Source organism: Neopsephotus bourkii, unplaced genomic scaffold (assembly GCF_033783945.1).
Source record: "Neopsephotus bourkii isolate Nb327-2 ecotype Australia unplaced genomic scaffold, CSIRO-AGI_Nbou_v1 NB_53, whole genome shotgun sequence".
Taxonomy (NCBI): domain Eukaryota; kingdom Metazoa; phylum Chordata; class Aves; order Psittaciformes; family Psittacidae; genus Neopsephotus; species Neopsephotus bourkii.
In genome coordinates this window covers 10775646-10886327 of record NW_026900570.1, presented here as the reverse complement: position 1 = coordinate 10886327, position 110682 = coordinate 10775646, and the positions used below count along the sequence as shown (strand labels likewise).

The window sequence follows — 110682 nt, the reverse complement described above, 5'->3', positions numbered from 1 at the left end:
ATACTAGTTTATTTGGAATTTAAACTAATATTCACGTGTCCATTTCTGATTCAGAAGTGTTTTCTTGAATGATGACTGACATAGTCATTATCTTGATCACAGGAATTAATTCTTGTATTAATTTCTTCAAGATTGAGCTTTGAATTTCAGACTTTGTTTTCTACCTTAATAGGTGTTAAAAGTTGCTTAGTATTCCTTGAAAGGCAGGGCAGAACTTGGTTACTGTATGTGCAGTGCCTTTCAGCATCACTTTTCTGTTTAGACTGACTGTCCCTTTTGGGAATGGTTCTGAACCCTTGTTATGGCTGCAGGCCAATTTCTGAAAAGGAAAATGAAAAAAGAAGCCAAAAGCAGTGTTGTAGCAATGGAAATGCACGGGTGAATGGTTCAGATGTCTGCAGGTCCAGGGAGCTGGAGACGAGCTGCTTAGTGAAGCCTAGAGACTTTGAGGAGGAGGTGTCATTGATATAAATAAGCCCAGTGGGCAGTTTTCATAGAGGAGGCTGCTACCAGGGGTGGGGAGCTGACCCTAAGCTCCCCTAGAACATGAGCTATGTTTGAGAAAAGAGCTGTGTGACACTGGTGGCACTGGTGACACGGCAAGAGAACTGGACTGAGGAGGACCAAGATTTGAGGGGGTGTATTCAGCAAATCAAAAGAGATGGTGTGATTGTAATATCCTGAGGACAGCAGCCTTATCATACTGAAGATGATTAGAGACAACCAATATGGGTCTGTCAGTAAAAACAAGGTTTGGCTATTTGTCAAGAAAGGGCTGTGATGTGACGGTCTGGACTTGAGAGCTTGTTCACATGGTCCAAAACCACTTAAAAATGACTCAGCAAGAGTCAGTAAGTTTTAGTTGCTTCCCAAATGCTATGCTGTAGGATAGGCTGCTGGGGAGGCTGCATGTAAGTAACATCAGTGAATCACACATTTTTGTCCCTCTGCCCCTTCTCCTTGCTGGGAATGTTTGTTTAGTGCAGTCTCACATTCCCTGGCTCTTAAGTGGTTAGGGAAAGTGAAAACATTTAGAAGTTCCTTGCCTTGAGAAAATGCTCTTTGGGACCATGACTTCAAGTTAACTTTTGTTGCCAGCGATGGGTTTTTTTGTTGGTTTGTTTTTTTGGTTGTTTTTTCTTTTTTTGTCCCACATGTGTGGTACTCATAACAGTTGCAGGAATGAATTCTGCTGCAACTGCCAGTGCTCCATCTTTCTGCTCTAGCTTCCTAGGAATCTGCAGCCTTTGTCTACACTTGGCTGCTGGGTGAGCATCTGTGTGTGATGCTCATGGATAAGACACAGTCATAAAATTGAGACTTCTTGGTTGGTAGCAGATGCTCTATTCCTCTGCCTCAATTTCAAACCTACAGATCCTGCGTGAGATTCTGTCTTTTAGACTTTGGATAATTCAGGTTCAGAGAGATCTTTGGACCTAGTCCAGACAGCTCTAGAGAATCAGCTGCGAGATTAGACCAGATTCTTCAGAGCTTTCTCTATTCAATGCTTGAAAATCTCTACGGATGGAAACTGCACAGCTTCTTTGGGTAACCTGTTCCAGTGCTTGGCTGTCCTTACCACCCCAGTGGGCTGCTCTGTAATACACTGCCACATTCTTGTGACTCTTAGTGGCTGCTTCTTTGATCCTAACCCACACTCTCAGTCAGACTGCCATCCATCACAAATGTTCAAGCTGTTTCTTAATGTGAAGAGACCCCCAGGTCTTCCTGTCTTCCTTCCCCGTCTCTCCTATGGAGCCTGTATCCATCCATCACAGTGCTCCCACAATACATGAGCTATCCCACCACATCTGTTGTTCCAACAGTGCTGCGGTAACAGCATGAAGGAGCTCTAGTTCCTCCTGTTTGTTCCAGGCTGCCATACATTCATGTCTGTTACTTTGAGGTGGGTACCTGTTCATCCTTTTTTACTGCTCTTGAGGTACCTTTTGTTTCTCTCAACCTGTATCCTTTGCTCTCAGTGTCCACTGTTGCCTCACTTAACCGTGAGTTATAACTACTCTCTCATATTGGTCCTAACTGAAAACTTTGATATGGCCTCTGCCCTTACCCAGCTGACAAGTTCCCCATGACATTCAGATCTGGCCTAAAAATTTCTAAAAGGATCTGAAGGATCTGATACAAGGTTTCTAGTTCCAGATTGGCACTGCAGAAAAGCAGCAGGAAATGCATTTGTGCCACTGCAGGGGAGTATAGTGGAAACATCTGAGCTATCCTCAGCTGAAGCACACAGCACAATGCAGAGATACTTGTGCAGATGTGGAAGCAACATGGTCCTGGAGACACAGCACTGCGCCTCAAGGGCACTAGTGTGGAACAGGACTCTGCTGCCTAGCAGAGCTTGTCAGCTTGGATCTGGCACGTTGCTGGTACTGTGTTACTTCCGAGTCCAGAGTAGTTGGGCTCTCAGCTGCAATGTAGTTGTGCTCCATCCTTGTGCTGTCATCAAGGAAACGTGTTCTTACAACAGCATGTCTTTGTTCTTGCAGATTTATTTCAAAGTTCAATTTCATTTATACTCTGGGGGGGATATGGGCTGCTTTTTGTATTTGTACCTTTGGGAAAAAAGCAAGTTAGACAAAGAACCTTTATTTAAATAATTTTGCTAGCAAACTAGTTAAAGGTCCATGCCAAGTTCAGCTGAAGCAAGTTTAGGATTTCCAGCCTTTTGGAGATCTAATGAAACAACAATTAGGAAGTTTTTTAAAGTGAAATCATCCTGTGCACTGGAAAGTTCTCTATTCCAAATGCATGCTTTGTCTTGCTTTTTGGAAAATTACCCCCAAGGTTCTGTTCTAGTAGAAAAGTCTTCTACACGTCACAGATAATTTGGGGTCAGTTTGTTTAAAACAAGGGTTAGGATTTATACAAGGCCAACCTGTGCCTGGAGATAAAATCTCTTTCTCCATAAATCCTCTTAGTTGAAAGTCTTGATTTACTGCATTTGCAGACCTGTTTCTAATACTTTCTTAAGTAAAGGGTTGTTTTGCTTTCTTTTGCAGGACCTTCATGCAAAAGGTTTCCCCCCTCCCCATTGTCTTTTAATCATCTCTCATCTGCTCTGTAAAATTCAGCCCATAGTATTTTGTGGAGCAATAGTAAATACAGCTGCATTCAAGAAATGGGTAGTTTTAAAAATGTGGCTCTTGCACTGCAATGTAACTTTTTTCAACTGCTTCATTTCTTGTGTAGATTGAGTCTCCATACTGCCTTTTCCATGGCTTGTAAAGGGATCAATTAGCTCAGCTTGATGGGCCTCGCCTATACTGAGTATGTACTCTTAGGAAGTCTGCTCATCAGAGACGTCTTTAACACAGTCCGTAGCACTAGAAAGTAGCAAGTCCCTGGAATCTTTTTGAGAGATGCTTTGCCCTTCAAAATAATTTGTTTCTCCTGTTGTTAGGGCAAAAACTATGTTCAGTTTGTTTCACAGAGAGACTTCAGAGATAGATAGGGTTTTGTTCCCATGCTGAGCTCTCTTGTGCATACAGATTTGTAGTCAGTGTAAACATTGCAGCCCTGTACAGGAATCTTGCATGGAACAACTCCCAGAATGTGTCTTCTAGGTATTATCCTCACAGCCTGACGGGGGAGGTAAGAGCCCCATGAATTACAAAGTTACAGCCTCCTATTTGAGTTGCTGATTCCACAGGCTGGAACAATTCCTGTATTCTGTATTGCTTTTTCTAGTATTGGACACAGGAAAAAATCTGCTTTCCTGCAGAGAAAAGGTACATATGTTGAAAACAGGATTAGTCAAATGCTTCTTGAATATTTACATCTGAAGTTTGGTTTTCTAAAATCCTTCTCTAAGAGCTATTTCTAAAGCTTCTCAAGATGAGAAGAAAGAACTATAAGCATACACAAAAGCTTCATATTTAAGTAATTAGATAAATAGTAATTACTAGTAGATCACTAATAAAAAGTAATATATGGTGGAAAGTAATACAACTAACAATGCAGCAATAACAAGGAACACTGCACTGTTTCTCTTTGAAATGGTCTTCCTCCCCTAATTTTCTGTAGTCCTCCCAGTGGTGCACTACTTCTGTAAAATGATGGGATCTGGAAGAGCATACTCAATGGAAATCACAATATCCAGTACATGGGAGGGTGAGTATGTAGCCACTGCAGTAAATAAAAATGAAGCTTTATTGACTCTGTCATGAAATGAGATTTAAGAGATTTTGTGACTCCTAAAATACAATAGAGAGAATTGCTCTGTGGATCTTTTGGTGGTTCATTCTTCTTCCTTTTGAAAATTATCTTTGGACACCTATCAAAAGAGGGTTTGCTATAATGCCTTGATATCTGAGCTTGCAAAGTAATGTCTCCTTTGAAATGCCCATGATCTGTTTTGCTGAGACACTAAAGACCTCTGCTATTACAGTTCTGCACTAAAATCCATGTTTAAGAGGGTTTGCATTGCAGTTGGCTGAGGAATGTGGAATATTATCATTTTCAGTTATCCTAAAAATGCAAATGCTTACAGATAGCAACAGACTTTCACACTGCTCCCACTTACGCTGTATGATTTCTGTTCCCCTTTTTTACTGTAGACAGTATTTTCAATCTTTAAAGCATTTTGCAGCAATTAATTTTGTATTTCTTCTAGGAGATAAATGAAGTAAAAAACCTCTTCTGTATTTGTTTAGTAAGTCACTGTTCCATTGTGCTGTTGAAGTTGTTGATGAGATAATAGAATACCTATCATTTTCCGCCCTCATGTGGGCAGAGGTTTGTAGCATAATGAAAAGGGGATGGATTTTGTAGAGCAATGGTTTTGAACTGTTGATCCCTGAATTCTCAGTGTCCAGGGAACTATGTCCAAAGAGATCACCAAAAAAAAGAAAGAAAACAAAACTCTCAGAAAGCCAACCTGATGTCAGCCAGCTTCAATTCACCCAACAGAGGCTTGTAACTTTGGGGATTTTCCAAACAAAACTAAGGTCAGACCAAATGCTGTTGAGTCATGGCTGGAGAAGTAGCATTTCTTGCATTCCAGCATCCTTTTATGATTAATAATTTGTTTAAGTCAGTGGTAGTCTTTGAAGAGTATGTCTCTCTCACAAAACATGGTTGCTAATGAAGAGAGAAGAAATAATACTCTGGATGTCTGACAAACTCTGAAAGCTATCTCTTTATGGGTAGAGAAGAAATATTTTCTAGCAGGATATCTAAAGTTTCTGAACCCTGCCTTGCCAAAAACTTGCCTTTATCCTTATAAATTATAAAGGGGGAATATGGGCATCTCGGTTTGTCTTGATTTAATTTTATCCCACACGTATAGGGTTACAGGTATGTGGCAGTTAGGCATAAGTGATAGGATTTTATGCTCCAAATGCTGGTAAGAGAGAAGCTTCAGATCACATAGGTTAATGCAGGTTTGATTCAAAGACACCTTGCCCAAATCTCCTCCACTTTTTTAGACCCCTCCCACCATTGCAGCAGAGGACTATAAATATTAACTACTGCCAGCTGCTTGCTCTCAGTAGGGATGTCTCTCCCTGGAGTTAATCTTTCTGTTTCAGTGGGGACCTTTCATTACCAAGCTGACCCAGGGACTTCTGAAGCCTGAGAAGTCAAAGAGCTGTTTTTCACCCACATGCCCCATTCCTGTCGAGTTTTTATTCTCCTCCAATAACAGCACGACACAACTCTAAAATTCTTCTCTGACACGAGAAGACTGGACAGTGATGTTATAAGCATGGTCATTTCTATTACTCAGATTTGTGCAATTTATGTTGTTGGGAGGGGGGAGTACATTTTTGTTTAGCATCTTTATTTCTTTTTTCAAAAAAGACTAATGAAATAATTATCTTCTCCCCCCTGGAGTTTGATAAGCCATTGCTCTCAGAGCTGTGCTTCACTTGCTCCCATGTTTGTCCTGGCAACGAAAAAAATTTAAAGCTGAGCCTTTTTCTGTTGGGTGTTTTTCTTTTCTGCGCTAAACATAAAACATGCAGTTGGTGTCATGAGAGCAGTAGGTGCAGGATTCAACTGATGCTTCCCAGCAGAAAGCTGTCTTGCCAAGCCATTAAGGAGAGATGACAATGATCCATTTCGGTGATAACAGCAGGAACACAAGTCCAATTGTTTGCTATGTAGGTCAGAATGGGGTCTGTTGGCATCTCTGTTTGCAGACTTTACAAAGAAGTCTGGGAATGGAAAGCATGACAGGAAAAACCCTATCCTGATACTGCTTAAATTGTTCCGCTGGCAGAGGTAGGCTATGAACAAGTTTGCTGTCAAATACTTGTTGTCTAGCTGCCATAGCTGGACACTGTCTGAATATGAGGTTTAATTTTTCAGATTAAACAACTCATTTACTCTTTAGTCCAGCTCTGTGATTAAAGGCTGGGTCTTTGTCAAGGAGGAGTCCCGTAGAAATACTCAGTCATGCTCTTCTGCATGAGTTCCTGACAGCAGTTTATGTTCATGTAGGTATTTAATGTACTTAAGAGTTAGGGGAAATTGGCAGGTAACTTGGTTAGCTCATGACTATTCTTGCAGCCCTGTCTTTTCATGTCTATAATAGGGCTTTAGAAACTTGTTCACCACTCAGTTTGGGTTTTGCCTATTCAGTCAACATGGGCTTTGCAGGTTGGCATAAGATGAAGTCGTTGGGAACACAATTTTGTCTAATGCATTGCAACGTATTTTTGGACACCCCAGTGCACATCATGATGACATGTCTTCTTCTGGGAGTCTACCAGCTCTCTCCTTATGTGTCTTCCTTCCAGGAAAACCTCTGCTTATTGAAGATGAAGAACCAAAGTTTATTTCTTTCCTTACGTGAGTGCTCCAAGGAAGGGACTGGGGACTGCTTTTGTTTGGTAAGTTTGGAAGGTATCATGTGCTCTTCAGAGCATGGTGTGGCTCTGCATGTGCCCATGCAAGCACCTCAGGCTCTAGTTTCCAGGTTTGTCCCTCTGGTCCTTCATTACCATTATATACGTAAACAGTAACACTACAGCTAATACTGCTCTATAGCTGGGAGAAGCTGAGATACACATTGTGCTTTCCTATTTTGGCGAGAATAACTCTTTCCCAAATGATGCATTTCCTTGATACTGATGTCAGTTTCTTCTAGTACCAGTGGGAGAAATGTGTGATGCCTTACAGCATAATGCTACAGCAAACATTACAGCCCAAACTGTACTTTTTTTAGCTTCCACACCACACACATTCAAGAATAAAATTTGTCCCATATCTTGAAAGCCGAAAAGATTTTTGAGGCAGCTGGAGGCAGTGTTCCAAGGTCAGATCATGTATCCTTTTTTTTTAATTTCCTCTGGAAAGAAGGAGATAAATCCTGATGGCTGGACACATTGTTGTCTAATGATCATACTTTTTCTTGGCATGTTTATTAGCACATTGTGGACTTTTATGAGACTGTCCTCCTCCCTCTATCAGTCCTAACCATTTATAGCAAATCTTTTCTCCAGGGTTCAGTTAATTACCTTACGAAAATCTGTCTAATTCAGGAAAGTTACCAAGTTAGCTGATAATAAATCTGAAGTAACAACATGTGCAACCAAAGATTGTAAATTACAGTACAGTTCGGAAGGGAAGTGGGTGGTAACTCTGAGATGTTTATTTCAGCCTTATCATGAGAATTTTATTTATCTATATTTTTTTTTAATTGCTGGTGGTGCTTAATTAAAAAAAAAAAAAATCCCAACAGGGAGAATTCTGTCTACCTGGCCAAAGGTCAGATTCTTCTTCTAGTAAAGCTAAAGCCCGAGCCAGTGTTTGTGTAAATATCTGTAGCTTAATGGTTTTCAACAGAAGTCACGAGCTGAGGATCTTGATTGTTCCTGATTATGAATAAAGGCATAATGAGTAATAATAATGGAAGGGACTTTGGTTTCCGCTACTGCACTCTTACGTGAAATGCATGCAAATGGAGCAGAACATCATATTCTGACACAGAGAAGCATCTGATGTAAACAAAACTTGAATTTTCAAAGGGCTTCAGTGTTGAATCCCAAATCCTTTCGGCATCTTTGAAAAATCACTGAAAAACCAATTACACAGCAGCTTATGTTGGGAAGAAGAATCGAGCATGTCTTCCGTGGAAGCATCACACTGAGATGAATGGCCAGTAGGTCTGGTGAGCCAGTCATCCGTTCCAGTCCAGTCTTTGTTTCTGTAAATAAGCCAGTGTATATCTGGAAGAATGGGAAGTTGTCTGGAAACTTGATCCAGTTGATCCAACAAATAGCTCAGTTGATGCTGTAATAAAAGGACAGCTGATCATTTCAAATGCTCAAATAATGGTAATACATTTAATTAAACAAAATATTAAGCCATTACTGTTTATTGCTAAAAGAAGTAGGAAAAAAATAGTAGAAATCATGAACTACACTTTAATCCTCCCATTTAAATAACTGTAATACCAAAATAAGGAGTAGCATCAGAGGATGGAAAAACATCTTTTGATAAGACTTACCATACACACTTAGACTGCAGGCTTAAAGACTGTATTTATATTTGGATGGTGTAATCCAATAGTGTTATATTAGGCTGTTTTTATATGCATCCATTTAATGTACTAATTCAACCAAAGCTACTTTAAAAAAGCATTGGATTTGGTCTGATTCCTATGAAAATTAAGGTAAGTGCATTTTCACCTTGATTTCTCATTGACACTAAGGATTCAGCTGAGAAGATTCTCAACTTCCCCCCCCCCAAGAAAAAAAAGTTCAAGGCTGGTTTTGGTTGTTCATGGAATTTTTCTCATTCCTCCCTCACAGTTTTAAGTCATTTTATGCATATCTATGTGCAAGTTTCTTTGGCATACATAATTAATGAAGGTAGAGTAGGAGAATTTACCCATAATCAGTAAACGCAAAAACATTTGGATTAAATCCTGCTGTACTCTAACCTCCTGCAATTCTAGTGACACAAGGGAGTGACTGTCTTCATCCTCTCCTGAAAACTGTCAACAGCACAATACATATGTGCTCAGCACAGATTAAGGCAAGAAACCACTGAAGACTGTTACGTTTCCCCGTGCCCTTGGAGAGAAACTTGTACAGTGCCATCCGGAGCGAGTTCTGGCTGTAGCTGCTCAAAGGCAGCAGCTTTGCATGCCTTTTAGCTGAGATTTGCTCACCCTTTAGTTAAGTTTTGCATACCCTTTCAGTTGGGGCTGCCCTCCCCTTATTTATGCTCCTGCATTGCCCTCTTGTGTGGGCATGGGCATTGCACAGCCAGGCAGCGATTACCCCTAGAAGAGGGGCCATAGGCAAAACCCGCGGGCCCCCTGCTCTTTTCTCAGTTTAATGAGCACAGGAAGCTACAAGCTTGGTTTTCTTTTGCTTTTATGTTCTCTTTCAGCCTGTCAGCAGTAAATACTGGACCAGTTTCTAGTAACTTATGTCCTCTCTACTTTTTAATCCGAAAAAGGCTGACGTGGGCTTTATTCCCAAGGCAACCGCCCCCACTACCGCTGTACCATGCCTGGTGCCCACACAGCATCCCGTGACGCAGAGAGCTGTGCTCCTTGTTGGGAAATCCCCCTGCGTAAGGCAGTCCCCCTTGTGCAATAGCACGGACCTCATGGCTTTCACTTTTCTAGGTGCAGAAGAGGAGATGTGAAAGCTCTGTCCTTATCCAGTGTGACTTCGGAGCTGGGAGCAATTATGCATTATATGCAACAAACAAGCTGCAGCCCTGCTTGGGGAGTTTAGAAATGTCTTGTGCTCTATCAGGAAGTTTTAGGGTACATGCTGTTTCTTACAGAGACCTTCTCAGCATCCTCCCCCACTGCCCCTACCCTGGGGCACCCTGGGCAGCAGCATTCCCCTAATTGTCCAAGTCCCTAGGAATGGGGGAGCTGGCTGCTCTGCTTTCTGTTGGCAGAGAAAATCACCCCCAACTTTCTAGTAAGGGAGGGAGGAAATGCTGACTGCTGTGATGCTCCTCCATTTTGATCCAATTCCAAAACCCTGGGCAAAGTGCTCCGTTTCTTCCTGCGAATGGAAATTCTGGCCCAGGAAAGTGAGTAAGTCTCATAACTGAATAAGGGCCTGATTCCCTCCTTTGCCCATCTTCTCTGCAAGGCTGCAAGAGAACCCCCTCTGCTTTCCAGAGAGGCTCTTCTTTTGATCTAGTGGGACCTGAAGGGGCAGTTTGTTAGACTGCAGAGTGCAAATGTAAAGCTTAATCTTTATAAGTTATTAACTTCACACTGGATAAACACAGTTCATTTATCCATCACCCATCTGAAACACCAGTGCTTTATGAGCTAGAGCCCAGCTCCCCCTCTGGGCTGAGGTTCTCAGGGTCCTCAGCAGTTTGATCCCTTTCCACTCTTACTGTTCTGCCCTATGTGCATGTATCGGTACTCATTTCACAAGAGCCTGGCAGGGAGGTAGGAATGTGCTGGATGGTTGGATGCACCTGTGGCTTCCTCTGCAGTCTGGGGCACAGCATTCTGCTCTGAGCCACTCAGCAGAAGGTGCCTCCTGGGAACTCAGGTAATACTCTGCTTTTTACTTCACACTTTTTGTGATGCCACAAGTTCACAATCAGGGTCTGGGCTGTGTACCCTCCCCCTCTGCTCTGTCCTGCTCACACTTTCCTCTGAACCTGAGTGTCCTCTCTTCTTGTGCTGAGAAAAGCCCTGGGTAGGTTCTTTACTGATATAGATAAATCCTGCTCTCTGTCTGTTTTCTCTCTCACCTGCCAGACTGGACTGCTACATCACTTACACCTTTCTGGTATTACGTCCATGTCCTGGATAAATATTTTCCATCTTCTACACATTCAACAGCTGGAAGAAGAGCAGACCCTGACAGCCAGAAGGCAGCAGAACACCACCTCCTGTCATGGCCTTGAGTTTATACCCAGCATTAATAGAAAAAACCTTTTATCTGCATGGAGTTTAACCATAATCAGTCCTTAATGATGGTAAAGGTAATGGGATGAAAAGCTCTCCGTCCCGTAGTGTGTAGGGACAACATGTGGACTTGGCCTTGCGGTAGCCTGTAATATGCTGAGAAAGACAGATTGGGTGGTCTGCTCCCAGGAGCAGCAACACAGCGGGTGGGGAGACGCTGCAGATCATAACTTTGGATGACTTCAGCGCAGCACAGAGGGCTAAAACTTCACACTGCTGTTCCTTGTCAAAAAACATTTACTGCTTAGCTGAACCACAGCCGAGCCTCCTCGCTGCTGCTCCATGAAGTTACATGTGGTGCCACGGGATGCAGGTTGTCCTGCTGTCAGAGTACATGGCAGTGCACCAGTTGAGGTGCAAGCTGCTGATGAAGCCAAGCACATCTCCCCACCGTGATGTGCACTTCCAGCCAAGCAACAACCGTGCTGATGGGCTTTACTGAAGGGTGTTTAGAAACGTTCCACCACAGTGCTTGGAAAAGTCTGAAAAGCAAAGGTGTCTGGCTCTGCCAGCAAAAACATCTCCTAAAAGAAAATAAATTACTTTTTCTGTGTGGTAGGCTCACTTTCCAGAAAGACAAATGCCACCAAAAGTGGTGGGAGGGATAACAGAGGCAGCTTATATAAAGAGGTGATTTCTTTCAGCATGAAATTATGCATCTGTTCTGCCTGCCACAGACCTCGCGGCATCGGCCCTCCCTCCCTCGGCTCAGCTTCTTTCTCTCAGTGTGAGGCTGCAAGCTGCTGTGTAAAAAATACATATTTTTAACATGGAATAGCAGCTTCTGCAGAGGTACACGTCAAAGGCACCGAAATACTCCTTCCGAGTTCTGAACCAACATGCCTGGCCTTCTGTTCCTAGGCTAGAGCATGACACCATTGATTAGAAGGGGCCCTGCTCAAGTCCTGTGGGAGCTGGGAAAACATTCCCATCCCTGCACCAATTTTTCTAAAATAGTATTTGAAAAAGAGTCTTCCCAGGGGGTTTTCCATACTTTTACAAGCATGAACCAGAATAATGATATGATTTGTTCCGTTGCATTTCCCTGCAAAGTTCTCATTATTCCAGAGTAGTTCTCTCAAGCCCTGTTATGTGCATGTTGTAGATGCATTGTTTAATCCCTGTGAAGATCTATGGATTTTTCTGTTAGGGATGAGAGCTGATAAAGTCCGGTATGTCAGATTCTTTTTATGAACAAAAACTTATCTGTCATTTACTAAAAAATCCTTCCCCTGGCGATTGAATGAAGAGACTAAAATCGTACCAATGTGAAGTTGGGCAATATTGGAATCACAGACTGATAAGGCTGGATAAAGTTGGCAGGAGTATCTGGAGATCAGGCAGTCCAACCTCCTGTTCAAAGCAGGGTCAGCAAGACCTGGTTGCCCAGGACTGTGGCCAGTTTACGTTGAATGTCTCCATGGATGAAGCCTTCACTACCTCTCTGGACAACCTGCTCCAGTGTTTGACCACCCTCTCAGTAAAGCAGGTTCTTGTTTAAACAGAATTTCTTGCATTGCCCATTTCCTCATGTCTTGCCACTGGGCACCCCTGGCTCTACCTCCCTTAAGCTCTCCTATCAGGTATTTATACATAATAGTGAGATCCCCCCTGAGTCTTCTCTTTTCCAGGTTGAACAGTCCCAGCACTCTCAGCTTCCCCATCTTTAAGAGATGCTCCAGTCCCTTAATCATTTTCATAGGCCATCACTGGACTCACTCCAGTAAGTCCATGTTTCTCTCGTACTGGGGAGCCCAGAAGTAGACGCAGCACTCCAGATGCTGAGTAGAGGAGAAGGATCACCTCCTTCAACCTGCTAGCAATGCCTTGCCTAATGCAGCCCAGGACACCATTGGTCTTTGCCAAAGTTTCCCCAGTTTTTTTATTGGCCTTCCTAAGGAAGAAGGAACTTTTGCTTTCTTCCAGTCTTCAGGAATCTCATCTGATCACTATGACCTTTCAAACATATGAAGAGTGGCCTTGCAATGGGCCTGCGTGTGTACAATTTGTTTAAATGTTCCCTAACCTGACCACTTCCACTGAGGGTAGGTCTTGCTCCAGATATTCGCCCTGGTCCTAGGGGAGTCTAGAGCACTGTTTAGCAATGATGCAATGCTCTGTTAATTCTCTGAAGTGCTCACAGCACATTTTGGTTTTTTCCCCATTCAGATCTACAGTATTCTCCAGACAAAAACTTAGCTCAACAACAGTGTTTCAGTGTAATTATAACTTCTATATCTCTACCTTCCTTCCATCCCTTTTCCTCCCACTCACCTCCAGCACCTTATTTCTAAATCCTCCTCCTTCCTCAGTGCCTGTGGGAGGAGACAGGCTCTGCAGCAGGTCTGTGGACTCACATTTCCTGCTCTGAGGGGCACAAGAGTAGCATGCTTAAGTCCCTGGGGTGTTTACTTGAAAATTCCAGGTTCATTTCATTCAGTTCAGAGCTCTGGTGAAGGTTTTCCATTAACCTCATCCCAAATACCCTGCAAGGGGTTCCACTGCTGCACATTTGGACTGAAAAGGTGAAATGATTCTGCTTAAGCAGACAAATTTAACTTGCTACCCAGGGTGTGCTTTGGAATCCTGCAGGATTTTCCTGAAAGATTAATGATGTTAAAAAGCGCTAATGGCAGGCAAGAGCAGCTTTTAGCCGTAGGGCTGTCAGAGGCTGTCAGCTGCTCCCCGCTGGGGATGGGGACCCTTGCCCTGGCAGCCCCATGCTTGGGGTGGCACAGCATGGCACAAGAGCCCACCTGCCCCACCACGGCGAGCCTGGCATGCATTGATCATGCTCCTGACAAGCCTTAAGCGGGCTTGGGGAAGAGTTCCCAGCCGTTGCTGTCAAGCGTGCCAGTGCTCACACTTCCGCAGAGCAGGCAAACTCTGAAATGACAGGTTTTTTCCAGAGTGCTTGTCTGTCTTTTATGTTTGCCTCCTCAAGCAGAAGAAAGGTCTCTGCATTAATACACCACTGCAGCTTCTTCAGAACTATTGGCCTGGCCTTCTGCAGAGCTGGGCTGGTGGAACGGATGAGCTCCCTTCCCCATTTCTCTTTGCATGTGCCCACATCACCCCAGCAACCCACCTTGGCCCCAGGCTGCTGCCCATCTTCCTGTCTGGTCTGGATGCCAAAAGCTGTCTCTCTGTCCCATGCTGACACTTTCTTCCTTCTCAGCTCTTTCAGTGAAACCAGATCCTTCCGTAGTTCCAGCCATGATGTGACAGTTGGGATTTGGACACTGCTAGCTGAGAAGATTTTCTGTCCAAGAAAGTATTACCCACTGCTCCAGGACAAAAAAAAAAAAAAAAAAAGAAAAAAAAAAAAACACCCCAAAAAAAAAAAAAAAAAAAACAAGAGGAAAAATTTAGCAACTTACTTATGCCCCCCCACCGGAAGACCCATTAACAGAGAGCACAGAGAGCCAGACTTCATCTCCACCTTGTTCCTACACACCCAGCCCGTGTTTGCAAGCACAGAGCAGGTTGCATTTGGCATAAATGGGATGTCTAAAGCCAAGTACACAGTCAGCAGGATGGGCATACTGAATCCCCTAAACAGGCAGAAGTGCCTGTTTCATTTCTAGCCCATGCCCCTGCCAGTTTGAGATCCTTCTTAAAAGATTTAAATTAAATTCCATATTGTGGAGCATACAGTTTTAACTTGGAGAGAGAGAATGTCCTACCTATAGGTTTGGCTAGAAAATGAGATGCATTCCATGAGGTTTTGGGTTTTTTTCTGCACATAACAGAAAATTACTTACATGGTGTCATTCTCCATTAATCTGATTATGATAAAAGAGTCATTTCTACAAAACCCAGTGGGTTAGTCCTACTGCCAAGGCCTGCCCTGCTGTGCAGACTGCCCAGCGGGGCACCAGAAACTGTTGTGGAGGACACTGGTGGGGCGGAAACCAAACTGACTATAGAAGTGTGTGCTCCTTGAAGAGCTGTGGGCAGGAAAGCCTCACCATGGTGAGCCAGGATGCTCTCTGGCACTGCATTCAGAGGAACGGGCCAGATCCACACACAGCCTCTGTTTTGCCTCTGACATGACGAATGATAAGCACCGCAGCAATCCCCTGTGCTCTGAGGTTGATCACGTCTGACTTTCTGCAACCACACTCAATGGACAGAGACAATTACAGTAAATTCCGGTGCTCTTTTGCCTCTCCCTGGTGGGACACTGATGAGCAGTGACAGTTACACAACTGCTGTCCTTTTCCATGGTGGATATCAGACATGTAAGGACAGGGATGTGGCAGTAGGTGCTGCTCCTTGCAGCCCAGTTCTGGGAGGCTTTTGGCCCAAAACATCCTTGCTACAATGTAAGAAAAATAAGAATTGCATTGGAAGGTGCCTGGAAAAGCAGAATATTTTTGTGGATCCATAGATGCATGTATTAGTGTTTTGATTCATCTTTCTCCAAGAAGATGTTACAGACTAGTTGCTTGCTTTGGTGAGGTGGAGGAAAGGTCAGAGCAGACACCTTACTTGGCTGCACCAGGAGCCAACTAATGATGCATTTGCTCTGTGACATGCTCTCTCTTCAGACCCGTATCACCCTTCAAATGTCCCAACAGCCAAACTGCCCCATGGTAACTCACATGGCCCCAGCTCTGCCCTCCCAGATCTTCTATCTGTGCAATCCCTTTCCCTATCTAAGCACAGCACAAATCATTACCACACCCGTAATCATACACCATTCACAAACCAGTCAGAAATGCAATTAAAGCATAGAAGCCTGCAAACAGTTGCAGTTATCAGGCACATGTCTGAAGGGTCTGTTTAAGATGCTGTGGGCACACTGGTATGCCTGTGCATGTGCCTGCTGCCAGAGAGCTGGCTGGAGACCAGGCACGTGCCGCTGCAAGGTGAACGAAGGTGTCCAAGGAGTGCCATCAGCACAGTGGTATTTGGGCTGAGGTAATCCACCGCAGGCAATGTCAGTGCTGGCAGCAGAAAGGCAGTTTCCAGAAGTCTTTGGGCTTTGTTTACAAAAGCCTTAGTCTGAGCCAGTGTCAGCCACGCTGACATGGCCAGCGGGAAAGTGGTTGTACTCCAGGCTTCAAAAAAAGGAAGCCATTTTCCCATCTTCAAAGACACCAAACTGTATAGGCATTGTGTTTGCAGGAGATGCTCTTAGGGAAAGCTTTTAGTGAAATAGCTGCTTATCTAGTGTCAGTGCCATGTGAGACACTGAGCAGCAAAAGGACAGTGGTGAAACCAAAGTAAAAGCACATTTTACCTTGAAACTTCAGTAGCTGGTTACAGAGAGAAAACAGTTTTAGTATAAGGTCCAGTGCATTCAGATTTGGCAGTGGAAACCACCCAGTGGAGTTTTAGCTGTTTTATGTATTTCAGAACAGATGTGAAGCTGAAGTTCTGTTATTGCTGGGCATTTCTCAGCTATTCTTTGCCATGAGACGTTTCATATGTTTTATACCCCAATATACTTCCCGTCCCATTGCTATAGTCTTGAAACATTTAAATTAAAACTTCATTTTGTAGAAGTGGAAAAAGAAAATAGATTATTTGCCTCCCTTCACCCTCTACCCTCTTTCCTATCTGCCTTTCACAAGGAGTTATTATCCCAAAGGCTGCTCTCGGCTTTCTCTTGGTCTTCGTCATGCGTGAGATGGAAATTTGGTGCTGAATTTTTTTCTGCCAGCCAAGACTGTGGTCATTTCTCCTGTCCACTTCAGCTGTGCCAACACAATTGCTCCTTTGGGCTGTAGCACAAACTATGTCAGTGAAATGATTTGGGTGAAGAAACAGCAAGCTGAAGGGGGAAAAGCTGTGTCTGATTAATATACATTCAAGCAAAGCAAATAGTTTACTTTTCTTACAAGTGAAGTTACTGTCTGCTGGCAAGCGAGGCAAGATTCTGGGCTAGCTGTGGCCAGCAGCTGTGCAGTCCCTGGGAATGGGGGCTCCATGCTGGAAGCTACCAGGACCCCCGGGAAGTTCTTACGATGGGGACTGGCTGTGCTGACATGGTAGGTTGCTCCTTTGCTCCAAATACATGAGTTGATGTCCCAAGACATGCTGGGACGCAGATGCCAGCTAATGAGGGATGGGTTTGGAGGTCATCAGCACTAGGAATCCCCCCGGCAATGAAGTGTTGTGAAATGTGTCACCAACAGCGTGGCAAAATTAATAAAAACATAAAGTTATGAAAATAAATGCCCCAAAGGAGCAGTGGCATCACAGAGTCTCACGGTTCCTCCTGGCTCCTTCCAATATGTTCCATTTACAGCCTTGGACCCTGTGCAATATCCTCCACTGAGTTTCCTTCTCAGATGTCACCAAGAGATGCTGTGCCTGACCATGCCATCAGCCACTGTAACTGCAGTCCCTTTCTGTTTCCTCTTTTTTGACCCTGCTCGAAGCTTCTCTTCAAACATTATCAGCTACATGATCCCACTGTCATGGGAAAAAAAAAAAAAGAAAAAAAAAAAAAGAAAAATTATAAATTTCCAGCAGCCAGGAGGCTGGCATATTTCTAGTTATAAGAAAAAAGTGTCCATAGCCTGTACATGATCAGTACAGATGACTTCCTTTAGTTAGGCCAAAAAATGTGACTATTTCAAAGCTGATTTATGTTTTTAATTGAAGTCCAGAATCTTAATCTCTCCTGTTTCCCCCATCTGAACTATGCTTGGCTGTGTGCAGAGTGAGGAGTTAGGGTTACAGGTGGAAGTCAGAAGGAAGAAGGATCAATTGTTCCTACCGCAAAAGTAAAGAGCAGTAAGTGCTTAATTGTTTCTGTATTCTTTAATCAAATTTAAATTCTTAATTCTTTAATCAAGTGGGGTTTTCCGACTGCTCCAAAGATCCACCAGTGTGTTTGAGCAGCCCAGACTGAAACAAAATCAATACACATTGTCCTTCTCTCTTCAGGTCTTGTTTTTCCTGTCATCAGTTCAGGGTGAGGACAAGCTCCTTCAATGCTCTGGACCTCTGTGCAGGAGAGGACTGGAAAAAAAACTGTTTCCCAGTGGATCAGAATGGTGGTATCCAGCCCCAAACTGGGACAGGTCTGAAGAAGTGTGAGGAAATCCTGCTGGGCCACCTTCTGAGTGCAGCAGGGCAATGCAACTGCATGATCAGTCCAGAAGTCTAGTCCTGCCTTCACACTGTCAGCAACATCAAGGAATCATGGCACAGGGCACTGACCCCCTGACAGGCCTTGGAGGCTGCAGGATGAAAATAAGCTCATGCAAAACCAAGCTGTTTGGTGAACACAGGACAACTGATACTTCATTTCCAATGAGTTTCTGATCTCCTATGCCATACTTTCCAAACCTGGTGGGCTTCAACCAAACCAATGAAAGAGGGCTTCCCAAAAGCCTTGCTCCGTTTGCAGCATGAGCAATACTCCATATGCCCTGGTCCTGAGGGCAGCCAGGTTCCACAGGGGTCTCTGTGTCTGGATAGAGGCAAAACACAGTTTTGCACAGCACACCAGCACCCACCCAGTGCTCTCACCATCTGCAGCAGCTGAGCACCGTGGAAAGCATCACCCATTTTAGAATCACATAATAGAATTATCAAATAGTTAGGGTTGGAAAGGACCTTAAAAACATTAAGTTCCAACCCCCCTGCCATGGGTAGGGACACTTCACACTAACCCATATCACCCAAGGCTCTGTCCAACCTGGCCTTGAACACTGCCAGGGATGGAGCATTCACAACTTCCTTGGGCAACCTATTCCAGGGCCTCACCACCCTCACAGTAAAGAACTTCTTCCTTACATCTAACATAAACTTCCCCTTTTTAAGTCTGGACCCATTACCCCCTCTCTGGACCTGTGCACCTCGGCAAGTGACCGTTAATGGACAACCATGACCTCGGCAAATGAACAAGCCCTCATAGAATCGTAGAATCATAGAATAGTTAGTGTTGGAAAGGACCTTAAGATCATCAAGTTCCAACCCCCCTGCCATGGGCAGGGACACCTCGCTCTAAACCATATTACCCAAGGCCTCGTCCAACCTAGCCTTGAACACTGCCAGGGATGAAGCATTCACAACCTCCCTGGACAACCTATTCCAGTGCCTCACCACCCTAACAGGAAAGAATTTCCTCTTTTTATCCAATCTAAACCTCCCCTGTTTAAGTTTTAACCCACTACCCCTTGTCTTGTCACTACAGTCCCTAATGAAGAGTCCCTCCCAGCATCCGTGTAGGCCCCCTTCAGATACTGGAAGGCTGCTATGACGTCTCCACGCAGCCTTCTCTTCTCCAGGCTGAACAGCCCCAACTTTCTCAGCCGATCTTCATACGGGAGGTGCTTCAGTCCCCGATCTTTCTCGTGGCCCTCCTCTGGACTTGTTCCAACAGATCCATGTCCTTTTTATGTTGAGGACACCAGAACTGTACACAATACTCCAAGTGAGGTCTCACGAGAGCAGAGTAGAGGGGCAGGATCACCTCCCTCGACCTGCTGGTCACGCTCCTTTTGATGCAGCCTAGGATATATGGTTGGCTTTCTGGGCTGCAAGCGCACACTGAAGCCGGCTCATGCTCATTTTCTCATTGACCAACACCCCCAAGTCCTTCTCTGCAGGGCTGCTCTGAATCTCTTCTCTGCCCAACCTGTAGCTGTGCCTGGGATTGCTCTGACCCAGGTGTAGGACCTTGCACTTGGCATGGTTAAACTTCATGAGGTTGGCATCAGACCACCTCTCAAGTGTGTCAAGGTCCCTCTGGATGGCATTCCTTCCCTCCAGCTTATCAACCGAACCACACAGCTTGGTGTCATCAGAAAGCTTGCTGAAGGCGCACTCAATCCCACTGTCCATGTCAGCGATGAAGATGTTAAACAATACCGGTCCCAACACTGATCCCTGAGGGACACCACTCATCACTGGTCTCCAGCCGGACATTGAGCCATTGACCACAACTCTTTGTGTGCGGCCATCCAGCCAGTTCTTTATCCACCGAGTGGTCCATTCATCAAATTGATGTCTCTCCAATTTAGAGACAAGGATGTTGTGTGGTACAGTGCCAAACGCTTTACACAAATCCAGGTATATGACATCAACTGCTTTACCGTTGTCCATCAGTTCTGTAGCCCCATCTTATCAGAAAGCAAGCCACAGGCTGGGCTCCTGCTGTCCACAAGTTTACCCAGGCTGCTTTCATCACCCCTAGCTTGCCCAGGAATTTCCCCTCCAGTGGGATTTTTTAACTGCTCTCTCCTTGCCATCCTGGAAATGCACAGTTTATTTTAGGTCAAGTACATGTCCTTCAGCAGCGTGTCTTCAAGTGACCGAGGACCAAACTGCGTTCTTCTTCAGTCTGATTTCTAGCAGACTGTGTTCAGCAAGAATGAAGCCATGCCGCCCAGGCCAGCCCTCTTCTTCAGCCCTCCCAAAGACAGTGAAGGGTGCAGTTCCCCACAATACAAGGGTGTTTGATGCTCTAGGATTGATCTGTGCTGTTACAGTCATGAATTATATTTCTGTGCTTGAAATGGCCTTGTGGATGGTGAGATGGAGAAGGGCTGGATGAGTTTCCAGAGGCCAGCTGTCTTGTATGTCCTACAGATTATTCCCACCCCCACCCCCCCCTTCCTGTTTTTTCCCAAAGTGTCAAGTATTTTGACAAAAACTAACCAGGATATTGACAAATTAGCCAGGGTCAGAAAGACCTGAAAGAAAGAAAGATTTGGGCTGTTGTATTTCTTCTGCACTTTCCGGAGTCACTGGAAAGCTATAGTGTTCCTGTAAGGGATGTAATAGGTATTGTATAAACCCAGGCTGCTACACAGCAGGTTAACTGTGAGCAGAACAGAGATGAAGAAAGGCATTTAGTTTGGGCAAGAGGCACACCCTCTCTTTTGGCAAGAAGCAGTTTACAGTTCAGCAGATTTATGCTAGTTTGTAGGGAAGGCTGTACCGAGCTCTTGAAGCATGTGGTAGTATTTAACTGTATAAAACTTGGAATCAGCTTCAAGTACTTATATGTGGGAGATCAAAGCTAATAAACTATATATTTTATATAAGAATATCTGTGATGAAGAAACAAATTCATCTCAGTGGTAGCCAACTGGGAGAACCTCTTTCAAAAACAAAGGCTGCCGTGGTGCCGTTCCTCTGTTTGCTTGTTTTTCAGGGAGATTGTTTATGAGAGCCACCATTTTAATATAAACTCTGCAAAGGCTTGTGTACTTTGCACAAAGGCACTCATGCTTTTGAGGCCGAGGCATGTGGCAGCAGGAGCTGGGATCTCCGGGCACATGGCACTGTTGCGGCAGCTCTGCCTTCCCTACAGGGGAAGGGAAGGGGCCTGCAACTTTTTCTCCAAGCAGCAAAATGGAAAATACATTCCTCCTGGTGCAGTCAGGCTGACATAACTGCCTCTGGCCATGTTTTTCCAAAGGGGAAGAGAAAGAAGAAAATCTTTTCTTGGATGCTTTTTGGGACAGCTAATGACCAGTTGCCTACTCCCAGCTCAATAAGAACAGAAGGTGACCTGTGATGTCCACCCTAAGGTGCCTGGAAAAGGCCATGGTCCTCCTTGTCACTGCTGCTGATCTTCCAGCCATCACCATTAAGGGTCCTTCAGCATGGAGGATGGCAGCTCTTTCCTCCACCATCCTCTTCTTAGACCTCCTGTGTCCCCTTCCCTGCTTGCTCTCCCTCACTTTGTACAGTTCAGCTTTCACGTCCTGGTTATTTGTGCACAGCAGCTCTCCAGCGCTGCCCCACATAGCTATTTTAGTCATTTCCTCCAGCAAGTTCCTGTGATTGTTGGGATGGCATTGTGTGAGTCACCACCACGCTTCCTCCCGCACTGCCTCCCAGCTGGGAAAAGCCTGCTCCTGTAATTTCTCTTTGTTAACCAAAGCATCCTGAAGTAATCCCACCTTTAACAGCACAAACCCCATGCTTGGCTATGGCAGCCCCATGCTTTGCAGGTGCCTGCCCTGGACCAGAGCAGAGGATGCCACTGAGCCTCCTGGCGAAGCAGCACAGGCAGGAGACAGTCACATCTGGGCTGACCTACAGCTCCATGCTGTTGTTCAGTGCCTGGGGCTCTTTGGCCAGGAGTAAAGCCAAATTTCAGCCAGAGAGGGTTCCAAATCTGTGGCTTTGCTCTTGGTCTTTGAGTGCAGCCCCAGAGTGCCATGGAACTTGTGCCCATCTGCAGCGACCTTCCTCATGTCTCTTCGTGCCCAGAGGACACCTGCACATTGCACGCAGCATCTGCTAGCCCTGAAATAGACAGTGGTGCGTTTCTAAAAGGGAAGACTGTCTCCTTGGTAGACATGAGGCGCAACAAATTACACAGTCCAAAGCCATGTGCTTCTGTGACCAGAGCCCTTTTGGTGACAGGGAGGCTTGATGCAGGCTGTCAGCACTCTGTGATAGAGAGCAGGGCTGGCAGGAGCCGCCCCAGCACACCACGTCTGTGCAGGGCAGTGAGACACTGTGCTCTGCATCTGGGTACCACATGGCCCTAGGAATCCGTGGCACACACCTGGCCATGTGTGCTGGCTTGGCTCCTGCAGATCTGCTAGTGTGTGAGCACTGAAAGTATCCAAAGTACATGCAGGGCAGGTAGCTCAATGCATGTGATGGGTGTTAAAAATATGAAACAGCCCAGCATGTTTCTATACAGTCCATTGTGTTTCTTTTCATCTGTTTATTTTGCTTTGGGCTTTTTGATGTCATCACCCAAAATAAAAATGCATTTTTCCTGCATAGCACTAGACTGTCATGGGATTAATGTTTCTGCGCCTATATGAGTGGAAAACATCAGCAAGCTTGATTCTAGCAATTCTTTTGTTTGACTGAGACATAATGCTTTTCATCTTTGTGCTGTGCTGGACAGACTCATCCTCAGGGATGCTCCTTGCACACCAGCCTTGCCCCCATTCAAAGACATAATGCTTTATGCTTGTAGGAACATTACCTCTGGCTACTGGTCCCACTGGAGACTAGGTACCATACATGGGCTTTATACAGCTCCTCCTTTACACAGGAGGAAATCTGGCATTTCTCCTCCATTACTAGCTAAGGACATTGGCTTGGTTGACATTTCTGCTGCTTATTAGGTTTGCTCTTCAGTTACCAGTGACATGTTTCCCACTGTGAAGATACTAAAATCGTCACTCAACTGGAGGGGATAATTATCATTTCTGCTGGAGCAACCCTGATGTTTCTTATTAGCACCAGCAGTATGTGTGGAAACCTACATTTGGAGGTAGCAGATGCTGAAAAGGTCCCCTGAGAGCACTAAGAGAGGAGGAAGGCTGGACTGCCACCAGCAAAAGCATCTGCCAGCTCTGTGCCTAGGTAACACCATCCTGGGTATAACCAGTTTGAGGCTTTTTTACCACATGGAGACAAGGCAGAAGGTGACAAGGAAATGAGTTTAGATGGAAAGCTCAAAACAAGTGGCCAATGAACAAAATCCTATGACTTCTTGTAACTGATTCATTCAAATGTGCTGATCTGGAGGCAATGCAATAGGAAGGCTCAAGCCGGTGTCATCTGGAGGGATGCCATGAGCCACAGGTTGGGCTTGGCATGTCCTTCAGCATCTCACAGGACCAACTGGAGAACAACTGGTTTAGGTTTAGGCTTGGAAACCCTGAAAACCCTGGTGTTTGAAGTGAGGTGAAGAGGCTGGCAAGCTGGAAAATGGTTGGTTTGCTCACTTGAAACAGCAGGAGACACAGCGAAGGATTCATTCTCTTTGTATCTCCTATACCAACAACCTTGTATCCTTGTTTTCCCCAGGGCTATGAAGAATAAGATCCCTGATTTTTTTTCCCCAAAATGAGCTTTTCCAGCTGCAGCCAACCGTTACCATGAGTTAAAGACCAAAAGATGTAAGAATTTGAGAAGTCGCATTGAAAGCCTGTATCACACGAAGATCTAGTTTTGTGCAGATATGCTAGGTTAGTGGGGTAAGTATGTTAACTACTCAGGTAGTTATATTAACTGTAAAAGTGGAGTATCTCATGGTGTTGATAGTGGTTCTCACGTGAGCTCCCTTCTATAGACAGGAATGAAAAAATTATAAGGGTGACTTGCCAAGGTTAAACAAATGTTTGCAGCAAAATGGGGTCTCTTGAGTTCCTGTGGTGATTGCCAGTGCAGACACTGCAAGACCTCAGTAGGACTGCACATGTTAGGACTGGGATGCTCAGGGGTGACTTAGACCCCTTACAACTTCTGTGTATTTTGAAATGCATAGAAATGTGTATGGCTGAAACATGTATGCCTGCCTTGCTTTAAAGCCAGCCCTTTAGAATTAAGATTTTCTGGCATTGACACAAAGTTGTGCCAACTGACCTAATTTTACTGATCTTTCTCATCTATAATCTCCATGGTTCATTGACTACAGGGATTGCTGGGTTTCTCATTAGTGGTTAGAATGTACTTTTATGCCCTTGTTCACTCAACAGAGAACATAAAGCAAAATCTTCCAGCTTATCCTTCTGCACAACTCAGGGCTGCAGTCTGTGGAGAAGCAGGCTCCTGCTGAATATTTACCCCTTTTCCTTACGAAAGGTGCAGCCAAGAAAACTGGAATCAGACTTAAAATGTTCACAGGGAAAATTCTCCCTGTGTTGACATCTTATTTTTCATGTAAGCTGCACAAACTCAAGATTTCTTTAGTCAGGCCGGTTCCCTGGGCACATAGCCCCAAACTATTTCATCTCTTGCTGCACTTTTAGGCAGTGGAGCTGCCTCTCACAGATTGGCAGTGGAACTCTCACTGGTGTGTGTGATAGCGAAGGGGCTCCAGGGTGTTTTCCTGTCAACCAACCTTTGCTGTTAATCATGGTGATGCTTTCCAGGCTCATTTGCACCAGCTCAACTGAGGCTGTGGAGCTGCGGGGAGGGGGCAGGCAGCCTCTTCTCCAGCTGCCATGTAGAGCCCTGCTCCCCAAACACATCATCATAGTCCTACACAGGGTGAAGGAGAAGCAGCACAGGTATTCTGCTATCTCTCTGCAAGGGAGTGAACACCCTAACATCAGTGAGATAAGAAACGGGCTGAAGTTAGCATGAAATTCCCTCTGCCAGCAGCTAGCAGGCAGTGGAGGCTGTGTCCCATCTCTGGGACAGGGCTGTTCCCAGCACATCTAGATCTGAGCGTTCTTTTCCAGACTGGGGATGAAGCCAGTTGCTTCTTCATTGATTTTTCAGTTTCCTTGCTGTCCCTTTTGAAGCCCTATGGCCACCCACAGGCAGGGACTCTGCCAGGGACCCTCACCCAGCGGGTGTCATTGTTGTGCCAGACACCACGTCACAGAGCACACAAGGGGATGGCAAACAGCAGCACATCACATACACTGAGGATACCCTGCAGGATATTTTCCATTCTTCATTCATCATGGTGCTTCCCTTTATTTGTTTCCTTTTAAACACTGACTTGCGGTTTCGTGGGGGGTAGGAAAGTTGAAAAACCAAACCAAACCAACAAAAAACAAAACCAACAAAACCACCCAACACAACAGTGCATCTATTAATTAAGCCTAAGATTTCACAAATACCTTCTTGGAGGGTTTTGGTGAAGATCAAGTGTAGTATAACACTAAATGTTTAGTGTTTCCTCTCAAAAGGGATTTGATCTTTACGTACGCAAGAGGGATGAGACTTAAAGATTAAACAGATCCTTTTAATATCCAGTTTCAGTAATTCAAAATAACAATGCAAGCAGCAATGACTGAAGAATTTGCATATGGGGGATTAGGCACAGTAAGCATACATCAGGAACAGAGTGCAGGTTTGGGGAACTTGTGCCATATAAGGGTGTCACTGAGGGAGACATGGAGATACCTGAGAGGAGGTGACAAGAGGCTGGAGAAACACTGACAGCCAAAAGGAGAGGGGCAAAAAAAGTGTGACCATACACATGGGGAAGGGTTGTGTAGCATTCAGGTGTGGTGGCTTGGTACTTCCCCAGCTGGCCATCAAGAAAACAACCCATCCAATTATGCTACTGTAATATCTCTCTGTACACAGTGAAGCCTAGCAGTCTTGCAAAAGGACTTTAAGGAGCCTTTCCTGCTAGACACTGGATCACAAGCACCGCTCCTGCCCCATGTAGTGTATTCAAACAGGAGACTTTATGCCATAGGTATAATTATACATTTATATATAAATATGCCTATATATATATTTATACATACACATGCATTCAAGTTTAAAAAAGAGAATTTGTGAAATGTGTTTCTCAATCAGACCCAAAAAAATACTTCAAAAGGCAGAAGAAAGGAAAAATCACAACAAAAATCTTTCATGCACGCTTTGTTATATTTAAGGGTTAAAACAGAGGGATGCCCCTGCTGCCACAAACCCTTCTCTTTTCCTGCTTTTAAGCAAGAAAATCATGAGATGAAGACAGCTCTCGTTAGAGCTGGCAGTTTGTTTCTTTGAACCTCTCTAGGAAGGCTTAACTAACATGATGTGGCAGCAGTACAGAGTGCAGTGCAGAACCGTGCTTTGGCAGAGACCAGCCAAACATGGCAAGAGCTGTGGGGAGGCTGCTCTTGCTCAAGCACTTTCTTCACTTCAGTCTTACTAAATAATGCACCTATAGTGTTTTGGCCTAGAAAAAAATTGGTGACCTTCTGTGAGTTTCACCTGTTTTACGAGTCCAGTTCTGTGCCATTCTTGTGTCTGTGTGAGCAGTAGCTACCTACATGGAAAAAAGTAGGGGGTGGCTCAGTCAAAAGGCGAAGCATTCCCCAGCCTTTTCACAACATCCCAGTTTCAATTGTGTCCCATTTTGTTCTCTGGAGTAAAACTCTGACTGATTTTAGTCATTTCCCTTTCAAAATAATTGCTTTCCTGATTCAGCCTTGGACAGTCCAAGCAAGGAGTTATTTTTCTTTCTAGCGGCCCTGGTGAAGGAGAGGCAGATACTGCAAACGGAGCCGTGGTGAGCTCAGCATTACTAATGCCTATCAGATCTAGTTCTCATCACTGTAGTGCAGCAAGTTGCAAACCTGACGAAAAAAAATGTATGGAAGCTGGTGAAACCTGTCCTCAGTTTGTCATTTAGATGTGCCGAATACGGAATCAGAAGACACTGTTATAAACCTTTACTCTGACTTCCCAAGCAGCTCAGGCCAGAGCTCCCCTGAATTAGTTTGCCTTTGAACTAGAGTATTTCTGTTTAAAAATGCATTGTAGGAAAATTTCTGGGTTTTGAAAACCCACCCCAGCCTATGCTAAACCATCCGCGTGTTTGGTTAATGATGTCATTCCTAAAACACCTTCCTTTTGATCTAAAACCCCCGTGTTCTGACATCCAGCTCCAGACTTTGCCGCACACTGTGTTCCAGATTGATGAGCTCCATGGTCACATTTTTATTCCCTTTAGCATCACTTACAGTGGGCTTTGCCTTGCCTTCCTTTTGAGAGCTACAGTGGGGGCATCTGCAGCAGAGCAAGTCACCACATGCCCTTTATACTGAGTTGAGGGAAACATGTATGATAACAATCTCTGTCACCTGTTTTAGACCTCTCCTTCAGCAGAAGGAGAATTAGTCCCCTAAAGTGCTTATTTCTGTGCATTGACTTCAAGGAAAGTCTAAAGAATAAGCTTAAATATATCTGTGCTTAGTCAAATGAGACCCACCCAGGGAAGAGATGATCCCAGCCCTCTGAACTCATCTCTGGCAAACTCCAAAACCAACCTGAAAGCCTCAAACACTGTTTTACAAAGCAGAGTTATCACTCCTTCCAGTTACACCCGTCATCCTTCCTCAAGCTTTTACAGTTTCCCAAACCCTTCCTGCAATGGTTGCTACTATGATTCACAAGATCCCAGAACATCCCACTCACACAGCAGCCGGAGCTAGGGAGTAAGCTGCCTATCCATGATAAGGGTGCAGCATCATCATTGTTCTTCCAGGTTTTATGTTCACTGCCTTGCCTGTGTCTAAAGAGAGCTCCAGGGTCTGTTTACCATCTCTGTGTTTGCAATGAGGATGCCGCAACCTGCTCCCAGGTCATGGGATGTCTCTTCTTGCCTCACAAGACAGCTCTGCTACGCAAAACCGCCTTGTCCAAAACACCGCAACATGCTGAAGACATGAAATAGAAAGGGAGACGTCATTGACTCAAGGCCGGAACAGAGTTTCCTCAGCTCTCAAAGAGAATAGTCAGTAAAGGAAGAGCTTCTCGGTTTGTCAGGGTGAGCCCTGAGCAGAGATTAGCACCTGTGAAATACGGTTTCTGCAGGAAAACACTGTCTTCCTGCCGGCAGAGCGAGTGCACATCTGGCTTCCTCTGTGCTGCACAGCAGAGGCAGGCACTTCGGCAGCTGCAGCAACAGCAGCGCTGGCTCCAGCTATGCGGCTCCTGCCCCAAGGACAGGCACTTGAGCAGTGGTGGTGCATCCCTACCTCTCTGCTCCCCTGGGCTGCCATTTCCCCTCTCCACTCTATTCCAGGTCTTCCTTTTGGAGAGGCTTTTTCCTGGACACCCTTTGCCTGCACCATTTATGTGTATTTTCAGCTTATCCAAAAATGCCTTTTCTCTGACAGGCCTTTCTCCAGGACACTGTGGACAAGAAGCAATCTAAGGCCGACTGAGGCCAAAACAATAGGGTCTCATTTTCCTTCCCCTCAGCTCTTGAGACATTTTGCTGTTTCTGCAAATTCAGAGCAATCCTTGTTTGCTGTGGGGCTGCGTTTGTGTCTCTGTTTGGTCCCCAGAGTGCCTCGCATTCCCCTGGGAGCCAAGGAGAGGGGAGAGTTTTCCTCTGATTTCCCAAGCAGAACTACCTGCCTACACCATAGCCCAGCCTGCATGCAAACATACAGTCCCTACATGAGGGACTGGAATTGCTGCCACTGTAAAGCAGCTGAGCAGCGTGCAGAGCAGGTGGAGGCAAATAAAAAAGGACAATAAATGCTCCATAAGTGGCTGGTTTGCATATCTGTATAGATCTTCTGGTGAGATTGCTGACACCTCAGTGCTTCAGGCAGCTTCAGGTGCTTCAGAGCAAACTCTGCAGATCCAGCCTAGAAAGCCAGCCCTGTCCCTACCAGTCCTGTCCCTTCCAGGCCTGTACCCCTTCCACTGCAGAATGGGCTGGTGATGAATTAGCATTACCAGCTTCTGCCGTATTAACTGCAGGGGTTTAGTATCTACTCTGGAGGAAAGGGGCTTGACTGAGCCTGCCCCACATGTAGCTCATGCTCTGAGGCCCAGCAGAAGACAGACTGAGGGCACCTGCTGTACCAGGGACCTCACCTTGGCTGGCCTACCCAGCCTCCAGACCCATAGCCCAGATGTGGGGACATGGTGTGCATAACCCTTCTGTCTTCCTGCCCAGGTCCATGTGGGCAGGGAGAAACTTCTATCTGCTTGCAAATCTGTATTGCTTCAAAAGTGCAAGTGGATTGTATGAATATTAATATAAGAGAATGTCCCTGCTCACTGCAGGGGGTTGGGCTAGACAAACTTTGAAGGTCCCTTCCAACCCAAACTATTCTATGATTTTATGATTACTGTCACAGAAATGCTGATTTTTTTCTTCCTGGCCTGTATTTAACAGAGATCCCTATGCTTCTGTTGAACTTCTTCCCTATTAGTTTTACTATTATTTCATCCCACACTGGCTTTTCCTCATCTGTGTCTTAGTTTTTGCTTTTATATAGCTCATCAATGTCAGAAAATTCACTTAAGAGAAAAACGAAACCATAATTGTCTGCAGTTAAGTTGTTGCTACTTTTTTCTGTATGTTCCTCATCACTATTCTGTGTGAAAGTGAGTTGTTTTGTTTTAAAAACACATCTATTGAGGTAAAGCTAAAAGGAAATCAAGGAACCTACTGGACAAAACTCTTGAAAGCAGTGAAGGGTTTCCAGTCATGCTCCTTCCTTTGCTAAGGAAAGCTCCACTAGTCCAACAGCTGTTAAACGCAAGTCTGGGGAAATGCAGTCCCCCAGTCACCTTCTCATAATAAAGATCCCAGATCTGATCCTGCCATTAGTCTTCCAATCATTTCCTTGTGTATGTAATTAGCATTGATCCTGAAATATGAAGCAGTCCTTAGGAAGGATAATATCTGCTAAGTAAATTGCATTGTTACATACAAGTCTATTATGCATGTCTTTCTCAAAGATAAACCTTAAGGCTTGATGTATGCTTGTATAAAGACATCACACCTCCTCACCTGGGGAGAGTGTTAGAGTGAAGCTGTAACTACAAGACAACTAATTTTAAACAACCCATCTTTGCTCTGGTACAAGGAGCAGAGCATGAGCATGTTCATTGCAGGCACCGAGACACCAAGACAAGGCAGATGGTTTTGGTGAGGCTGTAAAGAGTGGCACAGACAGAAAGGTGTGGGTCAGGTGAATTAAAAGCAAACCTCAAATATCACTGTGGACCTTTAAGAAGTGTCTGCGTATCTCTCAGGCAGAGTCCACAGAGGTGAAAGAAACACTCTTTCATTTTTCCATTTAACAGCGTAAATTTAAAGGACATTTGGATCTATCCCAACTGTCAATGGTATTTTTCTTTCAGATAACCAATGATGCAGCAGCTTTAGGCTGAATCCAAACCAAGAGCAGAGTCAGGTCAGTTATATTACTTCAGTTTGTGATTGTCCTCATAAGTCCTTCATAAAATTACTGTATCAAAATGCGGCTTGTAGGTGACAATGCATGCTGATTTATGAGAAAGGATTTTCATGGCCTGCTATTATCTAGAAATCCCATCAGCAGGGAGAGTGTGAGAGCACCTCATTACTCTGTCCCTCCAATCAGCTTGCTAGATGCTGGCCCTTCATTAGCGCGTAAGGCTGTTCCCTGCACCCAGCTTTTATCTTCATCTCTCCAGATGACCAACAGTAGCACATTCCCCAGGGGATCCCTGTGCCCAACGTGACCAGCTTGGGGTGCTTCTGATCTCACAGGCAGCAGGTCCATTGGTCCTGTGGCCATGACAGGGAGAAGAGAAATCTGCAACATCACATATGTAAAGCACTGAATGCCAGGCAGCTTAGAGAAAGAAAGTCAGTGTCTCTGATTTAAGGCTTTTAAGATCTAGGCTGTTCTCTAACTAATTGCTTATTTAATGATGATAATAATGATTAATAATGAAGTCTTATCTATTCTTTTCACTACTAGAATTAAAAGCACAATACATAAAAGGTAATTATTCCCATTTTATATATGGTGAAAGTGAAGCAGAGATGGGTAGATTGCCTTCATTTTACTGGCACAGCTGGGAATAACACCTCAGTTTTCCAAGCTTTGGTCCAAGCTGGAGCTGCCAGGTCCCCTGAGGGGCTTTCCTGAGTGTCCATGACTTCTTCAGTGCTTTCCCCATTGCAGCACTTCCAGTAACTGGAGGAAACCATTTCTGTGCCAGTGTTCACACACTTCAGTTCAAGGTCACATTACAGATCAGATAGTAGGTAAGGTTTTTCTCCAGTAAAGTTTACAGACTGTCTCCCATGGCAGTACACCCAGTAAACCTGGCTCTCTGGATGGTTTAAAGGCCTTCCAAGGGACATGTTTCCTGTTCTGCAATGAACTTCGCTGCTTTCTCTCTCTTCTCCTTTCCTTATGTGTGCCCTGTACTGTACCCAACACAAAGCACTGCATACATTTTGTCTTTCATGATGCCTTGTGCTGTGGTAGCACTGACTTCCCCCCACCACACATTTTATTTCAAGACCCACTTTCTTTCTGCAGCTGCTTCACTCTTTCCGTGTCTGTTTTGTATTAATTTGTTGTGTATTCTCAGGTGGGTGTCTTGCAACACCTCACCGATTAGTGTTTATGTTCATCCCGAGCCACAAGCAGAGGGTGGCTTTATGCGAATTTCTCTGCTCCATCAACTTGTGCAGTGTAAGAAGCACTTGGTGAATGCTTGTCTGACACCTTGTACACCATTTCTACAAGCAGTCCGTATTGCCCACCCTGACGTGGGTATTATGTCTTTTGTTGAGCTTGTGTAATTATGGCAAGACCTTTAGGAAACCTGTTACCCTGGAGGGATTCAAGGGTGATTAGCTATAAAGGCATGTTATTTTTCTTTCCAACTGAGTTTTCCTGCATTTTTCAGATTTGATTAGCTGAATTCTTATCTTAGAGAGAAAAAAGACTTAGAATTCACTCTCCAGTGAAATAATACTGGCATCCTCTCCGTCAGTGGGTGAGATCCCACATACTTGTTTGCCAGAACCAAAATTTCTGCAAAATCTCCTTCAGGCAAAGCTGTAATGTCCTAAATATAACAGGCTTAAGCAATTGTTTTGTAGCTGGATATTCGTCAATTCCCTTTGCATATCTAAATAGAACAGAGAGATGAAGAACAGCTTTAAAAAGCTGGGAGAAAGTGGAGAGTTTCTGTATTAGCTGTTAGCAGGTCAAAGGCTTTTCCTAAGGAAACCTGCCCATTTAAATGGAAAACTGAGAGAACACAGAGCTTTTTTCTCCATCATCCCTGCAGAGTGTGAAGTGAAATCTAGGCATTAGTGCTAAATTGTTTTCAATTGTTGTAATGGCTTTACGTAAGTAGCTTTTTCTTCTCCATGTCCATACACTGGACAGCCGTTAAATACCACCCTTGTCAAAACAGACCCTTGTTCCTTCAGTCCTTATCCCAGTAAAACTGGGATAAGTTCCTGGTTGAAATCATGAATTCTATGGTGCGAGTGAGCCCTTGCGGTCCCTGAACTGGGCAGGCAGTGAAGCCAGGGTCAACACACCATGGACACCCTGCCCAGTCCAGACAGGGGAACCCTGTGCTTCCATCTGACATTCTCCATCTTCTTCTTGTGCTCCAGAGTTTATTGAAAAAAACCCAAAACAAAACGCAAAGAAGCTATTTCAGACTTTTCAAGTGCCTGATGACAATTACCAAAATAACTCTTCGCTCTGTTATAGCACCCAATGCCTCTTACAGTGCAGTGCTGCATGCTGCCTGAGAGCCGAACCATCAGCAAAAGCAGCTCCAAATTGATAGGTTCAGAAAGACATACTAGAAGTATAAGTGATGAATAAAGCCGCTTTTATTAGCTGACATGTTCTAAACACTTAACAAATGGAATTTCAGTTGCTTTCTCAAATACTTAAGCACGCCTTGTATCTCAGGTCACTCACAGGGTCCAAAGGGTCCCCAGCATGTGCCAGGGGAGATTCCCAACACGGGCAATCTGGGGTCAGCCTCCAAACCATAGGGTTAGGCTCCATGTTCATCTACAGCAAGAGCAAGCGTTGTGCTCATCTGAATGTAGCACTTGTGAGGAAAGGAGTGGAGGCAGGCCGTGCTCACCTGCCATGGGATTGGCAGCGTATTTCAGCTGACTGAATACCTGACTGTCGGGCTGCCCTGCAACAAACCCACCTTCAGCCCCACTAGGCTTTGGCAGGGTCTGGTGTCCACCCAAACGAGGACATGCACCAGGAAGGGATAGCTCTTTGATCCACAGGACTCAGTTTCTGATGCCAAGATTAAGTGCATCCCACCTCTCATTGGCAGGAGTTAACCATGCTAATAAAACCAGCTGTACCAACCTCCTCACACCCAGGTGAGGGGCATGAACAAGCTACCAGCAACCAGGTTACCCTTGCCATCTGCCACTGCTGCTCCCTCCCACTGCTGCCAGCAGGACGTCAACCAGTCCTTCTCCCAAAACACCTTCTGAAGAGGGATGAGATTACCAGCCTGGCTGGATGGAGTTTTTCTATTTCCAAAAGCACTATCAACAGCATGTATGTGTAATTTGGCTATTACACCAACAGCAAAAAGAAAATGTAGCTTGCTTTCTGCATCATTTTCCCCTGGTGTCCTTTCCCTGTTATTTTGTTCTTTTTCCTCAGTGCAGTCATTTAAACAATTTCCAGTCTCACATTGAAGTGAAGTCATCTTAAGACGGCTTCCTCCTGTTTAAATTAGGAAGACAAGGAAGGGGAAAATAAGATCTTTCTTGCTTTGCTGTCAGCCCTCCAATATGAGCAAGTAAAAACTATGTTGGGTGATGGCAAGTCCCTTCAGTGTTCTGGAGTGAGTACCTTGCCTATATAGGCACTGTCGCACTGCAGATATCGGATACATACTTGGAAGGCAGTCCCATGAATCTAACTGCCAGGCCAAAAATACCTACCTGCTCTTCCAGCAAAGTTATGGTGGTGGTTATAATCTTTCAAACACAATATTTTCATTACATTGATATTTTCCAACCATATGTTGAAATATATTGGTAGTTTAAAAAGCTGATATTGGTAAGAGGAATTTTATTTTTCAAAACTATTACTGATTGATAAAGATTGATAAATAAAGTACTCAAGGAAACATCATTTCATCAACAAGGGACAACAGCCATCAAAACAGGAACAGCCATCCCACGGTATAGCTGCGATAGAAGCCAGCCAGGGCCCCCTCCCTAAGGGCTGGGGACCAACAGAAGGGGATGGATGGCCCATGGGTGCCCAACATCCTTTTTTTTCACTACAGATGTGATCAGAGGGACAACTTGATTTTTTGGACCCTCTCCTCTTGTTGATCAGCCTTGCCATGTCTGCTTCTAAACCAGCAACACTTCCTGGGTCATATTTCCGGGAGTTTGTTTCTTTGTTTTAAATCACTGCTAATTTACTTCTCTAGGAGATGGGGAAGTTAAAGGGTTTAGATCAATAATGCTCCAAGTATGCAGGAAAGAGTGAGGACAACTTTACTCTAATGCACCAAATAAAGGCTTGGAGAGTCCAGCACAGCTGGGGCTACAGGCACAGTCCCTTGGCATGACCTTGAACCAGTCATTTACTCTGCTCTCATCAGCTCCTCACCTGCAGGGTGGCGTGGACATGTCCATCAGCATTCACAAAGTGCTCAGAAGTTGAGGTAACAAAACCACCGCTGATGAATGAAGGCTGGAAGGGTACATGGCACTTCCCAGTTCTGGCTTTTGGGGCATTTGCTTCAGCCTTTCTTCCCAGGAGGGCTATGGGGAGCTCTGTGAGCAACAGGAGATGCTCAGGGGCCATGATGCTGCTGCAGCTAAATTTAAGTTGCTTGGCCAGGGAGACGTGAGGTAAGTGCAACATTACAGTGCACAGGAGAAGCTATCTCCATCCATAGCTTCAAGAACTCCCACAGCAACTAATTAGTGTTGGTTTTTAGTCCTGCGTTCCCCTAGCTGGGCATGCTGCAAATTGCATCTGTTATATGCCTCTCTACAGCCCCAGGAAGGAAACATGCCTTGCAGCATGCCCTGCAGGTCAGCTAATCCTGCCCCTGTGTGACTAGAGCGGAGGGCCAAGCTTCAGACAAGGAAATCTCATGTAAAAAAAAGCATCTGTGCAAGGAAATGATCAGGATTTTAATCTTCTCTGCAATGAGGTACTTCTTGTGGCTGATGAGACCGATGTCGCTGGGGATGCTAAAGCTACAGCAGCTGAGAATGACACAGGGAAGTCCCATTGCCGCACAGCCTAAGGGGGAGCTGGTGGTGTGAACCCCCCCATGCAGACTGGCTGATCCTCTCCCTGCCACAGCACAGCCTCCCCAGCGTGGCCACCACCCACAAGGCAAACCTGCCTTTGTACCATGCAGCTGGAAGCCCAGCAGGCAGCGTTCAATAGAGATACCCAGCAGGGAGCCTGAAGAGAAACACAGCACAGGCCACCAGTGCACCATATGCATCATGTTGGTCCAAAGATAAATGTCACATTAATGGCAACATCTGCTAAGACTGCAGCTACTACTGGCTTTTCTCTATGGTGACCACTGTCTGAGCACGCAAAAGAAAATGCTCCAGGGGAAAATTAGTGATTTGGCTTTGCCTGGCTGAAATGGGACAAAGAGGATCCAGCATACATGCTCCTGTATTACAGACTTCTCTTACAGGTGAGAGGATAGGACTTTGGCTATACCTAAGGCAGGACTGGTGTTCAGGACTGGATATCACCATGGGATACTGAGGGAAGTGTGACCTTGCTATCTCTTCTGGGCATCTTGTGTTTCAGCGCACTCATATACTGCGCCCACTGCCCTCTCCAAGTGGGCTCCTGCCAAGTCCAAAGAAGTGCTCCTGCTGCACACCTTGCACCTCATACTTCACCGGTGTGCAGCCATCTCCCCTTGGTTCAGGCTGTGCATGTCCCTTCCATCACAGCCGCTCCAGCAGTGGCATGACAGCCTAGTCTGATGCTTACTTATGATGAATATATTGTGTTAATTGTAGCTCAGGTGCACATGACCTGTGGCTCAGAGAGCTTCCCAATAGGCAGAGGAGGGGCTCACAAGTGAGAGAGCACCTCACAAACGAGGGCAAGCTGAGGAGTGAGCTAAAAGAAATCACCCAACAGCTTTTTAATTTGCCACCTGGATTTTGGTCCCCTCAGTTTCAGTTTTGAGCTTTTCTCCCAAACAAGAGAGTTACTAACATTTTCCTTAATTAAACTTGGGCATTTTCACATAATCAGATTATTCCAGGAACTGGAGCCTTAAAGAAAAGCCAGAGCCTGTTACATGAGGTGTGAACACAGAATCCCCCGAGCATCACAGTGCTGTCACTCAGATAGATGGGAGGCACATTTTTGCAGGGAGAGAGTTATTCTTAATTTTTAAGATTTGCATTTTCCTACAGTTAGCTTCTTGAAAATTTAGCAGCTCCTCCCAGATTTTTCTCAGATCCTCAAGGGCCTGGTGGTGGGAGAGCAATGAAGGAGGACAACAAAACACAACAGCAAGAGACTGCAGCAGATGGAGAAGAGAAGCTGTGAAAAGAGCAGGGTCACTGGAAGGACAGTGCTTGGATGCTGGCTATGGCAGGGACTCTCTTCAGTTTGATGCTGAATTCTGTGAATTTGGTTTTTGCTGGTGTTTTTGAGCAGGCATTGGTAAAACCATCAGCACCAGATGTATCACCTGAATTATTGTGCTGTGAACTTCTCGGGTAGCAGAGTCAGAAGAATCAGGCACAGGTCAACCGTTGCAATCTGGGTCATCAGTGTGACCACAACATCCAGCATGTCATAAAGCCAACAGTTTAACCTCCCATGTTTCTGTTTCTTTATCTCTAAAGTGGAGCAGACAAAGCATTTCACTCAAAAAGCCTAAAACTCATGTTAGTGCAAGATACTGAAAAGCAGTATTATGATTAACTTCGTATCAGCAGGTGAACAAGAAATAAAGAGAAACAAGACACCCTAGTCTTTGGTTTTCTGGATTCAGAAATAAGTTTTATCTTCAGGCTGATGCAGACCACACTATGTTGCCTTTCTGTAGGAGGCATGAAGGGGCAGTAAAAAGTAAGTTGGGACTTCGAGTGTCTCATTCATGCAATTTTTTTCTCTGCCCTTTTGCTTCGCAGTTGAGTCTAAATGGGAGAAGGAGTGGGTTTGGTTTTACGCAGCTTAGTTTCCATGGGATTTTGAATAATCAATCAGTTAACATCATTATGACAACAGCTGATGTGGACTTGCTACAGTCATATTCGTGGCACTGCCTGGATTGATAATGCACAGAATTTTACTTTTAATTTAATATAACAACACTGGCTGTGGGTCATTGTTAAGGCTTCTGCTAGGTTCATTTCCTTGTGAAAGCTATGCCAACCTCCAGTGCACAGATAGTGTGTCATGAGGAGTGGATCCGATTGGATGTTTTCCAGATGAATGTCTTTTTTCAATTTGAAAATGCCAGTTGTCCAAAATGGGGATGTTCTGCAGGAATGTGTTGATTTTGACAGATTGCAGCACCCAGGGGTGTTAAAACCTGTTAGTTTTGCCAGGGGGGCTCTCCCTGCAAACTCCTTCAACATTCCAGGGCCCCATCTTTCCACAGCAGCTTGCACAGCTGCAGGGCTGAGAACAGGAGCTGGTTTTGCCTAAGGGCCCCCTCCCTGTTTTCCTCCGAGCAGCCCTCCTAGGGGAGTTGGGCTTCTGCAGGCAAACTGAGCAGGCACCTCAGGGCAGAGCTTTCCTTAGCTTTTTCAAATCCTGTGAGTTTTCCCAGAGCAGAAGATTGTTTTTCTTCCCTTCCTCAAACAAGAATCCTTAAAAAACCCTGTTTATGGCTGTCCTGATATTCTGGAATACCAATGCGTGGAGATGGATTTGAATGATCACTGGTTAACCACTTTACTTTTGGGTATTGATAAGAAATGCAGCCATACCTCCTTCAAAAGAAGATGTAAGCAAAAAAGAAAAGAAAGACATCTAATGAGTTCAAAGAGACAAACCTGACCAATAATGGAACATACTGTATAGGCCTGAATTTTGGGAGCACACCACCTTGCCTTCCTCTTCCCTGCTGCCCTTCGGCTCCAACTTGCTCACATCTATGCAGGGGACCCACCAAGTAGTGCAGCCCAGCTTTGTGCCCAGAGAGCTGGTCACGCTCTGAGAAGAAAACTCCTGTGAAACCTCACTCATCTCGTGTGGCTGTTGTCAGGGCATCGTGTTTCTTTTTGCCCCATGTGCAAACAGGAATCAGGATGCTGGCTAGAGCTGCTGCAAACCCTGCTGTGACAATGTCATGTCTTCTGGAGCCTGGCCTAATTCATTTAATTTGAACTGCCAAGTAGTTCTCAGAGAGTAAGAGCTTCAAAATGCTCCTGTCTTAAATAGATTTGAAGAGATTAGCTAAAAGCAAAAGATGCTGTATCCAGTCCACTCCCTGAGTACAGCATGACATTGCTTTTTGTAGAGATCTGAAATGCATTGCAAGGGAGGAGGTAAGTAGAGACCAACCTGTTTCATCACCTAAAGTATAACAAAACCAGCTTCAAACTCAGGAGCATGCATATAAGGGGCAGTGCATGCAACTATGATATTTGCACCCTAGTTTTGCTCAGGTAAATGTTCCCACTCCTGTCTTCATAAACCCTTTTATTCAGTGGGAAGTTTCACTGCATTGCTGTCACTGTGCAAGAGTTCTTCCTGACCACATTTCCAATAGCAATTAAGCACTGAAAACTTGCATTGCAATGGTAGTGAGGGGCAAGCACAGGAGTGCAGCTCTGTGCTTTCTGGAGACTTCTAATGTTGATGCAGTTGCTAAGCTCTTTGGGATACTATCTCTGTATTGAATTGAGCAGTGGCCAAAATAGGACTTGTGGCCTCCTATGAGTTTCCTGGCTTGCTGTGGGCATCTGGGAACACGCCATGAGACAAGGCAGACCCTGACTCCATCAGCAGCAGCTCCCTTGTAAGATCCCTGGCAGCTGATGCAGGTATATCCACAGCATGGTTTGCAGGGCAGGCAGAGCTGCCCTCAGAGCAGGATTTGGCCCATTAAGTGCTAAATGCCCTGGTTTAGAAGGAGCCACTGCCACTTACAGCTTTCTACAAGGCATTCAAAATTTCAGATCTTGTGAGCCCTGCAGGCTGTGCCTGTGAAGGATGGAGCTGCGAGCTCATCTGCTGCTTCTGTGTTATTCTCCTTAATTTTATTGTGCTTCCTTGTAAGTTTTGGTGGGAAGGGTTGCTGTGAGCTCTTGGATCTTAGCACAAATCCAAGTCTGATTATCAGAACTTTGCCAAAAATATCCTTGGTTTTCTCTATCACCTCTAACCATATTTGTGCACTGCCAATCAGTGAGTGACCCACATCAGCACTGTGAGTCTTGGGTTTCTGGAATACAAACAGGTGGGAATGAGTTTTGTTCTGCTAGGGGCAGTGTCTAATCTGAGTGCAACTACCTTCGTAGATTTGCTTGTGGGTAAGTTTCCATAGCTCAAAGGAGCAGTTCCCTCATCTGAAAAATCCTGTGCTGAACACCAGTTTCAGGGAAAAAAAAACAAGCATAATTAACTGTGGCCATAAAACTGAGGAGAGTTCAGCTTGGAGAAGTTCAAACCTTAGGAGCAAGACCTCACTTGCTTTATACTTCCTGGGAAGTCATGGTGTTTTTCTTCTTCTGATGCTCACTGTAGACAGAGCATGCTCATCTTAAAACTAAAACCCCAAGAGGATTTACACTGCCTTTACCAGGAAATGTGTCTTCTAGTCTCCCAAGTGTACAAAGCAGAAATAAGTCCCAAACACCCACAATCTTGCAAGAGAAAACAGATTAAAGTGCATCAAAGAGGATTCTAACATGATGCTTCCCTTCCCTTTTTAGTGTCCTTCCTCTGTACAGTTTGCTTCTTCAAGTTTGACTCCTGTTACTAATGATGTATATTTGTGTAACAGTGGCAGGCAGGCGTGTGACAGAGGTTCATGCCCTGCCATGCCAGAGGCTGAGACACCTCACATGAGAGAGGTCTCACCATCAGGAACTCATGGTTGGAAAAGAAAAGCCAGAAGAAGGGCTCCAAGGAAACATGGTTTCTTTCAACAAGCAGATGGGAATAGAGGAAGAGAGGTGTGGGGATAGAGTTTCTTAAGAACTCAGGGCTGCCAAGCACAGTCAGGTTTTCAGAAGAGCTGAGCTCCCACTTAGTAAGTAAAATAATGGGCTAATTCTTCCAAAGAACTCTGGACAAGGGGAAACGAGCTCTTCTGGGGATCTTGCCTTATATAGTTATTGTAATGACTTGGCCTTAGTGCCAAGCATATGAAAATCCATCACAAAGTGACTTGCCAAAGTGATACAGGGAGTCTGCAGTACATCTGGGGATCAAATCCTGATCTCTGAGACAAAGTACATTACTCAGGCCTCTCAGTCATCTGGAAAGCACTAGATTTAGCCTTGGCATAGCTGTCCTGCTTTAGACCAAAGAAAAAAAGAAAGAGCTCAAAGCAGATCCTGCAATTCCTTAGGAGCCTTTTCCATGTTTCCTGGGGAAGCTGTAGGGAAGGACAGAAGCTCTCTATGAGGAAATGTCCTCAGGGCTGGTATGATTGTGATAAGGTAGAGACAGCCCCACCTGGTCCTGCTCACAGCAGTGCAGAGTGCTTCAGTGCTCAGTAGGATTTTAGATCATCCATGCACACTTCGTGACTTTTGAACAAATTCCTGCTAGGCATGCTGAAGGCCTGGAGATTGCCTGTGAGCAGGTTGAAGAAGCATCTTTCCCCAGGTCTTGTCATAGCATATGCTGGATAACTTTGGCAAAAAAACCCAGTGGCAAAACGGCTGCTCTGCAAGCAGTGTGAGGGGTAAGCATTGGTGTGGTGCCATACTTTCTGCAAAACATTCATATCCTCCCTTCTTATTCAGTAGTTTCTCTAGCTCAGCGTTTCCTTCAGACAGGCTTTCACACTGCAGCCTGGACAGCTAATTGTAACAGAAATAATCACAGGTGAAAGCAAGGTAGAGAACAAAGGCTTTCTAAAAGATACAGGCTGCAGTTCTGGATGTGTTAAAATGAGGCTTATTCTCCTCTCTACTGCGTGGATGCCTCCTGCCTTGCTAAAATCATCAAGAACTGTCACATAAAAATAGCCAAGGAGCCACAGAGGCCACAGCCACAAGACAGGACTCCATCCTTACTGGTGGTCAGACCCACCCTTACTTTCATCAGCAGCATTTAGTCCTTTTCCTGGAGGAAAAGCCAGCCCGCTGGACCTGCTCCCTTCCCAGTGGCTGGCTAGGCATTTTGCTTTTCTGGCATTGAGTGACACCCCATAACCACCACCAGACATCAGCGGCATGATAACATCTTCCACTAATGTGGCTCATGTTGCAGCCCATGGTACAGGGACCTGCCAGAGGTCCCTGTGCTCCTGCAATCAGAGGTGTGAGAGAAAAGAGGAACCACTGTCATTACCGAGCAAGAACTGCCACGTGCTTAGCCTGAACATCAACATTTTCTTGAGTTCAGCAAAGAGCTCTGCTAACTGTTTTCCTCATTAGCCTCTATTTTCAGGGCCTCTGAGGTTCCTACTCCAAACCCCTGGTTTCCTTTCCTCTCAGTCTGCTGCTTCTCCTTTTACCCACTATGTGCCCTGACACCTCCAGCTGAACAAGGACCTCTGTTATTTGCTCCTATCTTATTGAATGCACTTTCTAAACCAGGGATTTTAACCTGCAGCTGGATTGGTCTGTGGGAAAGAAACCTGTGGGCTGTGGGTCAGCAGTGGCTTCACCTTGGAGCTGACTGACATTAACTCTATCAGACATAGGGAAAGCTTTGAGCAACTTTTCACAGAAGCCACCCCTGTAGCCCCTCTTCCCCCTTACCCCCCAAACCTTGCCATGGAAACTCAATACAGCCCATATTGTGAAAGAGATCAGAAAGGAGCACAACAGTGGGAGAGGCCTCCAGCTGCCCAGTCTGACTTGGTCCTTCCTGGTCCTTGATGACCACTGCCATGATCGCTTCTAGTGCATGTGCAGAGCAGCTCATGCTGCGGAGGGTACAGTATAAGACAGGGGAGTTCAAAGAGGCTTCGCTCCTAAAAATACCTGCTGCACCCAAGAGCTGCTTTGGTTTGGGTATCATTATGTAACACATTGTTGAAGATACACGTAACTGACTGCAAGAAGGTGAATCCTTTGCTAATGCAGAGAAAACTATTCATGTCATAAATCACAACTCAGTTGTCTTCATTTTTGATTCTGAATGTCACAATAAGTCATCTTCCTTTCCACATTAAAGATGAGTATATAAACAGTGCGGGAGATGCAGAGAGCTCCCCCTTCAACAGCACAACTTTCTAATAACACAAGTTCTCCGGGGCAGAAATTCCAGTTTTATAGGAGTCACATATCTAGTGCAAATGCTCCCTGCTGACAGATGAGCCTGCCTGTTGGGATTTAATATGCTTGAGACCTCAGAAGGCACCTCATAACAAAGGCATATTCAGTTGTAGCATTTGCATCTACCCATCTGGCAGGACTGGGGGTAACATCTTCTGGAGTGGAGGGTCTCACTGGGCACTGCTGCTGGCAATTCTCTACTGCTAAGCAAACCTGGCTCTTCTCTAGGAGTATTTTCAGTGTTTTCCCCAGTGAAAGTTAGCTGTCTATACAGCATGGTTTTCAGCTATCTCATCCAAAAGCTCCCTTCAGGAAATGCATGTTCATCCTTCTGAGATCCACATAGATTTTCTCGTTCTGTCTCATACAGCAAGCCAGAAAAAGCTGAAAGATGGGATGTAGAAGTGGGGCAGCATTTGTTAAGAGATAATTATCCTTATTTTCTCTAGATTTGTTAATTTAACCAAAATATCTTGCTAAGCAACACAAACTCCCACCTGACTTTAAGCAACTGCAGATACAGGGCAGGCTTGCACTTCTGGTACTGGCAATCCAAACAGAAGTGAGTCTTGTCCTCTGGCAGCCCTGGGCCGTGCCATTGAACCCTTCCTGGGACAGCTGTGAGATACCCCAAGGCTTGAAGGTGACCACAGGTTTCCTTATTACATGCTGAGTACAGGAGGTCACCTCCGTTGAAGTCCCAGTAAGTCCTTGGCTCATGCCTGGTCCCTGGTGATTCAGTCATTTAATCCTTTGCTCCTCTACAGAGTCCTGGAGTTCCCTGAGATCCATCACTGCAGGGTAAGAACAGCCTGCACCATTACAGTTAGTTTATATCATACTTTAGGGTTTGCCCATTACTCATGTACAAACATTCAACACAAGAGGTTTCCACAATGTGAAACTAAATTGATTGTTGCAGCAGTGGTGAAATACAAACCTTCCTGCACCACTACTTGGTCCAGGTGGAGACTGATTTGAATTTGTTCATTAGGCCAGAACCGTGGCAGGGCCTGGCTACAGTGCTCAGCCCACCCAAGCATGCCCCTGCTCTTGTACAGCAGACCTGGACCACCTGAGCCTAGGCTGGCGGGTACCCCCACTCCATGTGCCCTTGGACCTGTCACCTCTCCATGTGTGCCTGGGGCTGCCTGCATCAAACAGTGTCCCACATAACCATGAACAGAGTTCAGGTTCCTAATGTCATTAATGGGGAGATGCTTCATGTTGAGTGGGTGCAACTTCTTTACGGTAAGGGCAAGACTTGCTGGGTGTGGAGATGGGAGGCAATGCCGACAGAGGGTCAATGGCTGCCAGTGCCCCTCCTGTGCCAGCCAACAAAGCCAAGGTTGCCCAAACCCAGGGCCCACCTGTTTTGTCTTGGGCTTATAACTGAGAACTGCTTACACTTTATTTAAGGGGAAGCTCTTTGGTGGAATTCCCTGGGTTAACTTGCACTTAACTATAAGCTCATTCAGTTTTTGCTTGTCACATCATTTGGTGGTTTGTGTTCAATGATGGTTGCATTGACATAATTTTATAAATAAATAGAATGGAAATGAGCACTGCAACCCAGAAAGAAGATAATTCAGATAATTCAAGATACATCAGCTTAAATCAACTTTTGCTCTTGTAATCTTTTCAATAGCAATCACAATTTTGTGTCTTATGGTACTTGAAATTGGGAGGGGCTGGTACAGGCCTTCAGTTCCGGAGTACTTTCATTAAAGAAAACATTTGCTTTCTTTTTCAACAGAAGTAAGTACCAGATGTCAAAATGGCAGGGCAGAATTGTGAAAATGTGATCTGCTACCATTCCCAGTGTGTGGTTTTGTTCTGTTTTTTCAGAAGCCAGTGTTTTCCAGGTCAATCCTGTGATTTTGTGCAGATCCTAATGGAAGATCTTTTAACAATGTGGATTGGCAATGTCACTTCTAGAAGTGCTTCCCTGATTCAAAAGAAATTGAAGCTTTATATCTCTAATTCTCAGTTCACTTTATAAAAAAGAAAAGAGAAAACATGCAAAATAGGTTCCTTTAACATGTAATTTCCTATTGGCAACATCTATTACGAATTCTTCATTATCTCAGAAGGGGATGCCAGTGTGGGAGTTCTTGCTGCTGCAGAATTTTACTTCATTGTGCCTTACCGTTCCTTTCATTTGTTGCTCGGTTCATGTAAGTGCTGACCAAAATGCAAAACTGAATGCCTAAATAGTTCTAGCATGGGCCATGTTTTATTCTGCAGGCCTTAATGGAAGGCAGGTGAGCAGCACAGCTTACAGACCTCAGGCTGGTGTGATTACGGTGCAGATGATATCCAGCATCGCACAGAGGGTGCTGAAAAGGAATGTTCCTTTCACAGACTGGGAATAATTTGTTGCTGTTTACACTTGGGAAACAGCCATACCAGCTAAGATCCATAACGTTAGGGTTGGATGGAGGAGGAAAGAGCTCTAGGAAACTATGCAGAGCTGACTTTGTTGCTTTGTTTTGGAGGCAGCGGGCACATTTGTGGTCAGCACTGCAGCAGGAGGACATGTTAAGCAGGGAGCAGGTCTGAGCTGCCTCAAGGCACGAGAGGAAAATAACAAACCTCATCAATAGGCAGGTGCTTGCCTTCCAATGCTGGCTGCTGTGTCAGCCTAAATCTGGCAAAGGTTTCAGGCAGATTGATTTTCTTCTTTTGGGAGGTAAAAAACACAACTTGAAGGAGCCGGTTCTTGTGAATGTGGGTCCAATCTGTCGACTTGCCTAGGAGGAGAAAGGAAACGACCACTAAACCATCCCTCTGTTACTATTTTTCTCCGCATCCCAAAGAAACAGCAGCTATGTGCAATGCTGAAATGTCTTGCCTTGACATTTTAGAAATCAAACTCTTCATTCCCTTTATGTTTGTTTTTAAAGTGCCGTTTCTTGTAAATTGAGTGCAGCCTGACCCCAGAGATACACTAGAAAAACCAAACCATGTGTTAGGATCAAATGCTTTCACTTAATGCAAAATTATTTTTACTTTTTCTTCTCCCACTGTTCTTTTTTAGCTTCTCTGGAAAATGGACTCTTTTCAGCTCAACCTGCAGAGCAACTCCTGCTGCCCTCTCTTCCTCATGCCGTTTCCTATCGAGCCAGCTAAGCACAAATAACAAATATACCACTCTGCAGCATAGAAACTTCCTTCGTGCATGCAAAGGTCCTCCATGCAGGCGGAGCAGAGAGCACAGGAGCACAACATGGGTTATTTTCTTCCTGAAGTCCTCTCCAGCAGCTTGCAGTATTGGTGCACAGATCTGGTGCCTGTCACACCGCTGCAAACTGGGAGACCCGGGCTCTTCCAGCTAGATCTCCTCCCAGCAGGGCTGCAGCAAGATCTGCTCCTGCCCCAAGAGCATTGCTCATGCCTGCTTTCCTTATGGGGTCCCATGCAGAGGTGAGGTAGAAGCTGTAGCTGGAAAACATCAGTGGGATTGATCTTACGGTAATTACAGCAACATCAGAGAAAGCAAGCCAGGGTGCAGTTTGTTGATTGACTGGTGGAAGGGGAAGTTGTTTGATGGGCCAGAGGCATACTGATGGGAGGTTTGGGAACATTCTGCTTCTAGGTCAGGCGCACATCCCTGACCATGACACAGATGCTTGGGATCCTAGTTGCTTACTCTGCGAAACCTCAAGCTCAGGTGAGGAAGCAGAGAAAAGCATCGGAGTAGCTCAGAGAGCTCAGCCTGAGCTCTGGGAAGCAGGCTGGCATCTCTGGACATGCCCCAGTCCGTTCTGGGAACCTGCAGGCTGAGCTGGGCAACAGGCTCTTAACCACCGCTGGTTATTAAAGATAACCAGAGCTGTACATCAAATGAACTCTCCTGCAGCCAGCGGTACCCAGGTGACCCAATAAAATTAGATCCCATGCTCCCAGCCAGCACCTCAAGAGCAGGGCACTGGCTGGAGGCAACAGCCAGCTGCTGGCTCCTGCTGACAGACAGGAGCTGTCTGAGCTGCCACTGGATGCTCCGCTGCCTCCCTCCTGCCCAGAGTGGGCAGCGCTGCCGCACTCTTCCATGTCGGGGTGGGAGGTCTGTGCAGGGCTTTCAGGCGGGATGATTACATCTGCAAAGCACTCGGGAATGCTTTGGGATGAAGAGCGTTATGTAAGTGTAAGATAATGTTATTTATAGAGCCAGGTTTTATTCGAAATGGAATTAAACTTGTGTTCCTGAAGCCTCTGCTGTCAAAGACAAATTGGAATTTGTCCCCTCTTCTCTAGTGTGTTACATCCAATTTTTTTTCCTCAGTTCAGCCCAGAGTTTAAGTCAGCATATTATTTACTGATGTGTAAAACCAGAAAGTTAATATGTCTCTTTTCCATCAGGTGTGAGATGGCCCAGACTGTAGCCATGCTTTGCAACCACAGCAGCTGTGGCACGCAAGTGTCATAAAGCAGGAAATAAGGGCAGAGTTAGATCTGGATTAAATAACAAAACCTCAAAACCAGTGTCCTAGGAACAATATTTTGCCTGAATTAAACAACTTCTGTAGCAATCCACGAGCTGCACGGAGGGTGTCAAGCTTACATCCCTGATGGAGAAGGCACTGGGTCACTGGGCTGATGGCTGTGCTCCCACAGAATTACAGACCTTTTGGCCTTTTAAAATCTTACATCATTACCTTAACGAGCTTTATATGCTCTTTTGAAATATTAGATTCAAATCCCTCATATTTGTACTTCTTACAAGCCACAAAACCCCAAATTGCTGGGATGCCTGCTGAAATCCATGCTAACAGGTGTTAGGAATATTGTTTTATGAGTTATGCCACCTTACATAGGTTAGTTTGCACAGTTCATCTGCTGCCCCTCACTTGTCATAGTATCTAGCATGAAATTCCACACATGCCTTTTATTTAGGAAAGAACACAAAAGTATGTTATCTTATTCCTGTGGAATTTTCCACAGATATTTAATGTGTTAGTTTAAGCATAATTGGTTAGTGGACTCTTGAAATTTATATCTTAGCAGCACTTATTTACATCAGGCTTAAAGTAGTTTGTTTCAGTTGAGGTAAATGTGAAGCATTAGATTGCAAACGTACCTAATCCATCTCTCCTCCCCCATGACTAGAAATCCTGTGGTTAAAATAACACAGCCTCTATTCAGAGCACAAACTTAGAGCTGCTAGCAGGAACAGGCTTGCGTTTTAAACAACTCTGAGAAGATGAGTCTGTTTAAGGGTCTTTCTCGGGTTTGTTTTTCATCCTGCTTCTGATCCATGAGAGGAAACCAGGCTCTCTACTCTGGGCACACAAGGTAAAGATTTTCTGCGTTCTGTATATGGTTACACGTGCTTGTAAAGGAGTGTATGAATGTGACTGCAAAAATGCTGTTGCAATGGCAATTATAAAAATGTTGTTGCTTATGGAGGAAGAAGTGTTTGGCAAATTGCTTCATAATCTTTAACTGTTAATCTGTGCCTGTTTCCATACGAAATGAGGAAATGGAAATCTTGCACAGAGAAGCAAGCAGCAGCAATGTTCTTGTCACACATTAGAGAGGCTGAGCATGTAAGCAGTATAGGAATAACAAGCGCAGGTACTACTGTGATCAAGCCAGACTATAACTGGCATTTTGTTGACTGTCAGGTGTAGTCCCTCCTGGTTTTGTCCAGCTGCTGTAATCCCTGTGCGGGAGGCAGAGGCTGTTCCAGAGGATGGCACCGAGTCTGTTTATAGAGTATATGCTAATGCTGTTCCAGTGTGACTCTTACAGTAACAGTGCTTTCAGAAATGTTTGGATGTGGCGTGCCAGATAATTAACTGCCTTTATTTTATTTGCTCTTATTGCTTTCCAAGTCACAGGAGACATAGGAAATCATCATCTTTTCCTTGAATCCTTATTCTATTTGAAATCCAGGAAACAAGCGTGATGTCTGTGCTAATGCCTGTAGGACTACTCCCAGTGCTGGAGACTGTTAACTCTCCCAGCCCCAACACTCTCATTTCTCCCCGTGCTGCTCCTGAGTACCAAATCAGTCCTGCTGCACTGGGGTGTTCAAACACAGCAGGTCACACTGATGGATAATACAGAAACTGCTACTCAGAGTTTTTATTAATTTAAAATCAGGCACAGGGCAGCATGTGTGTGTCTGTGTGTGTGTTGGGGGGCACTTATACTCTCCTTCCACCAGTGCAGCACTGAACAAATGCTGCTCCAGGTGCTACCTTGCCAGCGCTGGAAAAAGCCTCATGTGCCACCCAGAGATGCTCCTTTTCCTCTTCCCCTTCCTTCCACTCATCTTTCCCTTCCCTGAGTGAGATGGGATGGTTCCACTATATCCTGCATACAGGAACTGGCCTCCCCTGTCTGAGATGGTCAGAGATGGTCTCTGCCATCCCACTCTGGTAGCACATACTCCGCTCCTCCGCTCCTCCAGAGAAAAGAGGAGGACCCTGCCTGGCACACCAGGTCTCTCACATCACAGAGCTGCCGTGCTGCAGGGAATCCTCTCAGCTGGCAAAAGTGCCCTCATCCCTTGAGCCAACAATGATGCTTTGTCCACAGAAGAAATGCAGCTTTATCATCGCTTGGGTGCCCGGTGCGGGGATGGGCAAGCAGGGCTATAAGGAATACAAATACACAGCTTTTCATGATACTCATCTACAGCATGTCATGGCAGAGAGGCAGCTTGGGGAAGAGAATATGCACACAACAGAGAAATGCGGTCAGGCAGCAACTATAAAATTTCAATATAGAAAATGGAGCTGATGTCATTTTAACGTCCCAGGCAGTGCCAAGAATTCTAAGCTCCATATCAAGATTCAGTGCAAATCCCCCACAAACTTAGAATTTGTTCTTGCGGAAAAATGAACTTTTATGGAAAATATGCATGGGAACCTGCCAGGGGAGTGTGTTGCTTTATTTCTTCTATTAATTTTGAATACATTAGTTCAGAGAGCTATCCCATTTTAGCATCAGCAGCCTCTATCCAAGAAGCCAAAACTCACATGCAAATACTGGAAGCGAGGGAGCTGTGTTTTTTTTGTATGACCAGTTGTTACATGGGAAGAGCTGTTCGAGTAGGAAGGGGTGTGGGAAGGCTCGGTGGGATGACTGAGTTGAAGCTTTTTCACTGGTGACATATCTGAGTCGTGATGAGAAGCACCTGAATGGAGAAGAATCATCAGCTATTATAACTTTGAATGCGTCAAAGGTGGGATTGCATTCAGCTCCTGTGATTAAGGTTGCTCATATGTCTCCTGCTATACAACTGCATTCACAGTTGCTTATAACTCTGCCAGACTTGAACCGTTTAGACTGAGTTCTTCCAACTTGATTGTCTGCTTTGGGCTAAGTTCTTTTCTGGAAAATTTCAGCCAAAACTGTCCAGCTATTTCCAAGAATGAGCACAGGGAAAAAGGCATTGTTGTCCAACTGGGAAAAAAAAAAAAGGAAAAGAAAAGAAAAGCAGCAGCAGGAGTGGGGAACCTGGTGATCCTTTCCTTGGATAGTTCTTATCCCTCTGCACTTTGGAGTAGAGATCTGAAATTTGGCAGCTTTGTGTTAGGGCTGCAATTTTCCTTTCTTTTTTTTTTTTTACTTGGTAAATCTCTTCCAATTTGGCTTTGAAGGGAAAAAATAGCAACTTATTAGGGGCATGCTAGGGCTGAGCAGTCAAAATCTGCTGAGATTCCTTCCCATGTGAGCAAGCTCAGCCCAGCATCCCGGCAGCTCCTAGGGCTGACCCCAATGCTGCTGTGCTCCCCGTCCATGCTACCAAGTTCCTGGAGTTGCTGCTGCCTCCCCACAGCTTTGCAGGGACTGACCTGTGTTCCCCTTTTGCAGCCCAAGGGCTACGCATGTCCCCTCTCTGCAGCTCAAGAGCCATCCCCAGCTCTAGGAGCAGGATGAAGGTGGGTGTTCCCCATAATGCTGCTCAGAGCCCAGGAACTGGGCAATAGAAAACCATACAGGGAACACCACTATTCTTTTGACACCTTCCCTGGACAGCAGTAGACAGCCAGGCACCCTGGGGATGCTGGGCTAAGGGAAGGTCTGGTACTGAAATGCTAAAGCTGAAGGGTTGTCTGGGACTGGGATGAGCAGTACTTGGTACACATGAGGCTTGGAAGTGGAGCAGGAAGGTATGTGTCAAGGTGTGAGCCATAGGAAGCATATGGACATTCCAGAACCTGACATGAAACCTGAGCTGCCCCATCCATGGTCTCTTTTGGGGAATATGAATGCTGCTTTGCAGAACAGGCTTCGTCCCACTCTCCCTGCAGGGCCCTTTGTGCCGGGTCTTGCTGAGGCTTTCCCCAGCTGCAGTCAGTAACTGTGGGGTGTGACCCCTTCTCTGAGCATGCCACAGGACCCTGCTACTGAATGCCCACTCCTGGGATGGGACTTGGTGGGAACTCTGCCTCGAGCATGTCCAGTGTTGCCTGGAGCTGAACACTTCTGCACAGCCCCAGCTGTGTCTGTTGGTCACCCCTTGGTCTCAGCTCCTGACCTTGAAGCACTGGGCTGTGGGACCCATGAAGCCTGCAAGGGTAGATGTAGGCATAGATCTTGCTGTAGGGAGGACCTACCACTGTGGTGGGGGACAGCTGAGGTGGGCAACCATGCCAGACCCCCTGACAAACTGGTGCATGATATGATCAAGCTGGTTGCTTGCGTGCCTGTCTCTTCTCTCCACTTCCATTTTGTTCAGGTGACTAAAGCACCACCACACCTCTGACAGAGGTACCACAGCAGAGACAGCATTTGAAGCACACAGGTACTACAAGCAGTTGTGCTACAGAAATTTTCCCAGTGTTGGGAAAATCGGTAATTTCATTGAGAGGAGGTCTTGTATAGCAAATAAAGCCTAGGACCACACTGAACACTAAGGAAAAAACCAAAATTCTATATAGCATCTTCTCCAGTGAAGAGAGTCCATCCACGACCATGGGATAAAGCTGAGACTTCTGGTAAAATGCTGTGGGATCATCTAATTAACAAGTGATCATAACACATAGCACAAGGGAGGCCTAATTCTGGCATCTCTTACTTCATGGGTTTTTCAGTCTTAACAGTATTCTTGTAGCCTATTTCTGTATGCAATACATATGCAGCATTGGCAGACAGATGGTGAAATCTCAGTGTTTCCATTTTGCCACTTGACGTGATTTCCACATTGAAAGGTAGGGAGCTGTGGTCTGCTTGTTCCTGCTGCTGCTGGAGAGACAAGGAGAAGTGGCTTCCTTCACTTCTGTGGCTATGGGTTATGGAGCATCCTCTACAGCCTCTTCTGCCACAAAGCCAGACAGTGAAGTTTCATCACCCTTGTCAGCTCCTGGGAGGCCCACACATGCACCAGGACTCATCCGTGCAGGATGGTGTAGAAACAAAGATCACAAGAAGGAGTTTTAAGGAGAATTGAAACAGGAAGGAAAAGGAAGCTTACAGGCTTCTGCCCTAAGTGTCATGGATAAAAACACGAAAGTGCTTGTCTGGACACTGTGGCAAACAGTGCCCTAAAATCTGATGCGGGATGAGAGTGGATGGGTGGAGACTGACAGTTAAAGGACCAGAAATGCCCATTGTGCATGTCCTTGTGGAAGCTGTCACAACAGGAATAGTCCCAGGGAGCTGTTGCTGTTACAACTTTGACGTGATGATTACAAGCAAGGAGCAACATCACAAATGAAGCAGTCAGGTCCGTGCATAAGGTTTCTTGCACAGCTCTGGAGAAGCTGCTGCTCCCTAATCTGCAACCTTGGCTGGTTCAGCCAGCTCATTTCACAGCACACAGCCCAGGGAAAGAGTGAGGTCACCTCCTAAGTGCTAATCCAAACCCTTCATTGCTTGGCCTGCTTGAGACTCAGACCCTACTCCTATCCCACCTCTATTCCCATCATGGATAGAGCTACTGGCTCTATCAAATCATGCCCTTCCTACAGTTTTGGTCTGATTTAAACCAGTATGTGTGATATGACCAGCTCAACAATCAAAATACTGTGCCTTGGGATTTAGCCTTTGCTGGAAACTAAAGTACATGCGATTAATTCTGTGTTTCCTCAATGAATAAAATGGGGCTTTCGTGTAATTCATATTTCTCATTTATTTCTAAATAATCACGTATCATGAACTATTTTGTCTTGGAAATTAATGCCTTTTTTCCAAGAAGAACAGCTTTGACCTACTCTGAAGACCCCCATGTCTCCACAGACTGTGTGCTCCAGGTCTTCTGTCCTGAGCTATGACAGGTAACATTGAGGTCTCCAGATGCCGTAGCTGGAGAGAACCAGATTGATTCCAGCCCTGAGAGAAGCTTGCTACCTTACTGCATTTACACCCCAGATATAAATTTGTCTTCATGTTATTCTGCAGTGCAGGGACATGGAATTGGGTGAAGCATCAAAGAAGTTTGTTCATGAATTGGTGCACAGGTTTTGTCTCCTACCAAGATACAGCCCTAGCAATCATCTTGATAACCCGAACACTGTTCTCCTACACAAAACACGTCCTGCTTCGTACAGGGGATCTGCCATGTCTTCAGATGCATCCATGAAATACGTGTTACCTGGGCTGCATGACCTTTACAAAATCCTCCAATTTCAGGGACACTTTGGAAGCGTGATTCATGTAGTGCACTTACATTGCTTGTGACTTAAATTCAGAAGGGTAGTGAATACACAGCTGTTTCAGAAACGAAAAACTGATTTCTGATAAGGCAAAGCCCTTACCTTTTTCAAAAGAAGGAGACTAGCACAAGGTGAAAATGAGCATTTTAGCCTCTTCCACTGGTGAATACCATTTGGGAGATCCCTACCCAGGCATAAATTCAAGTTTCCCACCCCAAGACAAGTGCCATGGGTTCCCTCAAGTCCTTTTCTATAAATTCAGTTATAACACCCTTGCAAATCCCATAGTCCAAATCTATGTATGAGACATGACATACACAGGTTCCTCATAGCCTCAAACTCCCCAGGTTTTTTCTTACTTCTTACAGACTTTTGGCATGTTTTCACTTTTATTTATATGTCTTGTCCCTCATCACTTATTGTTTTCCTTTTTTATCTTCTTTCCTGCCACTGCTGGCTGGACTTCTATGCCCTTGACATTCCCTACCTGCAGGGCAAAGAGCACCTCCTTGTATCAAACCTGTGACAGTGCACATCATTGAGCTCTGGCTGTGCAGAGCTCACCATACAGATGACTCCAGCTCTTAGCCACAGAGCACAATAAACCCAAGTCATCATTCCTAAGTCTCAAACAAATCATCAGGGTTTAGAAGTGAACTGTGTTGCAATGTGCAGCCCTCCAGTACCAAGGCTATAAGGGGTTTAAACTTAAACAGAGGAAGTTTAGATTGGATAAAAGGAAAAAGTTCTTTACTGTAAGGGTGGTGAGGCACTGGAATAGGTTGCCCAAGGAAGTTGTGAATGCTCCATCCCTGGCAGTGTTCAAGGCCAGGTTGGACAGAGCCTTGGGTGACATGGTTTAGTGTGGTATCCCTGCCTATGGCAGGGAGTTGGAACTAGATGATCTTAAGGTCCTTTCCAAGCCAAACCATTCTATGATTCTATAATGGTGTGTCTGTCAAAGACCAGCCAACATATATGATGGGTCATGCATGATGAGCCATGCCCACCTTTGTCCCTTTCTCCTTGAGCACCTGCAGAGATTAACTCTGCATTTGCTTCTATCTCCAGCCACTCCATCCAACAAAACACCAAAGGGGCTTGCAGAGTGGCTTTCTTGTACAGTGCCCCCACTGCTGGGACTGCTAGAGTTTGTACCCCTGCAGCACTTTGGCACTAGGCAGAAATGATGCTGTCAGTAACCTATCTCAGAGAAACAATCAAATGAAATTGCTTTCTTCTCTTCTACTGCTGCCTTTGCTCGTAACGATTTGCTTTGGCTCCTTGCATATATGTAATCAAATGCTGCTGCTTTGCACATGCTACAGATTGCTGTGTTTAAATTTAGAGGAATCTCCCTTAAATATTTATTTAAACAATAACATCCCTCGAGGCCTTGAGGAATCTCCCTTAAATATTTATTTAAACAATAACATCCCTTGAGCCCTTTATACGTTGCTGTACAAGACTGCCTTTCACGAAAGACCCCAACTTTTTGAAAGAACTGTATTTGAACTGCTTTCCTGCCTCTCAGCCATGCTGTGAGCCAGCACCTCCTTCTGCCAGGTTTGCAGATCCTGTGGCTCAGAAAGCCAGTGCCTGCTCTACAGGGTTTGCAGACCCAGCCCTCAAATCGTGCCAGCAGCTCCCAGAGTTGCAGGGCAGAGTTTCAGCAGTCATATTGCTTTTGTCCCAGCAATTCAATAACCCTGTAACTTCCAGGAACTGGGTGCTTTCAGGTGCAGGAAAGCCATCTTTCCTACTGGTACCCACATGCAACGGCTGAGGCTGGGAGCACGAGGATGCCAACCCCACGCAGCTCCTGCCAGCCAGGGAGGTAAAGCTGAGAGCGCTGACACCTTTCCATAGTATTTAAATTATAACTTGCAGTTCTGGGCATTTTCTGAGCAAAAGGCATTCAAGACATACAACACACTCTGTGCCATTCAGCTGGAATCCGCGAAGCTAAGAAGGACTAAACATCCAAAATAAAAGATTTTTATATTGTACTTAAAAGAGAGGATTCAGACTCTTCACTTAGAAGGCCATTTGTTTGTACTTACTTTTAGCTAAAGTTGGATTGTATTTGTTGTATTAATGTTATCTGCTAAAGTTTCCCCAAGATTATCAGTATTGAAGAATAAGCAGTAGAGTTATAGCCCTTCTTCTGCATTTCCACATTCCTCCAGCATCTTGATGAATCAAATATTAGCAAAATCTCCATAGTCAACATGGGTTTGGATAGAAATGGGATTACTCACCAGCTGAAGTAAGTGCAAAGGAGATAATTCATTATGCTGTTCCTTAGTTATGATTGAAGCTCATCTCCCAGTTCTAGGCTCTGTGTGGGTTTAATTGCGGGAGCTAAACAGGGGAGAAGTACCACAGCTTCTCTGAATCATTTTTATTCTTGTCCCAGTTCTTTATCATTGATTACATCAAGGCATATTTCCATGGAGACAGAGAGTGGTGCCATCAGCCTGCTGTCCCTCAGGTCCCCCTGGAACCTTCACTTGCTTTGCTAAGTGCAGCACATCTCTGGAGGGTCCCTTGGGAGGAAGAAGCAGGAAGAGTTTTGCTCAAGATCCTTCTTGTTTGGACTGCAAATTTCAACAGACTGAATGAAAGAGTATACCCATTTGAGAGTGACTGCGATGGGTGAAGTTGGGGTATCAGTCAGCCTTTTCTGATGGCTGAGGTTGATTGCAGAAAGAGTTTTGAACATTATGAGGGCACTAAGTATTATTTTTCTCCTATGATGACTGCAGTATGTGGAAAGTCTGCCTCAGACAACCTTTTCCAGTTGGAGCTGGAAAAACCTCCTTGTACTCTTCTCTCCACCAGACAAGGCCATCATCAGCAACATGGATGTAATATCACAGTTCAGTAATTGCAAGTCAATACTCCACTACTTTGCTCTGTTCAGAGGAAGCACATTGTTCTGTGTGGGCATGTGGAGCCATTATCCAGCTTGCATATACTCAGCCACCTTGTATCAGTGTTAGGGCCAATTTCCTCCCGTTCTTTATTCACAGCATCTGGAGTAGACCTTTGACAGTAAATGTGTCTGAAAGAGTATTTCCAGAAAAAAAGTTGTTAATTTTTTTTTTTGTTCCTTTTTTACCATTTCTTGCTATTACTAGTCAATCTCAGCCACTGCTTTGTAGCAAGAAATGGCTTTTTCTTCTTCCAAGCATTTGCCTTTCAGTGGTAGCTCTTACATAGCTCCTGCATTGCATGTGGCTGCTCTGGGCCCAGCATTTCCATTTAATGGAAACTTCTGAGAATCATACCCTTGTCTTTATACACAATTAGGTCAGAAATTCAAATTGCAGAAAATCTGAGGGAGCTACACAATCCTGAAAATGTTGTTTCAGACATGTCCAGGTCACTTAATCCCAGAAACAAAATATTTGGATTGTTCCGAATTAAAACAACATGTTTCCAGTTTGAACTGAACCAAAACCTCTGACTTCGTCTCAATTTGACATTAGTCCATGCCCTTTCTTTTCTGCTCTGCTGTCTCATGGGTGCTTGTGCTTTTACATGGTAGCTATGGCTCACCAGCTGGGCTGCATGCACCCATGAGCCACACAATCACACGTCCCACTGGAGTTGGGAACAGCTCTTCTATCAAGGAATATTTTTTTCCTGTGATCCTGCACACCTGTAGTGGAAGATATTCACCCAGAAAGAGAGCTTTGGTGATGTGACCCGAAGCACTGAAGCAGAAATACCATCTCCTCCTGGTAGCCCCCGAGGTCTTGAAGTAAGGCACTGAAAAATGCAAGACTGAGGAAACCCACTCACGTACAATGAACTGAAGCGGTACCAGAAGAAGCAAGCCCACTCCTTTCGGTGCAGTTGTGCAGGGGTTGAAGCTGCCTTCTGGTTATGGTAAGACTCACTTCCCGACCTCCACCCTCCTAGATTTGAAGAAGGGGTTCGGAGTGCAATGCCCCACATCTGTGTTGGCTGTCCTACCCACAAAACCAGCCGTTTCCTTCTGCCCAGTAGTGCTGAAGGGCTGTGTACAGCATAAGCATGGGGCAAAAGCAAAACCAGGCACTGTAACGGCTGTACTGGGCACCCTTGCAGAGGTCCCTGATGTTTGCATGGCCAAGGCCTGCTGTGGCTTTATGAGCCCTGAAACAGCATGAATCCAAATGATTAACTGTTGTTATTTATTAGGTATAATACTGCCCAGTCCTAGGGCTGAACTCTCCAAACCAAAGCCCAGTATATACAAGCAGTCGTGCTGCTCTCCAAACAGCGCCCAGTATCAATCATGGCACTGTAAATTGTTTACACAAAACTGCAGACATCATAACTTATTAAATAACTCTCGTCAGATAAGTAAATATTTCGAAAGACTCTGAACACTATGGCACGTTCCAACTGCCCAGACCAGCTCCAAATGGATCCACGTTAACAGGGGACCAGATTTGCCATGCTTTTGATGACGCTGCCCCAAATCAGGTTGAGAAGGGATCTGAAAACAAGCCTCCCTAAGGGAGACTAATGAAGTTTTAAAGATGCTTAACTTTCTGTAGAGGTAACTGGAGGAAGAAAACCATGGAAAGTGTTTGCAAAGAAACTATCTTCTTGAAGCTGTAAATTTTAACTTTTGGGAGTCAGAGCCTCCCCCTCCTTCTCCACATCCTCCTTCCTTAACCCAGACAAATGAGGTTGGATGCCAGAAAACCTCTCCTGCAGAAAGGATACAGCATTTATTCTGCTCTCGTGAGACCTCACTTGGAGTATTGTGTACAGTTCTGGTGTCCTCAACATAAAAAGGACATGGATCTTTTGGAACAAGTCCAGAGGAGGGCCACGAGAAAGATCGGGGAACTGGAGCACCTCCCATATGAAGACAGGCTGAGAAAGTTGGGGCTGTTCAGCCTGGAGAAGAGAAGGCTGCATGGAGACCTCATAGCAGCCTTCCAGTATCTGAAGGGGGCCTATAGGGATGCTGGGGAGGGACTCTTCATTAGGGACTGTAGTGATAGGACAAGAGGTAATGGGTTAAAACTTAAACAGGGGAAGTTTAGATTGGATATAAGGAGGAAATTCTTTCCTGTTAGGGTGGTGAGGCACTGGAATAGGTTGCCCAGGGAGGTTGTGAATGCTCCATCCCTGGCAGTGTTCAAGGCGAGGTTGGACAAGGCCTCGGGTAATATGGTTTAGAGGGAGGTGTCCCTGCCCATGGCAGGGGGGTTGGAACTTGATGATCTTAAGGTCCTTTCCAACCCTAACTATTCTATGATTCACTCCCTGAGCCATAGCTAGATACCTCAGTGGTGGGATTCTCATGCTGCTGGTGAAATGTGTGGTGGTAGCATCTTTACCTAACCGCCTTGCAGTGTAGGCAGCAGCCCCAGGGTGAGGAAGGGAAAGGCGTTAGCATTGACTCCCACACCTCCATTGCCTGTTGTAAGTCACTGTGCTTCTGAAAACATACCATTTCACAGCTAACTGCTTCTGAAACTTTCAGTTCTCTGTTTGGTTTAGGATGTTAGTTTATGAGATATTTCTTTCTGATCATTTCCAACAATTATTTGGGATCTTTTCCCTTTTGAGTTCACTGAGTTCTACCAGCTCACCTCCTTTTCAAAAAGGATCGTGTTACAGGCAGGAATGCAGAGTTGAAAGGGCCTGAGCCTTTGCAACAAGATTTTGTTTTGGAAGCAAGTGAGTTGGAAGGAGAGGAAATGGGCAGCCCACCAAGCGCTTCAGCAGGATTATCCCACCCTCTCAGCAGGTCATTGCTGAGGCAACCCGTGGGCTATGGCTGAGCCTGCTTCCAGGAGAGGCAGGGACAGACAGACCAGCAGTTTCATACAGTACAGAATCTGGTCCTATTGTTTGAAACCTCATCTGAAACGTCCCCTCGGGCACAGACCTTGCTAATGTGGCAGCCACCATGAGTGCTGGAAACCCCGTGGGTGCAGTTGACTGCGCGCTGCTGCCCTTTGGTCACTTGGGATCCCGAGGAGGGCAGTCCTCCACCAAGAGCCCCATCAAAGTTCTTTATCAGCTGATAACTTTAGGCTAACCTGATGCTGTCACTGGCTCAACTGCTTGTTTGGCATTTACTTGTTTGGTACCTGACTGGGACTTTCTTTCCTTTAATAAGATTTTAATTCTTTGTCCTTTGAGTTACTTCGATCTCTCCTGTTGGTGCATCTGGGTAGTTTTGTTAAAATGCATGTTTCTGTGTACTGTATTTATTATTACATGTGTGAGGCTGTCCATGCTTGCAAGAGGCAAGATTTTCATCCCAGGAATAAATCAAATGCTGCCAAGACAGCACAATACAGACGTAAATAAAACATAGGTTGCAGAGACAAACTTGTCAGTGGTTCTCACCTCCTTACACATCTGTTTGTGTTTGTGCACAACTATACTTACTGGCATTCCTGCCTCAATGTAATCAGTATAAACTGATAACTTATTAAGAAAACAAGTTTAAAAACAAAATCGTTTCCTACTGTGGTAGCAGCACAAGTGGGTAGATGTAAAGCGGAGATGGGAAAAGGGTGTCAAAGTAACACTGACATTTTGGCACATGCCAATGTGAAATGCAGTCAATACAGTCAACATATTCGTGTCCCACAGATGCAGAGAGGTTTCGTACATTGGAGTAAATGTTTCCTAGTTCCTAGACACACACAGATAGAAAACGACGATGCACAGAAGGAAACGTATTCAGGGAACCTGCCAGAAAGGTGCCATTTATTCAAAGAGATGTGGAAACACTCCAGCTCTGGACCCAGCACCAGCTCTAGCCTCCAGCCATAGACACTAACCCACACTAATGGGCACACCACCTAAATGCCGCCACTTCTATGGGCTACATAACTGTACTGTGTTGCTTACATGGCTGTCAGTGAACAGGGTGTCCCCATGTGTTGTGCTGCATGTAGCTATGGACATTACAGGAGGAATATCATCCCACCGCCTGGAGCCCCAGAGCCTCAGGACTCCCACAGGGTGCAGGACCCTGCAGATCACATCCTAGTCATGTGTTGGTAACTATGCTACTTTAGGCTGTTTTGTAAGCTATGCAGCTGTCTCTGTGTTAGTGTTCCTATTGACTAGCACCTACCACAGGAAGTTAGTGATGGGGTAGATTTGCCCTTAACTAGGTGCATTTCTTTTCTTATCTTCATTGCAACATGTCACTGTTTTTTTCAACCATCAGTGGTTTTCTTCCCCTCCTAACATTGTCTCTGATTTCTGTGTCATGAGGGGGAGTATTGTCAGATCGCATTCTCATGATGGGAGAGGCAGAAAATCCGTTCTGTATGTCATGTGCCCTTGGCTCTCAACACCACAAAGGATTTTTCAAGTCCTGCTCATTATCTCGTTTTATACTTTAAAAGAAAAGCTAAAGTGCAGGTGACAAATGGCCTCGTTTATCACATTTAATTGACTGACTGCTCTTTTAAGCCTCTGAAATGCATACTTTGGGCCAAAACACTGTAAAAAGAACATGCCATTTACCCTGGTCTGCTGCCAGGTCACATTAAAAAATGTTCAGGAGGTGTTTGCTAGCACAGGGGAAAGTGGGTACACTCTCACCCCAGCACCCTTTCCTTCTGGTTTCTACCAAGCCTGACAGTATCGTCCCTTTCATGAGCACAGAGCAGAAATGGTGTTGGAATGAAACTGTTATGAGAAGGGTGAAGCCACTACAAAGTTGTATATATCCATGTTCAATAAAGGAGTGCCTAGAATGGGACCCTGGAGGTTCCCCTTTGTCCCATAACTAACCAACATTTTCATCGACAGGCTGGGCAATAGAAGAATACAACAATGTGCTTGTTGCGGCTCTGGCAGGTGCTGTGCTGGCTGTAGGCTGCAGGAATGACAAATTGGAGATAGGGATTGAAAAGCCCTCAGATGCATTTTGGGAGGGGGAAGATGAATGCATACCTCTCTGCAGTGTCCCTGAGCCAGGCTGGGGCTGACTGCCTGGGCTGCTGGCTTCCAGGACCTGCAGGGTGTGATGGCTGACAAGTTGAGTACCTATAATGTCAATACTGTTGCCAAAAAAGCCCCCAGACTCCATTTAGAGTACATACAGTAGGCAAGGCATCTGCCCTCTGTTCAGCTCACCCCACTCCCTGCTAGTGTGAGACTTCACCTAGAGATATTTTTAGGGATAGGAATGCTATTCTTCAAGAAAGGTGTATGCGGGTATGTGCTAAAGAAACTGGGTTTGGTTAAAAAACAGGTTTTTGAAGGGAGAAGTAATGGCTTTCAGGCACAGAAGGGGCTTAGCAAAAAGAAAGTAAATAAACCACTTTCCATCCCTGCTGTAGATAGCAGCCACATGCTAAAGTTTCGGTGAGGGTGTGTACTGGATCTGGCCGGGAGGGAGTTAAGAAAGATTTAAGAGAGATTTAAGGTATGTTCCTAATAGTATGAGTAGTAAAACACAGAGATAACTTTGTCTCTGGAGACTACAGAGGTTCTGTTATTAGAGGCTTTTAAGAACAGGTTATCCAGACATCTGTAAGGACTGACCTAGGCATGTGGCGGAGGGATGGACTGGAGCCAGACTGAGTCCCCGCAGACGCTTCTGCATGATATTTTCATCATGTTAATGTGAACACATGAGACTCCTCTTATAAAGCAGTAAAACCATCACCCTGGTTTCTAAACAGCCCCCAGAAAAGGTTTCAGTCTCAAGCTGAGCCCGTCTCCAGTTTGAAGATGGAAACCTTTTGACTCCTTTCCCCACTCTCACACAAACCTTCTGCCAAGGGGCCACTGAACCCCAAAGTCACAGGAACCTTCTCCCCAGTCCTGTCCTCTGCTGCCTTGGAAGGCCCAAAATCCCAGCACCACCCCTGTTGCTGCTCACTCCTGGGTAGACCAGTCCCTTCACAACCCCGGCCATCCCACACTGACCGCTGGGGGACTCGCATTGCATCTGAAGTAAAAGATTGACATAAATCCCACTGTCCTGATTAGCAGCCCATCTAATCCCCATGATGTCAGCAGGGTTTTGCATGGCAGGATTTGGCCCACTGCCCTCGTACAGGCGCTGCTGAAGAGCTTTGGATTTTATGCCCCTGCTTTCTGGCTGGTGGCAGGCAGGAGGAGGCTGCAGCAGGTGTGAGCCTGCAGCAGGAACCTGCAATGGGGTGTCAGCCACCCAGGAAAATTCACTGCCAAGGTCTGTTTACCTCGGTGGGAAAATGGGACAGAAAGCTGTTTCCTGAGGAATGCAGGAAAATCCCACCATGCAGTTCCTCTTTCACCGCACGGTATATACATATATATGGTTTTGATTATATCTGTGTGTATAAATATATACATATATACGTATATCAATTACACTGTTTTCATGCTTCCTACAAACACAGTTTCTGGGGCTAAGACAAGGTACACGTGAGGCAAGGGGGAGAAAAGGGAGAGATGGAAGGAGAGGAAACTCCACTGCACACGGAGTCTCTACTCTAACCCCCATTTTTTACACTGAAGGAATGCACAGCGACTGTTTCTACTATTTAAGGAAAAAGGTTCCTATACAAAATCCTGTGGTTTTGAAGTGATCCTTTTATAGGCATAAAGAGATTTTTCCACATCCCTCTATTTAATTTCTTTTTTTACTCAGACCTGGCCACTAAAATAGATATTTGCAGAGTATCAGGCACTGGAACCAGACATTTCGTTCCTATTCTTGGTACTGGAGATCAAATATCCCACCAGTTTACCACATAAAGCCACAGGGATGCAAACTCAAGACAGTTTAGCTGTAGGGCAGTGCAAGAGAGGGTTGAATTTGGTCCCATACCAATCCCGAGAGATTTTGAGCTGGCAATGCCCCATCACAGAATTGTATGTGCTATATGTTCTGCAGCGGGTTTGCCATAGTGACAGCACTCCCTAATGATCTCTTTATTCTTGTTATTCTCAACAGTGGTGAATATTAGTAGCATTTGTAATCTCGATTTGGAGTAAGATTAGCTGTATGCCAACCTTGAGTTAATAACAGAGGGTTTTAGGGTGTGCATCCTAAACAGTAGTTGAATGCAATGCAAAAGCCTGCACCTGGAGCAGGGACTTGAACACTCACCTCTCCAGAAGTGGGAGATGTGGCATTCACATCCCTCTGGGCTCAGAGAACAGTGAGCACAAGTCACAACAGTGGGTTGCCAGCCATGACTGTGGGTGCTCATGTGGGAAGACTTGGCCAGGCAGCTTGAGTCATGTGTGGTGTCCCAGGTGGGAGACATCCAGCCTGAAGGCAGATGCTGAGCTGCCTGGCCTGGCCGAGATGCTGGGATGTCAGGAAGCAAAGCAAACCTTAGGCATCTACAAGCAAGCCCACAGATACCTGAGAGCTTCCTGAGTCCTCTTCAGGCACCAATGTCCTAGGGGGCATTTGGGCACAAGTTCTAAGTTGGGGATCTGAAAGCAGCATGGCACAGCTCAGTGCTTTGTAAGGGCCAATGCAATCTATAATTTATTAGTTGAGACTATACAGTCATATACAGTGCTAGAGGTAGCTTTTCTGCACAAAACTACGAAACAAGGGATTTACAGAACCCCAGTAGCTGCTCAGTGCCAGATGTTTATTATCTCATCGCATACACATGCTGTGCATTGATGACGGCGCTAATACTTTCCTTCACTACAGCGGAGATATGCCTGGTACCACCAGTTTGCATCGACATAAATAACAACCTGTCCAAGCATCTCTGCTGCAAGTGATAGGGGAAGGGAGAACGACATATGTTCCAGATGAAAATACAGCTGGGGGTTGTGCCCTTGGTGGCTTCAAGTTATAAAATTTTATCTCAATGCAACCTGAGTAGGAGTGATGCCTCCACAAAATGCATCGTATTTGGCTGCTTGCACACTTACTTTGTTATGAAAGTAGGGGGACTGGTGATAGGGATGGTGACAAAAGTACTGCAAAATAGCTGAGATTCCAGTATATTGTAAAAGAAGAACCTACCACATGGTTCCCCATAAGGCATGTTCCCTTATTCCTGCTTTAAAGTGATGTAAATCTCTGTCTTCAGAATAAATCCTGATTTACTCCCACGCTGAACGAGTGGAAAACCCTGAAGTTGGATTTTGAATCAGTGGTGCAGGTCTTAACACTCCAGACTTTGAGGACTCTCAACTTGAAATCATGTTTTAACTGCCTACGAGGCCACCATGGAAAATTATGTGATCCAGATATGCTTCCAGCTCATCTAGAAGGAATGATTAAGACCAGGCTGAAAATATATTGACAGAATTAGGATGGAAAACTAAGTGATGCCTGCCCACAGAGGGACAAACTCATAGCACTCTCCCAAATTGTGGGTGGTCTATTGTGCATTGCTCTAGTCAATGAGAACATTACTCTCATACACGCAAGCCTAATTTGAAAAACCATTCTTTAAACTGAACAATGAATGCATTGTAACCTCATCATTCGTCCACGCAGAGCCTCAGCCCTCCGTCCCCCTCCAGCACATAGTAGCCTCTTCAAAATCCTGCAATTTGATTTAAAAACAAGAATGCTGTGGGCGTAAAGTTAGCACACAAAAGCACAGACCACTGATGACTGCTTTCATCCACACAGAGCATAAGGCAACCAGATGATTTATTTTTATTGGCACTGCAGGCAGATCAGCTTCCACTGTTATGGAGGAGAGAAGTGTGGGTTGGCCTGGGCTGTCAGTCAGAGCACATCCAGCAGAAAGGCTACAAAACCCAACTCAGTAATTACATCCTCCTCAGGGATGTACTGCAGAGGAAGGCCAGGATCCCTGCTTCTCCCGTTGCATGCAGAAATAACCAGGACTGCTCCGAGTCAAAGAAGGACTTGGCTGTTGTTGAATTTTGCAAATGCTGTGGCATGTTTGGGACATCACGGCTACGCAGCAACCGAATCAAAAGTGTCCAACTTAAAATAAGAACTAAACACTGAGGCTGAAAATCAGAAATCCTCTATGAAGGTGCTGAGACCTGGTGCCACTAACCCCTTTCCCAGACTTCAGCAAGGCGAGGATAAGGGCAAGGTGAAGCTTCTCCGCTTGGAGAGCTGCCGTCTAGGGAGAGGCGCTAGTGCCTGTGATGATCCTTGTTTTCCCTTGTACCCATTCAGCAGGGCTCTCTGGTGTGCAGAGCTCACTGTAACAACTCACTTCGGCTGTTGCTCTGCTGGCTTCTACAAAACTTTGCGATCACCTGGTCTCTGAATTAACTGGACAAACTTTTGATGGATATTCCCACTCACGCTAGGCTGTGGCTAATTTATCCAGATCCTACACTACCCTTGAAGGAGGCCTTGATTATCATGCAAATTACATCTTTACCCTGTCCCTCTGAGATCTCAAGTGGGAAATGAATTTCTTTCTTTTTTCATTAAAGATTGCTAGAGAATTCTAGCAAGTAAAAAGACCATGAATACAAATGGATGATCAGGGATGAATACAGAATTATACCAACAGCCCGGCAGAATCACTTCATGGCTTTGATTTTCAGTGTTGCGAGTCTGTGTGCTTCCACTAACGCTTTTTGGACAGTAGCATCATACATTGTGTCCCCTTCTGCTGAGGAGGAAACAAGACAGCTCTTCTGTAGCTTCAAGGCAAACAATGAAGACAAGACATCCCAAAGAAGAGTAAATCACACTCCATATACAAATGCACGTGCTTTGGCCATGTCTGAAAGCATCTGCAGTGGGGAGCAGAACTACTCGGACTTTTGTGACTTGAAAATATTCTTCCTAAAATAAGAGGTTTTGTCATTGGGTTTTTTTAGTCATTTCTTGCAGGAAAACCATTTTTTAACAAGTTTTGGGTTTTGGGGGTGTTTTGGGGGTTTTTCCCATTTGATTTAAAAAACACTTGTATTTCAAGTTTCCAATTTTTTAAAGCAAAATACCTTGACAAAAATGAATTTTATTTGTCCATCTTTGGTACCAGGAGCCTAAGAACTCAAAAACTATTAGACAGTCTTTTCTGTTTGTTTTTTTTTCTCCCTGTTTGTACCTCTTTCTTACCCTCAAAGCCTCTGCAGCTGCTTTGGTGTCTCTTGCCTTTCCCCCATGCCTTGCTGAATCAGTTCATCTGAGTGGCACCAGGACCGTACCACCAATATCCCTCTGGCACAACCTGCATTTTGGAAAGGGGAGCATCTCCCCATGCCAGACATGCAGGGCAGGAGCTGCATTCTGGGTCACCATGGGCACCAATGGGACACACTAGGTCAGATCCTCAGTTGGGTGCATGACCAGGGGCTGCTGCCCCACTCTTTCTCCTCCCTATTCCACAGACAGAGCTTAGCAAAGGTCTGAGTTTCCTCTAGCTGGCAGCTGGGCACGCTCAGTGCTTTGTCCTGCTGGCATTGAAGATCAGGCCTCGGGGCAATGTGCTTTCTACAGTGAAATCTCGATGGAAACAGTAAAGATCTGAGGGCTCCTTCAGCTGGAAAATCAGATTCAGCTTACCTGAGCTATCAGGTCATCCGGGCTGGAGTTAATAAACAGCTCTGGACAAATGGGGACAAACAGTGATGGAGCTGCTTGTAGGAGACTGTGAGGTTGGTTTGGTTGGTCTGAGAGTCTGATCAGGGTCTGACCCTTCACACTGCTTTGGCTACTGCCTTAACAGTTCCTGCTGTCCCCTCTGCAGTTGCCTGGGTCAAGGGCGGCTGGTGCTGGGAAAAGACCCAGCTCATTGCCTGTCCCAAACCCATGGGGACTCGATGGCTTTGAAATGTCCCTACCATCAGGACTCGGTGAAAGCGGCTGGTGGAGCAACACACTGCCAGGGGCAGGTGGACAAACAGCACAGCATCACAAGCATCCTCTTGATGGGAAATGCAGCTAAAACACTTAACTGGCTATTTGTACCCGTCAGTCAGCAGGCCAGGTCTTGCAGCTGCTGGGCTGCCAGGTACTAGGCACAGGAAAATGTCTTGTGTTCACAGGGTCATCCTATCTGCATCCCTAACCTGCATCCCTAACCTGCATCCCTAGCCACATAGCCTTGTTACCCCTCTCCCCCTAGAAATGTCCGTAGAAGAGGAAAAAGGTAGGTTCTGCAAGAAAATCTTGGTATATGGTAGCTCTGAATATGCCAAAGTGCTCCAAAATAGAAAAAAAAACCAAAAAACTCCTGAAATCTGATTTTGTACCACTGCAGTTATATTTTCTGTCCTGTGCAGGGGAAACGATGAAAGGTGAAATCCCTGTAGGGAAGGATTTGTGAAATTCTGCAGGAAATTGGTATTATAGATAACTGTTTCCTGCTGAGGGGATATAACAGAACTTTGCAGAAAAGCTGCCCTTTTCAGCAACATCCACTGCAGTGTACCTAGCCACAAACGTCTGCCTCTATCATAAATGTGTTCTGCTGCACATTTTCCCACTGCACCTGAAGTCTAATGTTGGCTAATTCCACCGGGATGTCCTTTAAAAGAGACACCATAGTGTAAACCATAAAGCTGTTAAATTACAAACGAGGGGAAACGGTGGGTGCTTTGGTCTCTGGAGCACGAAGACTTTGATTCTTTATGGTAGCCACTGAGACTTGCCTGTTGAAAATGTGTAGGGAAAATGTCTTGATTATCAGGAGAAATTCTCCCTTCCCAAGCAGGCTCATACTGCCAGAAGGCACAAACTTCATTTCACAACATTTGGCTAAGCAAAAACACCCGTTATGAGCAGCTTCTTTCTTGTACCTGGTTCCCAGTATTTTCAGAATATGTCCTTTATTTCTCCCTGTTAAAGGTACCCCATTAAAATAAGCCAGCATTACTACAATACCAAATATGACGATTGGGGTTATACTAGATTTTGCCATTGTATACAGTCATGTATGTGCTTGTAAACATCCCCAAAAGCCTACATTTTTTCCCTCTAAGCCAAGACACCTTTGGTAAGCTACTCTGAGCTGCAGCAGTGCTAATAGCACAGACTGGGTTCTCAGACAAGCTTTCCTCTTCACTCCTCCACTGAACATACCAGAGCAGACAGATGGTGCTTCCTGGATCGGATACTGATGTCCATTGAATGAAGCCTCATTGCTCAGTAGCCTCTGACAACTCTAAACCTGAAGCCCAGAGACTTTGACCTAGACAAAATAAAACTTCTGCTTTATAATTTTCACAATGAGAGCAAAACCAAGAGCACTGTGACTCTTTTATTAATAGTGTGCTTTGCTGCTCCCAAACTTTGCAAAATCTGTGTATCTGGCGCTCCAAGAATATTATTACTTGGACCTATTTCATACGGATTGTGAGGGATAAGACAGTCCTGGAAGCTCACTTGCCAGGTCTGCTGCTCTGCCAGCACCAGTAATCTGAGAAGGAACCATGGTCCCTTTGAAATAGGGATCGCAGCATGGCTGAAGGCCGGAGCCCAGCCAGATACACATGCATGGACAGATCCACAGAAGATTCATTTTCCACCCTGTAATAGCCCTCATCTCTCTTCTGCCACTCTGCAGTTTTCCTGCTGAGGATGCATGTAGGCAGAGAAGACACCAAATCTCATCTTTGAAATAATTTCAGAAACCTGCCTCCACATCCAGCTCTCCTCCTGACTGTAGGAAGAAGAGCCAGCAGCAGAAGGCTGGAGCAGGAAGTAGCTCAGATCTCATGTTTTTATTTAATGTCTCAGTAATAGCTTTATGAAGAATTAGAGCGTTTTTGCAGGACTGGAGGGTGCTGATGGCATCTGGTTTAACATGATAAACCTTGCTTGTCATCCCAAATTTACTTGCTATCAGATCAGCTCATCTGTTAGATTGGTATAGCCGCTCCCTGAGATCACCAGGAGCGAATGTGTTACATCGATTAAGCCTTTTCCAGTCCAGCATGGATTTAGGTAAACTGCAGCAACTGAAGGACTTAATGAGAAAAACAGCTTGTGCGTGTAGAGCCCTACCTGAGACATGCATTTGAAAAGTGCAAGTGTCTGTTATACAGATCCCTAACTGCTTTATCAGACAAGAGGAGAAACCTGGCAAAGCTTAATGATCTCATGGCAAGACACGTGAACGTGGTTGAAAGGTGTCTGTCGGATCACCCAAACAGATGCTCGTGCTACAGAAAAGGGTGCTGCCGTCCCAACTAATGAGTTCCCAGCACACATGCCTCAGCTCATCATCCACCCCAAGAGCCTCCTGGGAGGTAACTGGCTTTTTCAGAAGCAAGGTGAATAAACTGCAGAAGAGCAACTACACTCCCTCTTGTTCCCTATAAACTCCTTGGAGCTCAGTAACCAGGTTTCTGTAACTCTTGAGCTCTGTCTTTAGGAGGAGGCACATGGACAGATACACTCTGAAATGTAGTAGAAGAGTTGGTTAATGGAGGAATTTTATACCATGTTGGGAATGACTTCGAGCTGTTCTTGTACAGCTTTATTGTCTGATGGCAGTATGAGTGGCTTTGAGCCTGGCATTCCATGACTCGTCCAGCTTCAACATATGCAGCATCCACCAGACTGCAGAGTTCACCTGTCTCCATCATTCCATGTCAGGCCATCAGCAGCACAGGAGCAGAAGAGGGAACATCTGTTTTCTGCCCCTCTTAAACAGTGGGAGAAGCAGAGTGCTACATGGGGGAAAATGGCAGCCTCTTCCCTCATCAGCATAAAGTCACTCTTGTGCCACACTTGCTGTGATTATGTGGCTGCAAAGAGGTATCTATCTAGTAGCTCCCCCTCCGTGGTGGTTATACCAACAGGGAAAAGAAGCACCAGCCACAGTCTGAGCAAGAGCAGCTATGGCTATGAGCTTAGGACACAGCCACAGAGCATCTGAGTGATCCTGAACATGACCATCTCATCTGCAGGGCTGGATGGCAGACAGGCAGGCTCTGGTGGCCAAGCCCTGCTAAGATGGCAGCACCTAGAGTCACCTCATTGCAGAAGGCCAGGATTTTAAAGAGGTTCTGGGATGGGGCATACAAAAGGGGGAACCTAAGTCCTTAGGCAGCTGTGAATCACTGTCTTGGATTTAGGCACCTAAGTGCTTTTTTGGACCTCATCCCAAACACTTCATTGAGTAAGTGTTGCATTAACAACAGCCCAGTCAGAGGATAAGCAGCAACAGAAATGCTCCAAGCTGCTCTTTTAATGCATCATAGGATGTGAACAAATGATCACTGCAGAAACAGCTGTACTGGGTTATGGTGTCATTGCCCCAAGCTGTTTCCTTCATGACTTCCACAGCAAAACACCCCTCAGCAGGACTTTCCTCAGTGCTTTCACTGCAAAACCATCAGCTTAGTGTACTCCAGAAACCTAGCCAGGTTAGGACCACTGACTTGGTGTTGAAATGGATTTGCAGCTCCCATCATCCATGTATCTGACATTGTTAGGAAGGTGGCTCCTGGTGGGTAGAGGAGGACAGTGTATTAAAGTAGTAGCAGTGGTATGTCTGTAGTGACTGTTTGCCTCAAATATGGAGTGGCCACTTTTGAAACCTGAGCTATGCAGTAACCTCAACTCTTCAGCTTCGCTTCTGAGATATGTCAAGTACCTACATGACTTGTGGTGGTTCTCATGATCACTCAGTTCGTGTTGAATAGGAGACAGAGGCTCTTCTAGAAATGATGGGAATTTAAGGATAAGCCTGAGTGTGCTGGGTTTCACTTTAAGCAAGCCTACTCTGACTTTGCAGGATACATGGTCACAGGTAAAGGCTGCCTGCAGGGCACAACAGAAGGCAGAGCTGAAGTAAGAAGACTCATTTCTGTTTTAACTTTCTCCTCGGAATGGATGCAGCTTGGCTTCTCTGATGTTGTCTGCCTGACTATAAGTTGCATGCGCAGGGAGGTGTTTAATCTCCTTTCAAACAGCAGCTCATTTAGAGACCAGCTGGCTGATCTTCTCCCAGAGCCTTTGTGAAGTAAAGGGAGGTCTCGTGAGGTCCCACACCATTTGGTCAGATGGATGTGAAACCTCTAGCACAGGGACTTGCCTGAGGGGTTGACTGGTTTTGGACAAGGTGGTGTTGAGTTTTAAGAATGTGAAGGGTATAAATGTCCTGCAGCACCCCAGTCCTTAAAGGAGCATTCCTCTGAAGGACAGCCTGTATCACAGTGCTGCAGTATGCCAAAATGTTGGGGGGTAAAGCTTGAGCCAGTGAAAGAAAGGTTGTAACAAATTTAGGGTTCCATTGTGGCTGTTTCTGATCTGAAGCACAGAAAACATGGTGAGGTAAAGGCGTCATTTCCACCGATGAGTCTGGAAGCCCTCTAGTGAATTGTGAACTTCATATATTGTACAGAAGGTGGCCTTAGAACAAAATAACACAATAAAATGCACATGGAAACCTTCAGGTTAATCTGAATGAGGCTTTGCCTAAAAAAATAACCCAAACTTCTATTATTTTGGAGCTTGGTTCCATTTTCCTTCTAGTCCTGGATAGAAGGAGGGAAATGGAAGAATTCAGTTTGACAAGAAAAGCATGTTGGAATGAGAACTTGGATTTCTCTATCTTCCAAGCAAAATTTCTTTGTAACATCACTATCAACTTCTACAAGATAATTAATAGATTTCAGTAACTTTCAACTCCAAATATAGTCCCTAGAGACCTGCAAACCTTTATGTTGCAGGCAGACATTCTGGTGTTGGTGCTGCAATCCTTCGCACAGTTGCTGTAACTTCAAAGGTTACTGAGAAAAAAAACATGCTTCCATAATGCTGCTTAGATAACTTTTCAGCAAAAGAGCTTTTCCATTCCCTCCAGAGGCATTTCCAGTAGACAGTAGGCAAGAAATGGGGATGATAGCAGAAACTGCAGAAGGGCACACTCTGATGTAAAATAATACAGGAGCAAATAAGAGTTAAATCCAAGAGTAAAATACACATGCACAAGGCAAGTTTGTTACTGTAGGGCTAAAGACACATCCCCACCCAGTCCTCTAAACCTGTCCACCAGCGGGTTTGAGGGGGAAGGAAACCAATTTGGCAAGCATGACTGTGCAATGGGGATGCTCTGCTCAGCTCTATTTTAGTTTTGTTTTTTTTTTCCTGCTTGAAACAGAGGTGGTTCTGTACCACCCCACAGATAACAGCACGCTCCCTGTGTCATTTCATGAGTAAGGCATTTGGAAAAGATTGTTCTATGAAGAATGGATTTCAGTCATAATCCTTTGACCCCCTGATCTGCTCAAGACAGCCATGATATGTCATTGCTCTCTGATAACGATTCTTCACGCTGTCTCTGCCTGCTCCCGTGGTGGTGAGATGATCTGGGGCTGGTGCATGTCCCTGGCCTCACTCCAGAGCTCTGGGATCTGTGTAATCTCCAGTGTCAAGATGTGTTTACTGGTATGCATCAGAGAGATAACAGGAGCATCCCCTCACTAGAGGAGACAAATGCCTGGTCCTGGGTGTTGAGCTGCTGAGGCCCCATCCCACTGTGGGCTTTCTGCCTGCTCTTTAACCCTGGATGACAGTCACATCTTCAAGGGGCTGTTCTTTGGAAGATAAAGATAGCTTTCCTGGTTCAAAAATTACAAGCCATTCTCCCATTTTTTTCTCTTTAACAGAGAAGGACTGCAATTTCAGCTTTTTGGGTGAGGCTTTCTGTGGGAATGCGCTGGCATGAAGGGGTGTTGCAAACTCTTGCTGAACTTTTTGAGTACTTTGGTTACAGGCAAGCCTTTCTTCATGCTCTGCCCTTGCTACTGTGCTCAACTTCTCCTATGAAAAAAACAAACAACCTACTATAGATAGTTTTCTCCCCCTGATCTCATAAAGCCAGCTCATGTAGATCTACAGAAGGAAGGCAGTATTTCAGAAAGGATAGTGCTGCCTTTTGAAATGTAAGATTTAAAAATCAATGTTACTGTAGCTAAAAGCCAAAATTGATGAGTTAAATAACTATTACTTCACTTCTTATGGAACTAATAGGAACTATGCCACAGATCATTTATAAGAGGAGACATGTTATCGTGTGTTGTGATTTCACATTAAAACACACCATTTCAACGATGCTCCCCTCTCCCCAGTGCAAACCCATGCTCCCCAAGTTAGGGCTTGCTGCAAAGGCTGGGGGAAGGGGGTAACCTTCTCCAGGGCAGGTTTCCTTTATTTTCCCAATAAATACAGGCTGGTAAAAGAACTTCAAAGTCTTTGAATGATGTAGCCCCTCCAGACCCTATTTCTTGATATTTATGCTTTTGCCATTGGTACATATTTTTGTTTGTTCCTCATAAACCTCGGGGCTTCAGCTGTATCTTACAGCAGTGTTTTTCACAACTTAGCTGTATCAGTGGAAACAAATAAGAATTCTTTTATCCATACTGTACTTGCCATCTTCCAGCTAATTGTTTATACACATATGTTCAGCAAAGGGGGGAGACATTCCTGAACTATCTCTGCCGTTTCTCTATTACTTCACATACTTTTATCACCTGGCCCCTTGTGCATGTCCTCCCCCAGGTGCCCTGCTATTTCAGACTCTATTCTCCTAGAGAGCTGCTCAGCACATGCTATGTGTTTGCAGGTTAAATTATCTATATTACTGAGAATCCATTTGCAGCTGTTTTAAAGATGGGGGTTTTTTTCCTCCTCTTTCAAAGTAGATTTGCAATTTATTTGCAATAGATTTTTATGAAAAAGGCAAAGAAATTTTAGCTAATGCCTATGGGCAACCTGAGTTTGCTCTCATCCTTCATTGTAACTCCAACAGGTCAATATCTAAACTTGCCACACTAAACCTGGAGTCACAGCAGAACTGTACGGAGCTGTAGCTAGAAATCTGGTGGAAGAGAGTGGATCCTACTGCTTGATTAGACCTACAGAAGGTATCAGGCACGACCTAATGGGCTGCTTAGTGTTGGCTGCGAGCTGCTGAGCACTCACAAGTAATGATGAAGTGCCCATGGAAGTGGGTATTTCCATGGAGATCAACATCTGATTGCAATACATGAGATCTGAGCAGGGCCTGCTCTTCTTTTACCTCATTTGAAGTGTGTTTTCCACCAGCACTTCACAGCTTTTGCTAACCCTCTCTTTTTGATTAGAGAAATCAAGCTAAAACCTTGCCTGTGCTTGGGAAAAGATTGTTTCCAGGCTGCATACCTCTCAGCCATGACCACACTTCCCTTGTCTGTGAGACTTCACTCCTTAATGAGTGAAGCTCATATCACTAGCAGGAACGACAATGTGGCATCCACAGCTCAGCCTCCTCATGTACCCTCATGGAGATCGATGGAGCTGCCGTAACAATCTGCATTGTACCGTTTGTGTACCCTTGTACCTAATGCATTACATGAATACAGGGATTAGCTTTCTCTAGAGTAGTGAGCATCCATATTTTAAACAGGAAAAATAGGATAGCTCCAACACCAACATGCTTAGCTACTGCGTAACTATTTCCCTTCATCTTCCCTTACCTTCAGGGATGATCCTTTCCCTCCCCAGTCCTGATGCCTTGCTTTGAGGCCAGCTGGAGCTCCCGGCCCTTCCCGAGAGCTTTTCAGCTCAACGACTGTACAAATATTTTGGTCAGGAAACTCCTGAAAAATGAGGGTTGACTGTTCTGTTCCTCAGCTGGGTGACGGGGGTAATTACAGTGATACGTTCCCATCTCTCCTGGGTGTTACGATAAGAAACTCATTAATATTTGCTGAGTATCCTGAGCCAAGTCCTTGGGTAAAGAGCTGTAAGGATTATTTTAACAGTATTTAGCACTTCAGAAGTTTTGGAAGCACTACCTAATTTTCCCAAATGTAAACCAGCTAAGTTCTGAAGGGTGATTTGTGTGCCACACCTCTTAGCCTCTTCAGCAGTGTTCTCAATGTTCAGGAACACACACTGTAATTGGTACACCCTATCTCTGTGTTAACCAGTCTTTCATTTTTTTGCTTCTCCCCCCCCCCCATTTTTCCCTCCCTCCAGCTCACATTTGTGGTCATACTTTAGGACTCTGAGGTATATCTAAAAGAAAGAATAGCTGAGCATCTATTTCCTTACATCTAAAGGAAAATATTCTCCATCACAGTGCAGTACTACTCCTCCCCAGCAGCCTGTGGCCCAACACCTTGCACAGACACTGTGTATTACATAACTGCTATGTATTACATCGGCCTTGCAGAATGGTCACCACCTGGTGCTATGAGCTATTTCCCTCTATTCAATACACATCCCTCCCATCTGTTTATTTGGGATGCTTAGAAAGCAATAAAGTAGTTTGAGAATTGAATCCCCAAACAGCAGGTCAAAATACAGCTAAGGAAACACCAAAGAACTGGCAAATGAAAACATCCCCTTTCCACGGCGATGCTTAGTGTTTTCCTTGATGTAGCAATAAAATATGTGAAGCTTCTCTGTTCCAAACTAAGAAGAGGTGCCAATTCCATAAACAGGTGATTACTGGCGGATAGGTAATGTGACATGTTTTGTTGCTAAAGGGTAATGGCTGTTTTGTTTATGACTAGCATCTGTTTTGAGAAATTTTAATATATCAAGGCTCTAACATGTCATATAGGATGGAGAAGAGGAAAAAATAAGCACAGGTTTAGTAGCACATCTGTGGCTAGTTAGTTATGGTAAACTTCAGGTATGTGGTGATTTCAGCGTATGTTCCTACATACATTCCTGGCAACTGGATCTAAGACAAAAACTTACAGTCTTTTGGGGAAAAAATAATGTACCTAGTCACTTCAAACCACACCATATTATGAAGAAATCTGCTTGATTTCAATGTAAAAACCACTAATGCAGGATTACTCCAGAAAAATGAGTCTCCAAGCCTGCAACAAGCTCGGCAGGAATGGCATGAAAGCTCTGGCCCCTTGCAGCAACGCTGATGACGGGACATAAAACATAAACAGAGGACTCCTGAGGAGGGAGATTTTGAGGCCAGAGAGAATTATAAAGGCATAAAGCAGCAGTAACTTGCACCGAGCAGAGCAGGACTTCCCATTCACTCATCACAGCAATGGCACGCAGCAGTGCTTTTGCTGAAGAGCTGGCTGGTGTGCAGCGTGCCTGTGTGTTTTTCCTTTTCCCTTCCCTGTGCATTAATTCATCTGTATTTCCCCCATCTGGCCTGCCTCTCTTATGTTTGTGTGTTTCTGTTTTCCACGGTTTCTGTCCATAACGGCCACTCACTCAGACTTGCAGGCGCTGCTCCTCATCTCCCTAGGAGCCAAGCCCTGGCGTTCGCTGCTTGCATAGGCATGTGGACCCACTCTACCATGTCCCGTGGGATGCTGATTTGAACCCAACTGCTGTGACACATGGGATGGCCTTGCCACTTGCTAGGTTCATGCAGCCCCTCCATACTCCTCTGCAGATGCTCCCCTCTGACGCCACCACATAGCCACCACCAGCTTTTGGTTTATGGTTTCTTTGACCTTCTTCTTGCCCCCTGCAAGCCATGCAAAGCAAAGGGGCAATAACAGCTCTCTCCTCAATTGCCTGACCTTGTCACCCTCCCCATCCACCAGTTTTCATGCATTTCAGGAATCCTCTGTAGCAGGGCAGAGGCTTTAGCACTCTTTTTCCACAAACCCTATCTGTACACTTCTCTTGTAGCCACATTTAATTCTTCCATCCTTTTCAAAGCTGAAGCTCTAAACTTAATCTTATCTGTCAATGGGCCCCTTCTCCAGAGAGAGCCAGGAGATGGAGATCTACCCAGGTGGCCACAGGATCGTGGGCTATGCAGGGGAGCAGTGCTGCAGGTTGTGCACCATTTACTCCAATCACTGAAAAGCAGAATTGCTTTCCTGTCTCCTCTGCTTTTTCTCATCTTCACCCCTCTCCTGGAAGTCACACTCTGCATTGCAGTAGCCACCTAAGACCACAGCCTCACCGATGTGGGCACTGAGCTAAGGCAAAACCAGGAGCAACATCTGCCCAAAGAGTTTGCTCTCTAACAGGGAGCGGGCAAGATGCAGCAGGAGCAAAGGGAGCCCCTGAAAGTTGTGCTGCCACTGCGGAATACGGCACCCAGACTTCCCAAATCACAGACCAATGGCTTCATGTGTTACACCAGCCCTCTGGGCAATCTTGCTTGGACACAAGGTGGGGCTGCCAGCTCTCATTGGTAGTTAACTGTGAATCCAGCCTGAGAGATATCCTAGATTGTTTCAAATATCATGTGATTTGCTTCCTTGTGTCCGACCATGGAGATGCTTTCAGCTCAGGTTTTCAGGCTTTTCTCTGTAGCAGGACAGTTAGAAGCGTGAGTGGCTGTTTTCCTTTTTTTAGGAGGAAAGTTCCGCTTCTCAACTGTTCCTTTGACTTCACCTAAGGGAAATCTTCAGTGACTGCAGCACTCCAAAGTCATTCCAAGGGCTGTACATCCCTTTGCAGCCCACGAAGTGTGCTCAGAAGTGTAACTAAAGAATACCCCCAGGTTCAGAGAGGCAGCTCTGAGGTGGGCTGTCCTTTGCACTTTTATCACACCCTTCACAGCCCGTGATCTCCTCCAGATGAAATGATGTCTCTCCCGTGCACCTTTACACTGTTTGGTAAATGATCAAGTTTTCCTTCACTGGAGTGGCAGCTTCAGCCTCTGCCCCCTCTCTTCCCTGCCCAAAGGCAGTTCAGAGGCAGCTTTCCCAATGGAGAGCTGAGAGCTCCGGCAGCGAGGACCTGCTCTGTGTGGTGCCTCATACTTACCCAACAGGGAGCAAAAGCTTTTTTGCTCTGAAGGAGGGATGTAAACAGGACTGTCTCCTAGAACCAAGGAGAGCAAACAGCTCAGAGCTGCAGCCATGCAGATGAAAAAGTCGTCCTGGAAATCTTTTCCATACAAGACAATAGAGACGGGTATTTAAGCCCCCACAGCTCCCAGTTTGCCTGTCAGAGTCAAGACATTTAAATAACGAGCCGTAACCTGTGCCAGCACAGCTTCCTTAATAGAAACCTGTGCTATCATCACACCCACAGGAAGTTGCTCTGTGACAAAACCCAAACTTTCTACTGACTGACTGTGTCAGACAGAAGGTTTTACCATGGGAAAATACAGGGGTTTCCCAACCAGCAAAGCCATTGAGAATGCTGCAGGGATGGAGTGTAAGGCGTCCTGCTGGAAGTCCCCCTGCTGCTGATGGCATTGCTCTTGATGCATGCTTCTTGTGTCAGTGCTGCAGGCTCAGAACTTCATAGCTGGAAGATAAAAGATGTGTGTAGAAAAGCAGGACAATGACAATTATTCCCAGCACCCTACAAAACCAGGGCATCAGGGAACCTGTACTCAGTTCTGTGCTCTCCTGCAGAATTCTCCCGTGACCTTGGACTCATTGTGTAACTTTATACCTTTGTTTTCCCACTATTAGCTAGAGCACATATTGAATAGGACTCAGTGTATGAACACATGTAAAGCACTTCAATAGCCTAGGGTAAAAGTGAATTAAGGCATGGTGAGCAGTTGACGGGCCTAAGCAATTGCTGAAGTAAATAATTCACAAACATAATTTTTGAGAGTGTCATTAAACCAAAACATATTTGCAAATTATTCACCTGTTTCTAAAGGCTGAATAAATGCCAGGGACTGGAGAGGTGGGGAAGCAGGCAACCAGCTATGATTCAGAAAGGCTTGCAGATTACACCATGAAAACCATGATGAAGACAAGCCCTTTGAGCTTGCAGCCAAGTGCCAGCAGTCACAGCAAGCTTTGAAAGGGTCTCCTCTGGTCCCTCTCCACCCTTGATGGACCCCAGCCTTCCCTTCTGCAGATATTCCTTGTGCTGAGAAAGTTGTCTTTCTGAGCTCAGCTGCAGAGCAGGGAGGCAGGAGGTGCCTGTTCAACTTCATGAAGAAAACAACCTGCCCCATGTAAGAGTGTGCTCCTGGCAGAACTGCCACTGCTGGTGTGGGTTTACGAGTCAGGCCCTTCTGGGTTATCTGGAAGGACACACTGTCTGCTGTTGGACATGTCCTTGACCTGGCCAGGTTGTACAGGGCTTTGAGCAACCTGGGCTAGTGGAAGGTGTCCCTGCCTAGAGGGGTTGGAACTAGGTGAGCTTGAAGGTCCCTTCTAATCCAAACCATTCTATGATTCACAGTTAAGTGCCCACCCAGCTCATGTGCCTGTGATGGGTGGGTACTTGATGGTAACCAGACCTCCCAAGGCTTGGCTTTTTCATCTTGCAAGTGCCTCATCACACGATTTACCAGTAGCGCGGAGCACCGGCTCCCCAGTGCACAGGCCAACATGTTTCCAGGGACGGATTAAAGGAGGATCAGCGGATCCCAGTGTGGGAAGGCAGCCTGTAACGCCTGCTTGGTCAGCTGGTGCCTCGGGCTCGCTAGGGGCAAAGCGCTGTTTCCCCAGGCTGAAGCATGGCTCCGCGGCGGGAAAGGACGGGGAAGAAGAGCGCAACCTCCCCACACCTCCCGAGTGCAGCTCCGCTTCCCGACTGGGACGCTCCCCGCTGGCGGCCGGGGGAGCGCCAGAGCCGCTCCGGGCGGAGGGGGGGGGAACGGGACGGGGCGGACCGAGTTTGTCTCGTCCCGCCCCCCCATCCCGCCCCGCCCCGCCCCTCCCCGCCCGCCGCGGGCTCGGCGCCTCCCGGCTGCCGCGGCCGCTGAGCGCGGCGGCCCCGGCCGACCCTCGAGGGGCTTGCGCGGCCGCCCGGAGAGGTGAGTCCCGGCAGGGCGCGGAGGGCGCGGTGGGCGGCTGGAGGAGCGGGCGAGAGCGGCAGCGGGGCTCGGAGGGGTGCCCTAGGGCGATGCGCGGCACCGCGGGGCGCATCCCCCCGGTGCCCGTCCCTGCTCTGGCCGCTTTGCACCTGCTCGTTCCTCTCCTTCTCGGCATCGCCCCTGTCTCTTCGCCGGCGTCCCCAGCCCCGAGCAGGGCCCGGTTTCCCTGGAGCTCGCAGCGAGCGGGAGTCCCAGGGAAATTCCTGGGTGCCGCAGCTGGAGCTCCTCACGTTCATTCAGCGCCCGTCGCTGTGCTCCCTTTCGCCCGGGGCGCCGGCTGCGACTCGGTGCCGGCTCCCGTTGAACCGACCAGGATGTGGCATCAGGGTCTGAAACATCAGCTGCTGATCCTCTTGGTGTTCAGTCTTACTCCGATATCTGCACAGCAGTCACAGAGATTTTGGGGTTATTTCGTTTATGGTGGTTGTTTTAAGCCATGTACTGTTGCAGGGGACGCAGAAACAAAGCTGTTATGTCAGAAGATTTGTGCTGTTATGTCATTCATAATTGCCTCAGAATTACAAATTACGGCCTTAGTCTCCCGCTGGATCTGTGCCAAAGGACTCTTGCATCTATTAAGGGTTTGGGGGTTTCTTCCTTCATTTTTTGAGGAGAAAAAGAAAAAAAAAGTTGAGAATAATGACTTGAAAATAATGGCTTTTTAGTGGCATGGACCCTACATGTTAAGCTACTCCAGCCCGTGCCTGTAAGTGAAAATAACGATGTAACTGTTCCGAGTAGTCGGTCTGATCCATGCAGTCGAGACATTAAATCTTGGCTGGTGACACTGAGAATTGTGTCCTGCTGAAAAGTATTCATCTGCACTTCTTTGCAGGAGCTGAAGCATTTTCTCTGTGTTGCAAGTTCTGATTCTGCCCAGTAGCTCTGTTGCTGTCTGTGGGGAACAGACATGTGGAAAATAGCAGCCTTCCAGCTTCAAACTAAAGAATATAGGATTAATGACAGAGAAGGACTCTGTAGTTCAGAGGTGCAGCCACTGCAAGAGCCTCAATTTGTGCTAGTGCTTAGTTTGTAATTACAGAGGCTAGACCTGCCTCTGTGCAGACTGTGTGCATAGACTATGCTCTTGCCATTCTACCACTCACCATGGAGGAAAAAAGTGTGGTCCTGCCGGCTGTTCCCTTTGCCAAGGATGCTGAGGGCAGCAGGAGTCCGGAGGAGATTGAAGCAGAGCTGCCACAGAATGGAGAAGCTGGGCTGGGCTGTCCTCCTCCAGGCAGGGGTGGTCTCCTGAGCTGTGCCACCACAGCATGTTATAATACCAACTCAAGTACCAATTGAGTCTGTTGTTTCGAAGGCTACATCCGTTTCTGCATCCTCACTTCCAACAGTGATGTTCAGGATTGCTCCGTGCTGCAACATGCATGCGCCTGATCTTGGAAAAGAGATCTTTCAGAGTCTGCCAGGCTGTGTGTATCAAGTACCATATTACAGTAGTATATTGTTCTTTACATGCATAATTTCACTGGCCTGTTATGACCTAAAACGCACACAAAAAATAAACAAGGGCATATTGTTTGGTGGGAAGGATGCAGAAAATTTTTCTGCCTTAGCCATTAATAAGGAAAAGATTACTTTTAAGTGTTTCTCCTGATAGTCAGAGAAATTACATGGCACATGTAAGCTCAGGTTTTGCCAAGCAGGCTTTATTTGGAAGGTGAGGCGTTTCTCAACTTCTCAGTCACCTTGGAACTAGTTAGGAACACATAGCAAAGTCCTGCCCAAATCTTCTCTTCTAATTAATTTGGCCAGAGGCCATCCTAATTAACCTTGAGGGAGTTCAAGGGTGGGAGAGCTTGGTATGAAACAATTGTCTTGTAATTTGCTGTTCACAATGTGTTGACCAAGCCATGAGCTGCATCTCAAAAATCCTCTGGGTCTCTCCCTGAGGCTATTGCACCGGTTTATTTGTTTTTAACAGATGTTGTTTTCCACTTCTTGAATGGAAAGGGTTATCTCACTTTCTGCAACCTTGTTATTGTGCTTTGTTTCAAGAGCCAGTGGACTCAAGCATGCTGGGGAAGCTTACTCACCAGTTCCAGCTATGAAGGAAGGGGATGGTCAGCCTTTTGGTGGTCTTGATGCAATTGTTAAGGTCTCTATGAACCGATGGCATCTTTTCACATCTACCTACAGATAACTCAGTTTTTCTGGTACTGGCTATGCCTGCAGAGAACAGAAGTCAGCAGCAGTCCCTCTGTCACACAGGTGTATTACAGTTAGCATATTAATAGAATTTGTCAGCCATAACTTGGGCCATCTCAAATGGTGGGGCAAGGGAAGGGGTTCTGAAATACGAGCTGATTGGAAAAAAAGGGAAAAAAGCTAAAGTCCAAGTCCTGCTTTTTGGAAGTACAAGGGCACCCTGCAAGTCACCGAGGGTGTGATGAAGGGAGTAAAGTTAACAGATGTATCTGAAATTTTAGGATGGTCCTTCTTCCCCCATTGTGATGATGTCCTGCTTGCCTTGTTGGTCCAGGGGCTCAGCCACGCTCAGAGGCTGGGCCACCTTTCACCAGCCTGGGTTTGCCTTGCCAGTAGACAGCCCTGCCCAGCACATTCAGTGCCTCAGCAGCACAGCGGCGCTTGTGTGTAGTCTTCTTGAGCATCTGTCTTATTTTTGTTCTACGCTAATGCATACAAATGCTATTTTGGCATTTATTTTCTGGTAGAGCAAAGGGTCAGGGGGAAATCCTGCTGAGACTACAAGGCAGGACGCAGAGATGCAAGAAAGATAGATCAAAGGCATCTATAATACAGGAAGAAACAGAGGGTCAATCCAGAAGAGAGGGCATTTGATTATACATACAAGGGTAATATAAAAGGGATAACAACACAGGAGAGGATGGTAATGTCTGAAAATGAGTAAACAAACAGAAGTTTAAGACTATGCTGAGAATTTATTTACTCCAGCAGACACAATCCTTATCTCTTTGAAAGAGGAGAAGACCACACCAACCTTGGAGTGCCTCTGCTCCCAGCCACATTTGTGAGAGGGAGAAAGTGTTTGTTTACGGATCTCTCCTCCGTGAGTCCTGGCCTGATGGGCAGGCCTGTCCTGCTGTGATTAGTGGGATGCTAATGTGTGTAATCCTTTTGATCACGGAGCCCAGGCTCTATAAGTCATGTCACTGTCACGTCAAAGAAGTTCGACTGTGTGATAGATCCTGTATTAAAAATTCTTACTTTGAAAGATTCAATTCAGCTATTATTGAGGAAAGAGATAATGCAGTTATTGAAGAAATATTTAATACAGTTATTGTTGAAATACTTTTTTTTTCTTTGGTTTGTATGCTTTTCAGTTCAAAAAAATGCAAACAGTGATAATGATCCATGTAGTCCTAGCATAGGAGTAGCTTATGAGCACCTTGACCATAGATATTTTAGGTTGGATTATTAGCCTTTAACGTCTTGATTTTCAATGTGAGCAGCAAACACATTTCCGTGTGCATTGTTTCACTGACGTGGATTGCTCCATACAAAAGCATTGTAAGCAGTATGGAAACATCATCCGAGTCCTAAAGAATATCCTTTTCTGCAGTTCCTTTTTGGGAGGTAAAGAGGTAGCTAATTATGCTTTGTTTAATAAATGTACTATTTTGTTCTGCTGTTGTGACAAACAAAAGCTGTCATTTGAGGAAATACAGCATATGCTGCCAATTGGTCTAAGGACTGGATATATCTGGAGCACAGAGTGGCTGTGAGCACTCTTTAACAATTGCTCCTCTAAAAAAAGTCTGCACCAATTTCAGTGGAGTAATGTGCTGCTCTGTCATCAGTGGAAGCAAGCTGTTGACGTTTTGAAAACCAGCTAATATGAGAAGTGGTATCTGTGCATGCTTGGACATTTCCTCCCTCCCTTGAATGCGTTTACTTCTATTTGGATGCTTATGAGCCTCAGTGAATCAGTGCTCACTCTTTCCTGGATTGGTCCATGGCAAATTTAAAAATCAACCTTATTGCAGATACAAACTCCCATCCATACCCTGTCAGACACGTTTCAGCACTCTGTGAACCCAGTATTCAAACACCCACATTATTTAAGAAAACCCCAACTAGCTGTCTTACCATTTTTCCTTGACAAATCTGAGAAAGCAAACTTTTAAATATGACCTGAAACCTCCTAGCAAACAGGGCTGGCAATGCCTGGAGAGCAGCCGTCACTCATTAAGGCCTCCCCCAAGAGACGCTCTGCACTCTCTCTCATGCCACAGTGTGTTTGCTGATACATCTGCACTGGTGAGATAGAAGGCAGGAATAACTACCTTCTGAGGGTTAAATAAACTCTTTAAGACCAACTCCTCCTCCCCACTTCCTAGTTTTATTGGAGACACATCGTATCATTCATTTATTCTGTGGCACAGTTCGTTGATGATTTCAGTGAGGACTTTTTGCTCAAAGACTGCAAGGAGGATGTGTGCTGTAATTTTCACTGACTGTGAATCTCTGTGTTAGAGAAAAAATGTGAACTCCTGCCCGCAGGTAATGAGGGTTAAACACAGAAATTCACAGATTTCTTTTTAATTTCAGTGAGATGAATAGGAGAGAGTGGCCTTGGAAGACATAAATTGGCTTATCTTCCAGCAATGGCTTTAGCAGGTTTTTGTCTCATGTAGTTAGCAGAGATGTGTGTAGTACTAGTGGCTTGCTTTGAAGGCTTGAGTATGGTGTTGGCCATAATAGGAACTTTCTTGAAGTTTTGCCTGGTGCATGTCCATGATCTGATATGAGTCCTTTAGTCAGAACCCCATTCTTGAGCCTCCAGTTAGCTTCGTCTGCTCCATCCCTGACAGATCTTCATTTAACCTGTTCTTGAAAACTTTTATTGATAGAGCTTCAGAGCTTCCTAGCATTACCAGGGGTTAACTATCATCATGGCTAGACAGGTCCTTCTAATATCTAACCTAAATCTCCCTTGCTGCATGCTAAACCAGTCCCTTCAGTTTTCCACAGCCGCAGGGAGCAGGACAAGATTATCACTGCCTTTTAGCAGCCTGACATATTTAAAACTTGTTATCATCTCTCATTCTCTCACCCTCATTCCTCCCTCCTTCCCTTCCAACTAAACCAGCCCACTTCTTGTAGCTTCTTCTCCAGGGGTCACACTTCCAAAACTTCTTACCATTCTTGTGAGCAAGGAGCAGCATCTTGTTTGAGATAGGGCCCAAACAAGTGTGAATATAGGGCTGACAGGAGTAAAGAGCCTCACATGTGAAGCTCTTCTTAATCTGTCTCCAAGCCCCTTCATCTGTGTGTACCAAGCCCTGCACTACTCTTGATGTCTTGTCTTTACAGCTCTAGCCCCAGAGACTCGTTTGCTGTACCACTCCATTCTGGACTTGTGCTTTGCATCCTTCTTCTTCGGCATGGTGCTTTACACCTGCCTGTATTGTATCTCAGTCGTTCATTCCAGACTAGGTCTATGATTTATTAAGATTTTATTCTAATTGGAATCCCTGAAAATGCTGGAAGCACTCCCTGCAGATTTGTAATTGTAATCTTTATTCTAATTTACAAGTCATTAATGGAAATACTGAACAGAACAAGACCCCAGGCACAGCCCTTATGTGCCTTTTCAGGTTGACATTGAATTTAATAACTACGAGTACAGATGTGAAACATTTGTATACCCACCAAGAGTAAATTATACCTGAATTGTATTCGCCTGGTTTGCATGTAAGGCTATCACATGCATCCATCAAAAGCTTTCCTCGTTCCAATGTGCGACTTCTGCAGTTTTTTCCTCCCTACCCACTGTGCTCCCAACTCTGTCAGAGAAGAAAATTAAATTCATTAGACTTAATTTGTTCTTGACAAGTCTGTGTTTTCTGTTTTCTCATGACTTTATCATGTGGGAGTGGATGCAGCTGCAGTGCAGGGCAGGAAGCAGGGTGATGGAAATGCCGCTGCTCCTCCTGGATCACACACTCACTCCCTCCTGCTTTGTGATAAATCAACACCTGTTATAAGTATTTACAAGTGGGTTGAATAATAGTTTGTCTGAGTCGATATCAAAGCCAGGCTGTTTGGTCTGTGATACCTCAGATCTGTCTTCTTCCCTCTTTTGTTTGAAGTTAGAGAATATATTTGCCCTTTACTCATCCCTTGAGAATTTCTTGGAGATATTTACTCATGGCTTGGAGGCTGCCCTGGCTAGTTCCCTGCTCCTTCCTTGCTCCTAGCCTACACTTAGTTAAGCCCTGCCAAGCTGAATACACCCAACATACCTCTAATCTCTTTTTTCCTGTGTTCTAGACTATCTTTTTGTTAAATATCTAATATTTGATCACAGTGAACATTGCTGTTTACGGCTCTTCAAGCACATGAATCTTATCTTTCCCAATGGAGCATGTGTCTGCAAGCCAGTGAATGTGGTTTCTGCAGTGGAAGGCAGGGGCACAGCATGCCAGGGCAGCTGCATGCACAGCTGCCTGCCATGTACAGTCCCATCTGACTTTATTGTCCCCAAAAAGATGAAATGATGAAGGTAAAAGCCTCATTTAATGTGTTTGGTTTTGATAAGCTCTCTCATATGCACACATGCAAAGCCAGAGTGAGAAAACAGGAGTAAGTACAATGGCCAAAGACTTAGGTATTCTCCTGAGATGTAGCTCGGGGTTATGTTTAGACTGAGCGAGTAGTACCATCTCATATTCAAACCTCTTCCACAGGAACCTGTTTGCTACTGCTGTAGTCTGTCAGGCTTTTATCACTTGATCTGAGACTTTCAGGTTGTGCCTCTCTCACAGACAAAATTTATTTTAATATTGTCAGCTAAACCAATTCATCCGTTTTCAAGATAAATTAGGGGGGAGGAGGGAGGAGAGAAGGAATGTTGTTTTGCCCACATTAAAAAGGGTAAAGAAAAGAAATCCTCCAGCTGTTCCAGTGAGACCTGCACTGTTTGGGAACAGGATCTGTGGTGACAAGGCTCAGAGACATCTGCGCATGTTCTCGGCAGACTTGCCTCTGTTTCTAGGTGCTCCATTTTCCAGAGTTTTCCCTCCCATCCATCAGAACTCCACATCCTCTGGTGCCGAGCAGCCCACCAGTGACCCAGCCCTGTGCAAGGACAGCGCTCTTGCCCTAATGATTCCAACATTGTGTGAGCAGAGCATCTGTGCATAGCCCCAGCATGGTGCCCTTGCTCAGGGCTGCGGCAGTGGAGCTGGATTGTCTCCATAATGATGGTTCCTGCATTTTCCAGGTACAAGTGAAATGGGGTCTTGCACATGGGAGCAGAAAGCAGTCACAGAGGTGCTTCTGCTGGAAATGTCGATGGTCATCAGGAGAGGAAGGAGGAAATTGGGGTGATGGATGTGAACCAGGAGAAGCTGTTAGGGGTTCAGGAGGTCAGGACAAACCGTACGCCTTGCTAGTGTGGTGGTGGGCTGTGTGGGAAGAATGGCTGGACTGGTGGGACCAGGAGATGGGAAGACAGAGAAGGGAGTCTGCAGGGCAGTGAGGACAGGTGGGTGTGGGAAGTGGGAAATGCATTGGGCTGCGTGGTGGTGAGGAATTAGCAGAGGTGGGAGGGATACGGGGTTGTCTGGACAAAAGCATTGGTACTGGATTTGATGGGCACAAGTATGGAAAAAGAGCACAGCAGATAAATTACTGCAACCAGTTTTTTGGCTCATCCCATGTCTTCACAGTGCAGATAGCTTGACTTACCACAGTTGGGCTGATGTGGAGCGGCACTAGGTTCTTGCAGCAGTTATTTTGAATGTACCTAGCTTACTTTTAAGGTTAATAGCTTTAAAATAATCAGGTTGTAAGCACTTCATACTGGGTGCCTAGAATGGAGAGGGTTGTTTTCACATTAGTCTGTCTGCATAAACGCTTCTGTCTGGCACATGTCTGATATGAAATGGGAATAATATCACCCAGACGTGAGTGAAGATAAGCTAGTTTAATGTGTTATCTAGATAGTGCTCTTTGTAATTTAGAAGCCTGTTAGTAACTGTGTTCAGAGCAGTATTTGGATAGCTGCTGTAGATAAAGCTCAGGAAGACTAGCATCACCTAGCCTGAACATCCACTGAGGTATGAGTCCTGCAGAATTCAGTAGCCTGAAGTCATGTAATTACAAACTGCAGCAACTCGTGTGTCCGTGCAGGGTGCCTTGATTTTGGTAATTCATGATGTGTGTATGCTTCATTTTGCAGTATGAATCATGTTCCTTCGATGTTTTCTCTTCTGCGCAGTTATACAGAATCACTTACAAAAAAATGTTAGAAACAGCTCTGCAGAGGTGGGGCAGGCAAATCGTGCCAGAAGGACTTCAGGGGTTGTATTCAAACAGTTGAAGGATTGCCACCTTCTACTTTATTTCAAGTAGCAGAGTGGGGAGATATAACAAAGGGCAGACAGGTCTTCTGGTCTCCCACCCAGTACGTGGATGCTGTGCCAGAACGCTGCCTGGAACCAGGACCAAAGCAGTCCTGGGGTAAAGTTTGAAATTGATGGTCTTAAAGGTCTTTTCCAACCTATGATTGTAAAGGGTGGATGGACTGCTCCAAACATCATGTAGAGGGGTGAGTGGGAATGGCATGCAAACCATTTCAGACCATGGAGGTAAGAGCTGCTTCTGCCAGGGCTGAAAGTGTTGGCATTCATCATCGTTGGTACTGGTCATCGTACATGTGGTGGCGGTACCCCCACCACCCTCCAAAGTAATAAGGCTTGGGAACCCCTGCCACTAAAGAAACCTGCAGATGAAGGCAGACTGTCAACAGAAAACAGTGTGCTTCCCCCACTGAGAATTGGCTCTAGAAGCAGCTCAGAGGAAACTCTAGCACCAGATTTCTTCGGGATGTCTTTCAGGAGTACTGTGGCTTTTCTCAGGGTCAGGGTGAGATCCCTGCTCTTGGACAGAGTACCCCGAGACAAGGTGCTCTGATGACGTTTCCGTCTGGTTGTCTCATTGTGTCCTGCTTGCTGAGGCTGTGGATCCCCATTGTGTCCGCATACAAGGGGGCTGGTGCTGATTTCCGCCATTCATGCTTGTTTCTTTGCATCCAAGAGTGCTGCTGAGAAGTTTCCAGAGAAAAGCTTGGCCCCTGTTTCCAGTGTTATGTGGAGCTGTACCGGCTGCTGGGGACAAGTCGGAAACACTGGCAAGATAGCAGGCATCCTCAGGAAGCAAACCCTGTCAGAAAGCACTGATGTCATTGGCAAACAAAACAAATGACTGCTGGAAAAACAAACTGTTTTCCAGCGTTGTTGATCTTCCCTCAAATTAGCAGCTCTGCACAGCCTTTACTCTTTTGGCCCAGTCTGGCAGAGTACGTACAGGACAGCACTGCAGCGACGGTTTCGTTACTCCTCCCAATCCAATCCCTTTGATTTTATGTTTTAGATTTATTTATCTAAGGGAGGGTGGGAAGAGCATCCCAGCACTTCAGCCAGGTTTGGAAAGCTAGCCCGTGTCCTTGTGGATGTTATGTGCTGATATGGTTGATATCCTGCAGGGTTTGCTCAGGCAGGGCCTCTGGCTCTGCTGCCCAGCCAGATTTGATGTGGGGGAAGGTACCTCCCCATGACTTACGCACAAGCCAATTATTCACTATGAGGGTGGTGAGACACTGGCACAGGTTGCCCAGAGAAGCTGTGTCTGCCCCATCCTGTCAGTGTTCAAGGCCAGGTTGGATAGGGCTTTGAGCAACCTGGCCTAGTGGAAGGTGTCCCTGTCTGTAGCAAGGAGTTGGAACTGGGTGATCTTTAAGGTCTTTTCCAACCCAAACCATTACTTAATTCTATGCGTCCTAACTGCGTCCCATCCAGTGGCCATGACCACCACTGCTACCAGCTGCTGGCAGCTTGTGCCATAGGCATGGAGCATTTCTCTGTGTGGTGGGTCTGGGGAGAGCTCACTGGGGGCTTTGGTGCTGAGGGCACTGTGACAGGGTGCAGAGGGGTGCAGGCTTCTCTGCCTTGTTCCTATTGTGGAGCTGTGACAGGCACAACGATAGCATCCCAACCGGGCCTTCCCACCACCCATAGCACCACAGGGCTTTCCCTTCCACACATGGTAAGTTTGCAGAGCAGGAGGAGACAGTCGTACTGGTTCCTCATGGTGCCTTTCCACGCCATTGCACTTCACTACCAATACCAAGAGGAGGTCCAGAGTAAACCCCACACACTGAAAGTTTCTTATCCACTTGCTTTTGCCTCTCTGATGGCACCAGGACTACAGTGGGCGGCAGAGAGGGGGTTAAGTTGCACTCCAAGCCAGTCTGACAATAATAGCAGGAAAAGCACATTTCTTCCTTGCACCTGCGAGTGCTCTGGTCTGTTTTCTGCTGTTTATGGTGGTCACATTGGATCTTTCTCTTGTTAGAAGCTGAACAGCTCTAGCAGCCAGCTGTTCCCCTTGGTGTGCTCGAACCTGGGGCAGCAGTGGATGGAAAATCAGCCTTTTAGGTCAGCATTCAAAAATAACCCACAGAGCTTTTCCTTTCTTCCAAGAGGGAGGGTCCTGCTCCTCTCTGCTTTCTGCCTGCTTTTACTTACTGCTGGCTCACTTACTCAGAACGCTTATTAGGCATTTGGAGCCCTGTTCTAGCAAGGGATACTCCTAAAATATCTTCAGCATAGAGCTTTAAATAAACAAATAATCTCTTTTTTTAAAGGGTGTGTAGTGTTACGTGTGTGAAAAGGGAGAAGATTCATAAAGCTCTAGAGACAAACCAGTTTAAGGCTCTCAAGCTGAAAAGCCACTTCTGCAGCGTTCCAGGTTCCCAGTTAAACTATGGCTCTGCATAAAAACTGTGCATGTTTTTCCGTGCTGTGGGCTGTCCTCAGGCAAGTGCTGTGGGCAGTGCAGGGCAGAGGCGGCTGGAGTGTCCCTGTGTGCCTAGGAGCTGCATACCAGGCTGGACCAGAGCGGCTGGCCGGACCGGCTCCACAGTCTGCAGAGCATCCTGGAGACAGGGCGGGGGCAGAAAATGGTTGGGGTGCTGGGTAGGCAAAAAGTGTCCATAATATATGGAGTGCTGCACCACAGAAGCTGGTTTACATTCTAAGCCACCCAATCAACTTCTGTGTGTACATAGCCTGAGAGATTTAGTACTAATAAACTCACAGGAGCCAAATCAGTAGTTGCTTCGTCTCAAGTAAATAATTGTAAACAGCAGTGAACAGAGTTCTTTCTTCTTGCCCATGAAGAGCATTAGAAACCAGTGTATAAAGTACTTGCTTGTCATGATCTTTGCAGAGACTATCTCCTTTTGACTAGCTGCCAATGCTGGGCTCCTGGTCCTCAGGTAGACCTACTACTTCTAAGGACACAGAGTGCTCACCAGACATGTTAAATGAACTCTTCGTGTGGGGAAAATCGTCTTAAGTGTTTTACATAACTGATCTATTTCTGTGTGTTTCACTTCTTTATCCACCTTTTGTTTTAATTTCTTTCTTCTAGTAACACAGTCCAAGCAAGGAGGAATGTATCAGAATGGGTCCATCATTACACACAACCTACAGAATAGATCATTACCTTCCATGGATTTTGAAACTCAGGGAGAATGGGTATTCTGTAGTTGCCATAATTCCATGAAGATGTGAGAGTGCTATAGAAAATAAAGATTGTTGCCAGACAACTAACTGAGTTTACTGGATCTTTGCTCTAGCAGTGCAGAACTGAGGGCAGCCCTGGTGACCAGGAAGAAGAGTCATGACTGTCCCATGACTTGGAAGTCATTGAGACACAACAGACACGATCATGTCAGGTTGTTGCCAATCATTTTACACAGTGCAGTTGTGCTGTAAAAATAGACTGTGCTTGAAGTCTTAGGGTTTGTATTATTCTGGTTGAGGATTACTGATTACTCCTTATTACTCTGGAGGATTACTCCTTCCAGGAGACCAAGAGGCTGAAATCAAAGTAATCTGTAAAAACAGACTGTTTAGCTGGGGTATGCATGATATTACCTGGGTTTCTCATGTGGTTGCATAAAATTAATTTTTGCTCTCATGCATATTTTGTCCTTGTTCATGTGAAAATTTTTTATTAATGGAATATGCAGAGCTGTAGGGAGAGGCGTGCTGCCTTGTAATCCACCCCCTCCTGCAGCAACTCCAAATGGAACACAGAATACACCTCTCCATGACTAGAAAAAAATTACTTTTTGCAGAAAGTGTGGGCTTACCTCCGGTGCAAAGCGTTTTTATCACTTAGTGACATCTGAAAGCTGCAGTCACCAGTGAATTCTTCAGTGGAACAGACTGAGTCAGCAGCAGTGCAGCATCTGCTGCTGGGCTGAGTGCATGGATGTGTATTGCCTAGGGAAGGTCAGCACATGATTCGTCAGAATCTGCATGCACTTTGCTTCATCTGTTTGGTGCTGAGGAACACTGAAGCCAGAGGATGAGACTTTCAGCTTCAGTAGCCTATCAGCTGATCAAAGATATCTTTTCTTGTTTAAAGCAACCTTCTGTTTGTTTATGGTTTTGTTTTCCAGTGATGGATCCTTCTGGAAAGAGCTTTTTGGTGGCGCAGCTGTGAGTGAAACCAGCACAACATGTTCAGTGTCGAGGACCTCCTTATTTCTCATGGATACAAGTTGTCAAAAAATCCCCCTGTTTCATATGAGAACAGGTATGATGGATACCGGCAGGAAATCACGGGAAACAGATCTGCTCAGAGAATGCTGAATGGGTTTGAGGCAGAATCAAGAGCTGAGGCTTACAGCAAGAAACCTCTGGTGAAAACCAACTCAAGCGGCACTGAAAGCAGCCATGGGAGCCAAGGGAGGCAAGCAGGTCCTGGTTACCACCATGACCTTCAGGGTTTGTCCACTTTTCATACTTCAGAAGGGGGGTAAGTTTCAGCATCATGCCATGGCTTTGCTTTCTCTTCCTTTTGGTCCTGACAGTTAACTAAGCATGACCCTAACCTTTGACACCACCTTCCTGTACTCCTTTTCTGCTCCCATACTAGTGACCGTTTCCATGCAGTGCAAGTCCACGCGAAGCAGTGGCACATCCATTCATCTTCTGCTTAGAGGTAGGCCTTTGAGAATACTGGGGTGATGGGAAGTGGAATATTTAATTTACTAATGTGGTCTATATTAGAAAGGCCTTTCTGATGGGTTTAGAAAAGCTCAGTCCAAGTACAGTGAAAAAAAGGAGGGAGGCAAAAGCTCTTCCTTCAGTTAAAAAAACTGAAACTTCTTCTTCTGCCATATACACACCCTGATTTTTGCTGTGGATTTAGCCACGTGCTGAACACATTAGGGTGTGCCTAAATGCACCAAGGACTTTCTTGTTTTTTTGAGGCTGCTCTCATGGAGTAAACATGAGAAGGTGCCTGTGCATTTCTTTTTAAAACCGCTCCAAGCCAGTGGAAGCTCTTGTCGTCACTCCATAAAACGTGCTTGTACAACCGTGGCTTGCTTAACACGGAGTACGTGCGTGCTGGGGCTGGGGCAGGCTGGGCAGGAAGAGCTGTGTGTACACACCACCGCTTGGCCATTGTTCTGCAGCTATTTGAGTGCTGCAGATGAACAAAGGAAAGGGGCTAGAGCAGGACTGGAAGCCAGCCCAAGTGTGACGATAGTTTACAAGGAAAAGCCCCTTCCTCCTGCCCAGTGGGCCTGAAACTGAAAGCAGGGCAAAACGCTGTCACCTTGGGAGGTTGTCCTCTTAGGAAGAGCTTCACGTGGCAAAGGCATGTGGGCCCTGACTGCTGGGCTTGTCTGCTCTTCCCCTTCATGTCTCTTCTGCTTGCAACCCTGCTTGCCTGGAGCAGGAATGGCTCCTGGCTGCCAGCTAGGATAATGGGCAGGAAGAGATGTGAGCTCTGCAAAGCAGTCCTAGGGCAGCACATCCCAGCCGCGGTGAAAGTCCCCAGGTGGAACCAGCCCTTCTGCAGAAGGAAGGAGAGGACACAGGTTTAAAGGTAATGAAGAGGATTCTTCATGGTGTGTTATGGGTAAAGTAAACTGGACAGCGATAAAGTGAGGGAAGACAGTGAGAAAGGATGAGAGAGGAAAAGGTTTTGAAGCAGGGGAAGAGGGTGTGCAGGGGTGCCAAGGAGGGTGGTTCTTGGCCTTGGAACCGAGTTTACAGTATGGAGAAAAACTGGTGTGAAGAAGATACATGGCTGTACAAGGCTGGATGCTATTCCCATGCTGCTGTTCCCACACCCTGAAAGGTAGAGCCTGCGTGGGTGCATGGTGGCAAGGGAGGACTGCTGCCTCCCTGCATCCCTCTTCTCTGAGTGCATCTGTGGGGGAATCACATATCTGCCCCGTGTTTCAGACATGGCAGAGGTATCTGTAACTGCTCATGATGGCTAAATACAAAATAATGCAATCTGACAAATATCTCTTTCTTAGACTCAAAATGCAAGGAGTGGAACTGTCAGTCTACAGTGTAGTTAAATACTGTAGTCTGTTTTTTTTAAAGTGTCTTTTCCACATTACATAGGGAATACAGCCCTGGAAGTGGCTTTGTCACACCTTCATAAATATAGAACTCTTTTCTTATTGTCACAGCAAACTGATTCCAGGAGAGCCTATTGGGAGCTCTTATGAGGCACTAGCAGCTATGAACAAGGGAAAACCTTTGTCTGAGCCGTGCCTTTCTTGCCACCCCTGGGTGTGCAGAGTACCTCTGGTGAAGAACACGGCACTGCGCTGCTGGTACAGGAAGGGAGGGGCGAGCCCTCTGGGCCAGGTCCAGGAAAGCTGGCTGCAGCTTCAGTGCTGCAGCACCCATGTTTCAACTCCAGCCAGGGTGACAGGCCCCCTCCTGACCCTGAAGCACACCTGAGGCACAGGGCTGCCATGCAGGTGTGAGCTGTTTTGAAACTGAAGGGAAGGTGACCCACTTTGGAATGTTTTGGCCCTTTACAGGTAGGCCATGGTGAATTCCACTGGGGATCTTGATCTCTCCCACTGTCTGGTTTCTGTGCTATTGTAGGAAATAGATTCCTGGTTCTCAGGCTGGGAAAGAACTGCACAGGGCAGAGATTTGGGAACCATTTAGGCCTGAAGAGGGGACAACCACTCAGCAAGATCCAGGATGAATACTCTGCTCTTTGGGCACTGCAGGCTTCCTGCAGCCGTTTCCTGGCACTGTCTTCCTAGTGCTGCACCACAGCAGGAAGGGCCCAGAAGAGGCAGAGTGTGTCCCAACTGCCTTCACAGACCCTGACCAGCTGCATGGCAATCTGGAGCATGACTCGGGCTCCTCAGCCAGGGAATCATCTACACCGTGCTCTTGCCCACACCACTCACTGATACAGAAGAGCTGATCACCTTCCAAGCACCACAGAAGAGAGTGACATTGCCCACCTCATTGCTGCCTACACAGACAGGTTTGCAGGGCTCAGGGGGTTTCATGATGGCAGGAGATGATGCTGTTGTCTTCGCTCATTGGGGTGGTTATGCTGATGAAACTTTGCGGAGGAGGAAGAGGAGGAGACAGGCTTCATAGCAACTGCATGTGGGCACATCACACCGCCCGCTGCTGCTGCCTGCGAGGGGGGAGTGGCACCCCGGTGGAGCTGAGAAGTAATGTTTTGCTCCATCCTGTTGTTCTTCAGGCAAAGTGTGGGGAAGCGGATGATGGGAGGGCTGTCCTCACTGTCCTTACTTAACTGGGCATGAGGAGGTCTCACAGTAAAGGTTTGGGAGAGGAGAAGAGGCTAAAAAAATGGGAAAGCTGACCCTGTTGGTAGACATGACAGGGTTCACAGAACCCTCTCCTGCTTCTCTTCTGAGTGGAGAGAAAAGGCACTTTGCTCAGCTGTTTGTGTGGGAGAAACTATGTTGGTAACTTGCAAATTTAGACAGAAATAGACATCATTAATGAGATCACCTCCTGGAAATATTAGAAAAGTGTGCTGGTGTTTCCCGGTGCTAGGGCTTGGATAACTGTATGTGAGGATAGGCTCCCAAACCAGAACAGTGTCCAGAGCAGCCCTCTGAAAAGTTTTCCCCTTGATGCCAAATCCTGGAAATTTCTGAACAGTGCCTCTTGGTTGGGTACAAAGCACAAAGACCTTAAATTCATATAAAGCTAGAAATAGTTTGGGGATTTTTTTTTAACAGTTTTTATTAAATGCAGATTCAGTTTACAGCGTTTCATGATAGCAAACTTGATATTCGTTAGAAGCAGGCCTGTTAGAAAAGAGTTTGTGATGTTAAAATCTGCCTCCTTGGTCCCATGGGACCTCTCTGTCACTGGCACTTACATCTTCCTGGTTGGTCCCATGGGACTGCTCCCTCCTTGGCACCCCTCGCAGCTGTGAAGCAGTTGCAAGCTGCTGTGTCCAGGTGTGCATTTCTTTGTGCCTCAGTGCTGGCACATCATGGGGAGACAGAATTCTGTAGTAGCATGATCAGAGACTAGCTACTGCTAAGAGGAGTTCTTGGGTCTTTTCATTGATAATATGTCCTGGACATGAAGACTGCGGCATGACTGGTGTTTGCCATCTAAAATTGTAGCATTGGTGAGGCTGTAGTGGAGCATTTTGAACTTGGGGTGCCCCTTGGATTCTTATTCCCACTTCATTGACCCAAGACCCAAAAGTGTAACCTACCCCAGAAGGAGGCACTCCGCTGCAGTAGTGGCTGCAAGCACTGCGGTTGTGCAGTGCTGCCCCACTGCCTGCTGCCTGCCTGCCATGCCTGCGGTGTGCACATGTGCAGGAGCTGTTTTCCATCCTTGGAAGCAGAGGAGCCTTCAGGCTGGAGCTAAGCAGGAGTATCCTTTGGAAGGCTGTGGAGCATCCCCTTCCCACTGCACAGTGCAGTGCCTTGCTCTCCAAAGGTTTATGCTGCCTACAATACAGGCTGGCTGTAACCACTTCTAGCACCTGAGCCAGGAGCTGGAGAGATGATATTGTCCATCTTGTGAATAGGTCATAGAAAAGATCAGTCTTAAAATGCTCTGAATACCTCCTTTTAAATATCTTTTCTGCACTCATGTTGCAATGATGACGCAGTACATGTTATGTGGTGGTTTGTATCGTGTTCCAAAGTTCATTACTGGAGCCTAGTTATTAATATTTTAATCTTTAAAAATAAATTTAATCTCTTAAACAGCTTTTAATAAATGGAGAAACAACTTTTCTGTAACTGAAGCTGTCTTAACTTGGGCTAATTTACTTTAATAAATGACTGAGCTTGGATTTTGTTTGTTTTTAAAAAAGCAAACTAACTAAAACTCTTCTGTTTTAGCGGTTTCCTAGGAAAGAGTCGAGTAATGCTTCCTTCCCTTTCCTGATTTCCTATTAAATCCTTTAAACAGATAGCCCATTCCATTCCCATGCTGTTAGTTGAAATTGTTGCATATCTCAATATTAGTGTCTACCTTACCTCCTTCCCTGGATGTTTTTATATTTAGGTTAATAAGAATTTGGGTTTACTTTGGTATTTTTGATGGTGAATTAAGCTTTGCAACATCATCTCTGGAAATACAAAGATCAAGATTTTTAGATGCTTTTCTAAAAGACATGCTACCACTGAAGCAGGAATCATTTTAGGGAAGTCTGATGGTCTGTGTTGGGCAAGATGTCAAACTAAATAATTGTAACAGTCTCTTCTGATCTTGGAATCTATGACTCTGTACTTTCTGCAATTTCTGCGACCCCTTTAAAATAATGGATAAAATCAAACAGAAGGAGCAATCTCTCCATTCCCTCCTCACTAGTGCTAGACACTGTTTGTCACCTTGTTTTGTAAACGCAGGTACAAGTGGTGCCATAGCAGTGTGGGGATGAGATGAATAGGTAGATCTCATCATCTCAGAAGGAGGCAGCATTTGTTCAACTCTGTGTCTCCACATGCAGAGGGGCACGGAAATGTTTGTTTTCCCTGCAGTCAACTTTCCAATGTACCAGGTATTCTGTTATATCTCACTGATTAATGAAGATGACTTGATGATCTTGAAGGTCTTTTCCAACCTGGTTGATTCTATGATTCTATGTCTGTTACTTCCTGGGGTTCAGCAATCGAACTGTACTTTGCGCTTTAGCAGCAGAACATTTTGTTCAGATGTTAAGTCTTAATCCAGTTGAATTAATATGAACAAGATGCTTGTTATCCCAGTTTGGTTTTTAAACTTTTATAGTCATGGATGAAGTTAATACACATAAAAGAAAATTGCTGTGGGTTTGGATTGCTTAATTTTCATTCCAAATTTTGAGTTGTATTAAGTTTTTACAAACTACTATTTAAATAGATCAGGGGTTTTTTAGTAAAAAAGAGCCAGATGACTGTTTATATACCTTGGGGTGGAGGGAAGGGAAAGAAAATCTTGGGTTCTATCTGCATACTTGTCCTATTTCTGTCAATTTTGATTTTTCTTTCCACTCTTATGCTGGTGGCAGCCATACAGTGTAAGGGCAGTTATATTGTTGGACACCTCAGGTACAAGAATAGAGAACACAGTTCAAGTAGAAGATGAATTAATTTTTTATATAGAAGGGTACCAAGTTTTTCCACAGTAGTATGTAAAACAGTTTACACCTTTCAGAACACACAAAGAGCTTATTCTGTTCATGTGAATCTGTGTTCTGGATTTTTAATCCATAGTAAAATGACTCATGTCTTTCATATTTCAGTAATGGATTGCTGGAGTTAATCTGTCTTTTATATGGGAAATTTATACTTCTTTTGAGGTATTTTAGATTTTCAATATCGGTTCCCCCTTAATCAGAATTGTGCTGATACATCACTGTTGTTGTGACATGCATCATTTAATCCGAAGTATTTTGAAGGAATTTAGTCCCTCAGAAAAATGGAAAGAAACAACACTGGAAACAATATAAAATTTCAGTTCTTGCAGTAGGATGCAAATCATGTTTCTTACAGAATATATCTTATGAAATAGCCCTCTATCTGTTCTCCTTACCTCTGCTTTTTGAATTACTGTTAAACTTGTGTATCACAGTAGTCCCCTTGACATCTATAGATTTTGATGTAGCAGAGTGCAGAAATAAGTTTAGCACAATCAGTTCTGGTTTTCTGGTGTCCGTCGAGGAGGGCTGTGCATGCTTGCACAGCATGTAACTGTGTGCATTTGTTTCTCTCTCTAACGGCTTTTTGCATAGCTAACAATGTGCCAGCAGAGCATTGGTCCCTTCCTTTACTCATTTTAATGACTGACTTTTAAATCCTCTCATTAAAATCATAATATCATCTGACTGCAAATAGATTACACAAACCCCATTGGCATAACTCCACATTTGACCTCCTAACGTGCTTTACTCATAAGAGAAAGAGCGGGCACCTGTGCAAATGGCCTGTGACACTCCATTTCTTTTTCAGGGTTTATGACAGGCCTCAATTAGCACGGTCCTCCCAGCCCAAGACTGATAAAGATCTTGCCTACTGGAGAAGACGAGGACAGGACTTCAGTGTGCTCCTGGGCTACTCCCAGAAAGCCGGTGTGGAAATGAAAGGCCTGGCTGCAGCCCCGGGGGCACCCCGGCACCCCAAGGAGAGTCAGCTGAAGGTGGGCACAGGTGCAGGGTACAGCAGAAGACGTGGCTTGCAGGAGAGCTGTGAAGTGCCCAGTGACTGCAGATGGCAGAGTATGGGAATGGAAAGCTGGAACCAGCCAAAAAAGGTAGGGAGGCAAATGTCTGAGGGTGACAGGGAGAAGCTGCTTCAAGAGCTGTATTCACTGACTCTGGGAGACAACGTACTGAGCACCCACAACAAGGGGAAATCACAATCGTTGCCGAGGGTCCTTTCACCCGAAAGCATGAGGTGCGTGGAAATGCCCTCCCTGACCAACAGTAACAACTCACTCAGCATAACTAAAGCCCCCTCCTATCCTCCAAACAAACCGAGTGTGGAACCAGCCAAGCCCCATGAAACAGGAGGCCATCTCCTTCCCCTGGTGAAACCCAAGTATGGGAAACCTCTCAAGCCTCCCTCCTACGAACTACAGCGACAGACCAGGGCACCTGCCCATACTGTGGGTTTCCAGGACCACTACCAGAAAGATGAATCCATATCTTACTTAGCCAAAGTTAATGAGCCAAGGCAAGAGGCTTGCATTCATGACTCTGGTTTGGAGCCCCCAGTCTATGTACCTCCTCCTTCTTACAAATCCCCACCTCACCAAAACGTGACCCCGCATCCTCTCAGTGAAGTGCCTAACACAGACACATATGCCAGCAGCAATCAGCAGGGTCCTGCAGAGCGGGTTGTCCCCTGCCAGCGACCAGCCATGAATACTTCTGAAGCAGGGGTTGACCTTTGCAAAGACAACCATCTTCCTCATGGGAAGCAAAGCCATGTAAAGCGCTCTGCTGACTACCTGCGTTCTGTTCAGTATATTCCCTTTGATGATCCTCGGATACGACACATTAAAATTGCACCACCAGAAAGTCTTCAGGACAACACTAAATACACTGAAAATGCACGTAGTCCCAGTTCTGGTGCTTTGCAAGAGAGAGATCTTGAAGTACAGTACAACAGTGCCTTTCTGGATGCATCAAACTTGTCCAATTCTTCAAAGGGCGAAAGAACTTCCATCAGCTCCACCCATAGCAACAGATGGTTGGCACCGTCCGTCCGAGATCAGGAAAACTGTGCCTTGCTGGACCAAAGAGACAGTTGTAGCACAACTAATCACAGCCCCTGTAATGAAGCCAGTGTGGAGTACACTAAAGGCAAACTTTCTGTAAGAAATTCACATATGGACAGCACCTGTGAGACTGTTACAAAAGTGAAAAAGTTTGAACCTGGAACTGGGATGCAGAGTAAAAAGAGTTCAAAGAAAAAAATGAATGAAACTATATTTTGTTTGGTATCTATCCCAGTTAAATCAGAATCCAATCTGCCAGATACAGATAGGAACAACAACATAACCCAGAGCCCTGGTAAGAATGGGTTTGATAACAATGGGGCTTTGCAGGAACAAAGTCTCTTAAGTATGTCTTCAACCGACTTGGAGTTACAAGCGCTTACAGGAAGCATGACCAATAAAAATGAGTTACAAAAACAAGAGCTGTGGAGACCAGAAGAGTTCAAACAAATGAATGACCTCAGATTTATTCAGCCTGCAAAGCACAGAGAGCTCAAATACTCTGGCTCCTGGCCAGGTGATCAGTACAAAGACCAGCAGACACAGACCAGTTTCACAGAAGAACCCAAAAGCCCACAATTTTTCCATGGTACAAAGCCTGAGCAGCCCAATAGTAACAAACCACTGTCTCCAAAGCTCCTAGGATGTACACTATCCACAATAGGGTCAAACCAGATAGAGTTACCTTCTGATGAGAGAAGCTGCAGGCAGAGCACTTATGGTATGAAGGGTCAGATGTACCTCAGCCAGTCTAGCAACAGTGCATTTTCCAGGACTGCCACCTCAGTCCTTCATGCCCCCTCCCCAAAAGTGCTCCGGAGCCAGACCATGCCTGCCCAGGAGAGGGAAACTGGCCTTCTTCCCAAGGGAGATGTAATTAAGGGAGAACCAGGTGCTCCCTGCAACAGTAAAGAGCTGTTTGGTCAGTTCCTGTTGAAGCCTGTAAGTCGCCGTCCCTGGGATGCAATAAGTGAGCTAGAAAGTTTTAACAAGGAGCTGCAAGAGCAGGAGGAGAGCATAAGCAGTGAAGAAGATTTGGAAAGTGCTGTGGCTTCCCTGCAGGCAGGTGCCCTTAGGCAAAGGAGGGCATCCAGAAATGAGAAGTTGAACCAGGAGCCAAAACACAGTGGGAAATCAGAAATGGTTGTGCCAGAAGGGCCTGTATTTAAGTCAGGAAGAGTTAAAAGTAAGTCTGAAAGTTGGAGTGTGGGGACGGAGCATGGTGGCGAGCCAGGCAGCATTGGCTCTCAAGGCTCTTTGCAGCCAGGAGGGAGCAGTGAAGGAGTCAGACCAGCAGATGGAAGTCTGATAACAGAAATGAGGATGGGGGAAGCCAAGAACATAAAAAGCAAGCAGCCAGTTCACGTGGAGCCTCTCCAGGGCGTTTTGTCCAGTAGCCCAAGCAGTTCATGTCACAGTAATCCTTTCAATAACCCCGTCTTGCAGGCTATGAGTGAAGACCAAAATTACCTAGACTTTGTTAAGCTGAGCAAAGGTGCAGCTTCCACAAATGATACAGTATTAGAGAGAGGCTCGGTAGTATGCTTGTCACTAACAAAGAGGAACCATGGGCGCTCAGAGCCAGATTTGAGGTCAGTGGGACTTGATGTAGCCCCAGGACCCGATGCTAACAGTTCTGATTACTCTTCAAATGCAGATGCAGTGGAAATCCCTGTGAATGAGTCATTGCAGGCAAGAGCTGCAAGAATTTTAGGTATAGATATAGCAGTGGAGTCTCTCCTTCCAGATGACCGCCTTGGGCCCCACTCAAGCACTAGCCCTGCAAATGGTGCCCAGGACTTTGGGTCCTCAGTGGGGAGCGCAGTAAGTGACAAAGAAAAAAAAAAAGAGGGTTCTTATGAAGGCAGACGAAAGTGTGGCTGGACAGAGAGTGCTCTCTTTGTCAGAGTAGGAGGCCGATCCTTATGCCCTGATGAATGCCAGACTGCTCACCAGGAAACCAGTGCTAAACCACAGGTAACAGAGCAAGTTCTTGAACAGCCTGCGAGTCCTAGCCAAGGTGAGGACCAAAACTTGGTTTGCAAGTCAACTGTGTATCAGCATTCAGAAAAGAGAGTGAGAAGCACTTCAAAAGTGATAGAGACACTCCAAGGCAAGCTCACTTCTCCACCTAGCCGGACTGCCATGGATCGCTTAGTAAGAATGAAAGAAGTTGACTCTGTGTCCCGGATGAGACGTCTGAGCATTAAGAGCGCAGACTCCGGAGAGGAGGTGGATGAGGAGAAGCTGTCGAGGGTACAAGAGGAAAGAGGAAGCAAACTGGCAAGCTCAGGGGCTGTTTCCAAGCGTGTCATCTCTCTCAGTGAAAACGGATATTTAGGTGGAATGGACAAGAAGAAGATCGACAAAGATGTTTCTTTAGGTAAGACCCTATTACAGGAGATCTGGATCGGTGCTGTTTTCTTATGTAATGGGTATGATCGATTTGCTTATGCCCACATAATGCTGCTCAAATAGTTACAGGCTGTGGGTGGTACTACCCCCATCTGGTTGTCACCCCTTTGCTCTCCTTGTGGAAGAGATGACTGTTCTCTGATCGCATTTTAGGAAAAGGTACTGTAAAACCCACTTGTGATACTGAAACTCATTCACAGAGGCTGGAGCGCCCTCTGAGGTCTTATCTCTGTCTAATTGTTTCAGGGAACAGCCAGCTTCAAACAGCAGAGTTGAAAGATAGTCACTCTAGTGCCAGTGTTTGGGAACGTGGTGATTTAATCATAGCCTCTCCTTGAATACCCATCTTTTCCCTCTCTTAAGTAGACACATACTGTATCAGAGTGCAGAAGAAACTAAAAATAAAAATCTGATGTTCTTCTGTGAAGCCCCTGGGAAATGGCTGCATTGAGAGGCCTGGAAAATTCTCTGTCTCTCATGAATATTTTCCAGCTCAGATGTTGGGAATAACTGTTATCCCCAGGTCAAACGGAAAGTTGACCTTCTCCGTGAACACCTTTTTTTACTTTATTTTGTGTGTGTGTGTGTGTGTTCCTCATCTCTCAAAAGTATAGAAACTTGTGTAATCCATATGCATCCCCAAAGTAACATGAGCTGTTCTCTCTTCAAAATGGTTTTCATATGGCCTTGTGTTGAACACTAAGTATCAGTTGTTGCCATAGAGCTGTGTAAAGGGATAAATCTCCCAAGCCACCTGTCTAGTCCATTAAATTAATTGGAGTGAGCAAATGTATGGTGTGAAGGTTGTTAAATGAATATTAATCTCCTCCTTCCTTTTTCTGTCCTCTCCATAACAGCTAACACTTTCCCTTGAAATCTGTGCAGGTTATTCATTAAACTTCACTGATATAAATCTGTTCACAGTCTTCTAGCACAGAGGGACAGAAACTAAATGGAGCATACTTTAAATGGATTTATGTATTTCCATCTGAAGAGAAATATTTGTATTAGTTCTAAGTATTGACTCCTGCAGTCTTGCAGCCTTTCCATTCATGTCTTCTTTCTCTATCTCACAGCTCTATGTCTCTTTCTGTCCTGAACTATATTTCTTGAGACCAGATTTTCTAAACAGGCTAATTCAGCTTTCTTGTACTCATCAGGTCTAGTATGCCCTACATGCATTTCATGCTTTTCTCCCTTGGGGTTTCTGCTGGAGTGAAGAAAATAACTGTTGTGGTGACATGACTTCAGGGATGTATCAAAACAGATTATGTGTGTTTATTGGAGATTTATTCTGCAGTAAATTAGGTCTAAATTTATCCCTCTTGCTGACAATGCCAGGCTTGTATTCTGCAGTATGTTCCTGTTGCAGCAGTTCCCTCACAGACATGACAGCCCTCCCCCTCCCTGGATAAGCGTGGTGGATGTCCCTTCCTGTTGCACACATCCAGTACCACAGGGTAGCACACACTCACATGGGAGGGGAAAGCATCTCCACCACTGGTCTCTTCCCATCCAAAGAGACCCTGAATTGCTGATGGCCACAAGATCTTCACCTTACCTTAACGAGGCAGGACTGAAGACTCATGTTTGTAGAAAGGCCTAATATTGTGTCTTCTTCTGTTAACTCTCAGTCCAACTTCCAGATTAGCTTACTGGTACCATTGACAGACAAAATGAGAATTAAGCATAGAATCACAGAATGGTTTGGGTTGGAAGGGAGCTTCAAGATCACAGAATCATAGAATAGTCAGGGGTGGAAAGATCAACTAGTTCCAATCCCCCTTCCACAGGCAGGGACACCTTCACTAGACCAGGCTGCTCAAAGCCCTGTCCAACCTGGCCTTGAACACTGCCAGGGATCAGGCAGCCACAGCTTGTCTGGGAAGCCTGTTCCAGTGTCTCACCATCCTCCTAGTGCTTCTTCCTAATATCTAATCTAAATATACCCCCTTTCAGGTTAAAGCCGTTCCCCCATGTCCTATCACTACATGCCCTTGAAGAAAGCCCCTCTCCAGATTTCTTGTTGAAAACCTTTGTATTCATAGCTTTTAAAGAGTAAATATTGCCAAAGGCCATACTATTTGGAGTGAGGTAGTGTGATGTTACTCTTACATGTCTGTAAATCGATGGGTCTGCATGGAACACACCCACAGGTGCTGAGGGAGCTGGCGGGGGTCATTGCTAGGCCACTTTCCATCATCTTTGGTAAGTCGTGGGAAACAGGAGAGGTGCCTGAGGATTGGAGGATGGCAAATGTCATGCCAGTCTGTAAGAAGGGCAAGAAGGAGGACCAGGGTAATTATAGGTAAGGTCAGCCTTACCTCCATCCCTGGAAAGGTGATGGAACAACTTATTCTTGACACCATCTCTAGACATATCAAGGATGAGGGGGTCATTAAGAGTAGCCAACATGGTTTTACCAAGGGGAAGTCACGTTTGACCAACCTTATAGCTTTCCATGAGGAAGTAACTAGGTGGATGGATGATGGTAGAGCGGTAGATGTGGTTTTTCTTGACTTCAGTAAGGCATTTGATACTGTCTCCCACAGCATCCTCATAGATAAGCTAAGGAAGTGTGGGCTTGATGATCAGGTAGTGAGGTGGATCAAGAACTGGTTGAAAGGAAGAAGGCAGAGAGTTGTAGTCAATGGGGCAGAATCTAGCTGGAGGCCTGTGACTAGTGGAGTCCCTCAGGGGTCGGTGCTGGGACCAGTGCTGTGTAATATTTTCATCAACGACCTTGTTGAGGGAACTGAGTGTACTCTCAGCAAGTTTGCTGATGACACTAAACTGGGAGGAGTGACTGACACACCAGAAGGCTGTGCTGCCATCCAGCAAGACCTGGATATGCTGGAGAGTTGGGCAGGGAGAAATTTGATGAAATTCTACAAGGGCAAGTGTAGAGTCTTGCGTCTGGGGAAGAACAACCCCATGTACCAGTACAGGCTGGGGACTGACCTGCTGGAAAGTAGTGAAGGGGAAAGGGACCTGGGGGTGCTGGTGGATAGAAGGATGACCATGAGCCAGCAATGCGCCTTTGTGGCCAAGAAGGCCAATGGCATCCTAGGGTGTATTAGAAAGGGTGTGGTTAGTAGGTCAAGAGAGGTTCTCCTTCCCCTCTACTCTGCACTGGTGAGGCCGCATCTGGAATATTGTGTTCAGTTCTGGGCCCCTCAGTTCAAGAAGGACAGGCAATTGCTTGAAAGAGTCCAGCGCAGAGCCACAGAGATGATTAAGTGAGTGGAACATCTCCCTTATGAGGAGAGGCTGAGGGAGCTGGGTCTCTTTAGCTTGGAGGAGACTGAGGAGTGACCTCATCCATGGTTACAAATATGTAAAGGGTAAGTGTCAGGATGATGGAGCTAGGTTTTTTTTCAGTGATGTCCAATGATAGGACAAGGGGCAATGGGTGTAAACTGGAGCATAGGAGGTTCCATGTGAACATCAGGAAGAACTTCTTTACTGTGAGAGTGACAGAGCACTGGAACAGGTTGCCCAGGGGGGTTGTGGAGTCTCCTACATTGGAGATATTCAAGGCCCGACTGGACAAGTTCCTGTATGATGTACTCTAGGTTACCCTGCTCTTGCAGGGGGGTTGGACTAGATGATCTTTTGAGGTCCCTTCCAACCCTTGGGATTCTGTGATTCTGTAATTGCAGAATGGGTCCATCGTAGAGGCTAGAGCCCTTAGCAGAAACAGGCTTTCACATGTATAATGCAGCTTGGCATATGAACAGTCATCTCAGAGTAAAAGCTCTGATGAAACTCAGTGCAAGAAGCTCATCTTACTATGCAAATACTGCCATTAGAAGAACGTCACCAAATTTTTCCCAATGCAGTGGATGTATTTTCTCCTTTGCTGTTTGAAGACTGCTTCCATGAGGTTGCTGATGTGGCTTTGTTGCTGTAAAAAGCATTTAAAATGAGCTTAACCAAATGTTGAATAAACATTTCTGTTCATTGCTAGAACTCCAATGTTTGTCTCCCTTGAAGTGAGCCTGGGCTGTAGCCTGGCCCTTTTTTGTCCTTGGTTTAGGTGCTGAAGGCGTGGGTCAGCTTCCAAGGAATAAGCTGAGCCACACAGAGACTCCTAGATTGTCTCCCCCCACCTGACTCCCCAAAACAGTGAGCACCTGCAGCTTTATGGACAGTTTTATTAGTGTGAATTTGTCTGACCTTAGGAAAATCAGGTTTCTGGATGTCAATCCATTTTTATTGTTAGGTCAACCTCACTCAGAACAGTTCTAGCAGTTTAGATGGCAAAATATTTACAGTGAAAAAGATGTTACTGCTTTAGAGACATCTTCCCACACCATCAGTTCATTACGCTTAGAAAGATGCAGCGTTAGCCTGGAGTGCACTAACCCTCAAAAACATTTTCTCCTTGATTTTTTTCTTTCTTTTTTTTTTTTTCTTTTTTTTTTTTGCATTCACATGGCATCTGTTTTTGAAGTTCAGAAATACCAGAGGAGGCTTAATAGTGATAAGCAGTTCTGAAAAACACGATGCTGCTGGCACAGACTCCTTTCTTGACTGACCTAGCAATTTGAAGAGAGTAGGCAAGAGAAGTAATAAAGGCTCCTGCAATAGGAATCCACACACTGAGGCCAAATCCAGAAGTTCTTCCTTAGCCAGCTCCACCTTAATGTGAGTCTGGATGCTGCAGATGGACAGTTGCACATTGGAGTAGAATTTTCCCTCTGAGGATCTTTATGCTTGTTTGAATGAAGACATTCACTCACATCAACATGAAAGTCCTGAGGGTGACTGTTTTACTCCAAAGTGCGATATTTATTTGTGCAACTATTTTCACGCTCAACTGTTTAAACACGAGTGCTGTGGGAGTACAGCCTACAAGAGGGACATTTAAGGTTAGCACAGATGCCCAGATTGTGTAAGAACAGCAAGTAGCACATGGTAGCACGGGCTGCAGTTCCTCTGGTTCCTCTATGACTCCATCCCCAGGAGCCCAGGATAAGTCAGATGCATGCATGACAGCAGAGGGCATATCTCACAAGGCAAAGCCCTTTCAGTGCAATCCTTAGCCAAAGTCACAAAGGTGAAGGAAAGGGCTCCTGTCTGCTCACTTTGTGGCCAATGTTGGGATAAATCCAATAAAAAATCTGATAAAAGAGTGTGATTGGGGATTCAGGAAAAGAAAAACAACATATGGTCTGTCCTGTGAACTGATAAGCGGTGGGCTGAAAATGAAGAGCAGTGCTAGTAAGCGAGTAAAGTGCTTTAGTGAATAATGTTCAAAACGTGAGCTGCAGTTCTACAGACTGAAGTGAGACAGTCTAGCCATAGTGATGCAACGCAGCTGTGCTTTCCTGTATTCTGCTGAATTAACCTGAAACCAAGGATTTGCAATTGAACGAAAAGACCCTGATGGTTGGATGGCATCGTCACTTCTTCAGCCAGCCTTAAACACCTTGCTAGGATGCTTAAAAGCATTTACTTGTCCTTAGCGTTCAGTACAAGGGGGGAATCAAATCTTAAGTCGTTCTCTCCTTGTCAAAGCATCTGAAAACTAGAAGTAGTCACTTAGCATTCAGTGCACATGTTCCTACCCACCCAAGGCTTTCCAAATTCTATCTCCATGCATTTGATCCAAGTTATTCCCAAATTACACTTGAGTACATGCAGAATTTGGGTCAGGAATGTAGCATGTATCTTTAAGGCTGTAAGTCTAGTATTGGCTTCTTTTCTAAAATAAAAACTAGCAAAAAGATGTCTGATTTCCACAGCTAGCAACATTGAATAGATTTCCCGATACATTATTAACAGTATTTTTTGGTTTTTTTTTTCAGATACATATGACCCCACCAAAGTTGAAAAGGTGTGAGATGAATGAATAGAGAAACTTCTGTTCAACTAAGAATGTTTCACTGATGTATTTTCTTTCTTTTCTGGGTGCTCTTTGTTTGTTCTCTTGTTCTTTGAAGCTTGGAAATTGCCTCCATTTGTGGTGTTCATGGTGTACTGATAATGCCTTTACCACTGCCACTAGGAATTAGCTATTTGTATCTGAAACTGTTGCGGAGACCACAACAAAATCTGAATTATACATTGGAACCATCTGGCTTTGTAGCGTTAAAACTTAATACCAACTGTTGGAAATGGGTTTTGTCTGAACTCTATTTCAGTCTTCAGTGGGGACGATGAAATGCATGAAGTGAGGCTTTTGAGCTTTCTCTTTGGTGTAAATGTAAACGTGGGAGATTAGTGAAATGATTTTTTAAAGAATGTGAATTTATAAGCTAAACTTCTAAGTATCTACAGTCTAAACTTTGTTTAACTTAAGGGATTTTTGGCCATAAGTAGAAAGTGCTGCTGCACGAAGTCAGAGATGGAATGTGAGAGAATCATAGCGAAGACCAATTGTGAAATTATTTCTAACTTCCAGAGTTTGAATTTACTCAGATTAAATACTTGCTTGCCACCTAGAGAGAAGAAAAACAAAAACCCCAAAGCTTCTAAAAGATGGAAGACTTTTGTAGTACAGTGTACAGAACGTGTAATTATAGTAGCTGGCAACTAGTGTTTCAAACCAATGCAAAATATACCACTGGCTGTTTTGCACTCAGTATTACCTGTTTTTGTTTTGCTGTTTAGAAATTCTTTATATGAAAGAATAGTAGCTGGTTTAAAATAGCCCATTTTAACAAAGTAACTATATTTCTTGTTACAGAATACTATCTATTTTTCTACGATGTAAACAATTGCTAACAAGTGGCAAGTATAAAGAAGTATTATTATTATTGTTATATTTTAAGACTTACCCCTCTGAGTGAAGGTGCCCCAAGCAGATTTCACTTGTATATCCTAATGCACACTCCATATTGCCACATACTCAGTAGTGCTACCTTATTTTGTTCTAAAAAGAGCTGTCTATGTATGTATGTACTACGGTGTTTTTTCCCCGCTCAACCTTTGAATGGTTCTTGGAGCCACTTTCTGAAACACAGCTGAGAACTGTCTGGGATGGTGTTGCTGCCATTATATTCCTTGGCAGCCATGATGAAAACATGGGTTTGGATCTCAGTTCCAGTGTCTCTGTGTGGCTCAGACAAAATACCTGGTTTCTTTCTTTTACTTTATTCTCTTTTTTACAGATTATGGGTTTGAATTAGGCCAGTGTATAAAAAATAAACAGAACTGAGTTTAAGTCTTCCCTGAAGTCAGTTGATGTTGCTGGGGAGAGTTCAGGTGTCTTCTTGATGGCATTTAAGTTCATGGCTTTAAGTGTATTTTATCTGCACACACAAATGCATGAATTACAGAAGCTACAATAAAGCCTATGCATTCTGCTCCTTCTGAATTAGCCTGCATAGTATGTGTATCTTTAAAGCCTTTATGTCCACTCCTGTGTGTTTTTTTGTAAGTACCTGTGTCCTGACATTCTTCTGATGATTTGTTCACGTACTTGACCGGTCTATTTTACTGGCCTTTTCTGGTTTTTTAGCATAATTTTATTTTTAAAAGTCTATTTTCTTGAAATATTTTTTCCTAAGTTTGTAATTTTGAAAGAATGATGGGGAAAAACACTGATCCTATGTTTTGGCAGAAAGAATTTCTTGTCTGTAACACATGATTCTGTTACATATGGAATATTTAAAGCTTGTTTGAAAAGCAAATGTGGTCTATAATTTATTCTATTAACTCTTGTGCATGTTGTTATTGTTGACAAACTGTTCCCACCACTTTACTATATCCACCTTTCTTCATCACCATCTTCTGCATCTAGGGGCTAGTAAATAGATACAAAGCACTTTTTGTCCACCCTAGCCTCCCCTCTAATTCTGCCCATAGAAGAAAAAAAAACTAATTCTGAAAGGCAACTGCTTCAGCTTTCATCATCCCACTTATTAGTAGATCTGTGATGCCTAGCAATAAATTGAAAGTTTTTATTTGTCCTTGGTTT

At 45.3% G+C, this 110682-nt stretch overlaps 1 protein-coding gene across 7 annotated transcripts; it reads left to right on the top strand.

Annotated features, from left to right (window-relative positions):
• The first annotated feature begins 47667 nt into the window (after window positions 1–47667).
• Window positions 47668–110082, top strand: JCAD (junctional cadherin 5 associated). 7 transcript variants are annotated; one of them, XM_061350808.1, is made up of 5 exons: window positions 47668–47819; window positions 92252–92291; window positions 92389–92610; window positions 99071–102723; window positions 108569–110082. In XM_061350808.1, exons 2-5 carry the CDS (start codon window positions 92254–92256, stop codon window positions 108601–108603), a joined length of 3948 nt encoding a protein of 1315 aa, XP_061206792.1. In that variant the 5' UTR covers window positions 47668–47819; window positions 92252–92253; the 3' UTR covers window positions 108604–110082. The 7 variants fall into 7 exon arrangements, with proteins under 7 accessions (XP_061206792.1, XP_061206783.1, XP_061206801.1 ...); XM_061350817.1 differs by lacking the exon at window positions 47668–47819 and adding an exon at window positions 79591–79710; XM_061350799.1 differs by having other exon boundaries at window positions 47673–47819; window positions 92252–92610.
• The last annotated feature ends 600 nt before the right edge of the window (window positions 110083–110682 follow it).

Coding starts and splice junctions, on each gene's coding strand:
- JCAD (XM_061350790.1), top strand. CDS start 92,312: ATGTTCAGTGTCGAGGACCTCCTTATTTCTCATGGATACAAGTTGTCA. Junction 92,611..99,070: donor TTTCATACTTCAGAAGGGGG/GTAAGTTTCAGC, acceptor TTTCTTTTTCAG/GGTTTATGACAGGCCTCAAT.